This window comes from Sinohyriopsis cumingii, unplaced genomic scaffold (genome assembly GCF_028554795.1).
Source record: "Sinohyriopsis cumingii isolate HCF-2022 unplaced genomic scaffold, ASM2855479v2 utg000741l, whole genome shotgun sequence".
In the NCBI taxonomy this organism is placed as follows: Eukaryota; Metazoa; Mollusca; class Bivalvia; order Unionida; family Unionidae; genus Sinohyriopsis; species Sinohyriopsis cumingii.
In genome coordinates, this window is record NW_028315927.1 from 1,743,578 (window position 1) to 1,887,756 (window position 144,179).

Genomic DNA, 144,179 nt, shown 5'->3' on the forward strand with positions numbered 1-144,179 from the left:
AAGCAGAACCGTTGTCACCAAAGACAGCAACTGAAGCAGCTTCTGCGTTTAAACGAATTTATCAACGAGGACCTCTACAATGGCCACAGCTTTTACAAGTTGATCCTGGCAAAGAATTTCAGGGCGCAGTATCATCGTTGATGAAGCAACATAATGTCACCATCAGACGAGGGCATACTGAGATTCATCGTGATCAGGCAATTGTTGAACGATTTAATCGAACACTTGCTGAGCGGTTATTTGGATATCAGTACGCGAAGGAATTCATTCAGGACAAGAGATCACGCGAATGGGTTGCAAGATTACCAGGTGTGATAACTGCATTAAATAATGAAATAACTCGAACAACCAACATGAAACCTATTAACGCAATTACCAAAAAAAACATACCCGTACAACGACGTGATTTTTCAACACAGCCAGTGCTGGGCAATGACACTGTGAGATATTTATATGAACCCGGTGAACTTGAAGGTGGTAAAAAAGAGCGACTGATCCTATCTGGAGCATTACCACACGCAAGATATCTAACATAGTAAGATCTACTGGTAGACCCGCAATTTACAGGCTGGATTAACTGCTCCTCAACGTGGATTTACACGCGAACAATTACAAGTAATTCCCGAAGACACACAATTACCGCCCAGATCACTTAACTAGCGCCTCTACGTCGATTACATTCAAGACAGGTCAGCATCACATTTTCTCGTGTATGACCGCGACTATTATCTTTTCTGTCTACGGTAAATTGTCTTGGATTATTACTCGAATACTGCCACAACATTACACAATTACAGCTTGCACAGTGACTATTCTGCTGTTGTTTCAGCGCGTTAATAAATTCAACGTCAAGATCAAAGTCGCGATTATTTTTTCTGTCACTTTGCTTATAACCGGCTAATTTCTTTCTTATTATATCGACTTGACATTTATCGTTGTCATCGATCACTGACTCGTCCAAGACAATTCTTCGCAGCTGAGATATTCTTCTGACTCTGGACACAGCCAAGTAAACTAAGTTTGACCACTCGATACGATCATCAATGATCCAAACAACTGTATCAGAGATAGTCAGTCCTTGAGATGAATGTATCGTCATTGCGTATCCTAGCGTCCACGGGGATTTATCAACGCGCAGTGCATCTTCAGCAACACTGACATCAACTGCGACAATATCATTCAACACAAGATTCTGTTTCCCTGATTGTCCTGATATATCAACGTCAATATTCTGCCGTCGCGTATCAGCTAGTCGATAACACTGTACTTGAAAAAGCTGTGATAAGTACAAGAATTGACTCCTCGTTGTTTCATCTCATGGCATGTCTGTGTGTTGGTGTTAGCACAATCATATCTGAATTCTGTCGAAATCATTCGATCACTCGAGTTGTCTTACCAGAACCTCCCGGCCCGTTCAAAATAAACGGTTTTGTGTCTGGATACTGGATCATACACAGACGGCGCCAACGACAATTCTGATAATTCTGATTTGCAATAACTATCTTTAACCGCAACATCAGCGGATTCACAATAACAATGTAACATTTCTTGTCTTATTCTCCACGAACTCCATGACTCAGCATTGCTTGTGAAACGAGCCAGTAATTCTGAATATCTTTTATCGATATAAAATGAATCCGTAGCAACTCTAACTGCATTGTCAGGAAATCTATTTATCATCGATAGCAAATTTATAGAAACATAAGCTAGTATCGAAGATCTTAAATGTGTGTACTGAGGTGATTCTCCATTAATGTAACTAACAATTGTGCCCAACCGTGTTCCGTCAGACAAGTAAGCGTCTTCCCGATTACAAAATATATTTCTCGCAGCAGCATCGGCAATTATAAAATCTAATTCAATATCATCCATAATCAATCTTGCGTGATGCCGTTTATGATCATATGCACCACCCTGAGTAAATTTACCGATTATTCTTCTACCGAGATCCTTTGCTGTTTTTTCACTGTTGCTGAGTTTAATCTTAAGAATATTAGGAGCATCATTAACAATGACATCAACAGGAGTATTTGGACATGTCCGCTCATATTCTTCGATGACTTCATCGAGACTGATACGCTCCGTTGTTGGTAACCAAACCGAAGCCTGCTGCCGATATGATATAATTGCTTCACTGACAACCAACGATATCAATATTTTACTGTCGATCATATATCGTAATAACACTAATGGTGCCCAAGGTTTCTCCGAGAAGTGTCTGCCAAACCAAACATAACAAATAACATGAAGATTTTCAGCGAATTCAAACGACACTACACGAGCAAATCCTGTCAGATCAAAATCGGGTAATGGATCATTAATTGATACTCTTGCCATCTCATGGCAAGGATGACCAAATCTTTTAAAGTATTCGTTACACTCGCCCATTCCGAGAAAACTTCCGGGATAATATGCGACCATGTCCACGGAAATGACATCCTTGTGGTTATATTCGGTATTCCACAAACCGCCATGTCCATATTCAATACAACTTAACTGTACGTCTTCAAGGAACTCAGCGCGTGTTGGTCTCCATGAATTTCTCTCTCTCGCGGCGTGGGCAGCAACTGACGGAACTGTAAAACAGTTAGTTAATAATTGCTCAGTATTTTCTGAATATCTCTGTGCGAGTTTTCTCATTTCTTCATGCTGAGATTCTTTACGATATAATTCACCGTTAGGTCTTACAAATTGATCATACTCCCCATCTTCAGAACTTTTAAACAACCACACTGACACGGGATCGTTTTTACTTATCCGGTTATTAGCATCGAACATTCCACCCCAAGAGTTCTCTGACGAGTAATATCTCACAACACGATCCCGTGGAAATACTGTTACTGCACTGGTCCAAGCATGAGCGTTATGGTCAATAATTTCAATTGGTGCTCCCTTTGACTTACTGGCTGATTCATATAAAACCTCCCCGTTAACGTTTTTACTACCATTGGAAATTTTAATTTACTTGATAACTCAGCGACATCGTTTATTGACGCTCCTGCATCCTTAACCGATTCAGCCCACTTCGCTATTTTTTCACGTCGCAGATCAGTTAAACCATTTCCACGCTTCGCATTTGTAAAATATTCCATTACACGCTCGGCTACACATAAACAGCTTTGAAAATCTCATAGGGGCAAGATCATTAATGTTGGGACTATCATTTAGCTGATAAATTCCATAAACAACCGCGGTCACAGGATACGATCGAGCGTAATATGGTCTGTCAATCCCAGTTAACATTCCTGGTTTGGAATCTTTACTTAACACAGCGGTTTTTCCATTAGCAAGGACAGGGTCACGTTTGTCACGGATAATCCACGTATCGGAATCCGCCTGCACAATAAACTTTATTCTGAAATGATATTTCTGATTTAGGTAATCGATACTCGTTTTCGCTCGTGCATCGTCCATTGTAGCATCAATGACAGAGTCGACACCTTCGGTGTTACGTACAATTTTAAATGTACACCACACGTGAGATGCTCCATCAGCACGAAATTCATTTTTGGCATTCCTGATAATATCAATCAGATCAGTCAGGGCTCGCCTCCGCGAGTCAGGGGTTAGTCTGTCAAGATCGAATCTAGAAGCTTTCCAGGGCTTGATTCTGGATAATCTCTCAAACTCATCCATATATAATTAAGACAAGCATTTAAATAAAAAAAATTATATATACAATCTCTCAAACAAGAAATCAATGTAAATGGCTTAAGGTAAGATCTGTGACTCCATGTGGCAAATCCTGTGTAAGAGAATTCTGCGGGCAACGTTCACAATGTATTCGTAATGGAAGCTTAGGACCAATACCCTGCTTACGATGTGGTGTCGGAGTCCGGAGAAAGACACAGTTGTGTGCAAGTGGCGGTGGTAAGCGATACAGGGAACTCAAAATATATTATGATAAAAAGAAACCCGACTCTGTCCCTGACAAAATCAGGGGTAGAGTTATAGCGTGTGAAGAGGATTATTTAAATAAGTTTTCAGACAAATTATAATTTAAACAAATACATTATTGTATAAATGAGTCAAGAATTTGTCAGACATCCCATCATCAAGGATTATGAAGCGTCTCGTGATGGAATAGTTAGACATTGTCGGCTGAAAAAACCAGTTGCTGTTGCTAATAATCATGGCTATCTAACGTTTGGTGTTGGAAAGAAAAAATATTACTGTCATCGTTTTGTATTCGAATGTTTCTTTGGAGTGATCAAAGACGGTCTTGTGATCAATCACATCAATAGTGAAAAAACCGATAATTCTTTATCCAATCTGAGAGCTGTCACGCAAAGTCAGAATTGTCTGGTAATACTGGCTGTAATGATTGTAGCGGCAAAGCAGTTATATCCATAAATTTAGACACTGGCGAAGAGAGAATATTTCAATCGATGTGTGCAGCTGGCAAATATTTTGATATTTGCATACCCTCAGTACGAAAAGTCGCAGAAAATATATACAAATCCGCATTCTCAAAGAAATATAACCAAAATATTATTTTCAAATATCATTAAGAGAGAGCTAAGATGTAGTATTCACTAACTACTTATTTTGTTGTCAGAAAATTTTATTTACATACTACTTCTTTTTCGACCTGAAACAAGGGAGATAATTCTGTAACGTAGCTTTCTCCGTAGTTGTAGTCATAATTAACTATCTACGTCGTAATTAACTAATTAACTATCTACGTCGTAATTAATTAGGTCGTAATTAATAACACACAAAGATATTTATGGTTTTTGACTCACAAATAGAAAAATAACTAAGGTTACACATTGCACAACAGTGAGTTATTTTTAAATCCGCTACGTGGGATGCCGAGAAGACCATAAGAAAGGTCTCAAACAAAGGATCACATGGAAGACACACAGGCCAGTGCAGGGATCCATGACTGATAACCGCTCATCATAGCTACTGTTTATTTTTGGTCTATTTAAATATTTTTCTTATAAATATATAATATTTGGTATGTATAATATACTAAATAATGAATTCCGAAAATATCAATGATGTAATTGCTGCTATTAAAAAATTAGAACATGACGGCATAAATATATCCCATGAACTAGATCCTGAAAAAATTATTTCTGACTTTGAAACACTGCAAGAGGCTAGACATGAAGGGCGGTATATTCTACCATCACAATATAGATTTATAAAGAAAATTCAGACGGCTATGTGGCAATTACTAACCACAGTAGAAGAAACGCGAATAAAGGAATTTGTTTCGTTGTCTCTGCAATTGAAAAAATTAGGTCGGAATTATCTCTTGAATATGAATCAAAAAAGATAATTAATTCTCGTGTGAGACAATTAAGAAAAATTATGTCAGATCGTGAAGCGATCGAAAACGAAAGTTGATTTCCTTGATGAAATCAAGCAAGTACGTGGAAATCAAGTGGGTACGTGGAAACGAAATCGAAAGTAAAAAACTGATTTCAATATTTTTTTCACTGACAATTGCTGGATTTCCATGACTTTTACTAGCTAAATACTTTCCGAATTAGCAAATCGGTCGATTTCCATGATTTTGACAAGCTAAATACTTTTCGATTTAGCAAATCAGTCGATGTGCACAAAATATATATAAATAAAATATTTTTACTGTTGCTCGTGCATAAAAATAAAATTATTATACTTGCTTGTGAATTTCAGTCGATTTCCATGATAATTACTAGCTAAATACTTTCCGAATTAGCAAATCCGACGATTTCCATGATTTTTACTAGCTAAATACTTTCCGAATTGAGAGCATCGACAGATTTTCAGTATAAAAAAAAATTTTTATAATTCTGAACGACAGTAAAAAAAAATATCCACCTTGACTGTCAGGAGAATTATTTTTTATACTGTTTTCTTGAATGAGATCCTTAAGATCGAAAATCTCTAGGATTTTACGAGTAAACTAATATTTAATGTTTTATTTCTCAAATCCAGAAGGTGGCCAGACTGGTCTGTTAGTTTGAAATTTATTCTTGATAACAGTGGACTATGGCATCGTAGATAGACTGGATTGATCGGCTCCTGCACAATCAGATATCCAGGTGGTTTATCTTTTGGTGTGAATGAATAAAGAACAAATCCTTGCCGTGCTTGATTTGATACTGTCGTGTCCGTGTTGTAGCTGCCATCAATTACATCACACACAAGACTGACCGCGACCACAGGGGTTATATTTACGATTTCCGGGGATACATGTCGTCCTGTTCCTTCTGGGTCATTATTGTGCAGGAGGATATTTGCCGGTGGCAGTGTTTTTCTCCACTCAGTGAGTATATCAGGAAAGAACTCATCGATGATATCATTGACTGATTTTCTTAGCTCGGTTGCGTTATACCAAGGAAGTTTAAAATTCGGTAGATTCGCCTCTGGTATTCTAAAGAAGTCTAAAAATTGTTGCTTATATTTGTATGTGCCGTCAACATGATCGATTATCGCCTGAATTAATCTTTGGTTAAAATATTCCATCGAGCTGATTTAATATCTCAGTTTGTTTAATAATTTTGCTGCGTAAAGTTATATCAAAAAGATGTTCTTGGAAAAGTTGCCGTAGTTGCCGTAGTTGTCTTTTATGCTCTTGATCAATGAATTTGAAGTAATCATTGATCTCATCTAGGCGTATAGTCATGTATTTAGCTGTTCCTCTTTGGAGATCTCGTTCATAAGTAAAAAACCATTTAATATTATCCTTACTGTGAAATTCAAATATACTACCCAACGTTGCGCTTTTTAGTTGAATTAAATTCTCCTCGTATAATGGTAAAATTCCGTGGTATGATTTATTGTCCGTGAAATAATCAGACGTTTTGGGCTCTGGTAACGGTGGAGGTGTCGGTGGCTGAATCTCAGGCCATCCCAACACTGTTCTGATCGAACTCTGATATATATCCACGGCGTAGTCCAGGAGAGTTTATCTCGATTGCAGAAGACAATGTTGGTTCATGAGCGGTTATTGCTATTTTAGATTCTTTCCCGGTGATATTTTTTATTCGACGTTGTAATTCCTCATTGATTTCTTCGATTTGATAAGACCCGGTTAGTATTCCAACAACGTTCCAGTCGGGTGTACCATCTTGTTTATTTTTATTTGCAAACACAAACGAATTATTTGCTGGCAATCCACCAAATGACTTTGATCTGATATTTGGCCAGTTGTGGTATACTCGTAATTGTGCTAGTGCGATTTCACTTACCGGAATCGCAGTTGGAAAATTAATACTGAATTCTGGTTTAGTCGAGCTTACTGTTATCATTGAAGTTCTCTTGGGGGCTTGTATTTTCGGCTATCTGTTGAAGTAATTCCGTCATTATCATTTTCGTTGTTTTCAAATGGTGGACTTGTTTGTAGTCTTCGTACATCTTTGCCATGTTCGTGAATTCAGAATCTGATATTGTTGTATCATCGAGGCTTGATGATATCAGCGACGATAATTTTGAGTATGCTGCTGTTGCTGTGTTTAGCCGCGTGACAGCGTCGTGCAATTTTGTGCTCGTGCACGTTGATATCTTTTTCGTGATTATATTAAAAGCACCAGCCGCGGCCGCTGATGATGAAACGCATATTGTTACTGCGATTGCAGTTGTTACTGGCGTTAGCGCTGATAATACTACTCCGGTGGATGCAACTAACGCGGACACCGAGTATACTATAGCATCCAGGACGATTACACGCTGCTTGTATTTTTTTACTTTCAGCGTATACTCGTCAATAATGGTTTTTAACTCTGACTGCCATTCGTGTACTTGATCGTATCTATATTGTTGCGCATCTAATGTTGTCGTTGATGCTGTCATTGACTTTGTCAACACCATTTTTATTTTACGCAGTAACCAATTGAGGTGTTTCAGCTACAAATTCCAAACACCACCAGTAAGATGTTGCGTTTAATGTCTTATCGGCTGCTTCCAGTATAAACCTTTCTTCGGTTCCGCTATTTAATATGATAGTTACAACCCCGGAAAACTTGTATGTGGAATGTCGCCAGGGATACGTTGTAAATATCTCAAATTTTGCAGCACTGAACACAGACAGTCTGTACGCTCCAGTGACTGTTGCGGTATATTTGATAGCATTATTTTGTTTTTACCATGTTGCGAACCCGGATGATACTGTGTATACGATATTGGTAATATGCCCGGGAGTAACTCCAGGTGGGATTTTAATCAGATTAATTTTGTTAACAATCTCAGAAATCCCACTTACGATATCTTCTTGTGTTTTCTTGATTGTGTCAATGTTAGTTTCGATATCAGAAAGTTTTGCGTCAACCGTGAGCGGAGTGCCGAAGAATTTATCTATTGCTTCATCGGTTTTTTGAAAATTTCTGCGAAATCTTGCAAACGCGTTTACGTGAACGTCATACTCGTTCCGCAACGTGGATAATTTATAGTCAACGGCGCCGTAGTTAACGTCTACGTATCTTTTTGTCGCTGCATCTTCGTCGGATGTTGGATCTTTTAAAGCCACTATTTTATTTCTGTTCATGCTGAGTTCACCTGTCATTGTGTCACCGGTATTTTTCACGCGATTGGTCACATTTTTTGCAATTTCATCTCTGATGCTTGTAAACGATATACTTGAATCCCTGATTTTTCCGCTGTCAGTAAACACATGAATGTTATCCGGGGTAGCTCCAAGAACCCTGCGAACTATATCATTCCATTTGATATTGCTGGTTTTTTAGTTTTCCGTATCGGTCCTGAAAAATAACAACCTCATCTGGGTCTATCCCGGATAACGTTAAAAGATTGTCGATTTCATCTTTGGTCGCATATTTTGATAAATCTATATCGTCGGGTTTTTTTGGTCTTTGTTTCGATGAGAGATCTTCCGTAAATATCAACCATTATTCTTTAGGGATTGTTTAAAATGTTAAATCGGTCCGCGGTATACTCGTGCATGACTTTGTGGGATGGTTTGGTTGATCTCGATATCGCGTCAAGGACATTTAATACTTCACGGCCACATATTGGTGGATCGGTTAATGTTTGTGTTGGTAGCGTTGAATACCAAACTGGAATGGGAGTGGAAGTGCTTTGTGCGTATTTTAGAAATTCAACTGGCGGTGCTAACCCATACGAATCGAAATAAACAATTCCACGTGGATGTTTCGCGTAAGCAACCCAATGAGTTCCTGGACCATCGCTGTTATCGAGATTAATAATTCCAGTTTCTGGATTATTCGGTTCGCGCGGTAACTGATCTCTCATAAAAACACCTCTGAAATGTTTTATTTTAAGTTGTTTAGCGGCATCGAGTAAATCAAAATTTGACATCGGCGTCAACGGCGTTTGGGATACCATGAGGGCGGAGTTCCTGGAAGTCTTAGACCCTTTCCGTACCATGAGGGCGGAGTTCCTGGAAGTCTTAGACCCGCTCCCTTTTTTTGTATCCTTTTCCAGTTGCTTTTTTAATGCCATTCCAGCAGCTGTTCCAACAGCACCTAACGCGGCTGCTTTTGCGACAGCTGGAGCAGCAGCAGCTATCAGCGCTGGTATTGCTGCGAGGAGTGTAAATATACCACCGGTTTTAACCATGTCCTTGATGGCACTTGGGGAAAGATCAAGTTGAACACCTGTTTTTGCTTCTATGGCTTTACTGAAGTGTTTTAGTTGGGTTTTAGTCAACGATAACTTGTTTGGGCCACCACTAGCAGTTTGATCTCACGCTAATTTTATTTTTATCCCGCATTCGTTTGCTTTTTTCGATTGTAATTTTTTCGCCTGACCCGGGGTTAGAGTGACATTAACGTGACTGTACGACATTTTATTAGTTAACGCTTGATCTAATTGTCTACATGTTTTCTACTGGGGCATCAATGACTCTCAATCGGCCACTAACACCTTCAAGTAATATTGTTTTATCGCTGAGTTTAACAGCAATTGCTCTGTAATTATCTATAGGTCCTTTTGCCACATTAGCTCGAAAGTGCACATCAACGACAGATTGTCTAGTTAAATCAAGATGCTCTAGTGAAAAGTAACAAACTGGATAATGTGCCATAAAATCCAATTGTGATATTTGCAAGCCAGTATCGATATTTATATCACGCGCTAGATATTTTGTCAAACGATGATATGCACGTGCAACATGATTATTAGCAAAATCTAACAGTATATTCTCAGATGGTTCTTGATGTCCGTTTATTCTTAAGGAAATTTCAGAGACACCGAGTTGATCAAATATCATATGACTCCGCGTTTGTGAGTTTATTCGTGTAGCATCTTGAAGAGCAATGAAAATATGTCGCGGTGCAGAAACCCTATGCTGTGATGCTATATGCCATGTAAATAAACCATTATTATTACTTTGAATACTATCTGTGGTTACTGTAAGCCATGATAACAACAATTTACCACATTGATCCATAAAAGAAAGCAGTCGCTATTCTTCAGCAATTGCCGGAGTCATTACCGGCATCCACAGTGATAGTTTTTCCAGCACTACTTTACCAGCGTCACCTATGGGCCGCCATAAAGCATCATTGTCATCAGATTTTCTAAAAAGCACAACCGTATGTTTTGCTCCGAAAATTACCTTTCGGGCATCTCTACAAAATCCAAATATATGCGACAGCGGAATTGCACAAGAAAATTTTCTACGACCAACGCTCAACATTGATCTACGTGTATTAAAAACTAAATTAAGTTCTGTATTAGCACCAGGAACCACCGGCCACACATCAGCGTCAGCGTTGTTGGCAAAGTTTTTGGTCGTCTAATATTGTACTGATCACTGTTAGGATGATCAGAAGTGTCCTTAGCAAACATCATTGATGAACCAGCTGATTTTGTATAATCATCGAAATATCTTGCCAAACCTATTATTGTTGTACCACATCAACATTGTTATCAATCGACTCAATCTTTTTTATGTCAATGAGATACGCAGCGCTTTCAAAAAAGGCCATAATTCCGTTATTGACAAAACCGACTTTAACCTCATCCAAGTATAATGTATCATCTGTTTTTTATAATTTCACCTGCTACTTCAATAAATGCTTCAGCGGGTAAGAAATATCTACTTGTATCTTGAACTTGTAATTCAATTCGCCTCGTTGATTTGGTTCTCGTGCGTCATAGGAATAATACTGATAATCACGCACTGATTCATTTTTAAGAACCGGTTCGTCTATATCAAACGCTGTGTCGGATTCACGTTTAAACATTTTATTATAATTTGTTATCGTCTAAAACGAAGACCACTTCCCGTCACTAGACTTGTATTTATTTGTTCAGCCCCTTGATTTACCAGCGCTGCTAGTTTTTGATTTGCGGCTTGATTTATTACTTTACTGACATTTGTGGGCATCATTTCAGTACTGGGCAATTTCACTGGTGGTGGTGGTCTACGTATTAATCGTGCTAGTCTGTCCTTGATTGCCAAGAACGCTTTACTGGCAACGTTACCAATAGCACCAGGAGCTTTATCACGAATAATATCCATTGCTTTCATCGATAATTGTTTTGCAATTGGCATTGGTTTAGGGGCCATCCTTGCGAATAAACCCCGAACAACATCACCGAATCCATTTCCGTAAGTCATCTTGTATGCTGGCAATCGTGAATTTACCACCCTAACCATAACTGGTCTACGATGAGAATTGTGTACGATCATTTTTATTTAAGTATTCATTTATCTAACAACTAGTCACTATGATAGTCATCAACGAGTTCATTAATAAGTTCTCGGTAGATACTAGTATCCATGATACCGCCTTGAAATAAACGTCGACAGATATCAGCTGCTTCATTAATTATTTCTGGTGAGTTATTTCCAGCTCGTTTTCCTCCTATGAGAACTTCTAATCGTTGCACGTCATCGATGATATTGTTCGGACAGGCAATAAATCCACTTCCCAAACCACTGCCAGTAGCACCGAGTACTTTTCCTTGAGATTGTTGCTGCTCTGTTCTCTGCCTTTCTTCGACACCTTGCATAAATGATAAGTAAGCGGGATCGGTTAGGTTAATATGTGATTCATTAGCGGTAAAATATACTGCAGCAGGCCAATCCTCAAGTGTTACTCTTTCAACATATTCAGGTTTCAAATATTTGTTTTTATATTTATATCCCACAGCAATAGTGATTAATCTACCCAATGATAAGTTGGTAAGATGTTCACGAGATCTTTCATTAAACATCTCTGCAGAATATGATGGTAATTTGGAAGTCTCAGATTCAGGTTGAGATTTTTGTCGTTCTATTTGTTGCAGTGGCGGCGGAAGTTGATAAGACTCTTGTGTAGGTGGCGAATAGGGAGGTGGCGGTGGTTGTGATGCAAGTTCTTCACTAAGTCGTGTTATTTCCTTTAATAAATTTGCAAATGCTGGATCTCTAGCGCCTTGTCGTAATATACGCGATATATCCATTTTGTAAATTTTCTATCTTCTATGGCGGCATATCCTGGTTTTAAAAGTCGCTTTTTATTACCTAAATTCAATAAGACTTCAGCGGGTAAATCCTTTTCTGGTATTTGTTTAAGTTTTTCAATAACACCCTCGTTAAATTTTGCACTCAGTTCAACTTCTTTTTTTTGCTGGTTTGGGTTTAGGCGCAAGTATTTTTTTTCACGTCAGCGATTTCAGTACGAATTTTACCAATACCCTCAAGTATATCCTCGGGCGAAGGTTGAACTGCAGCTATATCAGTTGGAAGATCTCGTAAAATCTTTTTTGTTTTTTTAGTTCTTGCTGATATTTTTTCAGTCTGTTTTAATATTGGAGTAATACCCAGCTTTTTTCTCTCCTCCTCATCCTTAATATCTCCCCCTAAAGCTCTTTCAGTAGTCGCTGCAACTTTTTCAGTAGCTGTTGTTACGGGTTTAAATAACTGTTCTGTGCCGGCTGCGAATTTAACTTGTGCTTGCTGACGTTCTTGAAGATTTTGTCTTACAGAATCTCTCACGGGAAGAAACTGTTTGATTGCTTCTAGTCTCTCTCGAGCTAATCTGGTGGTATATGCTTCTCCGATATTTGCCATTATTGATAACGCGATGATTTAATTCATAGCAGCAGGAAGGGCGCGCCTCCAAATTGTCACCGACACAGTCGCGTATTTCCTTCGGGGTATCACAAAGAAAAAAACTTATCAGCGATAATCGGGTAAGCCAATTTGTCATCGACGGAGTTGTCTTACGCTGGATATCGCGGGGGGGGGGGGGGTTTCGGGGGCGGGGGGGGGGTCGCGATTCTCCAGGAAGGCTTAGTTTGCGAAAATACGGGTGACCCATTTAGAGGCTGTTCGCCCTGCCTGCTGCTGAGCTTGTTAACAGCTTTCAGACATTCAGAGAGAGCAATAGAGATAGAGAGATAATATGGGAAAGAGATGTATTGCAAATTGTTTGTAGATTTAACTGCCTATTATTCCCAAGCCGGATAGAATTTTAAGGGTATTACTAATTCAGTTGTGCCTATTAATGAAAGGATAGGAAATACATACATTAATGTAGGTATAAAAACTAAGAAGATTATTTATTTTCTTTTTTTTCTTTCTTCAAAAATACAAAGTCCATACAAATGTTTTTTATATCAGTTTGTACGACATCGACAATAGTCATTTGTATAAGCAAGCTGTTTTCATTCAAAGACTACGTCGTTAATAGCACGGCACCCTATTCTTTTGAATATCAAACTTTAGGCTCCACGCTAACTATATATCATTAAAACTATCCAAAAATATAGAGAATTGCCTCAGACCCGTGTGCTTTGATTACCCCAGTTTTAATACAACGGTGTCATGGGTTAGGCCTTCATCCCTAATCGGATACTCGTATTCTTAATAGAAATGTCACGCCTGTTTAACGACTCGTTCGTATTGCTTTATCTAGGAGACTGCCTACACCGCATCCCTCTTTATAATGAGACTTCTGTAAACAGCCCAGACTACACTATAATGTTATATGCCTAGCAGAGATTCTACTTAATCTGCGTGTTACGACTTTGTTGTCTTAAACTAAGTAACAGAAAGAAGTGAAACCAAAAATAAATAAATCAACAAATGCTTTAATTGCCTTAGAATGAAAAATTAAGAGTAACTTACAGTAGTATAAATTAAATCCCAAATAACAAAAGTTCTAGGATAAGTCCAAAAGTATAAAATACTCTGAATGAATTTCAAGTCTTCAAGTCGCGGATGTACCAATAGTCTTAAATAAACTGAATTACCAACAGTCTTGATATAACAAAATGACATCCTCCAAAAAGTCATTAAATGAATTCACAAATAATCCCAAAATAGTGTTAATAAATTCATTGAGCACTTTAGTAATTTCATTGAATGATTTACAGAATTAATTCCTCTCAAAATATATGTGAACACAACTAAAACTGATAAAATACCTCAAATTTATATTAAAATAGGAATGAATTCTTTTGTTGATCACAACCTTATATAAATACCTAAGACACAATAAAATGACAAGGATGTGGGTCAAACGTTAATTTCTAGAACATCCTAATTTATGTGAATAAGGCTGCATCATGAACTCAAATATCAGTAAGATAAAAGTTATTTATAACTTACATATAAGACAAATCGGTTAGACAATATAATTTGCAAGGGAACAAACAAGGTCCCAAACTCAAATCCAAGTAAACACACAATATAGATATACAAAATACACTTTAATACCGGGATCAGCCTTGTACAGATTCAGATAGACCATATAGTCATAAACAGTTTAGAATAGAATATTCAAAAGAAATATCAAGGCTCTGAACACAAATCCCAGTAAACGTGTTGTTTACGAATGATAATTATCCTAAAGCATAGCCTACAATCATGAACAAAAATTAGTTACGTAATACAGATATACATAACACCAGGATCAACCCGAAGTACTCTATGCTACCGGGATCAACCCAAAGTACTATATAGTACCTGGATCAACCCAAAATACTCTATAGTACCTGGATCAACCCAAAGTACTCTATACTACCTATATCAACCCAAAGTATTCTATACTACCGGGATCAACCCAAAGTATCCTATACTACCTATATCAACCCAAAGTATTCTATACTACCGGGATCAACCCAAAGTATCCTATACTACCTGGATCAACCCAAAGTACTCTATAATACCGGGATCATCCTCGAGACGAGTTATAACCCTGTATAGTTTACTTCATTAAGAATGTAGTTCATCTGTAGCCCAAGAGAGAAATCCGGATTGTTATTTGTTTAAGCAGTGATGTTACTGGTGATGACTGTGTTGTTGCTGTTTCTTTTTGGGGGTTGGGAAACTTATTTAACTCACTATGAAATGCTTTATCTATAGGACAGGTATTTTGAATTAGCAGAGAAGGGGAGAGATAAAGAAAACGCTTTTGTATCTTTTGTTTAATTCTTATAGGGCATTTAACAAACGTTTATTTTTGCTTGCCTATATTTTATTAGCCATAAATTTGAGGTAGATGAAACTCGATCAGTTCTTAACATTTTGATATTACCTATAATTCTTGGGCGCACATAAATAGGTGTTACGATTACGTAATGTTTTTCTATATATGTCCCCGCCATATTTGTATGATCGGTATACCTTAAATTCAGATCTTCTTAATTGTTAATCCTGTTTTGTAATCATTGTCAAAATAAACAAAGAATACATTAATAATGAACTCATGTACTCTGTTACAAACATTTAGATAGCCACGCCCATACGGATGCACTTCAGGTTACTGAAAATTGCAAACAAACAACTAAATATTCATTACTGTACATGACACGTAAATGTTTGCCTTTGATTAGGGCTCGAAGTCCACCAGTGTGATATGCATTACTAAATAATCTAATTAATGGTAGATCCTAATACATGACAATATTTTATGAGCATTTTTGTGTGCAAATGTTCGATTGTCACATTTTGTATGGAGCATACATGGACTTGATACTGAATGAAGTTTAAGACGGCATAATGTCCCTTCGGTCATGAGTCACAAGCTATCATATCTGTCTGTTTTAGTATGTTTTGTTTTTTATAATATTTGTTCTTATTGTAGTAGTTGTCGTTATGTATTGGAGTTTTCAAAGAGTTGCTATCATTAGCGATATTTAGATAAAATATAGGGAAGAACCTAGACTTACAATAGACCGAATCAAGCCTCGCTGATCCCACGTTCCTGCAAAATTTCTTTGTTGTTTATTCATTTGCAGTGTATTTAAAAAAAAAACAATGAAAACCTCCTAAATCTGAATGTATTTTTTTGGTGTCTTTTTGCGGAGGGTTAGGGAAATGATTGGATTTTACCTCAGTGCTAATCAAAGAATTAATACAGACTGTGTGAGTCTAAGTGTTTCCAATACATGCATCACTTTTTAAAGCTCAAAATGGAATGAACCAGACAGATTATTTGAGTTTTCACTACATACTTCATATTGTAAAGGACAAAATCTAATTTCAGACTATAATTGGTATTTTAATTCATTATATTGTATTTTACCCATTAATTAGTAATTTAGCCGATTAACTGGCATTTTAGTCGATTAATTGGTAGTTTAGTCGATTAATTGGTATGACAGTCCATTAATTGGTATTTAATCCATTAATTAGTAATTTAGTCGATTAACTGGCATTTTAGTCGATTAATTGGTAGTTTAGTCGATTAAATGGTATGATAGTCCATTAATTGGTATTTAATCCAATAATCTATTAGTTTAGTCGAATAATTGGTAGTTTAGTAGGTTAATTGTTAATTCGGTCCATCAACTGGGATTTCAGTCTATTAAATATCGTTGAAACACCCGCACGATGTTTTTTTTTCTTCAGAAACCGTTTATCTTAAACCGAAACTATACCAACACGTTTTCTGATATAACTGAGTCCAGAAATTTTGGTTGAATACTCAACAATGAAGCCCTTTTCATCAGTTTTCTTACCACAAATGTGACCGTTTAACGAATCAGTTTAGTGGACACTATTAGTGTTGACTTGTCATATACTGATTTGCTGATCTTCATTCCTAAGATACTCGTCTGTAAGACAGAAAAGGTCAAGCTAGTGGTAACATGAGAACACGGAATCGCAATCCTACTGATGGGTAGATTGATAAAGATTAATAAAACATACCTTCGTCACTAAGCTTTCCGGTCCAGCCAGGTACGCAAGTGCAATAAAATATTGGCCCAGAAAGATCGCGACATGTTCCATGTGTATCACCGATGTGGAGGACAATCGTCTTTCTCTTAACATGCAATATAGATATTTTAAAAATTAAAATACAAGCTGAAATGAAATAGCATTTGAAATCATTGAATGTAAAATCCTCTACTTCTATAAACTGCTTACTTGTATCATGGTTTAGTCGCAAAATATTTCAATGTCTGAAATGAATTAAAAGAATTCATTCCTAACAAAAACATAGATTAAAGAACATTTCGCCTTTTGCTTTTGAATCCAACACTTAATTTTCAGTGGTAATGCATTCAATTTACCGTCGACTAGAAGACATTATTTTATACAAAATATATGAACGAAGACCAAAGGTAGAACAAAAAATATTGCAACTTAAAAATGTTCAGTTTGACTTTTCGTGTATAAACCTGTCTCTACAATATATATATATATATATATATATATATATATATATATATATATATATATATATATATATATATATATATATATATATATTTTTTTGTGTGTGTGTGTGTGTGTGTGTGTGTGTGTGTGTTTTACGACTTGATCGTCTTACGGTAAGTTGCTTAGCAAAACTTGCAAGTTTTGTAAACTGTAAGAAATGATTTAATTCGCTAACTTAATAAATGAGCATTTAAGATGATTTGGGAGTATTGTGAAATAAACCCAAAATAGACCCAAAAGTTATATCACATGTCCAAATAGCATAGAGTGTTCTTAATTAATTTCAGGTCCAGTATGTACTAAAGTGCCAACGGTTTTTATGTATCACAATGGCATTATCCATAACATCTTTCAGTGAATTCACAACAATGTCAGAATCGTATTTAATCCAATAAATAACTTAAACACTTTGTAATTCCAATAAATAATTGAATGATTCCTCTCAAGCTAAATCTAAACAAAAAATTAAATACATCTGCAGACTGAACCGTTATAACAATATGAAATATGAATCAAGAATGAATTATTTCTCTCTTTATACACCAAGCCTCTATTACGACTCTGTGTCGTAATACTTCCAACGTGACTTAGTCGCAACACAAAATCCACCTGACTTAATCATCCAATTCTAATTTACCCTAAACTGTACACAGGTACATTTTCTAGAACTCAGATTTAAATGAACAAAGTATTTATATCTCATTATCTAAAAAGAGAATCTTTATTACCGGACTGAACGTGTGTGTGTGTGTGTGTGTGTGTGCGCGCGCGCGCGCGTGCTTGTGTGTACACTAAAGTATTCCAAAGTTTAACAACTTAAGGAAAATAATAAATATCTTAAATTTATTATGGAATGTTGTGGTAATTCAAGAGTGATGTGCACATCAGGAAAGTACATAAGATACAAGATTGCAAAGAATGGAGGATACACTGGGTTGATAAACTTTACGGAGGAGTGTAATTTACATGACATATGCAAGCTACCACTTTATTATAATAACTTTCATTTTTCATACTTTTAAGGCTAGAGATGAGAAGTTGTATAACGTAGAAAGTTGAGGATTAGAATAAAACTAAATCGCTTATAACCTTGTTCTAACTGGAGAATACAAATTTGTAAATATATGTGAATATTTAGCGGATGATAATAAGTTATGTGTCATAAATAGGAATTGGTGATCACTCAAAGAGAATACTTTCTTAGTTATCAATGTTATCAATGTATACATATGAAAAATATAAGGAACGGAGGAGTTTTTAAAGGTGAAGATACAGAAAGACTATTAGAGGTGAACATATTTGACCACTGTGTATAAAGTTGAACATAAGCGGGTACAAGAAATGGGATAACGAAATAGGGCAAACAAAAAAGCGAGACTTACTGTAAAGATAACTCTAATGTAATCATACTTAAGAAGCAGCGCTTGCGTAAAAGAGTAGAATATATAGTCAGTACAATAGTCGCGATGACAAAGAACGGCATTTGAGACATCTTTTACCATGATGCCGAACGTCTAGATGCTTAGACAAATATAAATCAATAAAAGAATGGTAAAACGAATACTTTGTTTATACATTCCAAAAGCATGATAAAACAAATCCATACAAAATAGCCTGGATATTTTTTTCTGCCTTGTTAAATCAGTATTCGTTGAGAATTATCATTAATAAATCTTTGACTTCTCGCTCTACATTAAATCTAAACATCATCTTCATTATTTTTTTGCTGTGGAACGATTTATTCTTGTGCTTACCGATTGGTACAAAAAATCGAAATCTCCATTTATATTCATTTAACTGGAAATTGTTTTGAAACTCGAGTACTTCGTTTAACATAATTGTTTTCATTCGCATACACTGTGCTCGGTGTTTTCACTTGATCCAAAATCCATTCGGTTTCAAGATATTTATATGTATTTGACAATTAGTTTACATTTTATATTACGTCACTATTTTATGCATTCACCAACGTAGCTATTTTAGGAGCATTATGTGTTATAGCACTGTTTCTTCATACTGTGACGTAGTGCGCAAATCAGTTTGTCGTTTTCTCTTGAGTATTTCATCACTCTTTGATGATGTGATGCAGACCACTCCATACACCCTCTCCCAACCCGCAAATTCTTCCATGTAACAGCATACCTCGAGTTTCGTCAACAACAAACTATTGAAAATGCTCTTTCCAGCCGTCTGTCACACAACACGGGTGACTGACTCTTGCAGGCCATTAAGTTACTTGGATTTTATTTAATGGGTGATTAATATACTTTTCGTATACTGTACATGTTGTGAGTTCAACAGAAGCCTGTAACAGCATGTCGTTATTATCAATAGGATGTTAATGAGTCGCTTACCGAACTGAGTGCGGGGCGTTTACGAGACATGTCAGTACTAAAATCGAAACACATTTTACCACATAGTATTTTAAACCTGTATGTTGTTTTGATAAGCATGTGTATTGCAAACTGCTGGCCAGTAAAAACGCAGACTATTTTTGTCCGCAAAAAAAAAGAACATGCAAATGTTTGAGCCTTCTGTGTGCTAAAACGTAAAACCAATATGCTGTCAATCAAAACAATTTTGACGATAATACACGGCTCATTGAAATTAGACAGCGCCATTCACGTGCAAGCTTTCCCATAACCAATTTATACGTGATCATAGGTAACTGAGCGCAGTTTGCGTCATCTGGTCTAATGAATAGTGTTTTAAGACCGATAGAAATGTGAATGCACTCCAGACGAGTTTCCAGTCTTATTTAAACCCACTGTAAAGAAGGTAGACCGTCTCACAGTGTGCCCTGATGTTTCCCACACAATGGACCAAGTCATAAACAGACAGGCTTTCATAACAGTCATCGTTCACTATGGTATTTGAAAAATTGAACCTCGATAGCTTTTGTTGCAAATTAAAGCAATACTTTATAACAGAGACATGGCGGTATAAAGTGGAAACTGGATCATAGGCTTACAGCCACCGTAGGATCGAGTTCATGATCCCGTATCAGTTAGCTCTGTAGGAACACACACACACACACACACACATATATAAATACATACATACATACATACATACATACATACATACAAAAACAGTACATACATACATACATACAAAAACAGTTACCTGAACTTATCTTAGGAGATAAATACTCATAGTCTAAATTACATCCATAATTATTAGGTTTTGTTTCTCCCTAAAAACTCCACTGGAGCTGGATTCAGGCTTGTGATTGCATGTGTGATATTAGTTCAATCGACAGTTTCTATGTTAGTTTCGCCGTAGGAGTTCCATAAGGGTTGAAATGAAACACGTATGTAAACAGTGGAGATACTACCCCACAAAACTGGCCGTTAAAAAACGAAATAAATTATGTCCCGAGGATGCTCGGAGTGCTAAACATGGAGCAAAACATCCTAAGCCTTGAGAGGTAAAGGCACTCAGACGACCTTTGACCAATTATAATTTTAATTTTCTCCAAACTTACTTGAAGATATTTTGTTTTCCCGTTATATTATCAGTTAAACACTTTTACCTTCATTACTGTTACGATGTTACAATATTTAGTATTGTAAGTGTAAAATGTATAAGGGATTCTTTGTTATTGACGCATTTTTGGCGCTAAATCTTTTAATGGTTATAATACTTATTACTGAGGTGTAAATAAAATGCTGCTACTAATACTGATGGAGTACCATATGCTGCAGCAGATAAAACCATACAGAAGGATTGCGATGGCACGTGAGCATGATATTTCTCTTTACAAGAAGCTGAAAAATACACGTTGAACAAGCAATATACATTAATAAGATATTTAAACGTCCTAACGCGTACGCAGCCAGTGGATGTTCGATATATTTTTGTATATAAAACATCGAAGCAATTAATATCAGCCTCGCCATTGCAATTTATGGGTCGTGTCATACTTCAAACAAGTTTCCTCTGGCGAGAAAACTGTAGCTGGCGGCTTTGTCAGTGCGCTTTGCCATGCTTACTCAATGCATGTGTGTATATAGTTCCTAAGGTAACCCCCATGGTGTACCGATAAGATGCATACAACACAATATTTTGCGCTACGGACTAGCATTGTAAGATGGAGACAGTGCATTATATGGTGGTGGAAAGCCAGCATGTTGTTGTTCCAGAGACTTTGTTAGTAGCTATGTGTGGCGACTGGGGGTAATATAGTTTTTTTTTTTTACAGAGATAATGGCGGAAAAATGTATAGGGTCATAAGAGAAATTGAGAGACGTCATGGGAATTATAGTGTCAAAAGTATTTATGGGGTGAGAAGTATTTATGTGGTCAAATCTGAATAGTGTTGCAAGTGGCTGATGACAATTGGGCTGGTACTTAGTAACAGTGTTCGAGTTAACTTCAATATGCGCTACTCTAGGTAAGTAAGGGAAGTTCTATGTTAAGTGTTTCTAGAGTCAAAATGATTTAATGGGTCAAATGGATTTATAGAGTTAAATGAGATTATAGGGTCATATTCTATTCTTTTTGTGGCACTTTCAGTTTCACTGATTATAATTAGTGGGTTGTACATACACATTGGCATTTTACACATGAGCAAAAAATCATGGGGTATAGAGGCAATGGCCTACAAAACAAAATTTAAGCCAACCGATCCAGTTCGCTACTACTCGGGAGAAGGTCCCACACGCGATATTGCATTGTAGTTGCTGTGGGTTAATTACACTGGCATACTATCTGATGACGACTGTTTGATGGTATTCTCGCAAATAGCTCGTTTGTGTTTACGGCAGATAGCGGCGTCAGTGGAATCTGCCAAAAGCCTTTTAAAAGGTCAAACTTGGTGCCGTATTTCTTGCCTTTCCAATTTTGTCAATGTAGTCATTTATTCTTGGGATTGTACAAAATTAGTCCGTTTAGTTAACTCTGTTGACTTTTCTACAATCAGTACACATACGAAATGTATTATCTGGTTTAGGTTCCAGAATACATGGTGAACTCCTATTACTTGTACTTGGTTCTATACAATCATTGTCCTGCAAATACTGATTTTATTTTTTCAAACACTGATGCTTGAGAAGTATTATCATGTAAGGATGCTGTTAGGCAGTTTTCAAATCTATAATTTCAACTACATGATATATTTTCGTTGTCTGTGTTTTAGCAGCAGGAAACAAGTGCTCACACTCATCTAAATAGCTCGTTGAATTCATTAATTTCCTGAAGCTGAAAATCCAAACGTTTCAGGTCCACATTGTTTAATATTTCTGAATTTCGAAGTCACTACAGTCAAATTGCATTCCATCATTTACATCCACACTGTATGGGACAGGTACAACTAAATTAACTGAATATATATATATATATATATATATATATATATATATATATATATATATATATATATATATATATATATATATATATATATATATATCAGGTGACACTTGGTACCAAAAAGTGTATGAAAATTCCGAACAAAATGCAACTCTTCAGTCAAATGCAAATGACGTATTTTCTGAACGTTGTAGTATCTAAATGAAGGATATATATATATATATATATATATATATATATATATATATATATATATATATATATATATATATATATATATATCATCCATTTAGATACTAAAATAGATCACTGTGACCTATAAATTAGGTTCCATAGAATGTGTTACACTTTTCGTCAAGTTCAGTTTTTTAGACACTATTGCCTAAAGAGTTACTTAACTTGATACATAGATTTAGAAACATGAGTAATACAATGCTCATAGAAAAATGCAAGGTCATTATGGCCTTTATTTCATATTCAGATGAGTTCAATTCTCCGAAATGCTTTGCAGTTTCGATATTCAGACATTTTGTGAAATTGTTGTTAGAAAGTAATTTGGAAGAAAGTACCTGGTAATGTAAATTAGGCACATGTTGAAGAACCCTGCTCGTACATACTTCTAAAATACTGATTTTTACAGGGATGCTTTTCGCTTTTTCCTGCCTAAGTGGCATTTGAAAACTGATGAAAGAATGATTAATTTTAACTTTGATCGATGATTCTCTAATTCTTGCATTCTTTTTTTTTTAACCTTGATCGATGATTCTCAACAACATGTTCCAAACCAATCCACCCAGCCACCTCCTGGTACTCACCCCAACAACTGACAGTGACCCATAATATAAAAATCATTATATATACGACGCATCCTCGTGAAGCGGCACATTCTCATTAAGCAGTTGGATATATGAAGTCTAGTCATGCTTTTTTAAATGTGAGCATTATTGACTTCTCTTTACAATAAACCTTTGACACGCTTCGATGAATCACTGGGGCTAAAGTAGATGATGGCAGCCTGATCATATAAAAAAAATCGTTCACAAACAAAACTGTGTCAGTTTTACCTCTGTTAGTGTAAAAGGATGTTAAGAATATGACATCGATGCGGTGTGCGCTAAAGGTGCCCAAGACTTTGCGAGGCTAATCTTCTTGACTTTTGGGTACACTGAGATGACAGCAGGTTGTGACATAGATAAAGGTATTTCATTATAACTAACACCATATTTCTGTATTATTTACTTTCATGCATTCTTTTACAACTCTTTGGCCTTAACTAAATAACAGAAAGAAACGAAACCATCAAATTTAGTCAAATCAGCAAACAATTTAATTCTCTAAGTAACAAAGTAAAATTTTAATAGGAACTTACAGTATTGTGAATTAAATGCCAAATAAGCATAAATGTTCTATCACGTTTAAAATATTCCGAATGAATTTCATATCTTGAATGTGCCGATGTACCAATGGTCTTAAATGAGATATGTACTAAAATCCTTGGTGTATCCAAATGCTATAATCAATAATGTATTTGAATGAATTCATAATAATTCAAAAGTACTGATTTAGTCCTATATGTCAATGAGCACTTTGTAATTCCAATTAATAATTAAAATAAATCATTCCTCTCAAATTATATCTTAACACGACATTAAATGGTTCCGGACTGATATGAAAACGAGCACTGAATGATATTGTTGACAACACACTTATATAAAACCTAAAATTTAATATTAAAAAAAGACCCGGATGTGGGCCAGAAGTTCGTTTCCAGGACAATTTAAGTTGGTACAACAAAGTAGACCTTGAACAGAAATATCAGCAAACAACCTATGTATAACTTACTAGCCTTACAAAAACAGGTACCAAACAAAACTCCAACCTCAGTCGTGGACATAAGTCAAGCATACAACACAAATTAAGTATGCATAACAATTCAAAACAGTAGAAAACCTTTAAATAAATTTCCGTATTCTCTTCTTAGTAAAAAAGATCTCATTTTTGTTATTTGATACTCAGAATATTTTTAAATTAGGCTATCGTCAATTATGGACATATCATAAACACGTTCATTATTCAAATACAAAACTAGTACAGCTTGTGTCAAATCTTAACCATTTCGCATAGCGTTTGCTCGCTATATTAACGTTTCGTTCAATAAATGAAGGCGCACCCATCTCTCTTCGTTTCTGTATTCTTCTTTATCTAAATAATCTATCGATCTGTCCCTATGGTTAAGTCCATTACAAATATGTCCCTATGGATAAGTCCATTACAAATTTGTTCTTACGGTTAAGTCGATTGATGTATTGACAATGCAGTTCTGAAGCTTCCTCATGCTTTCTGTTCTGAAACAACGGCGTCGCATAAGAGTGTGGACAACATATACGGTACATTTTCAATGAAAACGTCTTTCAAGCTTAAATTTTAATAACAAATTAGCAGAACATTTTTTATATTCTGAAGGTATGCTTTTTGCAATTTTGTAAATGATAATATCTCGATTTATTTTCAGCAGTCGACGACATTTCCGATGCACATGTTCACCACATATTTGTAAGTGTTTCACCTGTGAAAGTAGTACGTGCCTACATATCGGACATTCTTTAGTCTATTCTGGTTTTGCAACAAGATGTCATTTAGTTAAAACAGTTGCGAACTTTTGATATTTGATAGAAAGTTTTGATTTCATTTGATTTTATTTCAAAACGTGCACTTCTTAGTATTGTATATTTGGATTCTGATCAAAGTTTGCACATACTTATCCAGTCAATTCCAGGTATTTTGAAATAGCGAAAAGCAGTAGATTCTAGAGGTAGGATGCGCTAATGTACCAGCTTTTATAAACTTGACCCTTGCATATCACTATAATCTGAAGTCATCTTCATTATTTACTACAACGTTAAACATCGTTTGACCTTTTTAACATTTCCAAAATGAACATTTTGGCAGCCATTTATTGGCAATAGCTTGGATGCAACATAATGACGTCACAACTATATCAATCACAGCATATACGATTGCCCCGAATATTTTTAAATTAATTGGCTGCTTTTAAAACTGAAAGGTAGATTTGAACAAAATGTTGTTGTATACTTCCATTTACTAAATGTGTAGTATATTATTTCAAAACACAAATGAAAATAAGCACTCATTTTCTTTTAATGGAAGAGGAGTTGAAGTCGGAGCACACATATGACACTTTCGGTTCAACGGCAATAAATGAAATTATCCGCTCGATAAAATATGGCATAAACGTGATCGTCAGTTAAATGGACAGTGGGTAAAAGCAAGTTGTCCGTGCATTTATCTATTTACCGCCTCTCTGTTAATCTCTAATTTAGCCAGATGTATTCCGCCAAGACCAATAGATATATATATATATATATATATATATATATATATATATATATATATATATATATATATATATATATATATATATATATATATATATATACATTGCTATAGAATTCTTTAGAATTAAAAGGTTGAAAGGAAACAAAACTAATTTATGTTCATTATGTTGTTCCCACTTAGCAACATAATGCACATCAGCAAAATAAAGTTAGCATTTTATTCTATACAATGAAATGACTTTACATACCAATTTATAGGAATATAATCATGCTTGTTTAGTGTGATACATTTTGTGGTTTTATACATGATCATCTTTTCTGACTTAGGGGTCGTCCATTAATTATGTCAACAAAATGGGGGGAGGGGGTTTGAAGAAGTTTGACAATTGTTGACATGGGGGAGGGGGAGTTCAAGATAAGTTGACGTCAACAATGTTATTTTTTTTACAACAAGTTTAATAAATCAAAAAATAGGAAATTAGTCGGTACGTTGGTATGGCACACACTCGCTCGCCCGTCAACAGCCCACCAGTTTAATCCTAAACCGGTTGAGCTCTTGCCAAGGAAGTCATAGTCTTGCATCATCATATTTTGTTTATATTCAATGTAGATTGCAGACTGTCGACATATTTTTAAGGGACGCTGTTATTAAATTCAAAGACTGCACTGAGCCATAGACATCTAAATAGTATAGCTATCCATGGACTTCTATTAAATAGCATCTATGTTATATGTATAGATGTTATATATATTGAAGTCCATGAGCTATCCCTCCAAAGATGGATAACTGAGCCTAGGAAACTTGAGAGCTTGACTATTAATAGTAAAATTTTATTAGGGGGGTCACTGAAAGTTTGACAGTTGTTGACAAGGGGGTGGGGAGTGGGCAGTGGGCAGTGCCGGATTTAGGACAAATGAGGCCCTGTGCTAGTTAAGTTATGAGGCCCCTTACTTTGAAAAACATTTGAAAAATTCATCGTAAAATTTTTTTTTGCCAGGAAGATGGGGCCCCCTGGCCAACGGGGCCCTATGCTAAAGCACACCTAAGCACAATGGTAAATCCGGTACTGGGGGGGGGGGGGGTAAAAAAATTGCCTAAAAATTGTTGACATAATTAATGGACGTCCCCTTAGATGTTTTTGAGAGTCTTGAAAGAAAAACATCTTGAGATTTAGAAAATGCATGTTTTATAATCTAAAATGTTCTTTAATTCCATTCAGTAATGGTCATATGTGAACCTTGAAAAAATTAATTTCATCCTTGATAAACCCTGAAAATGACCTGGAAATTTATCTTTAGAAAAGCGTGGGAACCATGCGTTATTGTTTGTCCTACATATTCACTTTTGTGTATTACGTAATATCGTGAAATCGCATAACACATTTACATGACGCGTCGTCAATCTCTGCTATATACGTCAGCAGTAGCCAAGAAACAAATCAACGGAAAAACTGCGAGGGAAGAATACCATTAAAAATCAGTAAGGTTCATTAATCGTGTATTGGGAATAGGTTAGGAGTGTCTTCTTTACGTTGGCGTAAGTTATGAGGGACTGAATACAGCCCCAACATAGGAAGACATTATCTTGAGCCTTCATAGTACCCTAAGAAACGCCCTGAAACTTCACCGTTGCCGATCTGAATATCAATACGGGTAGTGTGATTTGTACAATAAAAGTTTACAGAAATTCGTGAAGTTCTAGTCGATATAAGGTCTCACTGGACAGTTTATATGGTGAAGTTTCATCCGACGATGACCAATTACAGAAAAATGAGAATAATTTTACACTGAAGATACAAATAAAAACAAACTAATGATTTTTGTAGAAAGCATACATGTGAGATTTTGACTGCAGTAATCAGGTTAATTCCTGATGCAACTGGTGGTTTTTATACTGAACCAACACTGCCACCAACCCCTAAATTTTACATTCATTTTTGACAAGAAATAGCTATTTTGAATATTTTTCTGTGACAAGGCAGCTAAAAGAATCAGTATGTGCCTTATGCATGAATAAAGTTCACTAGTACTATAACAAATTAGCATACTTTTCATCACCCCTCAACCATCTAGATTTTTAGATATTTACCTCTGTAGCAGACACACATAAATACGTAAGCCAAGTCGACAGCTCATTTGCAGCCCAAGTTACGCATTTGATCTCCAATGCAAATCTAACTGTGACAGGCAGTCACCAACAAGCCAACCTATTTCCAAGCCTAACTCAAAGTAAATCTGAACCACATTATAGATTTAGCTTATGTGTGAATTTATAAATGCTAGGCTTGTGATAATTAGGTTCATGCCTTCTACCTTAAAAATTAGGGGGGTGTCAAAATAAGAAACTATCCAGTGAGACCTAATTGTTGCTTTCCTTGTTATATCGGAAAGCATACTTGATTCTTCTTTCAGCGTCGTTATTTTTCATGTTGATGGGTACAAATTCGAGAGACGGGAACGCACTACTAATAATGGTGGTGTGATTTATGTCATGAAATTATGTCATTTGTTCTCGAAAAGAAGTAGTTCTCCGTCTTTTTTTTCTGATATGACTGGACACCAGAAATGGTAGAACAATTTTATTTTTGAAGAAAAAAAATGTGGAGAACAACTTGTTGGTCTAGGAGTTTGTTCGTTTAGATAGCCCAGCACACATGATGAAAGAATTAGATTCAGTACAGTACAAGTCCTAAGGCATCTATCAATTCACTATTTCATTAATGGGTGTCAGTTTTTAGAATTTGATACACATACCATTAAATGCTATTATTCACAATATCTGAATCCTCGTACATTCATATTCCTTTGGAAAGTCACTATGTACATGCCTCAAGAATGCATACAGAAAATCAATGAGATAATCCTAAAGGTGTGATCCAGTACAAACTGAATTGAATGTCATGTTATGTGACATCACTATCAAAGTAGCATATGTTGAATAAAAAATCATAGTACCCTGATCTTTGTTTTGATTGACCTGACATCATCTTGTCCTGACCCACTGTAGTACCAGGCTACCATTGTAAAAGTTAGTAGCAATCAGACATTTTATAATTTGAGTGGCTGTGCCTATATGACCTCATAGACATACACTTTAACTGAAGCCAATTGTTTTGACTTTAAATAATATGAAGTGCTTAGCTTCTTTATATTTTAAGTTATGTGCTGTATGTTTTGTCCAATTGTGTCTATGTATTATGCCGTGGTTGTTTCTCTTACAAATCATATTTGTCTTTGTTATCTTTTATATCATGTAATTATAAAGCTAATTAGGGCTTATGTTGAATTGTTGTTTTGAATCATAACTATTATCAATAAATCTTATTGTACCTTAGATAGTGTAAGAGTCAACATGGGAGCAATGAGGGATCAGATTTTGAACGAGAGTTAGTTACCTTTTTTGACAGATTAAGGGCTATTGGTAATACAGAAATTCAGTACAGGTGGGTGGGGGATGGTTCTTTAATTGGAAAGAAATGGATACAAATTATTGTAATAGTGATGCCTCATTTCCTTCAAATAAATATTCTATAACATTCAGAAGTGAGTGTATATAAAAGAATAGCTTGTAATAAATAAAAAAAAAATCACTTGAATAAATTGAAGAAATAAATTCCAGCTTAAATAAACTACTGTACACAACAATATTACCAATTGATTCTGGTAGGTCTTAAAGCACAATTTAATTTTTCCAGTAACAAGGTCACAATTAACATTTTATTAAAAACACCCATTACCTAATGGAAAATAACCATTTGGAAGGTACATAATGTTTACAAAATAAAATCTTAGTAATAATTAGATGTCTGTTCCTAAAATTATAATATCTGATGTGTAGTAAACAACAGGTAGACCTGATAATTCCAAAGTTCAGTACATAGATTGAGATAAACATGTTTATTTGTTAAAAAAAAACAAATCAATAATTCAGGCCAGGTAGAAAATGAACTTGAGTTCAGACAAGGTCAAGTCCAGCATACAGTGTTACATTACATTAGCATATGATAAAAGAAACTAAAAATAGACTATCAAACAAACAGTACAAATTGTGTGTGTGTGTGTGTGTATATATATATATATATATATATATATATATATATATATATATATATATAAAACACTGTAACACTGCACATACTGTTTGCAAATAAAATAGCAGCCTTAACAGTAGTGCAAAAAAGGCAGTGAGGCCTGTGCTCACCATAAATAGCATTTTATAATATAGACAATGACACAATTATACCAGCATTTTTGTAATAATAATAAGGATATTGCTTTTGGCCCCCAGACATTATAATGATCACCAAAATAAACAGTCTGGTATTTTTTTTAAAAATGCATGTTTCAGGTTGGCTGACAATCACTCTTTTTTGGTGCTGAGCCTAGCACTTTCTCCCCCAGGACAAGAAATAAAAAAATTTGGAAATAAAATAAAAATATTCCAGAATTGATTTGTGCATCTAAGTGGGCCAGTTTTGCCCAGTACAAGAAGTGCTTGGTTCATTATATATTCTAATCAATGCAATATATATATATCATGTTTTAAAAAAATTAATTTAAAAAATAAATTTCCAAAAATTGATTTTGTGCATCTATTTGTGCTGGTTAAGCCCAGTACTTGAAGCATTTAGTACATTATTTATACTAATCATATACAGTATGATATTTTTTGTTAAAAATTAAATTTAAGAAAACATTTCCAAAATATTGATTTGTGCATCAGATTGAGCCATTTAAGCCCAGTACTTGAAGCACTTAGGTGGTACATATATGCTAATCAGTATTATATATATGATGTTTAAAAAGAGATTTTATTTGGGTTTTTTTTAATTTCCCAAAAATTGATTCATGCATCTAAGTGAGTCAGTTATGCCAAGTACTTGTAGCACATAGTACATGATACATGTATATACTAATCATTATAATATTTTTATTTTTATTTTTTAAAAACAGCATACCTACCTACCCTAATTTTAAAACCATTGCAATAGGGCACACGCTTGTTGTTTTTGGCATCTTATCTTTCTGTACATGCAGTACATAGATCAATATATCTATCAGGTTAAATCTTCTGGACCACAGTTAGTAATTTAGTTTACTAATTAATGAAACTTGAGTTTAAATCCCTAGCTACTTGGCATCTTTGTAATGGTTCAAGGCAAAAGTTAAAACATGTAAGAGTGTTGTCTTATATTCATCATTTTTTTCTTTCATGAAAGAAATTATGTTTAAACTTCTCCCCAAAAACGCAGAATAGATGTGATGAAAGTGATGTTGCTGGACAGTAAGTGACCCTGAAACACTTGTGGAAAAGAAAAGTGGACTGGATTGTGTAAGAGATGTAACATATTTACTATTGTGTACCAAATACGATATGTAAGGAAGAAGTTTCAGGATTGTTAAATGAGTCATCAGTTACATTGAACACTTACATTAGAATATGCAGGAAATATTGTACACTGTCTTCAGTGTAGGGACCTAAACATTACTTTATATGGAAATAACTGAGATGATCACTTTCAGTCTCTTCTATGACCCTGATAATTCCAAGTCCACCATGTGACTCATTAGCCATTTTATCTGTATCCCAGCCCAAGTTGATATTTTGGAAAATGTTGCAACTGACACCTTATTATCATTTATGCATATATGAAGCATTAAATGATAACTGTTGGGTCAGTAATAAGACTGGCCATTGTGTCCATTGTAACTTGGTACTTTGCCAAATTGTATTCACTTTTAAAAAATAGCAACCACAGATATTATTGTATATTCAAGGGGACAACAGTTTCCCTTCGGCTCAGACTTATATAAAACATTGTTGGGCACATGGCAGTTTTGTAATTATCATAAAGTGAACATGAATAAGATGCCAGTTTCAGTATCATTTGTTGTACATCACATTTTCCATTTTAGTATGTTAATATTTAAATTGGTGACCCACATAGGCCACCAGCAACAATAGATCACCTTTGTCCTTATATCCTGCTTCCTAAACCACCCTATGTCTTTGCAAATGACTACACTGTATGACAATAATTGCTAACTTACTCTGTGTTCAAATGTCACACAAAACAGTATCAATAACTATTTCTCACAAATACAAAAAAATGTCATTAAAGCACCTCTAATATATATATATATATATATATATATATATATGTATATATATATATATATATATATATATATATATTCTTCTTGTTCTTGGCATCCGTCCGTCTACGAGAGACGATGGCATAGCTCCAAAGTATGCTTTTGCTTATCCTTCTTTTTAGCTCTCTTTTCAGCTTGCTTTATTCTTCTCTTTTCCTCTGCGTTTTGAACTCCCTGCCTGACAGCTAGACGCCAGCTGGAACGGTTGTTTGCACAGCTCTCCCAGTCGTTGACATTGATGTTTGCTGTCTTCATATCCTTCTTGCAAACATCTTTGTAGCGCAGATGTGGTCGTCCAGTTGGTCGTGCACCTTCTGCTAACTCCCCATATAACAGGTCCTTGGGAATGCGACCTGGGTCCATTCTCTTGACATGGCCGAGCCAGCGAAGGCGCCTCTCGCTGAGTATGGAGAACATGCTGTTCATGTTGGCGCGTTCTAGAACCTCTGTGTTGGGTACTTTGTCCTGCCACTGGATGTGCAGAATGCGCCGCAGACATCTCAGGTGGAAGCTGTTGAGTTTCCTCTCGTGTCTTGCATAGGTGGTCCATGTTTCGCTGCTGTAGAGAAGTGAGCTGAGCACGCACGCTTGGTAGACACGCAGTTTGGTCTTCTCTGTGAGGTTGGGGTTGTTCCAGACCCTCTGGTTAAGTCTGGCCATCACTGCTGCTGCCTTAGCAATCCTGCCGCCCACCTCAGAATCAATGGAGAGTGAGCTGGAGATGTTAGACCCGAGGTATGTGAAGTTCTCGACAACTTCCAAATTGTACCCATCGATGGAGACAGAGGGAGGGGAGTCTGTGTCCTGTGCCATGACATTTGTTTTCTTCAAACTCATGGTCAGTCCAAATTCCTTACATGCATGGGAGAGGCAGCATACCAGCTGCTGAAGTCCATCTTCCGTGTGTGATGTCAAGGCTGCATCATCGGCAAAGAGCAATTCACGGATGAGTACCTCTGTGACTTTAGTCTTAGCACGGAGACGGGCGATGTTGAACAGCTTGCCGTCAGCCCTGGTATGGATGTACACTCCCTCGCTGCAGTCCTTGAATGCGTACTGGAGAAGCATGGAGAAGAAGATGGCAAAGAGCGTCGGTGCAAGGACACAGCCTTGTTTGACTCCGCTAACGACTGGGAATGCTTCAGATGTTGCGCCATTGAAGCACACTGTGCTGTGCATGTTCTCGTGGAACGACATAATGACAGCAAGCAGACGTGGGGGGCAGCCGATCTTCTGCAGGAGTCTGAAGAGTCCACTCCGACTAACCATGTCAAACGCCTTCGTCAGGTCTATGAAGGCAATGTAGAGGGGCATCCGCTGCTCGCGACACTTCTCCTGCAGCTGACGTAGTGAGAAGATCATGTCTACAGTTGACCTGCCGGCTCGAAATCCACACTGGGATTCTGGGTAGACGCGGGGGGCTAGGATCTGCAAGCGTGCCAAGGCAACACGGGCGAAGGCCTTTCCGACGATGCTGAGGAGGGAGATGCCCCGATAGTTGTTGCAGTCGCTACAGTCTCCTTTGTTTTTGTACAAAGTGACGATGTTGGCATCACGCATGTCCTGTGGGATGTATCCCTGTTCCCAGCAAAGGCAGAGGAGTGTGTGTAGGGGCTGGAGCAGTGCTGGTTTTCCGCTCTTGAGGACTTCAGGCGGAATGCCGTCGCTTCCAGGAGCCTTCCCACAGGCAAGGCAATCGATGGCTTTTCCGAGCTCTTCCAGGGTGGGCTGTGTGTCTAGCTCCTCCATGACAGGCAGGTCTGGAATGGCATCCAGGGCAGTTCCAGTGACATTGTTTTGGGTTGCATATAGCTCGAGATAGTACTCAACCCATCGCTGCAGTTGTTTCCCTGGTCTGTGATGACTTCGCCCGTCTTGGACTTGAGGGGGGCGGTCTTGTAGCTGGGGGGGCCTGTCGCCTTTTTGATACCCTCATACATTCCTCTTGTATCCCCGGTGTCAGCAGCTGTCTGTATACTGTTGCAAAGGTTCAGCCAGTAGGTGTTGGCACAGCGGCGGGCGGTCTTCTGCGCGTTATTCCTTGCAATCCTGAGGGCTTGTAGTGTTCTGGGGCTAGGTGCATCCTTGTATGCCAGGAGGGCTTTCCTCTTTGCCTCAGTCACGGGCTCCATCTCCTCCAAGTTTGCCTCATACCAGTCGACATTCTTTTGCTCCCTCTTCCCGTAAGCTGTGATGGCTGAATTGTACACAGAGTCACGGACATGGGACCACTTGGAATCAATGGTGTCATCAGGTGTCACTTTGGTGAGGGCTTCCTTCAATTTGCTGATGAACTGCTGTGTTTTCTCTGGGTTGCTTGCACAGCAGGTGTTGATACGTGGGTGACCCTTCTTCTTGGCGTGGTGCAGCTTCTTGGGTAATATTTGCACCTTGCTGGCCACGAGGGAATGGTCCGTGTCACAATCGGCACTGTGGTAGCTGCGGGTAAGGAGGACACTGGCCAGTTCTGCACGCCTGGTGATGACGAGGTCTAGCTGGTGCCAGTGGCGTGAACGTGGGTGTCTCCACGACACCTGGTGGATCTCCTTGCATTTGAAGAAAGTGTTTGTCACACATAGGCTGTGGGAGCAGCACATCTCCAGCAGTCACTGACCATTCTCGTTGATCTTGCCCCTTCCGTAAAAGCCGAGATAGGTGGACCAGGCCTCATGGTCAGCTCCCACTCTAGCATTGAAGTCTCCTAGTAAGTAAAGGCTTTCATTGTTGGGGATACTGGATATTGCCTGATCCAGAGCCTCATAAAACTTGCCTTTCTCCTCGTAGGTGGAGTAGAGGGTTGGGGCGTACACACTGAAGATGTTGACCGGGCCTAAGGATGTTGACAGCCGGAGGGCAGGGATTCTCTCAGTACCTGATGATGGAGGTTCAATGAAGGCGATTAGCGTGTTCTTGACGGCAAAGCCTACACCATGCTGCCTAGGTTCATCCAAGGGCTTCCCCTGCCAAAAGAATGTGTAATTGGCTTCCCTGATGGTGCCGCTGTCAGCCAGTCGGGTCTCCTGGAGGCAGGCAATGTCGATGTTCAGTCGGGAGAGTTCTCTGTCAATGACGGCAGTCTTCCGTGCATCGTCGATCTGCTGTAGGTCAGTGGTCAATCCAGGACACATGGTCCTGGTGTTCCAGGTTGCAAAACGAAGAGTTGGAGTCTTTTTATTTCTTCTTTTAGTCCTTCCTGGTGCAGAGTTTTATGGCCCACTTGTCGAGATGGTTCTCTAAGCTCCACGCACCCAGTGAAGCAGGCAGGCCATGGCGGGCAGCACCTTACTGACTGGGGGCTGCCCAGCTTGAGGCGGGCGGTAGCTGTCCAGTGAGACCTGATGATCTCTCCCACCGTCAGAAGTAACCCCTGGCGCCAAGCTCTACGCCAATCGAGCTTTGACTTAGAACCGGTAAACTGCTACTTCTCGTGTTGTGCCGACGCCGTACGACGACGCTGGAGTGTCCTCTCCAGTGGAGCTATGAAGCCTGGGCAGGGTGGTATGGAGAATCAGCTGTTGCCCATGCAGCAGATCCCCCCTCTCCACGCAGCTGGTGTGCCCAAGGGAACGACGAATGCTGATACAGCTTGGCACCAACAGCGTCGCAGGAGTTGCCGGAATGACGTTGAAGTCAATGTCATACCGCCTTAGGGACTCCATCTCCGGATTTTCTGTCGGGGTTTACTCCCTTAGCCTTTCCCATGAGTGGGTATAGCCACAAGGCAGCAGAGGTTTGGAATCGGAGTTTTCCTTCTCCTAGATGAGCTACCATCCAAGGTTTACGAGTCCCATCTACCCGAAGCAACTGGTTTTAAGGCGCCAGTGGGCCGCCTTCACCCCTTCTCCTGTTAGTAGAAAACATGGTCTGCCGAGCTTCAAATCTAAGCCACTCGCGAAGGCCAGGAGCTGGATTTTAGTTGACAGAGGCAGTAAGAGACGCAGGCCGTATGGGGCATTTTGGAGGATTGGGGCGCTTGTCTCCCACTCCCACCAATATATATATATATATATATATATATATATATATATATATATATATATATATATATATATATATATTTTTTTTTTTTTCAACTCTTTCACTATGTGTGGCCTGTTTGACACACTGTAGAACCACTGTATATAAACACAGTGGATGATAAAGTGGGTATGAGAGAAAGCCTGCCAGTAGCTTCTCATGGTTCGGTGGGTCTTCCCTGGATTTTCCAGGGTTCTTCCTCCACCGGTTATACTGGCTGCCATGTATAGCCAATCTTGTGCTGAAAAATAGTGTTAAACCCTACAACAACAACAACAACAACAACAAACACATGGATGTGTGATATTCACCTTCACTGAGCATGTTGCTTTAACAGTCATGTTTAGTACTGACAATCATAAAATCCAGTAGAGCAGAAGGGACTACCTTCTAAAGTATGCAACTGCTCATAAATCTCACCATAACCTATTTTAAATGTTTGAAGCCACTTGTCTACTGCTATGGGTGTTAGATGCTACTGTGAAGTAACTATGGGAGGGGTGTAAATGCCTTGCATCAATTTCATGAACAACACAAGCCCAAAACACCTAGTTCATAAATATATCCATGTCTTTAATAAACAATAATAGCTGAAAGAGTCACATCATAACCTTAAGTAAAGAAATTTAATGGGGGTCAGTTTACAAAACTATTCCCTGCTACTGTAGAAATGTGTGCATATAAAGGCACAGCTGTTAAAACTTTTAAAATATGGGGTCTGTTGTCCAGAAAAGGTGTCAAATGTTGCCCTTTAAGAAAATGAACATTTTGAGCATGTATTTTGTGGACAAAGAGAATCAAATTTAGTTTTTGATACTTCAGCTTTCACTTACTCACCTCAAGAGATGCACTTAAATTATAATAAGGCCAGATAAGCAAGCTTGGGGTATTTGCTTTGAATAAATATCCATGCAAGAAGTGATCACATGAGTACAGTTATGGTACAGAAATAGACTTGTTTGGAAACTGTGTTCAGTGTTATATTTGAACTCCACTTTAGAGTTATTCCCCTTGAGTTTGAGCTTAGCTAAATCATGTCATGTAATGCTTGTTTGCGTCTGCCTACAGAAGTTAACTGCTGCAAGTTATTTCCTGAACTATACAACAAAGACAAAGAAATTAACTAAGCACAAGTTATATACATTTTTCAGTCAACCCATAGTAATGATGTGCATTCATGGCCAGTGCACACTTTGAAACAGAATTTAAGTATTCCCTGGTGGGGACACAAAAGTGGAGGGCAGAAGGTCAAATAATGGATTGCAACCAATCCATGCTATTGTGAGTGAATTGGGGTCACACCCAAAGTCACAAACTTTACTTTTGTACTTCATTGAGTTTGCAGAAGCAATCACTTGAACACACAAATGAATTTTAAAAAGACTTGTTTTCAAAAACAATTTTTTATAGCACTCTGATTCTTTCAGCATTCAAAGCCGTGACCCAGGGATTTTATCTATAATGGCTTGAAAGCATGAGAAATTTGTTGATAACACAAGCAAATATGAATATATTTTGATGAAACTTAGTTTGTGGATATCACTGAAGAATACCTTCTAATCAAATGATGCTAATTCAGTATAAAAAAAATTAAAACTAGATTCCATAATGGATTTAACCAACTTGGCATATCAGCATATTTTGACCATATTTGAACTGAGTTCATTAGTCTTCTATCCATTATAACAGGTTCAAAGACAAAGGCTATGACTAACTATTTTTGTCCTGCTGTTATCTCAAGTACATGCTGACTCAGGCATATCGGTATGTTGGAGATCCTCAAGAATATTTTAGATGGTTTCCAATCACAGCAATTAAAACGATGAATACAAAAATGGAAGAACCTATTCCATAACTGAACATTAAGGGGAGAAACACCCTCACATATATTTGCTAAAAAAAGACAGGAATTTTTTGAAGGTTGAAGGGATTTAATTAAATAAGTATATGGCTTAAAACATGATGCAGGATTTTTATGTATTCATTGGTGTTTCAGGATAGGGTTGCTGGTTTTTACTTTTTCCTTTTTTTTTATAAATTAGAAATTTGCATGAATCTCATAAATATACATTGTACAAAAGATCTTGGAGAAGACTTACTGTGAATTCCTGCACTTTCCTTTTGACCAGTCAAGGATCCTGTCAGATAATAAGGAAGTAGAGAAGGATGACTGATTATGTACACCCCCAATAACCAACTCCCCATTACTGTTTTTTTTTTGGAGATAAAGTGGAACCTAAAAAATGGTGCTCAAAAAGATTTTGGTGTAATTCACTTTCATTTGGGCTCCTATGGTCACTGCCTATGTGATACTTAAATATATAGAGAGATTACTAACTGATATGTTCATTGATGCACATCTAGTATGTGTACAATAATGGAACTTGAATAACCTTTCCTGAGCAGTGAGAATTGATATCATTGTACTTCGTAATTAGATAATCATTTGATATTTAATATGCAATTTTATTTATAGAATGGGTTAGCAATAGGACATTAGCAGCCACATTCACCTGTTGACCTGTACTAATTAATGGATCACCAAAGTAGAGATTGGAGCTTACTCATTAGTAGTTCCAACTAAATATTAGTATAGTAATTCATGTTAAAACAAAGTATTTACTATGGCAAAAACTTTGGTTGAAATTTAAAATGAATTTTTTAATTGACTTAAAATATCTTTGAAAATGGGATTATTTAAGTTTATATATGTTAAATAGGCAATCATGAATGTGTTAAGTCATGGCAATCATGAATGTGTTAAATCATGGCAATCATGAATGTGTTAAATAGTGATAATCATGAATGTGTTAAATAGTGGCAGTCATTAAGGTGTTAAATAGTGGCAGTCATTAAGGTGTTAAATAGTGGCTTTCATGAATGTTAAATAGTGGCAATCATGAAGGTGTTAAATCATGGCAATCATGAAAGTGTTAAATCATGGCAATCATTAACGTGTTAAACTGTGGCAATGAATGTGTTAAATAGTGGCAATCATGAATGTATTAAATAGAGGCAATCATCAAGGTGTTAAATAGTAGCAGTCATTAAGGTGTTAAATAGTGGCAATCATGAATGTGTTAAATAGTGGCAATCATGGATGTGTTAAATAGTGGCAATCATGAAGGTGTTAAGTAGTAGCAGTCATGAATGTGTTAAATCATGGCAATCATTAATGTGTTAAACTGTGGCAATGAATATGTTAAATAGTGGCAATCATGAAGGTGTTAAATAGTGGCAGTCATTAACGTGTGACATAGTGGCAATCATGAATGTATTAATTAGAGGCAATCATGAAGGTGTTAAATAGTGTTATCATGAAGGTGTTACATGGTGGCAATCATGAATGTGTTAAATCATGACAATCATGATTGTGTTAAATAGTGGCCATCATGAAGGTTTTAAACAGTGGCAGTCATGAAGTTGTTAAATAGTGGCAATCATGAAGATGTTAAATGGTGGCAATCATGAATGTGTTAAATCATGGCAATCATGAATGTGTAAATTGTGGCAATGAATGTGTTAAATAGGGGCAATCATGAATGTGTTAAATAGTGGCAATAATGAATGTGTTAAATAGTGGCAATCATGAAGGTGTTAAATAAAGGGAATCATGAAGGTGTTAAATCATGGCAATTGATGCAGGCAACAGTCTTTTGGCCAAGCGGCCAAAATCTCATAACTTGCCCAGTAGCAGTATTGACCAGCTGGCTAGTTAATTGTTAGTTGCAGTCTGTTAACAGAAGCAAGATGAAAACCTTAGCATTTTTTCACTAAACTAAATCTACATTTAAAGTTGCCATTAGCTGTAGAGATTGTGCCATATATTATATTGTTGAAATTTTCCAGTGTGTGATGAATGATACTATGTTAGTGTGTAGTGCCCAGTATAGGAAGAGCACAGATGCAGGCAGTTTTTACAGGAGCTTACATTCTGAGATTACATTTTAATTTTTTTTTCAGTTTTGATGAGCCACTGAGTAACCAAATCTCAGAACACAAGCAGTCATCTTAAAGATTTTGGATACATGGATAAATGGAGGTGGGATCAGCAACAGGGCAAGTTCGTCCCAGTCATTTCAGGTAAAATATAATTAAGAGAGACTGATTCATTTATTTCATTAGTGTCAACTTTGGTGATATCCCCATTAAGACAACCAACTGGAGAACAATGCATATGATAATTTAAATAATTATAATGTTATTATTAATGAAAGCAATATATTTGCCTGGGAATTCTCCTGAAATGCAGTGGTCTTGCACATTATTTAAAGAAGGCAGATTTTTGGTTCTATTGGTCACAGAGCTGAAAAGCTTATGGGATGTCCTGTCTTTTTATACATCTGTCCATTTGCGTGAGTTTGTTATCACTACTTCTAAACTACTTAGAGAATTGCCATAAAACTTAACACAAACACATTCATCCAAACGTCTTGTTGGTCCTCAACAAAAATGGTGTTGGCCACCATTTTGAAACTCTTGTTTTGGCTACTCATCCGGAATGGATGGTCATATCAACAAGGTGGTGTCACTAAAACATTTCTAATAATAATACTTGGTCCTTAATGAAAATGGTACTGATCAGAGTTTAACATGACCATCACTGCAGCCATTGAAATTAGTGTTATCTTTACTTTTCTTCAATTGCTGATGATATCAAATTGTTTTTGTTTTTTCACTAACTATGATGTCTAGCTGGTCCTAAATGAAAATGGTGTTGATCTGATGTACAAGTATGGCTGCCACCACATCCATTTTGAAAATCTTGTTATTGCTACTCTTCCTGAATGGAAATAATATTGAAAATAATTTTTACCAAAAGACTTCTAATGATGTTTAGTTGGTCTTTTATGAAAATGATACTGTCTGAACAAGTCATCCAGTCTGGCTACCACATGTTAGTTGATCTTTTAAAGAAAAGTGTTCTGATTTGATATCCAATATGGCCACCATAAGGGCTGTCTTGAGAATGTTATTGCTAATCCTCTCAGAGAGAAAGTCACATTAACATTGGCTTTTCATTTCTTTTGGAGTCTGCTTGTAATGTTTCTCACAGAAGCTGTAAAAAGCATTATAATCATGCTCTGCTAAGGGCACCTTCAGCACACAGAAGCACCATAGCATGCTTTTTGCATTTTAAAGGGCAGTTCTTTTTATATTGCAATCTAGTGTTCAGCGAAGAATAATAATAATAATTATGATATTGTTGAATACCATATTATGTGTTAAGTTTAAGTAATGGTAAACATCTTGCAGCATAATGATAATTTCAAAGCAGAATGTTTCATCACATGTGCAGTATGCACTTGCATGTAGAACCCATACGAGAACTATTATTGTTAAATCTATTGGACAGATTCATTGATTTTGTACAGCAAGTAATGGTTTTACTACTTCAATCAGGTCAGTGTCCTATTGTCAATGTGTGTTCATTTTTACAGTAAGAATTATGTTGTTGCAACCAGTTTTGGTGTTAAGTAGCCATCAGTTTTACTTATGAGAAAATTTATTCCATAGGTACAGTGGAAAGAGTAAGTATCTCTGAAACTCTAAGCAGTTTCACAAGGTTTGGATCAATAGAACCAAGCATTGGCTTCTTCTCAGCATTTGTCTAAAGCATGTGTCTTGGAGTGCAATTGCTGAATTACTCCCTAAAAACCAACTTTAAATCATTCCACTCCATCCTTATTTGCTCCTCATTGAGTCGAAAATGTTCTGCAAGCTCAGTAATTTCTGTCTGAATCAAACACGGTGCAGAGGATGTTTGCATACATACCAATCATTACATTTTTGGCGTACTTTACGTTTTTTTTCACCAGATTACATCTCATGCTAGACTGTATATGGATTATGCTTTTTTTCATACAATAAAAAATAAAATTAAAGCAATAAAACATTTTTGTCATTTTTATTATCATCTCTTTAATTCCACTCATATAAATTTGAGAATCTTCTTAAAAAGGTGATTGCTGCATAAGAATAGCATATTTGCTATTTATAGCAACTGTATATAATCCATTTCTAAGAAAAGAGATGGGTTTCTTCATATGTGAACTTTGCCTCAGGTTTATTTTATTGATAAGCTAGTTAGTGAGTCAGTCTATACTTTTCAAGAAAATGGTGCTATATGTTAAGTCAAATGCTCTATGGTGTGAGTTTTGAATGTTATATGACAGAAAATGTTAGAGTAGATGGATCTTTTCAAACTTGAAAAATGTCAGATCAGAAAAAAGAAAAACTGACTCCACTTTACGAACTTTAAAAGAAGAATATGAGAATAATGTATTCAGCACTCTGAGCACCTGACTATGATCATTTACAGTATTGCAGATCGCAATCATTCAGCGAAAATTACTCATGTACTAGTTAAAGTGAGCGCTGAATATAAAGAATTTTTCAGTATATGTTGTGTTTGTATACTGGTTCTAATCCAGATAGATTTTGCCCATTTTGACAAAAAAATTTGACCTGCCATGGAACCATGTTATTGATGATAACAGTGTATCTTTCATCCTTGCTGTCAATTGTAATTCTGGCATGTAATATATCGATTACACTTTTTACACCCAAATTACACTTTTTTGCCACTTATAATAGCTCTAGTTATTCTTATGCCTCTGAAGGGTGGGGAGGGTTGGCATATATGTATTTGTATCAGGTTTAGCGTAGAGACATTCTTCATTCTGTTCTCCAGTTTATCAGCTAAATTGTTAATGATCTGTTTCTTCTCATCTGACACTGCTGTTATCCACCAGCACATCCAGTTCATTTGCTGTAGTGCTAGGCTAGCTTGGATAAATTAGGATCCTCTTTTGAGTTTCAGTTTTTGAAGATTTTCCATTGTAGCCTGCAGTTTAGACATCATGATAGTTGGCTTTTGTGTTTTTTGTGTGGGTTCAGTGATATTGTTCAGCACATGGTAGCCAGTATATTTGGTGGAGGAAGAACCCTGGAAAACCCAGGGAAAAACCACTTACCCACAGGAAGATAGTGGTAAGCCTTGTTGCATACCCACCTAAGCCTGTAACCAAGACTAGACAGAGGTGCAATATATGAGTGATTTGTAAGGGTTAATGGCTTATACCACTTGGCCACCTAGACCCCCTGGCTGAATAATAGACAAATCTCCTTCTGCTCTCTAAAACAGGCAGGTAGGTGATGACAAACTGGTGCATAAGTCACACAGAAGATGAATGATGGAGATGTTTTTATATGATTTCATCATTTTCAATAATGATGCTGCAGTATCCCCACATGTGTCATGTAATGTCTTGTTTTTTTTCCTTGTGTCAGATTATTCTATAAGTCTACACAAATTGGAATATAAAGTTTCCTAACAGTCAGGACAGCTTTATCATAATTAAACCATCCACCATGAACTACCTTCTTCACTTAACATATTTAATATGCCCTGAAGTTGATCCATTTCCCTCAACATATTACACATAGCATTTTGGCTCTCTGTCTTGACATTGTTGTAATGGTAACATATAAACAGCACTGACTGGAGCTCATCTATGTTGTCTAATTTCTGACAACTACTGAAGGCTATTGATACTGCTTACTGGAGCCTGTAACCCATGCAGTGAATGTCAGTCATTCCTGGGTGATCCCTCTTTAGCTGGTCCACTGCACAATTCTTCCTTCCCACCATCATAAAAAGATCCATCTCATATAAAGGATGACATCCTGGCCAAGCAAATGACTGTCTGGATCTGTAGAATGTCCTTCACTACAATGTAGATAGTATCTGCAGAAAGGCTAATTGTGCAGTACCATGATCCAGGTACTTTCCTACAAATGCCAGGCGGTTTCATGAGCTGACCTCAGTATATATACTCATCTACCATGAGTTCACAACTTCCCCAGCCTTCAAATCTGACAAAACCATCTTCTCACCAACTTGAGATAAGCAGTCTAGGAACTTGTCATGTGGCTTGCATAGCTGGCATTCATTCCTTGGTAAAGATGTGGCAAGTTGCTGGCGCCAAGATCAATGCACAAATCTAACAATGGCTTAAAGAGATAGGTATGTAGCATGATGTGTTTACCAAGACTGTAAAGAATCTTAAATGTGTCCAACATAGCTAAATGTTGTTGTTCATCATGTTGATGCCAGCATCAATGCCACTCTCAGGTTAAAGTTCCTATGATACATCCTTCTTTTGCATGTTTGAATGCTCGTGCTTAACAGTAACATCTAGACATCTTAATGTGCTGCCTGTTTTATTCTACAGCTGGCTTCCTTTGACCCCCTTTGTGTTCCACTTCTGGTAAAGAGTGCAGAACATCATCTAATATGAACAACTGTCGGGGCTAAATTCATCTCTACATACCAGTCATGGAAACTTTGTCACTGAAAATAAAAATAAAATGGTATTTTTGTTTAAGTAGGTAGCCAAGTACAATAACTACCTTCAGGGATAAAGTAATCAACTGGATTTGAAATAATTGTATTATCTCATTACATAACACTATTATCTCACTAAGTGTATTCATTTTAGCATTTTAGGTATAGCTAAATATGGATGTAAACATAATTTATTTTAGATTTGTTATATATCAATTGAAATGCTTGCCTATGACAGGAATAATTTGATCAATGAAAAAGGTAAGTGAAAAGTTTTGATTTGCCTCTTTGATGATGCAGTTGTCACAGAAAACTGGTGCTTTGGTGACTGGTTATTTCATCTAAGTCAGATCTGAAAGTAATATTTTACATTTTTAACAAAAGTCAAAGAAATAAATCAATGCAGTATACCAAACACTGTTGACCAGCAAAGAAGAGGAAACAACTGAATTTAAAATAGCAACTGGTCAAATTGTTTTTGATAATGTTAATGGCTTTGACAAATCTAAATCTAACATCTTAATGGCATGCAAGTCTGGATCATATTTATTTATTCTCTCCAGTTACTATAGTGGATGGAATCAGTTAACATATTTGACAAAAAGTCAGCCTGGTGAAAGAGTAATGATAGGTAACGAACCAGACACTGGTCTTCCAAAATCTTTCATATATACCACATGTATACCATTGACAGCAAAAGATGAAATTCAGTTAAAAGCATTTCAAATCTATTCAGCTGGTTACCTAACCATCATTGGCAATTCTCTTTAAGATTAGATTTAACATTAGATAGGAGTAATGGATTCTAGCCATGGTGATGAGGTTGCAGAACTTACCAATGGGGTGTTAAATCAGTTGACAGCAGATGCTAACATTTACAATGATTTTATCCCACTTGATGAATATCTGCTTCATGGTTCTTACCAGACCCTTGTAATTGCACTCAAATATAATCTTGTTAAGCAACAAATAGAAGTTGGTAGGTGGAACCACCCTGAAGTACCAGTACCAACTTGAGGTCATCTTATCATTGCACATACACATGCAAATGCCCAACTGTTGACTGCACCACCAGGTACAAAAATACTCAGGGATTGTTTCTGTAATAGTGAAATGGAATTCACCACTGTATCCACACTGGTTACATTCACCAGCAAATATTTTCCACCAACATTGATTAATTTGAGACCAAAAAAATCTTGACTGTTATTCAACAAGACACACTCATCCTTGTAATATTTTTTATTGGACAAAGATGATTGTTAGACATGAAAGGCACAAGCAAAAAAAGTGGTTTTAAATGCAAAGTGCGCTAGACCACCAGAATGCGCAATCGCCAGAGATTTAAATATTCCCTAGGCAGATATTTTCTATAATTGTATTAGAAATGTACCAGTGAAAAAGGGTAATTGTCTAGAATGCATGTGTATATTGCACCTGGACATGATGAGTCTGGACAGTGTCTGCCTGTTGTGCAGTTGTGCTGTGGGATTGTATTATTAATAGAAGAACTATGATGGACCCTCAGTGTTACTGGTGCAAATAAATAATCAAAGCAGGGCAACAGCTGTGAGATCAAATCACCAAGAGAACTGAGCTGATCATGAAATATAAGCATGCACATTTGGTTGTATATGTTATTTGTGGATTTTCTGCAGCAACAACTGTTGGTCTTGGTGTGACAGCACTCATGGCAACAACAAACATCTTAGGTGCACCAGTCAGAATTATTGTTGGGCTATATCAGTAGTAGTAAGTGGTGTTTTTGGTGGTGCTAGAAAATTAATTTTGATCTGATTGCATTCACAAGTATGTGTTTATTCAGAACTGCTTGCAGTGGCACAATATGGTCTCAGCACAGTTAGTAAACTGTATTTTAGTGGCTATCGAGGATAAAATTATTAGTGTGACCAAGTTTGGGACTGCATTGGGGAGATGGAAAATCACTAGCAACTTCAAGCACAAATAAGAAACCATGTTGTTGTGGATTTACAGACAATAAAGGCACCATGTCACTGTGTGACTCTAGCTGCTTGCTTGGGCCGCTTCACTTTCATGGAGTATTTAATGCTTAATATAGTCAGTGAGTTGCACATAGTATGTGGCTTGCTTGCTAAAATGAGCAAAGGTCATGGGGAGACTGTGACATATAAAACTAAGGAAGGCAAAACCAACATCATCATACTACTAGTTTCGTAGAGGAAGTATCCGCTGTCATGGTATCTCTGGAGCATTAATTAAGACCATCAATCAGTGCATCAAGCTCTTTAACCTGGACATGTTTTCATCTGTAGTTATCTCTGTAGAGGGCAGTGAAACAGATTTGGAGTATTTTCAGAAGAAGCTGGATCAGCTTACCTTGAACATCAGAACTTGAGTTCACATTTCACTGCTTCACCTGAAAATACTCAGTTTATTTGTTTGTATACTGTTTGTTTTGGATTCCTCAGTTTTTTATGGGAGGTCTTGTTGCTGTTTCCAGTTTGAGGTTCAGATGAGGTGTGAATTACACAGGAGCTATTTTGGGTGGTTGAAGGGTTACTACTTACTTTGACATGTTGTTGGATGAGTACAGATGGTAAAAAATTCCAGATTTGTTATACTCTCAAAATAATCAAGTCATTTTCTCATTCTACTGATAAAGCTATAAAAAATATCATTTTCTAGCATCACTTTTTTATAATTTGTATTATATCAATATATGATGCCACAGAATTCTTAGTAAATGATTATAAGAAAGAGTTATGACTCACATACCATTATATCAGTTGTTCTTCATCATGCTACACTGTACATAATGTAAGCTAGAAACAGCGTGTCATTCATTTGTAATCACTATTGGTCCTAATTATTAGTCATGAAATTTAACTTCATTTTCAAAACTTGTTATTCTACACATGTCTATGATAAATTTAATGAAGCCATTAATGTAAACTTGTTTTATATCTTATGTAAAGGACGAATGCATTAAACGATAACTTACAGGGGAAATCCACCAGATTTACTGGACATCCACTGTTCTTAATGGACATTGGATCTCTTTCCCCCGTGTCCACATTGGATCTCTTTTCCCCCATGTCCACATCCACTACCACCCCGGTGGCCTAGTGGTTAGAGCGTCCGCCTTGGATGCGGGAGGTTGTAGGTTCCATCCCTGGCCGAGTCATACCAAAGACTTACAAAAATGGTACTAACAGGTGCCTCGCTTGGTGCTCAGCATTAAGAGGTTAGTGTTAGGACTGATCGGCCTAGTGTCAAGATAATGTGACTGGGTGGGACATCATGCTACATGTCTGCGACATGATGCCCCAGTTCTAGACATCACTATAAACTACCACACTGCAGACATCATAGCGATATGACTGAAAAATTGTTAAAGCTACATTAAAAATCCAAATCACACACACACACACACACACTCCACATCCACCAGATTGAGTAGATCCAAGCAACTACTATAACATATTAGCAGTGAGTGTTGTCATTGTGTATGGAACCAGAACGTGATGTTTCATCTGTCATTAAAATTAAGCAGCTTGCATTTGCATTGGTCCAAGGCCGTATTTATTAACCACAGCGACTATTTTCAGTTATAACAGAAGGAGAACATACAAAGATGGGTTATTCAAGGAAACTAAAGGTTGTTTATCTTCTTCACTTTTTATGAAAGGTTCTGCTCATGAGTCAGAAACAGTAAGACTAATCCAATAAGAAATACTTCCGTTGATTGTAGAGCCAGTAGTTGCTTATCAGCCGCCACACATCTCCTACAATAAACCAGAAGAACCATCCATATCATACAGTGAATCATTTTACAGCGTTCAGTTTGTTGCTTCTGACTTAAAACTTTTGCGAGGTCAAAATAATGCCAACAGTGACACACACATATTTTAATTGAACACGAACCAGAAAATTCAAGCAGGAAACAAAGAATGGAAAAAATTCTTGCACACAGCAGTATGTTATGTGCACTACACAGCCATATGGGCAATCCCTTTTTTCATGTTGTACCCTTAATCCTAGTAGGTAACTCTTAAATTCAAAATACAAGACTAGAAACATTTCTATAAGACAGTGATGCCCCTACCAGCATGGTGTAATTGAAGAAGGCTTGACTCAGTATGCAAAGGCCAAGATGCAGGCCAGACTGTGCCCACAACTCAGTAAAATTTTGTCAGAAAATGGCAGAGGTCAAACTGATCAAGGACTGGAACCTAATCCTGCATTTTGTACATTGTTTGGTTTGAAATGGAATAATCATGTTTGAAACAATTGTACTTGAAACAAATGTGGTCACAGTGTGCAGGCTATGACACTTATCTAGTGGGCACAAATGCAAAAAGTTTACAAATTGACATGTAATGAAAATTCTCCAACAAAAGAATATCACTGTGAGTTATATTTTGCATTATTTACTGTCCTTGTTTTAGCTGATGACCATATAGATTTTGCATCTTGTATGCATACCGTTTTACAGCAGCAATCATGAAACTTTTAGAGCATTGATTCATCTTGATGAGTAAATACACCCTCTTCACAATACATGTAGTATGTCTTTGTGACCATTTTTTAGACATCAGTGACTTGGGGTCAGTTACTGTTTAAACTGTCATGCTTGAATCAAGCCTGTTAAAAAATTGGCTTTGTGGTTTCCCAACCAATCTTATTTTTGCCTACTGACCCTAGAATTTTTCAAGCCCTAAACTGCAATAAAAGCTAACAATTCTGGATTTTCTGATTAGTGCAATCCATCAATATTTCATTTCATTTGTATGTTACATTATTTGACATCACCTTCATTAAGATGTTGTTATTTCTCCACAACATTTTTAAGCACCTACTGACATAGACCAGAAAGCAATATTCAGCTATACTACCTGTGCACAATGTTTGTTAATCATGATGCATGCTGTGTTAGTCAAATGAAAATTATTTAACTAACAGATTATAAAGAGAGTGTATATAACATCATATTGTTGAGTAATACTGGCAAGATACGTTTTCAAAGGAACACAATTATTTCATGCAGCAGTGGTTTACTTGCAGAAAATTCTTGAGAGAAAATTACAGAGAATTGTTCCATAATGGGAATGATTGGTGGATAAGTGAAGGTAGAAAGGCTTCATGCATTATATAGCCCCTGATGGGAGTGATAGAGGGTAGAAGGAGTCTGAAGGACTATTGAAATACAGATTGATTATGGTCCAAATTCCTGTGGAAAAAATGGGGTAGATGGTAGTGGGTGAATTCTCCGACCAACCCACCAATTGTTTTTTCTTAGCATGAAACCAGATATAAGTATCATTAATACCACACCTGTACAACATTGTTTAGCTCATGACCAGATATTTTTTTTTGCATGGTAGCATAAATGCTTTATTTACTAAAATAATGGAACTTGATAAGGTTACAATGATCTTGATGAGCACAACGCCTTTCAAATAATAGGCCATTATGGCCCATATATTACACTTTTTTCAGACACTGTTCATGTTAGAATTATGAAATTGATAGCAATATGCATCTCTTGTTAGTATCACACCATACAATAAAAGAAGCACGTTGTGACCTATGTTTTATCTATTACTGGTCTTGGATGGGCTTTTACATAACTACATGAGTTTTTGAAATGTTATATGGAGTATATCCTACATAAAATCAAAACTTTGTGAGGGGATTCAACTTTGTAAGTATTACATCCTTAGTGCAAAAAGGCCCCTGTGACCTATATTTCATGCTTCATTGCTTTTGTTTAACTTTTGTTTAAAGTTCATTTATTAGGTGTTGTTTATCGTCAAATCATGAAACTTGATTATAGGATAAATCTCTTTTAGTACTATACTTTTACAACCAAAGAGGGTCACTGTGACCTACATTGTATACTTTACTAACTTGGATTAGGTGTTTTTAGTTCCCTCATGACTACGTCAATTTTTTTTCTCCAAGGTATATACAGCCCTTTCTGACCAGTGCAGTAAGTGTAAATATGTCCATTCAGTGGCACACTTCCATATTAATAACTATACATTGTATATTGTGATAGGATACCTTCAACAGTGTATTGTATATGTGAATGATTATATTAATTTTAGAGGAATGGAATGTATGCAGCAAGTTTACATTGTAGGGTGTAAAGGTCTCGTAGACTACCTTAAGTTGGGGTGGGGTACTCCCAGTATTATCTTTAATTATTATTAATTATGGCTCGTTTTTGTTAGAAATTTTAGTAGTGATAGAGATGCAAAGCTGTGAGCTCTGTTCCTTTGAGCCCAACACCAGCAATTCATGCCGCTTATCTGTGAATCACACACAGCCAAATAAGGCGCCAGTAACAAGTTCCTATGGCCATGTTATATACAACTGGCTTCCCACCCATCCTTTTGATGTCGGTTTACACTATCATAACATAAGCCGGCCGGCCAGCTGTGTACACATCGCTCTGACACTTATTGTTTGCAAGGCTAACACTCACAACATTTATGAAGCGAATAATTAGCCTCAGAGTCTAGCATATACATGTTGCAATCTGGCTATTGTTCCTTACTTATAACATGACATAGGGACTGTATTATTTATACTGTTTATGAATGACTTGCCCTGTATGTGCAATATTCAAAAACTGATCTACATGCTGATGATAGGACTTTATGTAAGTCTGATTCTAATGTTATAACTTTGGAGAAAAAATGAGGCTAAGATTTATATCAAGTTGAATATTGGTGCTCACTAATAACATGTTTATGAATCCCCTAAAAACCAAGGCAGTGTTGATTGTAACTAAACAAAGATTGTCAGTGAAAAGACATCCAAAACTTGAGTTATGTATCTCCATTAATGATTTTTTTTAAATGTTGACACAGAAAAAGTTTTGGAAGTTAAGTTGATAAGAATGTAGACTGGTGTAAGCCAGTGGAACACATTTGTTCTGTAGTAAACTCAAGAATCTACCTTTTACAGAGGATAAAATGTTATCTCCCACGCAGAAATTATTTCACAATGCATTCATTCTTTCTCTTCTGGACTACTGTTGCACAATTTGGGAAAATACAGCTGATACTAATATGAAAACAATCCATGAATTTTGGAAAAGGTCAGACAGAATTATCCTAAATTTACTATTTGGTACAACATCCAGAAATCTTAAAATTCTTAAAAATTGAAATGGCTGAAATTAAAATAAGATTGACCTATCAAAAGTCCGTATTAATATTCAAAAGTCCATATTAACTTTCAAAAGTCCATATTAATATTCAATTTCAATATTAATATTCAAAGTCCATATTAATGTTCAAAGTCCATATTAATGTTCAAAAGTCCATATTACTATTCATTGTCAATATTAATATTCAAAGTCCATATTAATGTTCAAAGTCCATATTAATGTTCAAGACAAGAATGAACTTTGTTCACAATATCTGCATGTTATGTTTCATTTTCAGTCAGAAGAACAGTACCAAGGACCTAAATTGGAATCTATTACAAATGATCATTGCAATACACCATTCCACAAAACAGATACTTTAAAAAAAATTATTTGCTTTTTTCAGTGTTATTCCATGGATTGAACTCCCCAAAGCAATTAGATCAGAAATAAATGTGTTCAAAACAAAAACATATGACTACTATCTTGAAATGCAGGTTTGATGATAAATATTGAAATACATGCACTCCAGTTTATTCTTTTAATGCATTTCACATGTTGTGCTTTTTTCTAAATGTTTTTTTTTTCTTTCTTTTTTGTATTTGCTATAGTTTGTTCATCCTGAGGAGAATATTATATTATTATATATGCATTTTTTTCTCCATTAACTTTATATTGTCAGAATCATTCATTATTTTTTGATAAAAGACGTTAAAACAACACGGCTTGATATTGCATGACATGTTTGCCAAAAAATAATATAGTGTATTAGGAATTACTTTGTAAACAGACCATGTACACCCAGGTAGTAGATGATTTAGGCTTTGGTGGATTAGATTTGTTTGTGATTGAACTGAAGAAGCTGTTTTATCCATTTGAAAGTATAAATGATAAAGTTAACCATATGGACGAGTTCACTGAGTCACAAATGAAACTTTCAAATAAGCAATCAAATGGACATCATATTCTCAAATGTCAACAATAAACATGAGAGACACAGTAATTGAAAATACCATTCTGATCATTGAAACAGTTATTTAGGAGAAATATTTGTGACTTGTTGCAAATAGAATGGTTCAGACTATGCCAGTGCTCTCTAGGTTCTTTAAAAATAGCACAGAAAAGGTCATCAAAGCCAAGGCTATTGCATATTTATTGCATGGTTATAACAGGGCATAAACAGATGTCTTCTTTAACTGGTAATTTACTCTAAATGTATTTTCCTAGTTTTGCAAATCTGAATGCCATTACCCATCATGGAAAAACCTGGTACACACCAAAATTGTACTTTAATTTTGTTTACATTTCCAGCTGAAATAACATTCTTCTTACTGTACTGAATTGACACAATAAATCCAGTCCATCATAAGCAGAAAAGCAGAATTGAAGAGTTGGATGAACAGGAAATCAAACTCCGTCCATTTGAGACCAGCTGGAAAGTTTTTTCAATATGCATTCATTCAAAATTCAGTTTTAAGTAGATCAAACAAGAATTTTTTAAAAACTAATGTCGAGTGCGCAATGAAGTTCAGAGGTTGCTGGGTGGTGGTATGTGCACATTAATAGTTTACTGTATATTGAGCAATCTACAGTTTTGTATTTAATTTGAAATACTGAATAAATTTAAATATTTTGTATCTTACATTGTTTCATGTAGTTTACTCCTTTGTTATTAATTCTTTGGTAGGAAAATGAAATGAGTATATAATAAAAAGGTTACTACATTTGTGTGGGAAAATATGAACTCATTTTTTCAAGCTCCCAAGGTTGTGCAGTATTAATCTGAAAAAAAAAACCTCATTCATATTTTCCGATACAACTGCAGTAACCTATAAATACACTGAGTTATACTCACCAAATAAAGTATTTGTTATTATTATTAAGTGTACTTGTAATATTGGCTGTGAATCCAAGCCTATTCATAGCATGTAACTTTCACCAAAAGACTTCTAATGAAGATGTATGCTTGGTCCTAAATGAAAATGGTGACAATCTGAAATCTATTATGTCCACCACACCAGCTAATTTCAAATTCTTGCTATCAGTCAACAATATCAGAGATGGTTTTGACACCCTGTGGTTAAAAGGAAGGACTGGTCTTATGTTAAATTCCAGGAACTTTTTTATACACAGTACAACATCAGTTCCTCTGCGGAACTCCTTTTTCACTATCTGACTGACTGCCATTTCTTTTACAGCTGGGCTAACAGGAAATTTTCTCAAGCAGCATGATGAAAAGGATAGTGTGATTGATTCAGAAAGTGGGTGTGAAGAAAAAGATGAGGATGAAGAAGACTATCTCAGTTCAGAAAATACAGACACAGAGATCACAGAAAAATTCAAAGTAATAACCCAGAATTTCAAAGCCTCAAGCGATTCATTGAAGAAAGAGAAACTCCCTCAAAAGAAAAGTATGCAAGACCCAGGTAATATTGCATATACATTGACTATGTGGTCTCATGTGTATGAATGATCATTGATGTGGTAGAGAAAAACAGAAAATGAACATATTGTTTTATATTCAAGCTGCTATATAAATGCATGCATACATATATGTGAATATGTGTATCTGTATATTTATTTATAAACATGTTAGTTTGTAAGAAGACCACAAGGTAGATTAGTTCTTTAGTAAAAAAAAATTTTTAAAATTAATGCCATTATGATTATGGTTATTATTATTATTATTATTATTATTATTATTATTATTGTTGTTGTTGTTGTTGTTATTATTATTATTATTATTAATGAATATGTACATCAGTCACTGATTCTTGGTTAAAGGAACTCAGATTTTCTGTGTGCTGTAATCAAACTGTTATGCCTGGCATTATGAAACTTGCTGAAGGGATGCATTTTGACAGGGAGCTCAAGGTGGTTGGTTGATCGATGGCACTCACGTGTACAGATCACTCACACATCTTACATCTGTCCACACAAGTTGTAGTCTTGACTTGACCAATATAGGTGTGAAAAAACCTTGTTTGTAACTTCCTCTGTGTCATTGGTTCTTCCCAGTGTCTTCCTCCTCCAGTTACATTGGCTGCCATGAATAGCCTATCATGTGCTCAAAAATGGTGTTAAACCCCACAAAACCAACCAAAGCAGCATCTCGACAACTACTACACCCTCATCACAGAATTAGTCCACCTACCTATATTTCATGCTTCACTGCCCTAGGTTCTGTTTTGTGTTATAAGTTTTTCTTCTTCTTATAAGTTCATGTTAAAATCACCTAAGATGAGTTTATATGCATCACAGTGTACCATAATAAAGGAAGGTCACTATGAATATATGTTTCACGTTTTACTAGCTTCTGCATTTTGCTGATGATCAAGTTGGGTTTTAGTACAGTGGAACCCCGCTATCACGTGCCCCGCCATAACGCGAATTCGGATATAACGCGGTCATAGCATGGCTCCCGAAATTTCGTATATTCATTCACACGTGGAGAAAAAAAATTTGGAGAAAAGTAAAAAAAACAAAACAAGAAATTAACTTCATTTTGGGCATGAGATTAGTTGTGACTTTTAAAATAATATGATCGTGGCATGGTTCCTGAAATTTGAAATTCATTTACGTGTATTTTTATCGGACCGTGAAAATATTTGTTTAACGTACGAGAAATAGTGTGTAAAACGTTTTATTATAATTTGGTGGAAGAATTCGTGTATGACTTTTAATAATAAACGATCGGAACTTAACAATTTGTCCAGGTTCTTTAAGTGATTTTGGAGAAGTGATCGTGTATGAATTCTAAAATAATACGATATATATAACGTACGAGAAATAGTGTGTACAGCGCTTGGCTTCTGAAATTTATCAATTTGAACAGGTTGTGGTGAAGCTCCGTATTCTACTCTAGAAGAGAAAACTGGTTTCATTAGGTTTTTGAATTGTTAAGCCGAAGTAAACATTATCGGAAGTGTTACTTATTACGGATCCATGAGTAAAGCCAGTAAATCGTCTTTGTGATTGTCTTCCATGAATTCTGTATACAGTCGTTGCTCAAACAATAGCCGACATGGGCTTCTTATTTAACTGCAATCACAGCCAAGCAGCAGACAAAGCTGTGGTTGATACAAGAGTCGCACAATTTAATAAACATCAAAGGACGAAAGCCGCCAACATGTATGCTGTGCTTGGCGGTGTGATCAAACAACAAACAGTTGAAAGTAAATAATATCCACTTTATTATCTGTAAATTAAAAGGGTATGAAATTGTACATCCGTTCAGCTTAATTTTGTTTTATATAAAAAGTGATTCGTAACCATTGCAGGCCTTCATTACTTAGTTATCGAGCTTTATCTGTGTACGTTGTTTGCTTATATAAAAAAATATTTTACTGTTATGGAAAAGCAAGTTCAAAAACGCAAGTCGTTTTCTGCTAAAGAGAAACTGTATGCCCTAGATCAACTAAAGAAGGGCAAACAACAAACTCAGCTTGCCAGAGATCTAGGAATCAGCGAGTCTACTTTGTGAGGGTGGAAAACAGATGAAGGAAAGCTCCGTAGTCTACCCAACATTCTTGAAGAGGAAACTGGTTTACAGCGTAAAAGGGTTAAGTTAGCTAATGACAATGTCCTAGATTCAGCTTTGTACCAATGGTTTGTACAAGCTCGCTCAGAAGGTGTTCCAATTTCTGGCCCAATTCTGAAAGCCCAAGCAGAGAAATTTGATCGCCGTATCAATGGAGATGATTCCAAATTTAAGGCGAGTAATGGCTGGCTAGACAGATTCAAGAAAAGGCACGCTATCAGCCAAGTTCTTGTGTCTGGGGAAATCCGCTCCGCTGACAAAGAGGCTGCCAATTCCTACCCGATTGGGCTTAAAAAGTTGCTGGAGGACGGTTGCTACACAGCCGACCAAGTTTACAACTGCGATGAGACTGGTTTATGTTATAAAATGTTACCCGATCGCACCCTTCCAACCAAGACTGACAGTCACAAACGAGAAGGTTTCAAGAAGAGGAAGGACAGAGTGACTCTCTTATTTTGTGTTAACAAGTCTGGCAGCCACAAAGTCAGACCTCTGATGATTGGAAAATCGAAAGCTCCCAGATGTTTTCATCATGTAAATATGAAGGCACTTCCATTTCAGTACACTAACAGCAAGAATGCTTGGATGAATAGCTCCATATTTGACGACTGGTTTCACAAAACATTCGTTCCAGATGTTCGGGCTCATTTACGAAAACTCAAGCTGGAGGAAAAAGCTCTCCTCCTGCTGGATAATTGCCCTGCCCACCCCCCAGCGGAAAATCTTGTCAGCAGTGATGGCAAGATCAAAGTTTCGTACCTCCCGAAAAACACTACGTCAGAAATCCAGCCACTTGACCGAGGCATAATTTCCGTATTTAAACAAAATTATCGCCGTGAAATGATAAAGGGAATGGTAGCAGATAATAACGCATCCGTCGACACATCATTGGCATTACTCAACTTAAAAGAAGTATGTCACCTTGGAGGTAAAGCCTGGGATGCTATCACTGCACGCTGCATTGAACGATGCTGGATAAAGGGTCTTGGGCCAGCTTTTACGCCCTCGACACAAAATGATAGTGACGATGAGCTTGAATTTACAGGATTCACTGAAGACGACGTACGTTTAGCAGAAGAAGCACTCAAAAAATACGAGCACAGTCATCATGATATCCTTAACTGGTATTCAGTAGATGACATCTGCCCTATATACGAACACATATCAGATGACGAAATTGTTACAAATGTCAGCAGGAAGAATGAAGCTGCACAATCAGAACCTGAAACCAGTGACGATAATGATAACGATGACGATGGCACCCCAACTCCCCCACCAAAAGTGTCTGAAGCAGTAGTACATTTAGAAGCAAGTTTAAGGTGGCTGGAAACACAAGATGTTGACAGCGTCAAAGTCCTTCAATTAAGAAACATTCTTGACTTTGCTAGAACCCAACAGTTCGCGGCAAAGAAGCAAACGTCATTGGATATATTTTTCAAGAAATGATGAAATTTAAATTTGGAACCACACTGACTTTGCACTTTGCGCAACGATTAATTTAGCAGTTTTCACATGTTTCTTTTGATGTTCACAAAATCTGAAATAAAAGTTATTTGCACGCTGAAATCATGCGTTGATTGTTAATTATTCTTGCAGTTGTCGCATATGATAAAATTTTAGCGGTATGAAATTTGTACAGACACCGTATGTAGACCCGGGAATAGCTGCATGCAATGACCGTACGATATCAGACGGCAAGTAAATGGTTTCAATATTTTGTTCATCCTATATTTTACACGACGAATTCAGACTATTACAAAATTATTGAATATTTTAAATCTGTACGATTTTCAATGAAATTACATCCATTATGGATGAACTGCATGCCACGACGGCATGGTAGCATACGGTGTTGATACACTTTTCATGATATAGCGATAGTCTGGTATTATCGGTCAATCTGTATTATCGTTCAAACAAATAAAAATTAGTAAATGTTTTTAATGCACAGTAATAACCTATAAATATATTAGCCATCGATTATTTTGAATATATCTTAATTAATGCATTCCAGTTAATATTCATCTGATGATAAGCCGACTTTTGATCATTGTACATGTATACATGTATATGTTCTCGGAAAAATAGTTAAATATTGTAAAACCCCGCATTAACGCGACCCCGCTTTTAACGCGATCCGATTTTATGGACCCCGATCATCGCGTTATAGCGGGGTTCCACTGTACTTGGTATAAACAGTGTTATAAATAGAATAATTACAATAGTAGGCCACCATGAGCCATATTTCATGCTTGTATGCATCACTATTAGTACCAGATCCTTACAACAAATGAACAATACTGTACTTTCATTTTGCATTTTTTGTTGTCTTAGGTAAAGTTTTTGCATTTAGTTGATGTCCATATAGTTTTTGCATCTTGTTTGCACACTGTAAGCTGATCCATGATCACAGTAGTTGAGATTGTTTACAAGGACACGTTTCATCAAAGTTGTATTCAGGGTCACTTCCCTAGCAGCTGTTATGCTTCCATAGCAACCATATTTTTTATTCTTATCCAGAACAGCGGAGCTAGATTTTATCAGATTTGGTAGGAGTGTTTCTTACGATATGCTCCATTAAGATTGTGACTCAGATGATTTATCTAGGAATGGTATGACCTCCTTAGCTGCAAGGTGGAAAACTGATTTTCAGTGTCTTAATGGCTGTAAAGTCGATTTTGATCAAGCTTGGACTGTTTCATGCTGTCTATAAAAAATTTGTCGGGTGTGGCTCCCCCTGCAACAGTGTAACATTCTTAGTAGCTAGGCAGAAAAACTTTTTAAGGGTCTTTAGAACTGCAGATTTCTATGAAGTTTTATCTGCTTTGGCTCAATTGTAAACAGACTTCACAGGAATATGTTATAGAACATGATGTTTAAATTGGCTTAGGGTTGGCTCTCTTAGCTAAGGTGTGGTTTCCATAACAGCTACGTGGAAACCTATTTTTAATTTCTTCTCCAAAATGGCTGAACAACTTTAAACAACATTGTAGGAATGTTTCTTAAATTAAGCTCAGTCAAATTGTTTAGTAGAATGGCTCCCTTAGCAGCAATGTGGATTTCAAAAACAACCATGCAGAAAAAATTATGTCCAACTGGAACAATTGAGTTTTGATTAAACTTATGAACAATTCGTATGACATATCCTATTAGATTTGTTTGTTCAGGTTGGCTTCTTAGAGGTGATGTGGCTTCTGTAGCAACCAAACAAAACACAGTTTTTACTTCTTCAAAATATTTTAGTCAATTTTGATCACAGTAGGAACTTTTCTTAGAACATTTTCTACCAGAATAATGTTCAGAATTGTTCCCCAGGTAACAATGTGGCTTCCTTAGCAACCAGGTGAAAACATTTTGATTTCATTTCCAGATTTGCTGAGCTAATATGTATCATTTCTGTAGCAGAAGGGTTTCTATGCTAGCCCTGTGCCCAACCCTCCTTTATTTAGGCTTAGGACAGGCATGGAAACAGATGGGTTTAAACCATACACCCTTATCCTTAAAATTGGTCCTTGTGGCCCTCATGTTGTTAAAGTTTGTTTTTATCCCTTTAATATTTCTAAATACTTATTTTTGTTATGAAATATTTATATGATCTTGTATAGGGAGGAAATATGAACAATATAACCATATAAATAACACTTAACAACAAATCTTCTTGCTCACAGATTTGTTTCACATACATATTTTACTATATTACTATAACCTTTAGTATGTACAGATTTTAATTAATAATTTGTTCAAAATTAGGAGATCATAAAGATTTTGAAGTCATCATGAGAGATGAAGGTAAAGAATATGTCATTGAGGAGATATTTGGATGGATGGAACAGGGAATTGTAAGTATTCCATATTATGTACCACATACAGTTTACCACCCTCGGTATAAGTAGCTTACTTATGATATATATGACAATGCACAACTTGATAAGTGATATGGGTCGATGCTATTCAAGCATTTTACTGATAAATTATGGTCTGTTCTAGAACTGATGAATTAGGAAGGAATTTCTCACCATCAGGTGCAGTCTAGATATGAGGGAGTTAATGAAGAAGCTTGAAAATTATATGCATGATTATAGCACATTCAGTTGATTTTTCAGTTTGATTTATTTAGCCTGGTCAAAGGCCAGAACTTATGAACAGCCTGTTGTCTGTTGTCCATCTGTTCATTAGCACAGGTTTGTTATCAGTACTCTTAAACTTCTACAGACACTTTCATTCCAAGGTATATCTGATACTAAAAGAAAATGGTGCTGCTTGGAAATCCAATATGTCTGACAAACAAATGTTCCACTCAAATTATATTAAACATCACATTAAACACATCTGCAAACCAGTGTTAAAACAAGAACATTGGAAATAAGAATGAAATAACAGTCCAGCTCTACCTACTTATATACACCCATATAGCCCTAAAAATGCAATGTTTTCCTTATCACTAAATGACATTTCACAATGTCCTCTGTCATTAAAGAACCCACCTGACCAACCCATCTACTGGGAAGTAACTTAATTCTTCTAAGAACCCACTTGACCTCACTAGCCAGTGAGACATTACTCCAGATTTGTCAACAGGTTCAATATATAGGCTGAATTTAACTGGTAAACATCTCTTTATAGCTCAGTATCTTTTTAATAGGATTAACACCCACATACAATAAAATAGCTGTATAACATATTGTTTATACATGATCACTACAATCTACAGTCATGAACAAAAATTACACACAATATAGATAGTCACTTACCAAAATTTACACAAAGTATAGATATACATAATACCTTCCCTCATAAAGAAAAAGAAAGATTTTCTTTACATATTATTCAAACATATATATAATATAATAAAATTTACATAGGAAGATATCTATGAATGCCACAGAATATATAAAAAATAGAACTTCTATACACATAAAAGCACATCTGCAATCAAATTTTCTTTTCCCTGGATGTGCATGTTTTATTTTTGCAACATCAGACTCCCCTCAACAGCCTCTGAGTTTTCATTGTATTTTATGAAAGTTAGGGAGTTGTAATCACTGAATGAAGTAATTGGAGAAGTATCTAAATTAATATATACTTCAAAGTGTTGTAAAGCCAAAATTAAAGCCAAGCATCCTAATCAACAGGTCAAGCTTGATGACATATTTTGCATTTCTGATTTTGTTAATGCAGTCATTGATTCATGGTAATGGAAATGAATCTGTTTGGGTGACACTGTTCACTTTCCTATGATTAGTATACAGCTCATGTGTATTTTAGGAACCACACATGTTGCGGTGGGGAATTTATTCCCTCCACTTTCACTCCATGATAAAAGCTCCACAGTCGAGCAATAAATACCTAAAACTCACCACTGTGCCTCAGCTGACACACTGTTGGCATCTCCACAATGGAGATGTTCATCTTTGCTGAATGATATTTGAAGACCACCCATGGAAAGACTGCGACATCATGAGTGATTTACAATCAGTTACCATTCCAAGAATCTTTATTTTGATCGTATATGTTGCCAATAAAAAATAATTCCAAAGTCTTGTATGTTGGTCGACTTTTTTTGGCGAGAAGTTTACGCTTTTACTTTATTTAAAGAGATCTGAACACACTGACTTGACAAGAGGCACACCTTGTTAAACTTCACATGAACAGTGTAAATTTATTCAGCTGTTTAAACATAAACCATGCAGTATGGACAATTAAAGTCCAGAAAACAGCTCTTTCTGTTTAAAAACACAAGCAACAAAATGGAAAACAGAGAATTTATACTTAAATGCAAACCTTGTGTTAAGTAGTAATGACCCAGTTATGAGGCTGAATATATATGTACACAACTTGTCACTAGTTCAGTTCTAACTGCACTTGTACTGTAAGGAACTGGCCATTTAATTTATGGGGCTAAATTGTTCTTTCATTCATCACAAGATAAATTTGTTTCAAGGAAAACAAGGAATTGCGAAGTGCCCATTTTATATTACAAATCAGACCAAGACATTAGTATTCGAGCATTGACCCACCCACCCACCCCCTATGGTTTCTCCCTAATATAGACTTCGTGTCAGCGGATGTTCAGTAGAAATCAAGACAGTGACCATTGTAAACATTGTTACAAAATGTTAGCATCAGAAGATGATATCAATGTTAGCTTGGAAAAGGTGGATTTCTAACACATGAAGCCATCTGACTTTACATGTGGCACTTAACAGCTTAAATTATTGTCCAGTCATTAACAATGGAAGTTTGGAAATCGTTCCTAATTAATCTGACCTCAATGTATTGTTGAGCTGAATAATAATGAGGAAAATCTGAGATGTTCTGAGATTTTAATGTCAAAGAAAAATTTAGGGCATTCTGCATGGATGTCTCCATGTATCCTATTATTAGTCATTCTTGTAAGAAAAAATATAAAAATAAAATTTGCATCATCATAGAAAAAAAAAATAATATGGTGAATCACCTAATCATAACAGAGATATAATTCTTATAATTATTTCAAGGCAGATATTAAAGTATGCAGTTTCCTATTTGACTGTTGAAGCTTTTGCCGTGTGAGAAAAAAATGACAACTACTTTTTTGTGTAGTATTAGGTGTGTTTCTGTATGAAGTATACAGTTAATGTGGCCAAGAGGATGAAGTGAGATGCACAAGCAACTTTGGAACACAAGGCCAAGATTTTGCACCCACTGACAGGAATATTCACTTTCTTTTCCCTCCATAATGCTATTTTGTCTTGTATGGTGTTATTATTCATACCACTTTCTGAACTTTGCCAAATTTCACCTTTTTTTTCTTCATTTAAATCTATAAGTGGTAACATTTAATTTTTCAGAAGATTGCCTAACAATGTGAATATGCCATGCATCAAAAAAGTAAAATTTGGTTAGCGTCAATAATCATGTAGGCATTAATTCATAAACTACCACTGGTGAAAAATTCTTCTCAAAGTCATGAAGAACTTTCATGACAGAAAAGTCTTTTTTGGCAAATTATCAAAGTTTAACCTATAGATGCTAAGGTCAAGACGGCCTCTGAATTCCCTGTGCCTATCAGTAAAAAGTAACTGGTGCGATTTTTGAGAATGACTTGATACTATTGGAAATTTTGTTCCAATTTTTGGTTTAGCTCCTTTTTCAGTTATTGTGTTTAGTGATCACAGCCCACTTTACTTTCACTGGCAGGATGAACAAAAAATCAGAAATTATTAAGGTCGAGTTTGGTGTTGCAGGAATACAATATTGACATTAGGCACGTTAAGGGAAAAGACAGTTAATAGCAGATGCACTTTCACATGTATAGAAATATTACATTGTTTCATGTATATTTTGTATTAACAGACTTTCTTATCATAATTTTAGTAACAGACTTTCTTATATAAGTATAAACAAATTTGAGAACATTAAGAAGTTTCTAGAAGGTTGCTAATTGTGACCCGAGGCCAAGTAGAGGACTGTATAATCTTATCAATAGAAAGTTTATTCATTTGTGCTTTAACATTATTATTGTGTACAGTATTTGATTTGGAGTTATTAAGATTATTTCTTCTCTGGAAATACAAAGTACTTTTATAACATTCATGGATATAGAGATTTGAATTTATACTGAAGTTTTAAATAAGGATTTCTTCTTGGATTAATTGTGATCCAACGAAAGATTGTTGGTACAACAACATAATACAGGTTGCCCCAAGCACATCAGCACCCTTCAGCATTGGATTTAATTTGGATTTCAGCTTAAGTGTATTCAAAACTTTTATTATTAGGATGTGTGTCTGTAATTCTAAGATTGTTTGGGGATTTAATTCACAATACTGTATGTTCTTTTTGTTTCACTTTCACTTTGAATTCAATAGAAATAAATATTTGTTGAATTTTACAAAGCTTATGGTTTTCACTCTTTTCTGTTACTTATTTTAAGAGCATATACTCAAAACAAAATGAAACAGAAATCATCATCATCATTGTTATTGCTGGGGCAAGATCAAGAGGGCAGCTGCCAAACAAAAACAGGTAAACCACTCAGAATTTTTAGAGAAATTGACTGATAATATGGACACTCCAGAGCATTCACTGCTAGAACTACATGCAAGTTTTAATAGATTTCTGCTGCCAAATCAAGCTACTTGGATTCTGCCTGAAGAGACCATAAAAAAAGGTCAGGCAGATACCCAGAACAATCGAGGGCCAGTGATGTTTACACATGGTTGCTATTATACCTGGTACACCTGATGAACTATATTCACACACCTGGAGCCAAAGTGACCCCTCATCCACTGACACTGATTTACAATATGAGGACATTCACTATTCCCAACCCTCTCTGACTCCTAATCAGGAATGTATTGCTCTTGAGGATGAACATTTGACAATGATCTGGATGTTGTAAAAAGCCTGAATCTTCTAAAGCACTTGGAAGACTTAATATAGAGCAATCCTGATAAGCAGGACTCATTCCTTGTCAAACTGCCCACAACGTGCCCCAATTATAATAAGTAATTCAAACAAAATTAAAGCATTATACCAAGAATTGCTTTGACTTGCAGCTATTAATGTCAAGGAATCTGTCATTATTGATGACATCTTTGAATTACAATTAGAGAACTTGGGCAGTTTTAACTTGGTGCTATCTTGAAACAAGCAGGAGTTGATGTCATGGAAACAATATGCTGATGCTGACACCATTATCATCATATGAGATAGGATTGTTCTTATGTACATTAGGTTTTACTGTAGTTGGCAATATTTTTGTCTGTTTCCCATCTAGGTAGATAAAGAACAGTCAAGTGCAGAAACAGAAATGCCCCCATCTGTACAGGTCTCTGAGGATTCTCAAGATGACGGACAAGGTAATAGTAACTATGTGAAATCATTACAGGTGTTGCACTCAATGGATTTAGGTTCTCCAGCATAATTGTGTGTAATAAATTGAAAATTATTTGCCAAGAGCAAAGTTTACTAAGATGACATAATGATGTACATAAATACTATTTGGTACATAAGACCAGTGGATAAAAATTAACTGTTGTAAAACATTTAGACATTAGTCAGTTCACTATGCTACTTATATATTTAGTATCCTTGTTGGTATTCCAAAATACCCTTGGTCAAGCATTTCTTTTGTTCAAATTTAGCAATATCGAGAGTTATTTACAATTTTACTGATTACATCTTGTATGACCGAGCATTTAGGTTCTAACCCCACAGTGCTAGCTTAATCATTATTGTTTGAAAATTATTTTTAAGCTCAGGTAGGTATTTAGTTATCCATATCCTTGTCAAAATTGGTCATGCAGATACTCTTTATTGTTTTATTACAGTAGTGAATCATTACAATTCACATTCCCTTAATTATGACTTGTGCATGCTTTAATTCAGAAAAACAGGTTGTGCAGTAGTTTTTCCTTTTACGATTGTGTGTTTAGTTATTGAACACCAGTTCATTCTCAGAAATTAGAGTATGATAGTATTCCTTATTATCCTTATTTTGTCACCTCCAGTTCTTGAATAAGACTGGTTGACATCATATTTGAATTATTTTCTGTATTAATTGCTTGTTTTATGTCTTTAATATTTAGTACTCAGCTTTGCATTGCTTACCTCTTTTTGGAACTAAAGCACAATTGTTTGTTCTAATCATTTGAGACAGTACCTAGAAACAGTGAGTTTTGATGTTACTTAATGTTCCTACAGATTTGAGTAGCCTGACAAGTCATTGACTGGGCAATGCTTGACAGTCTGTTAGTAGCAGTTCCCAGTCATTGGAGCAGTTCCCATTCATTGGAGCAGTTCCCAGTCATTGGAGGCCCTAAGGAGAATAGAGAGGGATTTGGTTGAAACCCTTTCTATCCAGACTGCTATTTCATCCTGCTGAGTATTGGGAATTGCTGTACAGATACCAGACTACGAAAGGGGATTGGATTGGCCTCCCCCTTTTCTGTAAACCCTCTAAATCCTTACAGGATATGGAGCCTTTCACCACAGGGAAGTGATTGGCCCTTTCCATGCATGCAACCATCGACTTCAGGGCCAGAATCACATGATAGAGAGGTCAATGCTGCAGTCTTTGTACCAACAACGTTGAGTCAGAAGAGAGGAATGGGGTGGGCTTTCTTCCCCCAAATGCACAATGAGAGTAGGGAGTTGCTCTCACCGACCTGCTGTGTCTGTTACTAGGAACAGATCATTAACTCCACATGAGGAGTTCTGATTTGAAGTTCTTCTTACCCCCCAAGTCTCCAATGCAACAGAGAGACATTGTGTCCCATAATCCTGCCTCCTAGGAGCAAATGCTGGATAAAAACATTCTTTCTGTCCTCGTTGATTCACATGTGTTTGACTCAGAACAGACCGAAATGACACCCCTACCTTTCTGGTTCCCTGACTCCTCTCATCCATCAGTGTGCCAGAAGAGGAAGAGATCTGGTCTTTTGACAAAGTGGTTGATAAGGTTTATCATCTTTTGCCCAGTGGTCTGTCTCCCAATCCTTTAGTCTTCAGTGACTATAAAATTCTTTCCGGCTTGGAGAAACTTTCTGGGGTTAAATCTCAACCAGATCTTTTGTTGCTTCCTCAATTTACTACGATTAAGGAGTTTTCCCAAGGTTTAGTGAGGACAAAGGCTTTGCGGGACTACATATATTGTCTGTCCCTGCACACCCCACCCCACTACATTGAGAGCCTTGGTCTCAACAGCTAGTTATAGTTTTCATACTCCTTCCTGGACCATTAATTCTCCTAAATTTTAATGCTAAAATGGCATATGTGGATATTTCCATGAGGACCTGGGTTCGCATTCCATTTGAAACAATGGAAACTTTAGAATAAAAAGCTGGGTCACTAGTAATCTTGGCCTCACATGCCAACCTCTTTTTGTTGTCCTCCTTAAGGCTGAAGAAGCAATCTCTGTTGCCAGTTGCCCTTCATTGTTTGTTGTTAGCATTGGTGAAAACATCTAGGCATGCTTTATCCCTGTCCATGGCTTTATCAGAGGAGATTTCCATGTCCACTGGGATATTGATCTGGATATATTCAAGGTCTTAGTCAAGCATAGTTAGAACCTATTGAGGGCTGCTCTCCTGGAAGCAGAGACTCTTCAGATGGCTCATCTCCTCCGTGGGTTTTCTGGATTTGAAAGACCAGCAACACTGGCCCATGCATCTACTCCTTTCCCATTGAAAGCAGACAAAAAGCAAAATCATCATGACCAGTCATAGGCTCCATCTGTGAGTTCTTTAAAGGTATGTAGCCTGAGTCAAAGCAACAACCCCAAGTTAAGAGTTTCCCTTGACAGTCAGGCCCTAAATTGAGCACTGCAAAGTTCAAAGGATGTTTGCAGGCCCTCCTACCTTTCTGAAGGACAAGGATGGACAGTCATAGGGACTTGTTACCTCTCCAGCAGTGTTGCTCTTCTGTTGCTTCCCGTAGGTGCCAGGCTCAACCTCTTTTCATAAGGCTTGGTTCAGCATAATGAATATGGCTGGACCCTTTCTCTCATCAGTATTCCATCTCCAGCTTTCTATTCCAGGATTTCCTTGGTAAGAAGAATGGGGGGGGGGGGGTCATCTAATTATTGATCTTTTCTTCTTAAACAGGTTTCAGCAGGAGGAACCTTCCAAAATGGAGACCACAGCCTCAGTCACAGATACCATTAGACCAGAAAACGGGGTTGTCTCCTTCAATTTTCAGAATGCAAGCCATCCTCCCCACAGGAAGTACCTCCAGTTTTGCTTGGAGAGGGAAGTCATTCTAATTTTTTATGTTCAGCCATTTGTCCTAGCCTCCACACCCAGAGTGTTTATCAGGGTCATGGGAGTAGCTGCAGTCCACTTAACGTCATTGGGTAGCCAAATTTCCAGCATTTCAATTTGGTTGATCCACAGTGGTAAACAAGAGTCTCTCAGACTATATCTTTCTCACTATTCGTTCATAGTGACCAGATTGGGTCTTATACCCAACCTAGAGAAATCAGAGCTTACTCCATCTCAAGACTTCATCTACATGGTCTACATGTGAATTAATTCACTATTGAAAGAAGGATTAGCCCATGTCCCCTTTGCATAGAAAAGATCCTGTCCATGTTAGAGGCATTGAGAAATAAGGCCATGTTGTTGGCTTGTCTTTTTCTTTCTCTGCAGAGAACCTTGAACTCTGCTGTGGACCTGGTTCTGCTAGCCAGACTGTACTTGCGTCCTCTCTAGTTTCTCTTTCTGATGAACTGAAAACCTCTCAGTGACCCCTGGAATGCTCAGATTTCTCTAGATCTGGATTTCCATCATCATCAGATCTGGTTCTGGCTAGAGTTTGAACCCCACTCCAGTCTGGTGGTAGACACTTCAGATTCAGCATGGGTGATCATTTGGACACAGAATTACTGATTCTTCAGAGTTTGTGGTCCGTGGAAGAAGCTACCCTCCACATCCACAAATTGGAAATGTGGGCAGTTCCATACATTTAAGGTAGCTATGGGGTAGAGTAGGGGTATTCTAAAATTATTGAACTTTTCAATCAACTTATGGGATGATAAATTCTCGTCATGCAGTAGGGGTATTTTCTGTCTGGAAAATAACTAGTTGTGCAGTAGCAACAGGCAAGTATTACATCATTAAGAGGAGTTGCACACCCTGTCCCCTCCCTCAACTACATATCACTACTCTTCCTGAATAGATGGTTGTATCAATGGGTTTTTTTACTGACAGACTTTTTATGTTATCTATGGCAGACGGTCCTAAATCAAATTGGTCTGATCTGATATCCAATATGTCCCCCACAGCAGCAATCTTGAAAATTCTATCACTGCTGCTATTAAAAAATAAAAAATATGGATGTGTGGTCTTAGGATGTCTAGCTTTGCCAAATTAAAATATATTTGAAAATAAATATATATATATGACATCACAATATGCCCCCCTTGGCACCATCTTGAAATTCTTTTTATCACCCTCCTTCAGAATGGAAAGTCATACTGACCTGGATTTATCACCAGAAGACTCCCTATGGTGTCAAGTTGGTGATAAATGAAACTGGTTCTGTTCTGATGTTTAATACAATTTCCATAACAGTCGTCTTGAAATATTTTTATTGCTGTTCCTCCTGAATGGATGGTTATATCAACAGAAGTTTCTGAGTGAAAAACTTAATATGTTGTCTAGTTGGTCTTAAATAAAAATTGTGCAAATCAGACATCCAATATGGCTGCCACAGCTGACATCTTGAAAATCTTGTTCTAACTGCTTCTCCTGAATAAATCATCATATCAGCATGGGGATTTCACTGATGGTCTTTAATGAAAATGGTGCTGATCTGACCCTCAGTATGCCTACCAGAGTGGCCATCTGGAAAATCTTATTAAGACAACTTCTCTTAGATGGCTGGTCATCATTAAGCCACTCAGAGACCAGAAATTGAATGACTTCATGTCTGGTCTTTGTGGAAACAGCGTGACTCCTTATCCAGTTCATGAATTGAAGTACCAGTGAAATATCAATTTTGCCAAACCATGAAAATTGATTCTCATGTAAAATAAATGAATTTTGAAGTATTTCCCCAGCATGTATCATATATATTACAATAATTAAATTGCTTATGATTTTTTATTTGTGATGAATTTTAGTAAAATGTATAAACTCTGTTTCAGCAGTAATAAATTTTTTCCTTGAATACCAGATCAGTAGAAAGATAGTTATAAGATAGCTATAGAGTTGGATGGGAAGATGAATAAGTGACTAGATTGAATGAAAAGAGACCATGCAGAATAACTGTACATTTCCTGGACCAGTAAGGAAAGACTTAGGCATACTCAAGATATTCTAACTAATCTCTCTCTTCATTTCAGACCTGCAGTATGAAGAGGAATTTTTAGAGGCAATAAAAAACAGTAATGAAAAGATAGAAGAAATGATAAGAAATCTAAAGATTCCCAACCAAAGAATCATGAAGATAGCAGTGAAACAAAATGGATATACTAAGGGTGTTCAGCTGGCCCTAACTGAAATGTCCAAGCTTCTGAGGAAGGAGATTTCCCAAGCTGTAGGTATTTGGTGTGGATATAGAATAGAAGATCCTAACTCTCCTATGTTTGTGGTCACTCTCAAAGACCAGCAATGCATACTGAAGAAAGAAGAGGTCCCAAAACCTTTTATGACTTATGAAATTGTAATTCGATATAAGAATGTACCTAATGATGAAGAAGTAAGTATTCTAGAACATTATGGTAGTAAGAATGTCAGGTCTGAGGATATTGCTCATATCAGGAACTGTATTACAACACACACAGAGAGGCTAATGAGGGAACATAGTAACCTGAGTATAATTAGACCATGTGCCATTAAAGCACAAGGTTACATGAGGAAAGAAATGAAAGTAATAGAGGACACATGCATAGTTTTCTATGTACCTGTGAAGGGAATCATACCAATTGGGGAAAAGCAGTTGCCAAAAGTTATTGATGGTATAGTTACTGATGTCAGAGAAGGAGAATTTATATTTTTTGGAGGTCACAATGCAATGCAATACCACCAGCAACTACGGATGGGTTGCTGTGTCTCAAGTAAATTAATTGGGAGTTTGGGTGGATTTGTAAATCTACCAGGTGACAAAGTTGGTTGCCTAACAGCTGCTCATGTTGTCATAATGCAAGATGATATTGTCCAGTACATTAAAATGGAAGACGAAGAAAGGAGGAAGCTCAAAGATTCACTGGTAGAAGGAAAAATAGAAATAGAAATGTACCAACCTGGACCATTCCCAGGTGTGAAACCTTTTGGGAGAGTACAAGCTATAGCCCTGGATGCAGGAGACATTTATACACCATCTGTTGATGCAGCTATCATTCAAATTACTGATGACGAAAGGAGGCCAGAAATGGGAAATTTTCCTGATGGTGATTTTGAAGATGTTGGTAAGATAAAAAAAGATGCATTGTTCTTGAAAGTTATGACAACATTGGTCACAGCATTTATTAGGTGACACATTCTAATCTTTCATTAGTGTTGTTTATGTTCTGCAAGCAAATCATATTCTTTGCTAGATGTAAGTTCAGACGTAATTTTTCTCAAAATTGGATGAAAAATATTTCAGTTTTGTATGTTTAGACCTGAACTTTCATTTGACATTACATGTATATAATCAGTATTTTATGGACTTGCAGCTAACATCTCTGGATACATAAATAGCAATGTTTTTGACTGATTCCTCTCATCTCGATATCTCTTTTTCTTTCAATGCAAGCATTGGGTTCCCTCATTTGCAGTCTACGTCTAAGATAATTGGCATCTAGAACCTTCTTAATTTCCAAAACTACTGTTACCTGCAAAACCCAGATAGTTCACATCTGATGAAGGGTTGTGTATAATCGAAGAACTAACTTGATGAATGGTTTAGTTCAAGCAGACTCTCATGTAACTCTGATTATTACTGATAAGTGTATCAATCTTTATTTTAAATCTCACCTGACTATAAGGTCAAGTGAGCTAAATCTGTCATCCATCAGCTGTCATCTGTCTCTTGTATCTCCATTCATTATCAATTTCTTGTTACCACACTGGAGGGCACATTTATATTGTCAAGATTTTATACTGGATTGTTAATAAAAAAATCTGTCATCCATCAGCTGTCATCTGTCTCTTGTATCTCCATTCATTATCAATTTCTTGTTACCACACTGGAGGGCACATTTATATTGTCAAGATTTTATACTGGATTGTTAATGAGTGTGGCATGCATACAAGGGGTGAAATGATTCATTGATATATCGATACATCAGTAGTTTTGCTATAACAAGACACAGTCTATACAAGAGATAGAGAATCAATGCAAAATGATACTTACTGTATGCAAGTTATTTTAATCTTCATCAATCATGAACAATTATTAATTTGCCTTTTTATTCATATAGTTTAGAATTCATCTGTAACAGCCTTTGCAGTCACAGGCACTCATTTTTATTAGTAAAATCGAAAAAGACTATTGAGACTACTCGCATGTGGGCTACAAATTAACACAAAGTAATCTCCCCCACCTATCCATCAGTGCTAATTATCTTAACCCAACAGCATGTTCAGCATATAGGATACATTTCAGACATGTTCATCATACATAGTGAAGTACATTACTCATCATTTAATAACCACCTTTACGCAAAGTTTCAACATTGAATTGTATCTTGTCTACTTTCATTGATTTGAAAGCTTCGCTACTGGTGTGCCACATGGTGAAACATGTTACACTGAACTCTCATTGGTGGTTATTCCTTGTTCCAGTCCAAGGTAAACAATAACCACCAATCAGAAATTAATGTAGCTTATTCCCAGTGTGACAAACAGGAAGTATTGGCAAAGCAACAGAGAAACTTCATGCAGAGTCATTAATTGATATGTAAAGTACTTAAACAGAGATTTTGTCAGGGTGTGCAGTTACGTGAATCGTGCAAAATTTGTACGAATTTTCACACTTGGAGAACAGTGATGTGTGAGAACTAACTAAAATCAGTTGAAAGTCCCACATATGAAAATGTGCTTGGCGGATTATACAATTTTATTTAACCGTTCTTGTTGCAACATCTATTTTTCAGGACAGAACTGTTAACACATCTGGGTTCTTCAAGCATGAAATGAATGGTTGTTAAAGTAAATTTGATTGGCACTTTGTGCCCTGGAGTAAGCATTATGTTACGGTTTGAACCTACCATCAAGGAAGTTTTACAAATGCTTGTTTAAAATGCCGGCTACTTAGAACTTCCAAAATGTCTGATTCCCAGCATGGTTCATTATGTTTTCATTTGGCAAATACTGGCTGATGTAAATGATGATGACAATAACTTTTTAAGTTATGAAGTATATCAAATTATTGGAGCTGGGAAAGTGTTAATGGAGATATCAGTGAGTGATTTTGAGCCCATAAATGGTGTTAAATACAAGTATATGTTGGATGGACAAAAAATGATGGCATGATGGTCAGTCTCCTTTTCAGCGGTATTTTGAAATTAAATGTTAAAAGGGCAGAATACTGAGCCTAATCAAAATGCAGACAATTTAAAAGTATAATGCAATTTTCATTTTTTTATCAATTATTTGGCCCTGCAGATCATACACTTCAGAATCATATATCTGTATCAAGGTTAAGATAAACTGAATAAATATAATGAAAAAAATTAAATTAAGAAGTATAGATATTTGTTTGAATACCTCTGTCTGTACAAGCAGACTATGGCATTGATGGACTCAAAATCCCAATACAGCATTATGGAAGAGAAAAGAAATCTGGCATGATAGTAAACTACTGATTCAAGAAAGTAAGTTTATGTTCATGAAAAATCCTATTTTGGAGCATATTTATCCAAACGATAAAATCAGTGAGCTCTGAAAAATTGTACATAAGAGCCATAAAGATCAGTTTCTCAACATCTTCACACCGACAAAGCTAGCTATATGTAAAGCCCCTTCAGAAGGAGTCACGGAACAATATTCATACACAGATAAGGAACAGAGTATGCCCAGAAATAATTAACAGATTAAAGCTTATACAACTAGAGGTGACTTCTTTTAAATTTTTGATTTCTTTAGAGCTCTAAGAAAGTGGAGCAGGTAAAAAAGAAATATTGAAGTGTTAGGTAAATATTGACCTATGTCCGTTTCCTCTTATGCCCTCCATCTTTTCTATTCTGTTTTTATTTTGTTGACATAGAATGAAGTCCACTCTTAAGATAAAATCCTGACAGCATCTTTCCTTAAATTGTACTTGGGCAACAAATTTGTAGTTTCTCTTTTTATGCAGTGATTTTTAACCAGTGAATGAAGTGCTGATTGAATAAATAAAATTAGCACAGAATCATTGAGATGGGATATTTTAAGCCTTCAGGTTTATCACCTTGTGTAAATTTTTTAAAAAAATATAGAATAGGATGGGGTGTTGTCAACACTTGTCCTTTTTCATTAACAAATACAAGTACCTGTGGCTGCAGCAATCGTTTGCATCTGCAGGAAGTAAAATGTGATAGATTTTGTTGGCATCCATCCTCATTCCAATGCCCATATTTGTTGTAGATGAGATTTTCTTTGCATGAGAAAATTGCATTATTTCTTCTTTTTTGAAGATAACATCATAATGTCTTCCAAGTTTAAGTGAGGCATGAAATTGATAATAAGTTATTTTCAAAGCATTGATGCAAAACAAAGGGCCTGGTGGCTAAAATGAGTTACATGGAGCCACCATTAAATGGCCTAAAACATTGAATAAAACTCACTGACAACCAACAGGTAGTCGGTTTGAAAGTAATTTTGTTATCTTCTCATCAATGAGATTTGTATATAAGTATATGATATCTATATCTCTAACTGTAATCTGCATGCTGAAAATGCAACCAATATGTCATCATACATAAAAGGGCACCAACTACCTTCCAAATATAGAGACCATTAAGTTCATATGTGTATCAATATGTATCATATCCTAGGCTGTGTATCGTGAATCATATCGATATGCAGCACTGGTGTATTGTTTCACCCATAATGCATGCTACTGAGATATTGCATCCAATCAGCTTGTTACCACTCTTTAAGTTATATTTCTGATGTTGATCAAAATTGAAATCCCAGGTTGTGTGTCATTAAGACCTTGACAAAAAATGTGCCAATGAGCAAGGTCCATGCATAATAATGGTGTAGTCTTGCATCTGGTTGGCTGAGATTGTTACCACTCTGTAAGCCTTTCAATGAAATACTATTTGTTCTGCTGGAATAGTAGATTGTATCAAGCATGCTCCTTAGTTATGCAATCTACATTACTTAATTCCTGTCTAAACATATTTTCTGTAAGCCTTATGTTGAGCACTGCAGTCATTTGAATGTATCTTTATCAGAATATCACCGACAATCTCTCAGAATCACTCAAGAGTCTGTTTGATTTTAGATTTCTGAATTAAAAGTCATCTTTTGGGCTTGGCCAATGTGGATACATGAGAAAGCTTGACTGTTACAGAGTAGCTTCCCTATGGGTAAGTGGTTTTTCCTGGGGGGTTTCTGGGTTCTTCCCTCACCAGTTATACTAGTCACCATGTATAGCCTATATTTTGCTGAAATATGACATTAAACCCAATAAGAACAACAAGACCAGTCACCAGAAAATGTCAAAAGTTAGGCAATCAGTGTGTTGTTGCTTTTTCTTATGAGAAAAGACCAAATTCATTTTTATCTGCAGATTGTGGTGTCCAAGAACTATTAGAATCAACAACCACTCTAAAGGACATATAAAATTATGTTGCTTGCATCATGATAAGAGTGGTTAAAACAATCAATTTTATCCATCTGTCAGCTCAGTATTTTGACCCCAAGGGGTGCTTGATTGAGAGTCAAAAATCCCCTTAGTGTCAGCACTGAGGGCATGAAACAAGTATTGGTGGCAGAACTAGGGTCAGATTAAACATTTGGGGGTTTTCGGCACACAAATAAGGGTAGAGGGAAACACTGCATGTACATGGATACATAATTCTTGTGATGGGTATGAGGTGCCATGTCAGGTCATGCCATATGAATTATTTGTAATTACAGGCTTTACAAAGGAAGATCCCATGCTTTTCAACAGTGGAACCATTCTGGATGATATAGATCCTTCCCAGAGGGGATCTCTGGTGATTAAGTTTGGATGCACCACAGGCATAACACGAGGCTTTCTGAAATGGATTGGGGGCTCTGTTCGACCAGTGGATGTATGGGGCAGTTATTGCTTTCCTGCCATGTTTGGACAATTGGAAGTAAACATGCGTGATTTTGCATGTGAAGGTGACTCAGGTGCATTGGTTTTCCTTTGTGTAGGTGGAAACATTCGAAACCTACGTGCTGTTGGAATGGTCATTGGTGGAAGCTCTACAGGATGCTCATGTGTCATTACTCCTATCAAAGCTGTATTTGAGAAACTTGGACTAATAAATAATCAATTGAAAGTTTTTCCAGCTAGACAATTGTCATTGCAGGAGACAACATCCCTACCACTAGCAGAACAAATTGTCACTCACGAACATGCACTTTCCATGCACAATCAAATTTTAGACACCTTATCAGAGAAAATCAGGTCCATAGAACAAAACATCAGTCTGGGTTTGGGGAACCTTGATTCTTCAGAACAGACTATGAGTAAAGCTTTCAGGAGGATGGATTCCTTGGAGAAGAGGGTTGATTCCCTTGAACGTAACATGAAAGAAGGCTTTAGGAATACCAGGAATGAAGTTTTTGAGAGGGTAGATTCTCTACAGGAAAACATGAACCAAAGCTTGAACAGGATAACAGAGCTACTGCAGAATTTGCAAAGGTAATATTTTGAATTGAAAACTTTCCTTAGCATGAATACCATCAACGGTGTGCATAAGACAGGTTTTTGAACCTGGCCCAGATGAACTATCCTGACTGTGACATCACAGGGCCATCAGCCCTCTTTAACAGTATGGTGCCATCTCTGAGTCGGTAGTAAAACAACATGGGACAGAGCTGGAAGGAGTGTATAGCCACACCAAGACATGCAAGATGAATACCAATTACTATCACACCTTTTGAAACAGGATCAATTCAGCATTGATTACCTTCAGTTAGCAACGCAGGAATCCTAATTGTCAGGATGAAATATGAAAAGATATTAATTTCACTCCAGTTTGACAAATCGCAGCATGACCTTACGTAACACCTCGCCTTATAAAGAAGAAAAAAGACAGATTTATACAATAAAGCTTCCTTTTACATATTAGTCAGACATAATTAAAATTATATAGGAATATATCTTATGAATAATACAGCATATATACAAAATAAAGCAAGATTGTACCTATATACATGAAAGTGTGTCAACAGACATTTTCAGTGATTGAAATCTGGAGCTGAAAGAACTGGTGCTCTCTTAAGTATGACCTTTAATTTTTCAACAGCCTCCTGACAATTCTCAGACCAATGAAACTTAGTTTCCTTACTCAACAAATTGGTCAGGGGAAAGCAGCTATGGAAAGATTTTAGTAAAATTTCTGATAATATACAGCCATACCAACAAATTTACTGACAGGCACTGGGAATTCAGATCCTTGATCTTAATTTATATTGGTTTAACTTCATTCCGTCCCACATCATGTCCTAAAATTTTAACATAAGCATGGCAAAACTCAAATTTACCTAACTTGTAAGAGCAGAGTTATTCAAAGAATTTCCCAGTTGGTTTCTAAGTGATCATTCCATGTGTTGTTGTAGATGATGATATCATTGATCTAGGCATCACTATTATCTATACCAGATGTTATCATGTTCATTAAGCACTAGAAAGTTGAAGGAACACCTTTAATACCAAACAACAGATTCACTTTATGTTGAATAAGTCCATCTGAAGTTACAATGTAGAAATTTCCTCTCTTTTTTCCATGAGTGGAATTTGCCAGAATACTTTCAAATGGTCAACTTGGTGACATATTTAGCATCTCCAGTTTTGTCAATGCAGTCATAAATTCTTGGCATTGGAAGTGTATCTGTTTTGGTGACATTGTTCACTTTTTATAATCAGTACACATGCAGAAAGTATTGTCTGGTTTTGGCAGAAGAATATATGCTGAACTCCAGTTACTTTTACTTGGTTCTATGAAATCTTTCTCCAGCAAATATTGAATTTCAAACACTTCTGTTTGAGACTATTCATTCTATAAGGATGTTTCACAGGTGTAAAATCTTCAGTTTAAACATCATGGTAGATTTATTTGTTTGTGTTGGAACAATTGGAAACAAGTGCTCATATTCGAATAATAGCTGTTTCAGTTCACTCTTTTCTTGCTGCAGCAGATGCAAAAGTTTCTGATCCAGATTGTTCATTATTTCTGAATTCTGAAGATTAGTTAAACCGAAGTCACTACAGTCAGATTGTGTGCGATTGTATAAATCTTCACTGTGTGGGACAAGACCTACTAAATTAATTGAATAATTAACAGGGTTGTTGCTGTTTTTTCCTCCCACTAAATTATGTCAATTGCTTTTTTATTAATAGTATAAGGACTGCTTCACAAGCCTTATAATATGTCCAAAACCTAGTTCGAAAGAAATAAAACCCAAAGATTCTTGAACTGATCCTCTTAAACAGCAAGCAACAACAAATGAACACCCTTGTCTCAGTCTTTTCCTGTATCAAAGCAATATGGCCAAATAATATCCTTTTGGCAAATAAAATCATAAATTCAACCCAGGACCACTTGGAACCCCTAGAGACCTTGAGTTGGACTCCTCTTACAACATTTTCTTCTTTGCCTCTCTCAGACATGGACAATTTAATTTGCCTTAGGTGCCGCACTCATTCATTGAATATTTAAATAAATTTTATATATATATATATATGTTAAAAAATAAATAGTATATATCTCATAGTATTTATACTATAATTATAGAACTGACTTTGTAATTGTGCTGGCCACACAAAAATTACCCATGGGCCTGTAGTTGGACCACTCTCTTGTCAAGTTCAGAGTCATTGGTGCCATAATCAGCAGTGAAGAGAGTACTCCGTGCAACTATTTAAAGCACTAATGATGGATATGATCAAGCACTGAGTTCACTGAAAGGCTTTGGCCAGCCAGCAGCTTCAGGATGGAGACCAGGAGAAGAGAACTCGTGTTGTTTTTTTTTCCCAATAATTATAGAGTAAGTTTTATTTTGTTAACACCACATTACATAGCTAATTCTTGTAAATGATTGTAAATTATATTTTAAAATAATTATTACTTGTAGGTAAACATTTTTGCTTGGATTTGATTTAAGGACATTGTATTCTCATTATGAAAAACCTTGTCTGTTTGATGTTTATCATGTTCTTTACTAAAATTTAAGTAATAAACCTGACCGTGTTTACAACTTAGAATGTTCTGGAAATGACCTTTTGATCCTCATCCTGGTCCTGTTGATGTGTCTTAGTTTTTATATTAAGGTTGTTTACATCACAATTATTCATTCCTATTTTAAACATCTGCAGTGAATCAGTATTTTAGTTGTGTTCAATTATTGAGATTATTTATTTATTTCAAGCATTCATTGTTATTACAAAGTGCTCAGTGAATTTAAGATAAAGTCACTATTTTGGGATTATTGTGAATTCATTTAAATACATTCTGGATTATATCATTGTGATTCATCAAGACTCATATTCGATGCAACAGACTCATCAGCACATTCAAGAATAGACTTCATTCGGAGCACCACTGGAACTCATTTGGAGTACTCTGCTTTTGGACTTGTAATTGAATTTTGAGGACTCTTTGTGATTTAATTGACAATACTGTAAGTTCTTTTTAAATTTTCACTTTTGTATTTTAGGGAAATAAATTTTTTGTAGAATTTTACAGACATTGTTGGTGTTTGCTCTTCTCTGTTGGTTAAAGACCATAGAGTTGTAACATAATTTCAGTGGAAGACCACTGAAATTATGCAAGAAACCATCGGAACAAAGGAGAGGGAGACCACAGGAGACTAGTGAGCAAGATAAATAGGCTCAGCAAACTGATCATCCAATTCAGAAGTACCAATTGTGATGATAGGGCACAAACTGCAGTGCCACATCCACCATTAACCCCACTTCCAGCTTACGAATTTTGAAGCTTCGAAGCAAAATTCAATGCTACCAACACCACCTACTTCAACAATTCAGGGTTCAAGGCAGGGAAGAGAAAAAAGAGGAGAAAGAAATGAGAAAGAATATCAAAAGGGACCCCAAAAACAAGAGACAGAAAAGAAGGATCCCAAACAATATGCAGAATTTACACCACAAACGGGACCCAAAAATCCGGGAAAATAGATGGGAAGAAACCAAGAAGTGGTAGCATGTCAAATTCCATCACTTCTTCCAGTACCGAAATCACAACCAGAAATGAGTGTGATAATACATGCAACTACATGTTAAGAAGAAAAACTCTATTATGAAGCATATGAATACCTTATAAACCAGATATTTAACTTTGCAATAAAAGACATATTGGGTAATAAGGACAATGCTGGGCAGCACACAGAGGACCTCCAGACAGTTTCAACGTTAAAAAAGACAGATCTGATGGACAGACATCCAGAAATCTGAGAGCCAGAGCCAGAAAGGCAGCAGAAACCATTAGAAAACTGGGAGAGAAATATAGAGGATATCCCATCTCCCTGGCGATGCTGATCCTGAATTTGCTGACAGACATTTATGCATTTGGTACATTTTAAACTAATGAGCTTAATCTAAACAATGTAATGCTGATTAAACACATTTTGGTTGCTAGGGCCAGCCCGACATAGTTAATACTGAGCGAAATTTGATCCATAGTAAAATCCTAGGTGTTTCAAAAACAATTACGCTGCCGCTTTGCAACCCCGGATATGCCTTTTCCTGCTTCTTCTCCCCTGGACATTAGTAATTAATTAGTATGCTGTACACACAATTAAAGTACCAGGTGGGTGCCTTGCACTTATTTGGCGACCAATCAAGTAGTACGCCCTGCGTAAATCTTTAACCAGTCTCACATGGCCAACTGCCACACATTATTATAATTTAAGTTCAGTGAGTCACTCATACCATTCATTGTTAAATCTGCAGAGAAGAATAAGAGAAGATTGCAAGGTGCAAACATGACATCTAATCTGCTTATTGGAGAGAGTGGAAGACATATTGGGTCGGGTACAACAACTAGACCTCTACTTTCACAAGCATCATCTCGAAGTATGTAAAGAGGGTCGTCCGAGAAATGTTTGAGGAGGAAGGGGAGAAAAGTAAAGAAGCATGTGCAGAGAAGAAAAAACAAAAGGAGAGACTCGAGAAGAAGAGAGGAGAGTAGGAGAAGACAAGGGGATTTTGACAGCTTGGATAAGAATTTGATGACAATCCAAGAAAAGATTAGAAGATTGGGTCTTCCAGGTTGGATGCCATATGAGCAGAATGAGGAAAGGAGGCCAATAAGTATAGTTTAGTTTCATGGTCTCCACCAAGACATCTTGGAACAAATTAACACAACGATGTGCAGCTTGCGGTTCCTGACCCTGGAGGTACGACCACTGCTGTGGCAGTGATAACAGAAACACCCAGATTGCAAGGGAGAGATACATTGTGTTTTGTATACTGTTACAACTCTTGGTCTTAAAATTTGTAACAGTGAGAAAGTGAAATCATCAATTGAAGTGAAGTCAACTATATATTTCTCTACAATACAAGGTGAAAATTCAAGGAACACTTCAATATCGTGAATTAAATTCCAAATAATCCTAAATGTTCTGTCACAAGTCCAAAACTATAGAATGTTCTTAATTAATTTTGATAGGCCTGAATATCCTGATACAACACAATGATGCAATCGAGAATGTCCTTGACTGAGTTCACAAAAATCAAAAGTAATGTATTAATCCATGAGTCAGTGATCACTTTACTAATTCCAGTGAATATCTCAAATAAATAAAACCTATCGGTATATAATATAAAATAAGAATTCTTTATTTCAGACTACATACTCCATACATCTAAACTAATATAAAGTAAAAACATTGTAAACATAAAAGAATATATATATATATATATATATATATATATATATATATATATATATATATATATATATATATATATATATATATATATATATATATCAATCGTACAAGTATATAGAAACATCTACACAATTAACTTCGCCCTGAATTGTTAAGAATGAAATTAAGTGGCACATTTAAAGAGTAATTCCATCTACTAATTAATATGAGAATTTAAATGAAGGTCATAGTTCCAAAGAGATTTCAATATACAGTTCTTACTATTAGATATTTTTGTCATCATTGAGAATACATACTTTCTCATTCCTTCATCAAAATTGAATACATTATAATTTACAAACATGTTGGAGGCTTTGTTCCATCTAGGAAGACCTAATAAAAAACGAAAAATATTATAACCAATAACGAGTTTTCTTTTCATACATTCACTGAAGTTTGTCCACAGAGGAGCACAATGCATAGTGCAGCAATAAGATTTGAATAATCTAATTTTGATATCCAATGAACAATTCTTAAATTTACGTAGAAGCATGTTTGTTCGAGTACTCAAAATTCGGTAATGTCTCATCACATCTTCTTTATCTGACCCATTGGATTTCCAAATATGGCCCAAATACGTATAACTGACATACGCAAGAGCATTGCCGTTAAGATGTACAGGGGGAGGAGATGGTAATTTGAAAGAAGTTGGCTGAAAGACTATGCATATTGACTTTTTTGTATTATGAATGATGTCATTCTCAAATGTGTATTGTTCACGTATCAATAACATATCAGCAAAACTAAAATTGTTAAGAAACAACACAGTTTTTGGCAGACGTAACCCCACGCAACACTGACCCAGATTACGATTTAACTCGTGTGTGTGTGTGTGTGTGTGTATATATATATATATATATATATATATATATATATATATATATATATATAACAAAGGGAAGGAATACCGTCCTGCATCACCCATTGGTTACATCAGAGGTGGGCAAACTTTCCAGTGCAAGTGCCGCATACACAAATTTACACCTTGTTGCGGGCCGCATAGTTCATTAAGTAAAATAATTAATATTTGAAATAGCAAAAACGAAAGGTTTTTCTAAATAACATCTAATTAATTTTCAGTTGTTAATATGTTGTTAATATTTGAAAACTTAAACTTCAAAAGAAGAACATTTATTTGATAAAAAGAGTAACATAAACAGAGTCAGTGTGAATGCTGACTTGTTCCTAGGCCGCATGAAAACCCTTGGCAGGCCGCATGAAAGCTCTTGGCGGGCCGTAGTTTGCCCACCCCTGGGTTACATGGAAAGTGCCGGATATTACACTTCCCTATCGCACAAAATACAACTGTTTGCCATCCCAGTTAACTAAAATAATAACTATGTAAACAAGTATATTAATATCAATCAACATTTTAAAGAGTGTCCAATGATTGACTCTATCAAATGCCTTACTAGCGTCTAACAACATGCAAACGCTGGGCTGATATGTTCTACATAATAGCTGACAGTTTACTTAAAGGGATATAGGCATAAATCTCTTGGATGCTGCTTTTTAAAACCAAACTGATTATCGGATATTGTGATTTCACAGCTTTGCAGTATTATGCACTCATATTTTTTAAATAATAGTCATAAGAGCTATTGGTCTCTAGTTATTTTGTCCGCCAGGATACCAGTTTTGCTTTTTAGTCGCGGTATAATTGTAACTATTGTGAAATCATCTCATACAAAGTTATGCACAAACATACAATTAAATAAAATCATCAATAGCACATGCAGTCTACTATCTAGTATCTGAAAATTTAGTATGTTCCACAAATGAAAAATTGGTCAGGGACATTTGCCACCATTTTGTCTTGTTATTGCACTTGGGAGCTCAGATAAAGTGATTACATCAATACGAGCAGAAGGGGTATTCAATGCTGAAAGCACGTGCTTCTTATTCGATTCATTTTCAACACTATTGATTTCAACAACACAACTGTAAACTCGGATTACAAATGGATTCCCATGGACTGATCTAAAACAAGATATTTGTACACATTTTATTTGACCTATATCATAACAGGGTGTGAAGCAATCCAACAGGAAAAACCAATCTATCTATAGATAAGACTGACCTTGAACTCAAATGATATGCATTTTAAGTACAACTTACTATCATGGACAAAATTTAGGCACACGATATAGATTAAATATACGCAACAGTAAGTCTGTGTCTGTATTTGTCTATATTATTTACAACTTAAAACTCCTTTCTTTCGTGTGGTGGTATGTGTTTATGGATGGTAGTGTGTTTATAAACACTTCCTTCCGTTTAGTGTGATAGTAAGTTTGTATGTGTGTGTTAACATTTATAAATACTCATACCCTCTTTTCTTTGGATTGGTGGGTGAGGTGCACATGGATAGGAATCAGAAAGTGAGTAATTGATTTTTGAAAGGTGTGTTTCAATTGTACAGGTGTGTGATGGATTGTAGATCAAAATTGTTACATAATATTTTACCTTATCCATATATTCACTTATGTCTCCATAAGCACTTCCTATAATACCATTCCCAATCGGAGTCAAATCGCACGCTCAACTTGGCCAGCCCCATGGATCTGTTCGTGAATATAATAAAGCACGCAGATATAAATAAAAAACACAAACACCTGTGGCTGCGCAAGCAGAGACAAATGCAACAACAAAAAACAGAAATAAATGAAATAATCAGGAGTGAAGCGATTGCAGTTTCTGATTCTAATAAAATGCAAAACATAAAACAAGTCATTGACAGACTTACCCAACTAGAGAGATGCTTCACCCAACTCTTAGTATAAGCATGCCTACTGTGACACTTCTAAAACAATTCACATGGCAGCATGGAATATATATATATATATATATATATATATATATATATATATATATATATATATATATATATATATATATATATATATATATAGCAAGTCGTGTGAGAAAGGTTGACATACTTGACTTATTGAAATCTATAATTCCATTGAATCCACCACTACAACCACCGGTTGCCACTGCAGCAACAACAATTACAAATAAAGCAACGGTACAGCATCTGAGTATAATATCCAGATCCCATGGGATGGAAGAATTACTTGCATCCTTGCGGTATGAGACGACTATGAACAAAACCATCGTCATCATCGTGCATCTGTTATTGTTGCTGAAGCGGCTGAGTATGTTCGTGCAAAAACACAGCAATCACAAGTATCCCAATTCAATTTTTTAAAGCGTAACAGTGAATGGAAAAACACGTGGCTAGGATTTCGCCCACACACAACCAGGATACGACGCTCAACAAATGTTAACAAATATGATTAATGGAACCGTAGTGGTGTTAAAAAAACTTTGGTCACGCTGGGGTTAAAGCAGACATTATTTGGATTCACAGTGGTGCTCGAGTAATCCTGAACCGCAAAGAAAACAGCGCCATCATTCATGAAACTGACAGTGGCATTGAAAATATTCTCGAAACGGAGAAATACACCAATGCAGGATTGGGATTGACTCTAGAAGGATGTGCGTAGTCGACGTACATCTCTCACAGTATAAGCCGTTTCGTGGATCCAGTTACATAGCAACACCAGCGTGGGTACCACCAAGATCAGTGATAAATGTTAAAAAGTTTGACTGAACAGGTTTTGATGGGCAGTTTTGTCGGCGCAGTATCCAGCTAGTGATCAACATGGTATTCCCAAAAAATACAAACAACATATTGGTGAACTTAACTTTGGTGATATCGAATCCCCCGTACATGTTACCAAATCCACATTGAACAAATTTGAAACACTTGACCCAAGTATCTCAGTTAACGTGTTCACTTATGAGGAAGGATTTTATCCGCTGACACCATCATGGACAAAATGGAAATGGACAAATGTATGAGGCGTCGTAGCGGACAAAAGCTGGTCCAGTGAGAAAGTTGCAGTTGAAATTTCGATGTCGTATGTCGAGAAATCAAATATCACGTGTTAGATCAAATTGCATGTCCTTAAAGTTCCATTTTTTAGTTCGAGATTTTATAGGTTTTACAGTGGTGGTTTAAAGTTCTATTTCCTATGTCGACGTTTTACAGTGCATATTTTGAATATCACAGCAGTGGTTGAAATTTCAATATCACATTGTCCAGAATCCTTAATTCACACGTTGTATGTAACTGCTTTTGATGAAAGTTCCATTTCATATGACGAGAATTTAGATTTCATCTGTTGAATTTCACAGCCACGAGAAGCAGCCTTCTTGTTTAAAAATAGCGTGGTCCGTTCACGAGAGCAACCTCTAGCTACGAAATTCTCCCCTGTGAATGGTAACTTTAAAATTGTAAATGCATGAAATATAATGGCGAATCATAATTGAATAAATGAATGATGTATCTTAAACCTCGATATTACTTTGAATTGTTAAAGTGGACATTGTGTAGTGTTACTTTTAACACCATCACATCATTTCACCATATGAAAATAACAATTCTGACATGTACAATACAATGTCCAGTCACCGCTGTGTAATTCAACAGGTAAACCTAAAAACTCAACATACAAAATGGAACTTTCAGCACAATCAATGGGATTCAGCCTGTTAATTTGAAACTCTCGACATATGACATTAAAATGTCAACAACGCCATGTAATTTAGAAGATACAATCTAAAAACTCGACAATGGACATCGAATTTTCAACCTGCGCTGTGTAATTCAACAGATTAAATCTAAATACTCAGCATATGAAATGGAACATTCAATATAAACTTTTTGAACCAATACCTAAATTAGGAATTCTCGACATATGTCATTGAAATTTCAACCACCGCCTTTTAATTCAAGCGACACAATCTAAAACCTTGAAAGAGAAAATATAACTTTCAACCACTGCTGTTTAATTCAACAGATACAATCTAAAATCTCGACCAAGAAAATGGAACTTTAAGGACATGCAGTTTTGATTCAACACGTGAAATTGGAATTCTGAACATGTGACATTAAAATCTCAACGGCAACGTTCCGATTGGACCAGCGTTTGTCCGCTACTGCGTCTCATACAAATTCAGACTGATTTGTTGCCGCTGAGTGAAATGAAAGAATCAGAATCGATATCGCAATGTGTATGGATAAAAAATCTTGCTAGGTTACTTAACCGACACGGTAAAAGTATTGCAAAAATACCCATGCAGACGTTGCATGCATGTATTTAACACACAACAACTGCTTACCATTCATGACTTACTGTGGTGGTATCAGTGTAAAAAACCGCTCGGAACAGTCATGTCAAAACATGTAAAAACTTACTGCAATACAACGAAAAATGGAAGTCCGGTATATCATCTACGCAGATTTTAAATTCCTTAATTTTGAGTGGCAGACACGTCCAGCTCTGCCAACAAAAACACAAAAGCGCCTGATATTGATCAAATGGCGGAAATCGCTGAACACAGTTCGATGTAAAAAAAAATAATAAAAAACAGAGCAGCCAGTCCTTTATCGTGCCCAGTACGTCACTACCCTAAACACATTTAAGATGTTTCTCATATTGATCGATGTTACGGCAAAATGGATTCGGCAAAAGCACTCAGATCTATCTATCCACCAGCAGACATAATTATGACTGGTGATAACAGTCGGGAGTTCTCCCCAGCCAGTCATTGCTTGATTTGTGAAAACAAAATTTACTTCCGATGATGATAAAGTTTGTGATCACTGCTTTAGTATTGGTGCGTAAGGATGTGTTGCACACAGCGCGTGTAATTTGCAGTTGAAAATTTACCCCCAACAAAACGGAGTCATGATGCTTCATACTTGCGTGGGTATGATGACCACTTAATAATGCAAGCTGTAGCTACGGCATCAAACTCACTAGACGCTTGATGCCCAACAACATGGAAAAATACATTACGTTCCAGCTGAGACAACTGCAGTTCATCGATTCGATACAATTTATGAATTCATCCTGGAACAGATTAGGGAACAATCACGGCGGAAAACTTCAAAATATTTCGTCGATACTGCCCAACCAATAAGGATTTGATAACAAAGAAAGGTATGTATGCGTACGAGTGCACGAATGACTGGACTAAATTTACTGAAACTCAGTTGCCACCGATCTTATCATTTTATTCATCGTTGTCACGTGAAGGTATCTAAGAAAATGATTATGAACACGCAAAAAAGTTTGGTCTGCATTCAAATACATAAACCTTGGCGATTATCATGGTCTGTGCATGTACATTGATGTGCTGTTGCTTGCCTATGTATTTGAGAAATTTTGTGATACTGCCATCCACGTATACAACCTCGATCCCGCGCATTAATTCTCTTCACCGGTATGGGATGGGATGCATTGCTGTCTAAAACAAAAGTCGAACTGGAATTGCTCACTGACATTGATCAGCATCTGTTTATCGAGCGATCACTTCGTGGCTCAATATCAATGTCAAGTCACAGATGTGTTATGTGATGTGATGTGATTTGGATTTTTAACGTAGCTTTAACAATTTTTCAGTCATATCGCTACGATGTCTGCAATGTGGCAGTTTATAGTGATGTCTAGCACTGGGGCATCATGCCGCAGACATGTAGCATGATGTCCCACCCAGTCACATTATCCTGACACCGGGCCGACCAGTCCTAACACTAACCTCTTAATGCTGAGCGTCTAGCGAGGCAGCTGTTAGTACCATTTTTGTAAGTCTTTGATATGACTCGGCCCGGGATCAAACCCACGACCTCCCTCATCCGAGGCGGACGCTCTAACCACTAGGCCACCGGAGCGGTACAAGTCACAGATACTTTCATGCCAGCAACACAAACGTATGCGTATGACCCCGCTGATTTCAGTCGTTATATCATGCATCTAGATGAGAATAACTTTTTTGATATAGGCAATGATGCAACCACTTGTGGTTGGTGGATTTCAGTGGATCGATCCTGTTCACATTGATCTACAAAAGCACGTGCACGATCACAACATCAACAGCGACAACAGTAACTTCTTTAAAGTTGATCTGGAATATCATGAGTATCTACATGATGCATACAAAAATTATCCACTGGCACCAGAGGCGTCATCGGTTTTCAATACATGGTTGTACCCGTATCAGTGTGCAATCGTCGATGAATCCGGACTCGGATATACCAAACTGGTACCAAGTTTTTGAAAGAAACACAACTATGTAATGCACGTGCGAAACCTGCAGCTGTACATGCGATTGGGTATGCGTGTTACCAAGATCCATCGAGTGCTTGGATTTCGTCAGCAAACTTGGATGGCCCCTTATATCCAAATGTAGACAGACCTACCCACGAAGGTCACCAATGACTTTGAAAAAGACATTTTCAAACTCATGAAAAATGCAGTGTTTGGGAAAACCATGGAGAATCTTCATAAACGAATTCGAGTAGATCTTGTTCGTTATAGTGAGCAAGACAAACTTCTAAGGCTATCGCTGATCCGGCCTTTGAATCCAGAAAAATCTTTGATGGTGGAGTTATTGCCGTTCACAGTGAAACATCAAAGCTAAAGCTGACAAAACAAATCTATTTTGGATCGTCCATGTTGAACTTGTCGAAGCTGCTCGTGTACGAGTTCTGTTATGACAAGATCAAACCATTTTGTCATGATCCGGTCAAGATGCTGTACACCGACAATGACTCGTTGCTGATGCATATCACCAGTGATGTTGTGTCGGAGAACTTGGCACAGCCAAATTTGGTCAACGAATTTGATACCAGCGAGTATCCGATATAACATCCGTTCTTTGGTAACTCCAATAAAGACGTTGTTGGCAAGTTCAAAGACGAATGCTGGGGCATGTGGGATTGTGACGCAAAATGTACTCGATTGTAGTCGGTTGTGGCTCTGGCAAAATTATTAAAAAGGCCGAAGGTGTTACAAAGGTGATTGTAGAAAAATCTCAAACACGAACTATTCCTAGAATGTCTTCGAGACTGACGTGAATTTGCACATCTCACAAAAATGATCCGATTTAAGAAACATCCCTTGGGTGCATACCGATACACTAAATTGAGTTTGTCCCCGCTTGATACCAAACGATGGATACTCCCCGATGGAATCACCTCTTACGCGTTTAGTCATCAAGTGGTTGTAAACCAACTTACGATTAATGCTGGTTAACGTGTCGACACAATTCTGGTGGCATTTCGGTATCTGCTAGAACGACTTGCAATTCCTCTCGCACAAATGCACGGCTGGAAGACTTTGATCCACTAGGTGACTGTCCCAATCGACAAAGTGCTGGTTGTCTTGGAGTATCAGTTCGTTCCGAAACAAACATCTATGCGTCAGAGAACCGTTTCACGATGTAGACTATTTGTACCCAGGCAAAAATAGGTAATAACATGATCGAATCATGTTAGAAATCTTTTGAATATCTTAAATTAATGAGAGTATACATTAAAGTATAACCTTTTGAGCCAATTATATTTCGCCGTTGACGTGTGTGCCCCATAGTGTACATGTTTTGAAAATGAGAGTCACTTGTATGCGATGTATGTGTAGTGAAGAAGACAATGTATAGTTCTTCCATGGAACAGGATTCCTAAAGCTGAATCGAGTTAATGGTAAGTAAAAACATACTTTTTCATCTACCACTGTTCTGTGATTAAAGAAGCGATGTATCGTAGTGTTGCAAACATGGTATATGTAGCTCTTTTTACCGGTTGTCACATGAGCGCGGAGCTGTCTCGGCAGGCAAAATTCGCGAAAGTCGCACGTTTCAGAGCCCGTAACTTAAGTTTATTACAACGCAGAAAACTCAACGATGGCTTGATGAATAGAAAATATCTCAGGAGTAAAACAAGCTATAGAATATGGCCGTGTGCCTTTAAAGACGGAAATAGCAGGAGGTAATCGAGGGTCATGGGTGGAATCAAGTATTTGTACCTTCTCTCTTATATAGTATGATAGAGAGGATCCTATGTCAGAACAGATCATGAGGGTAATCTAAGGTATTTTTGACACTTTGTATGTTTTGTTTCCTTCAGATTATTGGGTTGTTTTCCTCAACTTCAACCTCGCGTCGAGCACCTGTGGTCATGATTTAGTCCATTGAAAACAAGTCAACGTCGAATGTTGCACATGATGAAGTTGATACGACGTGCCGACAATCAGCGAGGACAAATTCCAGTATAGAAAAGAAATATGCGATACGATCCACTTAAGTGTTTTTGCTCCTGAAACCTAGATTGCTTTCCGAAGAAATGCACAACACCCTCGTCCTCTTCTTCCTCCCAAGACGCAATCTTCTTCCAAAGGCGAAAGAAAGGGATTCCCTCCTAGTTTAGCTAAACATTTGGATGTTTATTCGGTACTGACTAGATCCAATCCTCCATTGCGAAACAAATCATTCAAAATTTAAGCACCTGAAGAAAAAGAAAAACACATTGATACCGCGTGTGAATGATGTTTGAATGTGTGATACTTTGTCAAAGATACAGAAAAAAACATTTACGGAAACATCAAAGCGTTCTTCATTAAATGGTGAAAAAGAAAATACATATCAGTCAAAAGAAAAAGATGCTGGCTCACCGCGGAAGATTTCTACCAATGTTGATAGGACCCCTGTTAAAACGAGTGACTGCTCCTTTGTTAGGATAGATTGTTAGATCGCTTTATGGAGGCGCCATGAGACATGGGGGACGACAAAGACGATAAAAATGATCCCTTCTCTGGAAAGACATCATATGTACACTTTTCACTTTTATTGGGGGCCCCGAGTGGCCGAGTGGTCTAAAGCGCTCTCCGTTACAAATCATTGCCATCTCAACTCTGTCTGCGTGGGTTCGAGTCTCGGATTCGGCTAAAGTGGGTATGTGAGAAAGCTTGCCAGTAGTTTCTCGTGGGTCGGTGGTTCTTTCCGGGGTTTTCCCGGTTTCTTCCTCCACCATTAATACTGGCCGCCATGTATAGCCTATCGTGTGCTGAAAAATGGCGTTAAACCCTACAACAACAACAATAACTACACTTTTATTAAAGGTCAAAAACTCGCTTTAATTCCATAGAAACGATGGATGGAACTCCATTGTCGATAAGAACAACAACTACTTCATTTACCTCCTAACCCAAATCTTACCGATATGTCACAGTTAAAAGAAGATTTACATTAGTTAATGGATCGAACCGAATGGTCCGAGCCGAAAATTTGCAATGGTGCGGCCAAGTATTGTAACGTCTTCAACTGTTTAACCAGAAAGCTTTAGACGAGTCAGCTAATGCTGCTTTGAGAAATGTCAAGACCATCATGAAAACGAACCCAAAGTCACCAAGACAGAAGAAAAAAAGACACAAAGGAAGACATAAGTGAAAAAGGACACCACAAAAAAAGAGCGACCACTGCATAACAATCGGCTCATACGCCTGTGGCTATTCGAATAAGCCATTTCAGTTTTCATCCAAACCACAAGAATCTAAGAGTGAACAGTGGGTGACATATTGAGGAGTCAGGATGGAGACCCTTTTATCATATACTACAATTCTGCCTATGCTGCTTGTTGCTAACAGCTTACTGAAACGTGTACGTTTACCAGAGTTGATATGGTGGTTACAATAACAATTGAAGTACACGTTACACTAACCGATTCTTTGAACATTTTCCAGAGATCAAACTAAAGTGGATGGCATCGATCATCAATGACATGCCGACTTAGCTAATGTATCTCATTTGACAACGTACAATCGTGGTTACAAATATTTATTTTTTGTCATCGACGGGTTTTCAAAATTAACTAGGGTTGTTCCGTCTGCTTCCAAACTGAATTCCTAGTTAGTACGTGCTTTAAAATTTGTTTTGAAACAAACGGGTCATAACCCTCTACGACGGCAAACAGACAAAAGCAGCAAATTCCAGGACCAATGTTTTCAAAACGAATTTTTTATTAAAAAAAACGTCAATTTTTCAACACCGTGAATCCCGAAACGAAAGCCAGTGTCGTGGAACATTTCCAAAGAACTTTAAAAGAACGTACGTGGAAATATTTTACACATCAACAAACTCTCAAATACATCGACATGTTACCACGTTTCGTCAAAGTTTACAACCAGTCTTACCGTCGTAGTATCAGATGTGCACCCGAAGAAGTGACTCGGGAAAGGGAAGTTGTGGTGTTTGATTGATTGTTTGGAACGTCACCTACTTCCCCAAGAAACTTGTTAAACGTTAAAGACCGGGGATCGAGTTTGTATTGGATAAACCAAACGTAACTTTGACAAAGGTTACTTACCTAACTGGACAACCGAATTTTGTTGTCACTGGACGAATACCATGGATGATAAAAACTTTTTTTCGTTTTTTATTTTACCTCGAAAAACGCGTTTTTTTACGCTTTTTATTTTTTTGCGTTTTTTATATTTGGTACTTCCATTTTTTTTATCATCGGCCATACGGGCGGTCCTCTGTCATACTCTAGATAACAAATATCGATCAATAATGAATATATGATGCTAGCCTACGATACTTTACGTAAACATGCTGCAACATAGTGCTGATATCTGGTAGTGTAGGCCAGGCGTGTATACATTTGTATCACAGAAACTTTAAAACTGGTATGTAGCGTGTAAATAAGTAAAATATTGATTTTTTGTGTTGCCTAAAAACTACTAGAACGTTGGGGTTTTTTTTCGTTTTTATTTATTAAGAAAAAAATGCGTTTTTTTACGTTTTTTATTTTAATTTTAACGTTTTTAACATCTATGACGAGTACGTAGCCGCGATCCTTAGGTCTATATATTAGAAGATATGAAATGTGAAGTGTTAAAAGAACTTTTTACTTGGCTACACTGAGTGACCAAACATGTATAAGATGTGTACGACATGAAAGCGTTCTCGATCGAAGATCACGTAAAGTAGGTAAACTCAGACTCAAAGAAGCGAAATTGCCTTAAAAATAATATCCACATAACTTTGATTCTTAATTTTGTCGCTTTGTAGGGCATAGACTATTAAAGAAGAAGTAACCATCCTGCGATTAAACACATAAGCTACACCTCCCTCCCTGACTTCCTTTCTTCAAGAGGGTGTAGCGTGGAGAGCATGTACCTATAACTCAACTCGTCTTTTTGTGCCAAATCCCTTTGGTATATTCTGTCATGGGAGCAGCATATATTAAGCTGAGTTTGCAACAAGGAGAGAAACAATTGTGGACATTTATGCTAGCCGACATGTATAGCCTATCTGGTGCTAAAAAATGGCGTTAAACCCTACAACAGCCACAATAACAACAATTGTGGACGATTTTACTCTGTAGGTTTATTGGTTATTTACTTCCCAATCGTTCCTTGAAATATTCTACCGGCGGTAACATCAGTAGCCTAGCTACAAAAGCATCAGCAAAAGCCCTCCTTTGGAACATTTGAAAAATCGTTCTCCTTCTACATCGAGTTTCTCGTCAGAAACCAGAAGAACTGAACTATCAATAACCATTTTTATTTCACTTAAAAGGGTGACATTTCTATGGAAGGAAACTGTTTCCTAATAATACCTTTTGGTGTTTCGCGGTGACATTATTTCAAACCAAAGAATTAAATTACGGAGTTCATTGGGAAGCAGCTTTGATAGAAATTATTCATCCCTCGCAAGTCCTGAATGTACGTGGAAATCAAATCACGTTTATCGTAGAAATCCCCAATAAACAACTTCAAAAATACATGGACAAACATTATCATGGTTATTACGAAACCAAAGTGCTATTCCAAGCCAGTCCTCGACTGAACGTTTATCCCATGCGAATTCCTCCAGGCTATTCTTGTACTGCTCACATGTGGTCGAAACGATTGTCACTATTTTCAGCAATCAGTTTGGAAAGAAATGGATAAAACTAACAAAAGTGCAAAGATCGAGTACCATAAAGTAGCCCGTCGTCTCCATTTAATTTTTTTAATAGTAAAATGTATTCATCAATTTTCTCCTGCTTTGTTTTCTATTCAGGGTGGAAACCCAAAACGAGCATCGCCTTCAAAAGATTTCAACAGCAGCGAGCGATTTCTACAAAATTTTCGTTACCTCATCGAATTAAACGAAGGATTGAATTTGTTGTTTGTGCACTCAGATGTGATGGAATACAATGTGTTACTTCAAACTGGAAAATACCTTTTGGGTCGCCTAGAAACCCTTAAACATTCGCTACTCGCTTCTGGTCAATGCATTACTTCATAGTCACAGCAGATGCAATGAAGAAAGAAACCTTTTCATATCTCACAAACACGTTCAGAAAAAGAATAAGAAAAGAAGAGCAGCCAGAGAATTGGACACGTTTGATTAATAACTGACGCATCAATGATGCACCGAGACTCTTGCGAATATTCAAGTCAGAACTTAATCTGTTTGCCATGCCACCACCATCATGACAATGCAAGAATCCCAATGGTAGAATTTCATCCTGTGACGTCTTTGACTACCTCAACTCCTACCGAATTTGAAATCAAAGGACAGATCGAAAACTACATTGATCTGAATAGCAGTTACTTGTACCTGTACGTTAAAATTCTCAGAGTGGAGAACAGTATTCCAGACGGCGATGCCAGAGTAGCTCCCGTTAACAATTTCGTGCGTTCGTTATTCAGCGAAGTGGATTTGTACTTGAACATTTAACAACAAAAAAAAAAAACCCAAAGCAACCAACTCAACTTCCAAAAACAGCAGCATGAGGCAACCAAACCAAACAAAAAACCCAAACAACTCAATAATTAAGAAACAATCAATAAGATCTCAACAAAAAACGTAATTATCACCCCAGGGAGTCAAAGTTATTCATAACTAGCAGGGAAACCGATATCAACAAAATCAGTGATATGAGCATTATGACAAAACTCTCAAAAATCCAATTAGGAAATTTTAAGATTATTCACCCCAAAAGAAATTATATTGTTATTTGGTATAACACCATTAAACAAGTAGCCACATTCATGGAAATAACAAAGATTGCCCTTATAGAGTGTCTGTCACCCGTCATAATTCCATTAGGCCAGCAAACTAGAAGCATAAATCGTACCAACCAAAATCATTATATCAAAAAGTGCTCACGCTAAGAAATTCTAGCAAAACTAAAGGCATTAAACAAATAACAGGAATTACTAGATTTAGGCACGGAAGTAGAAAAGGCTATTCTACAAAAGAATAAGATCGGAGAACAGTCCGACGCGGTATTATTTGTAATTCCCCCAGAAACCTCCCTTATTAAACAGACTGGGCCCAGTTGGCAAATTTTCCTAGTTAGAAGAATGCAAACCCAAACCTCAATTCTGCGGTAAATTTAAAGGGTTTGGACACTATTCCAACAAATGTAATTTAAAACAGATATGCGATAAGTGCGGGTTATTCCACACAGGAAACTTTACCTATGTGGGACAAAAATGTGCCAACTGTCAAGATCTGCATCTCCCAAAGTCATGGGATTGTCCGATAACAATCCATCGACTAGAAACTATCTGTTATATGACGCAAAACAAAATCTCCTATTAGAGTGCAAAACTATGAATATTAAAGAAACAATAACCACATCCGCCACTCCATTAGGAAAGTCAAAAACAAACTCCATAATCAAATCCAAGAACCAAAACACTAAACCTGACCACAATCCTGTAAATTCAAAAACTAGCCCTAACACCCCAACGGTAGATCAAAAAAAAGCCTCATAAGTTGGAAACCAAACAATCCAAGTTTAGTTAGTAAAACCTCTACCTCAAAAACCAAGCACACACGTTCAAACAAAGCAAACAAAGAAAATCCAAGCAAACTTATCACAGTCACAAACGTGGTTATATTTGTGCAGAATGTACTAGACTGGGTTACTAAACTCAATATAACCAATCTCATTCTCGTCACGCAAATGTGTTTCCTAATGAGCGCCATGCTAGACAAAGATTTCTGTGCTATGGAAGACGAATCAAAATAGGACTCCACATTCTAAAATCAATCAATAAACACCCTGACTGAGAAATGAAAACAAGAAATCTAATTCATATCTAGCAATAGAACTGCAGAGAAATCATTCACAACATCACAGTGCTAATTATAAAAATAAGAAATGAAACAAATAAACCGGATATAATATGAATCCATGAGACCCACTTAAACGATAACTCTAAACTGACTCCAAAAATCCCGGGATATTCATCATGTTATTTTAAACAGATTCCATGGAAAAGTAGGAGCAGGTCTGGAAACCTTTGTCAGTGACGCACTCATCGAAAGGTGGGTCTCGCATGCCAGCCTAGTAGTACAAAATATTAGTTCCCGAACTAGAATGAATCCGGAAGACGGTTGTTGTTTTGGGTTTAACGCCATTTTTCAGCACAGGAGAGGCTATACATGGCGGCCAGTATTAATGGTGGAGGAAGAACCTGGGAAAACCCCAGAAAGAACCACCGACCCACGAGAAGCTACTGGCAAGCTTTCTCACATAACCACATTGGCCGAATCCGAGACTCGAACCCACGTAGACAGAGGTGAGATGGCAGTGATCCGTAACGGAGAACGCTTTAGACCACTCGGCCACTCGGCGCCCCGCCGGAAGACGGAGCACTCTCATCAATTGATCTAGCCAGATGTACACCTAAATAGCAAAATTTACAGATTGGAAAGTTGACCAAACAAGTACTCAGGGAAGTGATTAGATTCCTGTTCGCATCAGCCTCAATAAGAAAACTTAAGTAAATAAAACAGCCACTAAACCAAACTGGAGATATGACAAAGCAAACTGGGAAGCATTTCGGTCCATCTGTGAAGGTATTACTGACGGCCAGCTTGCACGACGACAATATAGAAACCTTCAATCAAAATAGTGCTGAAGTATTGTCCTCGGCGGCTGAACAAAGCATACCCAACAATTGGCACATATAATAAAGACCTAAAATAATATTTATAAGTCTTGACCGTCAAAATTAGTAAAATATAAGGTAGTCAAAAACCCAAGATCAGCAGGGCCCTCCGAACAAAACGCAATACATACAATCAGAATAACTATGGAAACACTGAACCCGCCGGATAAGATAAATGACAACCTGACCCATAAAACTAAAGCTTATACGTTGGTTACCCAAAACCATGAGGTCCAGTCACATAAAGTAGCATAAATTGGTCACAATCAAAACTAAAAGAACAAATTAAAGTCAGGGTCGACGTTTCCTAACCTAAAGTAAATATCTAGTGATAATCCCTTTTATAACAAAAAAATATATATCTCTTCTCTTTGACATCAAATAACAAAAACAGCACCGATAAACCTGTATTCAAAATTGCGGCAAGACGATACCATTAAATTTCTGTCAAGGATCCAAACATCCCAGAATTAAGATGAGCCTTCAGGTGACATCGAGCAGGAGTAGTGAATGGGGCCACCCTAGGGACAATGGGACTTAGCATTAAAAACACCCCTGGGCCACTCTAGGGACAATGGAAATTTAACATGGAGAAAAACGCTGGGCCACTCTAGGGACAATGGGAATTTAACATAGAGTTTGGACTTGTCTAGGGAAAAGGGGAATTGAACATGGGAATAGAGTTTGGGTTTGTCTAGGGACAAGGGGAATTGAATATGGGATTTATTTTTTTTTTAAAAGTTTTTTTAAATTTAAATTTAAATTTAAATTTTAAAAAAGGGTAGGCAATGGAAAGGCTATCTCTTTTCGAGAAATATGGCTGGCCCTGAAAAGGGCCTTTGGGTTTATGTTAATGTATCCATTAACATAAAGGGCACCGCATTGGTCTTCTTCTTGTCCTTAGGCTGCGTTTCACTGTAGGACCGTAAATCAGGACTCTTTTGAGGCATCCTTGTCTTTCTACGTAGATCCTACGTATCCACAGACTGGTGTTTGTCCTGTGGACAATGGTCCACTTGGATCGGACATACATGGGTATGTCCGTCCGGAACATCATGGAAGACACAAGCGTAGAAGATTGCACATCGGTCCACATCTTGAAGCGACGAGAACAAGTGAATCAATGCACTGAACTGCGCTTATTTATAGGTAGAGGTAGGATTGAAACGGATTGAGTTCATTCACCAATCCAAACACGCGTTACAAAATTCAGTCAGCCCGCATCCAATCCGAAGAGATTAGTCTGTGACGTCAGTTGGTCTATATAGACTCGCTAGCGCTTGTGTGCAGTCAATCTATGCGACAGTGATTCAACATGACGGAAATTCAGAAAACGATCCATTGGGGTGCACCAGCAGGGGAGACCGCCCAAGGGAACCCGGACTTACTTTCAGAAGAGGTACATTGGGATTTTGTGGATTTTCTTACCTCGCAAGAATTTGTTCCGGAACCTTCGTCATTACCGCAAGTGGAGAATTTTAGACAGAGACAGAAAGAAGAATTGGAGAAATTTATGCAACGACAAAAGGAAGCGGAACAAGCTTTTCTCCTACAGCAACAGCAACAGCAACAAGAAGAGGTAAGAAAAAAACAACAGCAACAACAGCAAGAAGAAGTAGCAGCAAAGAAACAAGAGGGTAAAAATCAAACGGCTACGGTACTGTTGGACATTTTAGCGGAGTTAAGAAGTCTGAAACAAATGTATCAGACTTCTTTATCACGACCGAAGAGAATACGACCTTCCCGAGCTAAACACGCCAACCCTGTGACTAAGCCTGTCGTACCACCCTTAGTGATTTCAACCCAATCATCAGAAGTAGGCCTTGGCCGTGGCAAAGGCTTAAGGCAGTTAAAGTTGATTGGTTAAACTCACTCCTACACCATAAAGAAAAAAGGCCCTTTTCAGGGCCACCCACATTTCTCGAAAAGAAATACAATTTCAATTTGCCAATAACTCAAAAATAAACCTCACCCATTTTACCCTTATAGTACGTGTCTGTGTATGAGTGCGTGAGTGTAGCTTCTTATTTTAAAATCAAAACTCAAAGACACTTACCTTATATCATTCATGTATTCTTTTATCCATTTTTTACAATCCAATTCACAGTTCACAACAGAACACTTTAAAAAGTTCGTACACTTCTTCTTTCTCATTATTTAGTCTCTCTGTTTTTTTGAATTTCTTCACCGTTTTTTCCTCATTTTCTTCCCTTCTTCTTTTCTTCTCCTGTTTCTTTGCCTCTTTTAAATAGAATTGTCTTCTTTCTTCCTCTTCTTCCTCTGAAGAATCCCTCTCTTCTTTTGAAGAATCCCTCTCTTCTTCCGAAGAATCCCTCTCTTCTTCTGAAGAATCCTTCTTTTCTTCTGACTCCTCTTGTTTCTTTTTTGGGCAATCTGGAGACCAATGTCCTTTTTCTTTACAATAATAACAGGTATCTTGACTTTTGTCTTTTTTAGCCCCTGTTTTTTTTTCTTTTTTGACGGTCTGGACACTCTGAAGACCAATGCCCTTTCTTCTGACAGATATAGCAAGTATCCTGACTTTTATCTCGAAAGGAAGGAGAGTAGTCCGTAGGCTGGTCTGAAGAGAATTTTTTAATGACCCCTCGCAAAGCTCTGACGAAACGTTCCATCTGGGTAGTCTCTTCCATCGTTGTGCTCGGTTTGAGAGTGAAATGAATAGTGAAAGGACAAGACACACACCCTTTTATATACGTTGGTTTGTCATGACTATAAATTAGTCTATGGTGTTTAAACTTGAGTCATTTGACGTTTTGCACTCAAGATGAAACGATCCTATTCATTCGAGAAGAAAGAAGAAGAAAGTAAGAGGCAGAAACGTGATCTATCGCCTCGTACCAGGGCTGAAATCTTGGCACAAATTCATGCCAGTGATTTTGAAGAGGACATGAGTGAACCAGAATCCAAACCCTCTAAACCAAGTTCACCACCCTTAGTCAACCCTGAAAAGTACTATTCCATTCGAGAGACGGAAAAGCGCTCCTCTAGAAAATTTAGAACTACGGCTTACACCTACACGGTGAAGTTTAAAGATTTCAAGGCCGACGTACCCTTGGAGAAAGCAGAAGGGTTTATCACCGAGATGTGGGATTCTTTGCTCACCTCACTCAAGCGACAATGTCAACCCAAAGAAGACGATCGCTTGACACTATCCATAGATCACGACGGTTTGAAATCCCCTGTTTGGATCGAGTTTAGCAGACCCGCAGAACTAACCCCTTCCAAAGTCATGGACAAGATTCAACACGTACAACAATCTAATGACCAGTTTGACATCACCGATGGTAAAGCCACACTGAAAATGGCTCACGTCTCTCTTCCTCAAGGGACAGGACGCAAAAAGATGTTATTGGTGGACGACCTTCGCAACACCAAAACAAGTCTCGTCCGAATTAACAACCCTCAAGACCAGATGTGCTTAGCCCGTGCCATCGTGGTGGGACGAACCTATGCCAACAAGAACGACACGGTAGAATGGAAAAGAACCTGGGAGAACATTCGAAAATCGAACCGAACCAAACAACGAAACGAAGCAGAACTCCTGTTGCAACAAGCTGGCCTGTCCAAAGACACACCCTGTGGCATTCCTGAGATGCAAAAATTGCAAGATGCCCTAGCTCCACGCTACACCTTGAAAGTGCACCCTCAAGAAATGGGCGGACCTCTGTTGTTTCGAGGCCAAGACTTTAAGGACGGAAAATATATTCATGTTTATCATCACGATGACCATTTCGATACCATTACCACTATCACCGGATTCCTGGGATACAGATATTACTGTGAGAAATGTGACTATGGTTATAATAATCGAGAGCAACACAAGCATTGTGGATGGAAATGCCCAGGATGTTTGGCCTCTCCACCCTGTCTGAGCGAAGAACCAGTGCCTTGTTCGACTTGTCTGCGCACGTTTGTCAGCCCTACCTGTTACCAACAACATTTGAAAACACAAGGTTCACAGAAGAAATGTGCTTGTCAACTCCTGAGATTGTGCCCTACGTGTAGACAAGGCATACGTACCAACAGTACCAAGGCACACGTATGTCGAGGAAAGAAAAAATGTCACATTTGTCACCACATCGTCGACTTGGAACACCAATGCTACGTGCAAAAATACCAACCCCCACCAGAGAAAGAGGACGGTCACAAGAAGAAAAGCAATTTCATCTTTTTCGATTTCGAATGCATGCAAGAGACCGGCATTCACATTCCTAATTTCTGCGTGGCTCATCGAGCGTGCGAGAAGTGCATTCAAGAACCTATCTTCAGTCATTGCCCTCACTGCAGCAAGATTCCTGGAGGGCGTGAAAAAATCTTTCGAGGACCGAACACGTTAGCCGATTTTGCCCAATGGGTCTTAGATCCCATCGACAAGACGTGGAGCCAAGAGGACATCGAACGTTACGGAGATTGTCATCGTCATGCCACAGTGATGGCTCACAATTTCTCCGGATACGATGGACAGTTTCTTTTGAGGTACTATACGGAACAAGGCACCGAACGTCCTAAAGTCACTTTGAACGGAGCTAAAATCATTTTCATGCAAGTGGGACAAGTACAGTTTAAAGATTCGATGAGCTATTTGGCCATGCCTTTGAGTCGAATGCCTAAAACGTTTGGAATGACAGAAATGGCTAAAGGGTACTTTCCACACTTTTTCAATACGGAAGCCAATCAACATGCCGTTCTACCCCATTTGCCTGAGGCTCACTATTACGACCCCGACAACATGCGTACCGAACAACGAGAAGCTTTCTACGCTTGGTACCAGGCTCACGCCTCGGACCCTCTCGACTTTCAGGAAGAAATGCTAAAGTATTGTCGTTCCGACGTGGACATTTTACGGCGTTGCTGTGGAAAATTTCGAGAACTGTTCATGGAACACGGAGGGGTCGATCCTTTGAAAGAAGCTTGCACCATTGCCAAAGCGTGTTCCTTAGTGTATCGACAACGATTCATGCCTGAAAACACCGTGGCTGTCATCAGTCCTCAAACGACCCACTTTGTCAAACGTCAATACTCGGTCAAAGCCCTACGTTGCTTACATTACTTGTGCGACAAGGAAGACAAGTGGATTCAGCATGCCCGCAACGGAGGGGGCGAAAAGACCATCGGAACGTATTCGGTCGATGGCTGGGACTTAGAAAACCCCAAGATCGTGTACGAGTTTAACGGTTGCTTATTTCACGGATGTCCCGTCTGTTACCCTGACCGTGGCACTAAAAATCAGTTTTTGCAACGAACCATGGAAGACTTGTACCAGGACACTTGTCAGCGGCGCCTAAAGTTAGAACAGGAAGGATACCAAGTAGTGGAAATGTGGGAACACGAGTACGATCACCGTATGAAAACCGATCCCGAGTTTAAACGCCTCGTGGAAGGTTACCAGTTCATGGACCCGCTGAACCCGAGGAATAGTTTGTACGGAGGAAGGACCAATGCCACCTGTTTGCTGTACCAAGCCGACGAAGAGAAAGGAGAAGAAATCAAATACTTGGACGTGTGTTCGCTGTATCCCTACGTGTGCAAATATTGTCGCTTTCCTGTAGGGCACCCGCAATTGTTAACGGAACACATCGACCTGAAAAACATTCGACAATACGAAGGCTTGATCAAATGTAAAGTTTTGCCTCCCACGAACCTATACCATCCCGTCTTACCTCACCATTGTCAAGGCAAACTGATGTTTCCCTTGTGCCGTACTTGTGCCGAAACGTGCAACCAAGATCAGCCTTGCCATCACACCCAGGAAGAACGGGTCTTGACGGGAACCTGGGTCAGCATAGAATTGTTCAAAGCTCTGGACATGGGATACCAACTGTTAGAAGTGTACGAAATTTGCCACTTTCCCAAGACACAACAGTACCACAAGGGTGACCCTACTCAGAAAGGCATTTTCGCCGACTACGTGGATGCCTTTTTGAAACTGAAACAAGAAGCCAGCGGCTATCCTTCCTGGTGTCACACTCCCGAAGACCAAATAAAATTCAAAGAGAAATACTACGAACAAGAAGGCATCTCTTTAGACCACATCGAAAAAAACGAAGGCAGGCGATCGTTTGCCAAAGTGATGTTAAATTGCTTGTGGGGTAAAATGGCACAACGACCGTGTTTACCCAAGACGGAATATTTGACAAAACCTTCCCGCTACTTCCAGATGATTCACGACAAAACCAAATACATGAAACACGTGGACGTCGTTCGAGAGAATTTAATCTTGGTCAATTACGAAGAAGATCTGGACTTTGTACAAGACGACCCTTTTGGAAATGTCATCATTGCGGCTTACGTGACAGCTCATGCTCGCTTAAAATTGTACGAAGCTTTAGAACTGTTAGAAGAACGCGTCCTGTACTTTGACACGGACAGTTGCATTTACATCCATCACCCGAGTCAACAGCACCCTGACATCGAAGGAGACCGTTTAGGAGCCTGGACAGACGAGCATCCCGACGACAAGATTCTAAGTTCGTCAGTGGCGGCCCCAAAAATTACGGCTACGAATACCGGGACAAACAAGGAGAAGTGCACACGACGTGCAAAGTGAAAGGTCTGACTCTGAATTATCGTACCAGTCGAGTGGTCAACTTTGGGGTATTGAAAGAAGCCTTGCAGTCAGGAGAGGATGGAAACTTTAAAGTGACCACCTATCAACCGAACAAGATTGTACGTTTACCCACTCACCACATCGTCAGTCGACCCTTGGAAAAAGTCTATCAAATTGTATACCAGAAGCGAGTGCGACTTCCCAATCACTTTACGTTGCCGTACGGTCACGTCGGTATTGGTCTGTATATAAAAAGGAACCCTAGGCAAGATCGATAGTTCATTGTTCATTGAAGTAACTTACCATGTCGTTGACGAAGAAGAAACCAGATTGGTTAGGAGTCAAATGTTGGACATCACCGAGACCAGGGTTTTGAGGCTTGGACACAAGAGGTGGCCCAGTATGCACGAGAGTTATTCAAGGAAAAAAGTTACTTTTCAAACTGTGTTAGTGACGGTGCCAGAAGAACCCGTCACCCAGGACAGGACTGTCGTGGACAGGCCTGAAAGACCCTTTCGGGAGGACACTTATGTGACCTTACCCCTACTATAGAACTGGTTACAACTTTACCCAAAACATGTGGTTGTTGTACAGACACTTGTTTTTATTCCACGTTCATGGTTATCATGTGCCTTTTATTCTTGTACTTAAGCCTTTGGCTTTTATGTATTTTTGTCTTTCGTATTCATGTTTGAAAAAAAACATTCAATAAACGTGTTCTGAAAACGTATATAAACTCTTGTCTTGTTTGTTTTTCGTGTCACAAGTGACATTTCTCACACCATGGCTACTTCTGCTGTCTCTGCTCCCTCTTCCTCTACTGTCAAAGTCATCGACGAACACTTAGATCGTGCCAGTTGGGAGGCTTTGTATCTTCGCCATCCCTTTAACATGCTCATTGCTGGACCTAGCGGTTCAGGCAAAACCGAATTCGTCAAACGTTTGATCGAACATAAACATCATTTGATCGATCGGCCACCTCAACGGATCGTGTGGTGTTACAAAGAGTGGCAATCGGCGTACAACCTCTTGCGAGAAAGTCAAGGCGATTCCATCTTGTTTGTGGAAGGCATTCCTAAAGAAGACGACGGCATCGTCTCTGACTCCCGTCAAACCCATTTGGTCATTTTCGACGACATGTTAGGAGAAGACGAAGAAGAAATTAAACTGTGGTTCACGCGCAAAGGGCATCACCGTAATGCCAGTGTCGTTTACATCACCCAAAATTTGTTTCAACAAAGTAAAGCCCATCGCACCATCAGTCTCAATGCGCATTACGTGGTCTTGTATAAAAGCCCTCGAGATAAATCGCAAGTGCAAGTCTTAGCCAAACAGTTAGGAACGCCTTGGCTGACTCAGGCGTACGACGATGCCACTCAAACTCCACACGCCTATTTACTCGTCGATTTGAAACCTACGACCCCCGAGGATTTGCGATTTCGTACCCACTTGTTTCACCACTGGTGCCAAGACGGAGGGCCTGTCCTGTACACGTCTCCGTCCTCGACTTCATTTCACTCCCCATAAAAAAATCTATAAAAACCTCAGAACCTTTTTCGTCTGTCTCACACAGTGTGAACATGACGTCCCTTCAGTCGCATCTTCCCGTCAAATTGATTCGTGCCTTGTATGGCATCAGTCGAGAAAAAGATCCACAAACACGAGCTCGTGTCTTAGAAGCTAGTCTCAAAGAAGTCTTACGATGGTTCACGGTGACGGCACGTCAATTACTCCAAGGAATCATTCAGATTCCTCATCAAACCAAATGCTTTTTTGATCGAAACAAAGTCGCTTTGGTCCAACTGGCCGATGCCCGCATCGACATTCAAACCTAAAAAACAAATCATTTTGAAACCTGGAGGGAGCGGTACTCTAGGAGGGGTCATCATTCGCTTACTCTTAAGATGGGATCCTAATGCCCCCAAAGTTATACCCAAGACAAAAGTCCAACGAAGCCCCAAGAAGAAAAAGACCAGGTCCCCAATGAGAACTTCTCCAGTGGCAGGACCCTCCTCTGACCAGACACCACCACCCCGGAAAAAGAAAAGAAGCCCCCAGAAAAAGAAACAGAGAAAAAGTCCCCAGAAAAAGAAAAGTCCACAGAAAACTAGTCGCAAGAGAGGCACTTGGCCAGGACGCAACCTTACACTCGCAAACCACGATCTGCCACGGCAGTGACTGCGTCTCCGGCATCCTCACGTTTGTCCACTTCTCCGTTGATGACACCAGGAACTGAAGAGTACTTGGAGACATTGATTACACCAAGAACTTCTCCGTTGATGACCCCCAAAAGAACTTCCCCAGTGGCAGGACCCTCCAATTTAGTGTCAGTGGCTGCTGCTCACAAAGTACCTTCTCCCAAAATCAAAGTCCATGAAAGATCGGGCATGTTACAAAGTTTAATGGATTTGTCAAAGCAAGAACTAGCTCGATTTAGTCCGTTGCGTACCCCTGCACGACGTGTCATGCCTGTCCTCAAACTGATACGACGTAAAGACAATCAGTGGCGACGCGTTCCAGTATAAAAAAGGCCTGTGACCAAGTCGGGTATCAGTGTTTTTTTGGTGCTCCTGAAGACTCAAAGATGTCACCCTCCAGAAAACCCCAAGGAAAGAAAAGGAAAGGACTGCCACCACGTTTAGCCAAACATGGGGACATGTTATCTGTCCTGTCCAAAGCTTCTCCACCCCTACGAAAAAAACTCATTCAAACAGCCTCCAAAGAGGTCATCGATACCGTGTGCGAATGTTGTTTGAACGTTTTGAAAGGCACGATCCCTTTGTCCAAACACCAGAAACAATGCTTAAGCAAGCATCGTCACGTTCTTCGCCAAATGGTTCGAAAGAAAATTCCCATTCGTCAAAAAAAGAAGATGTTGGTCCAACGTGGAGGCATTTTGCCTCTCTTGTTCGGTCCCATACTGAAAGGAGTCTTGGGAACCATGTTGGGAGGACTGGTGGGAGCAAGATAAAAAGGCCCTCGGAAGTCCCAAGATCTCAGAATTGACCCCTGACAACCCCATGGAAGGACGAAAACTAGCTCTAGTGCCTTACAAACGATGGATGGAATACCATCGGTGGCAAGAACAACGCACCCCGCATTTACCTCCCAATCCCAATTTGAGCGAGATGTCCCAGTTACAACACGAATTGCAGTCCTTGATGGATCGCCAATATTTGTCCGAAACAGAAAAATCGCAAAAGTACGGTCAACTCTTGCAACGATTGCAACTCTTTCACCAGAAAGCTTTAGACGAAACAGCTCTACCCTCTCTGAAAGATTTTAAGACCTTGATGAAAAGTCCAGCACCATCACCAGTACCAGTACCAGTACCAGTACCACCAGTACCAGTGACCAAGACAGAAAAAGGAAAAGAAGAAGAAGAAGGGTTTCAAACTCCACCAGAAAAAGTACGCAAGTTAACAACACCACCTACCTCCAGAATTGGATGGATTAAAAAGATGATGGCCACCCCTTCTTCATCACAAGAGAAAAAGAAAGTGAAGACAGAAGTGAAGACAGAAGTCAAACAAGAACCGATATCCCCCGCTCAGACATCCTCCTCCTCTTCAACACCTATTGCCGGCCGCACACGCAAAGCATTGCAATCCAAGAAAGTACCCCAAGAGAAAAAGAGTAGCATCCTCCAAGAGTGGGTGTCTTATTAACACAAAAAATAAAAATGGAAAAAGTCTTAGCCAGCATTTACTACGATCCCTCCCATCCTGCAGGTTACGCAGGAGTTCAAAAATTGTATCGTGCTGCCAAAACGCGACTGAAAAGTCTCCGTTTACCTCAAGTGCAACGATGGTTACAAGAACAAGCTACCTACACTTTACACAAACCCATTCGACGCAAGTTTGCCAGAAGTCGCACCCAAGTGGAAGGCATCGATCATCAATGGCAAGCCGATTTAGCCGATGTCTCTCATTTGGCCAGCTACAATCGTGGCTACAAATATTTGTTTTGTGTCATCGACGTCTTTTCCAAATTTGCCTGGGTCGTACCCTTGACTTCCAAATCGAGCAGCGAGTTAGTGCGAGCCCTGCAACGAGTGTTGAAACAAAGCGGTCGTCACCCTCTTCGATGGCAAACGGACAAAGGTACCGAATTTCTGAACCAAGCTTTCCAAAAAGAATTAAAGAAACGTGACATTCATTTTTTTACCACCGAGAATCCCGAAACCAAAGCCAGCATCGTGGAACGTTTTCAACGCACTTTGAAAGAACGCATGTGGAAATATTTTACGCATCACCACACTCTGAAGTACATCGACATCTTACCGCACCTGGTGCAAGCGTACAACCAATCTTACCATCGAAGCATTGGACGTGCCCCGCAAGACGTGACTCCCGAGAACGAAGTGTTGGTGTTTGAGCGCCTGTTTGGTACGTCCCCGACGAGGGCTGTTCCCAAGAAAAGTGGAGAGTTGGCCGTAGGAGATTGGGTGCGCATTGGCAAAACCAAATGCACTTTCGACAAAGGTTACTTACCTAACTGGACGACCGAATTGTTTCGCGTCACTGGACGAGTGCATGGCCGTCATCCTGCCGTCTATAAATTGGAAGACATGAACGGAGAAGTGCTCAAAGGAACGTTTTATTTGCCCGAGTTACAACGTGTCACCAAAAAAGAAGACGACGTGTACGACATCGAAAGCATTCTCGAACGCAGAACCCGTAAAGTGGGCAAACGACGTGTCAAAGAAGTCAAAGTACGTTGGAAAGGATATCCACCCAGTTTTGATTCTTGGATCGACGCTTCGCAAGTCATCGACTATAAAAAGAAGTGACCATCATGCCCTTTCACACAGCAGACGCAGCTACGTCGACCACTCCTCCTTCACCTAGTTCTTCTGTGCAAGATTTACAAAAACAACCCTTGTGGGTGTGGTGTGGAGAACGTGTGCCTAAAACGCAAATCGTCTTTTTCTGCCAAATCTTCGTGGTGTATTGTGTCATCGGGGCAGCCATTGCCAATTTGAGTTTGCAACAAGGAGACAAACAATTGTGGACCATTTTATTGAGCAGTTGCATCGGTTACCTGCTTCCTAATCCCTCCCTGAAATTCACCTCGAACGGGAACCCCGGGAACCTTGTGTCCAGTGCCAGTGCCAGTCACCACTTCAATCACAACCAGAACCCCATTTTAGACGGAGACACGCCTCTGACGTCCACTAACCCCTCGGACAGCCACAGAACTCTGGAATTATGAGTCACCAAAACCAATTTTACTTAACTTTACCCAGTGACAGTTCCATGGAGGTGTTTCCCAAGAACACGTTGTGCTGTTACACGGCCAAATTACCTCAGGCCATCCAGTTAGATCACGAAGCCCATTGGGAAGTGGCTTTAGTAGAAATTATTCACCCGACCCAAGTCCTCAATGTCCTTCCCAATCAAACTTTTTTTGCTGTGGAAGTTCATGACGAGCAAATGCAACAGTGGATGGATAGCAATGTCAAATATGACAAGAAAACCCGTACACAAAAGTACACCACCTATCACTTGTTCATTCCCCCAGGCTATTATTTTAGTGGTCAACATTTGGTCAGCACCATAACCTCCAGGTTTAATGTCGTGTTTCTGAAAGCTTTGGAGCATGTCAACAAAAATGTCACCATGGAGTACCACAAAGCAGCTCGTCGCTTCTTGATGAAATTTGAACGGAGTAAAATCATGTCCATTTTATTTTGTCCTGAATTGTTTGACATGTTGGGCGGAGACATGGACATGAGAAAGGCCATGCTCAAGAAAAACGAATTACCCATCGTTTACGACAACGAGTCTTTTAGCAAGTTATTTCGTGCCCCGGTAGAACTGAACCAAGGACTGAATTTGATGTTCGTGTATTCCGATGTGGTGGAGTACAACGTGGTGGGACACACCTCCGTACCGTTACTGCGTGTCATTCCTTTCAAAGTAGATTCTGCCACGGGCGCTGACGAGGAAGGTGGAAACACTTACCATGTCCACCGCGAATTTGTCCATCCTCACTATTTGCCGGTCAGCAAGTCGTATTTGGACACGGTCAACATTGCTATAAAAGGAGATCTGGGACAAAATATCCCATTCACCAAAGGAAAAGTCACGGTGAAACTCCATTTTCGAAAACGGTTCTCTCACGACTCTTAAGTCATGTATCCAGTGTACCGAGGGGTTGCTCGACAGCGAGGACACGGCTTAGGAGATATGTTAAAATCGGCCTTTCGTTCGGTGGCCCCGGTGTTGAAACCGATGGTGACACGCGGATTGCACGCCTTGAAAGATGCGACACTGACGCAAGGCAAAGAATTTCTCCAAAATGTCATCATCGACAAACAAAACCCTAAAGAAGCCTTCATGAGGGCAGGCAAAAATGTCTTGCTGCAAACGGGCAAAGACATTTTAGGCCAACGAGAAACACCTATAAATGCCCTGCACGCTACCGAGTCAGGCATTCAGCAAGGACAAGGCAGAAAGAGATGACGAAGAAAACACCCTTTCACCAGACTTCAAGCGAGAAAGGCCAAGAAAAGAAGAACCGTTCGAGACTTAGACGTTTTCGATTATTGAGAAAAGAGACAAAAAAATGATGTACCGAGAATCTTGCGCTTGTTCCAAGACGGAACTAGACCTGTTTGCCATGCCCCCCACGATGATGACGATGCAAGAATCCCAATGGGTGGAATTTCACCCCGTCTCCTCACTGACCGATTCCGCTCCCATCGAGTTTGAAATCAAAGGACAGCCCGAAGATTACATCGATCTGAATAGCAGTTACTTGTACCTGAAAGTCAAAATTCTAGATAAGACTGGAGGTCCTATCGACGATGAAGCAGTAGCTCCCGTCAACAATTTCATGCATTCCTTGTTCAGTGGAGTGGACTTGTACTTGAATAACAAACTGGTCAGTAGCAGCATGGATACTTACCCTTATCGTGCCTACCTGGAAAATCTCTTGACGTACGGAATAGATGCCAAGAACACTCATCTCAATGCCTGTGTGGTATGGAAAGCTGACGAACCTACCAAGTTTGAAATATTGGAAACTGATGAAAAGAAAGACAACAATGATGGATTTGTAGAACGAAGAAAGAGAATCACGGGAGTCGACACAAGTTTAGAACTGATGGATCGTTTGCATTTGGACATGTGGTTGCAAGAAAAGTATTTGCTGAACGGGGTGGATGTCCGCCTGAGACTGAATCGTAGCAGTGCCGCTTTCCATTTGATGGCTGATAGTGACGGTTACAAAACCAAAATCCAAGAAGCCAGACTCTACGTACGCCGTGTGGAAGTGTTACTTAAAGTGGGAAACGACATCAGTCAGACGTTGAGCAGAACGACCGCCAAGTATCCCATACGACGCGTGGAAGTGAAAACCTTCACCATTCCCAAGGGACAGCGATCCATGATCGAAGATCATCTGTTCCAAGGACAGTTACCCAAACGTTTGATCGTTGGTATCGTCGAGAACACAGCCTTCAACGGAGCTGCCGAAAAAAATCCTTTCTACTTTCAACACTTTTGGCGTGTCCAAAATCGAAGTCAGTCGCGATGGCAAAACCTTGTGTACCCGACCGTTTGAACTTGACTTTGCCAAGAAGAATTACTTGAGATCGTACTTGTCCTTGTACGAAGCCACTGGACAGTTAGGAACCAATACCAGTCACGGTATTACGTACGAGGATTATGCAGGAGGCTATGCTTTGTGGGCTTTCGATTTCACTCCTGACCAAGGCAGCGACGAGGGACATTTCCACCCTATAAAATCCGGTCAGATTCGTGTGGAAATTCAGTTTAAAGACCGAGACCCTGATGAAACGGTGAACGTCATCCTGTATGCAGAATTCGATAATACGATAGAAATCAACAGTTTGAGAGAAGTTATTCTAGATTACTAGAAACCATGGAAGACTGTTGTCCCTCTTTACGTAGTGGAGAAACGTTGGACATGAAATGTTGGATTATTGTTAAAAAATGTTAGAGTTGTTGTTGTTTAGTGTTAAGTGATTTTTGAATAAAAAATGTTGTGTTTTGAAAAAATTGTTTGATGTTATATTGTTGGATTATTGTTAAAAATGTTAGAGTTGTTGTTTAGTGTTAAGTGATTTTTGAATAAAAAATGTTGTGTTTCGAAAAAAATGCCTTTGTGGTTTGTTTAGCTATAAGAATGTTGGATTGATGCTCTTTCATTTCTTACTATCCCTCTCATGACACTCACTAAACGTTACGACTCAAAAACCGTGTGGGGGATGTTTTCCTTCACGTCCGCGCTTTGACTTTAGGAACCGGGGTTGTTTCCAGTCTAACCATCCATTGTCGACTCATCCTCCTACGAAGATGTGCTCCAAACTAGCTAAGCTCAACGAAGCCTACGTGAATTTGCATAGGGTCAGACACAGTCTGATACCGAAGCCAGAAGAAATAGAGAATGTGAGAATGTTAAAAATCACTGAAGACCTGATAGAAGAGCTCTTCAGAGAAGAAATGAACAGGGAAAAAGAAGAATGGACAGAGAAGTACAGACTTCAGAGACAGCAGCAACAGCAGCAACAACAACAACAGCAGCAGCAACCTGAAGCTGACAGAGGCTTTGTCGATTGTCGTATCGACACCAAAGAGTTCTTCTTCTCTTTTCGAAGAAGCAGACCTATCGCCAGAAAGTCTATCCTCAGAGGACATCGCATTCTTAGAAACTAAAAAAGAATGCCATAGCAAACAAAAAAACAGCCCTTTTCAGGGCTACCCAATACTCTAGAAAAGAAATAACAATCCATTTGCCAATGTGTGTAGGTAGAGTAGTGTGAAAATAAACACTAACTCTTTTTTAAAAAAATGTGAGGGTATGTGTTTGTGTTTGTAAGTGGTTAAGTAAGTTGGTATGGATAGTAGATTAAAATGATGTCTTTTTTTTTTTGGTGTTTGAGGTGTAAATTTGGGGTTAGATTGGATTGCTTTGCGTATGTGGATAGTCTATTGAAGTGATTTATAAAAAAATTTTAAAATAGTGATGGGTAGCATAAAAAAGTGAGTGAGTGTTTCTTTTAGGTCCGCGCGTTGTTGTTTTTTGGTTATGATCTAGGTAAGATCAATTTTATGTTTTAGAGGGATGTTTTCCATCACGTCCGCGCTTTCACTATAAATTGAAACTCTCTGGGCAGTCTAGCTACCCTTGTTGATTGATCAACACAAGAATGAATAGCAGAATAAGCAAACTTCTTGAACTCCAGATACATCTGGAATATGTCAGGCGCCTGTTAAATGAACTGGCCGCGGAGGCTATAGTAGAAGAGGAAAGAGTGAAGAACGAAGAGAAGGAGAGAAGACAGAGGGAAGAGGAGGAAAAGAAACTAGAAGAGAGGATGTCGTACAATATTCCCGAGACAGAGGATTGGGGTGTTGAAGCGAATCATCCTCCCTCTGCGCTCCCCAGAAGAAAGGTGAAAGGAGACTGGGGAAGAAGATGCGTGTGTGGCGCCAGCCCAGGAAGGTGCAACCATTAGATAGGTGCATCTGGAGTTCAAAAAAAAAACAGCCCTTTTAAGGGCTACCCAATACTCTAGAAAAGAAATAACTATCGATTTGCCAATGTGTGTGTGTGTGTGTGTGTGTGTGTGTGTGTGTGTGTGTGTGTAGGTAGAGTAGTGTGATTATAAACACTAACTCTTTTTTCATAGTGCGAAGGTATGTGTTTGTGTGTTTGTGTTTGTAACTGCTCACGTACGATTGTGTGGATAGTAGATTATGGATTTTCTTTATTGTTTCTTAGCGTATGTGGAGAGTATAGTTTGGGTTTTGTAACCGCTCACGTACGATTGTGTGGATAGTAGATTATGGATTTTGTTTATTGTTTCTTAGCATATGTGGAGAGTATAGTTTGGGTTTTGTAACCGCTCACGTACGATTGTGTGGATAGTAGATTATGGATTTTGTTTATTGTTTCTTAGCGTATGTGGAGAGTATAGTTTGGGTTTTGTAACCGCTCACGTACGATTGTGTGGATAGTAGATTATGGATTTTGTTTATTGTTTCTTAGCGTATGTGGAGAGTATAGTTTGGGTTTTGTAACCGCTCACGTACGATTGTGTGGATAGTAGATTATGGATTTTGTTTATTGTTTCTTAGCGTATGTGGAGAGTATAGTTTGGGTTTTGTAACCGCTCACGTACGATTGTGTGGATAGTAGATTATGGATTTTGTTTATTGTTTCTTAGCGTATGTGGAGAGTATAGTTTGGGTTTTGTAACCGCTCACGTACGATTGTGTGGATAGTAGATTATGGATTTTGTTTATTGTTTCTTAGCGTATGTGGAGAGTATAGTTTGGGTTTTATTATATGAAATGAGAAAAGTAGGGGGATGTTTTCCTTCACGTCCGCGCGTTGCTGTTTCTTTGGTCATGATCTAGGTAAGATCAATTTTATGTTTTAAGGGGGATGTTTTCCATCACGTCCGCGCTTTCACTATAAGAACCCACAGTATTCGTCGTTCAAACCATTCTACAAAGAAGATGGCTTCGAACCAAATGGACAAGATGCAAACATTGCAAGACGTTTTAGACAATTTAGGAATGATGGAGCAGATGTTAATAAGACTCGTTGAAGACCACTATTCCTATAGTCCCCATCGTGTAAAGATGGAAATTAATAACTTGAGAAAGGTAAAGGACAAGATAAGTGGTGTAATGAAAGAGATAAAGGAGGAGATGGAGGATGAAGAGGAAAGGATAAGGATGAGAGCATGGAATGAAAAAATTGAAAAAGAAGAAGAAAATGAAAAGAGGAAGAAAGAAGAGGAGGAAGAGAAGAAGAAAGAAGAGGAGGAGAAAAAAAGAAAGAAAAGAAGAGAAAGAGTGTTGGAGATAAAATAAGAAGTTGGTGGAGAAAAAGAAGAAATTAGAAGCAGAAGAAGAAGAAAACCCAAAGGCCCTTTTCAGGGCCAGCCATATTTCTCGAAAAGAGATAGCCTTTCCATTGCCTACCCTTTTTTAAATTTAAATTTAAATTTAAATTTAAAAAAACTTTTTTTAAAAAAAAAATCCCATATTCAATTCCCCTTGTCCCTAGACAAACCCAAACTCTATTCCCATGTTCAATTCCCCTTGTCCCTAGACAAGCCCAAACTCTATGTTAAATTCCCATTGTCCCTAGAGTGGCCCAGCGTTTTTCTCCATGTTAAATTTCCATTGTCCCTAGAGTGGCCCAGGGGTGTTTTTAATGCTAAGTCCCATTGTCCCTAGGGTGGCCCCATTCACTACTAGCAGGCCCACGTCCCCCTTTCTCGCCGCTTCACATAACAACTAAAAAGTGTGAGATGCACACATTACAGTATACGGGTGGTGGCTTTCATGCCCAGCCGACGATAAATTAAAAAGCTAGAGGTGTTGCATTAAAGAGTCATACAAGGCATAAAGGCCATAAGCGACTATAATAAATGATCACCAAGTCAGTCTGTCCGCCTGTCGTTGCTTTGTCTTGATTTTTTTATACTGTAAATAAGTGATTTAAACACACGCTCACTCACACACGCACACATTCACTGATGAGGAAATGGGATTTTGGATAGTGTGTGTGGGGTGTTGGATTGTATGGGTATTGTGCTGGATGGAAAATTTGTGTGAATTCGTCCCCTCTTTGACATCATATTATTTTCGTCTGATAGTGAGTGTCGAGATGTAAGAGAATACATAATTCGTTTTGGATAGTGTATGTGTGGATGTTGGATGGTATATGTGGCATGATGGACAGTATGTTTGTGAGAATTCATCTCCTTATTTTAGACCATACCCCTCTTCGTCCGACAGTAAGGGTAGATTTTTAGACACTAGAAAAGACACTTTGGAAAGTGTGTATGGAAAGTTGATAGTAGAGTTGATAGATACTGTGTATGTGCGATTTGATCTCCCTCTTTTATAACATTCCCATTTCGTCTGATAGTAGGTGCAGAATTTTAGACACTACACATGACGTTTTGGATTGTATATATGGAGTATTCAGTGGTAGATAACTATTCCCATTTTAATTTCCCTTAGACCTTATAAATTTTGGATAGTAATCAAAAAGTGAGTGCTGGATTGTATATGCTGTGTGCTTGGATAGTAATCAGAAAGTTGTTGTTGGATTGTAAGGAGTGTGTTTGGATCATAATCAAAAAATGAATGCTGGATAGTAATGTTTGTGTTTGGACTGTAAAAAAAAAAAATTGGTACTGCACTGTGATATGTAGGATTGTAGACATTTAATTTAACTTTACCATTCACGTTTGAGGTTATAAAGCCATTCGAGGTTATCAATTCTTAGAATCCATAGACAGTGACACAGTGGCTTCGCTAGGGGGGTGCGGGGGGTGCGGACCGCACCGGGTGACACCATCTCAGAGGGGTGACACCAAAATGAAAAATTGCAAATTTACAGAGCACACACTGCTCGGTCTAGTCGGATTTCATAAGCGGATAACCGATCATAGTTAAATACATGACTAGCAGGCACAGCAGTGGCGTCGCTAGGGGGATGCGGGGGGTGCGGACTGCACCGGGTGACACCATCAGAGGGGGTGACACCAAAATGGCATTACTAAGGATTCTGTATGGTCTGTTACGGAAGGAGGACCATGGGGGTGACACCATGAGCTACCGCACTGGGTGACACCAACCCGAGTGACGCTACTGCAATGACATATCGCAGTAATGTTCCTTTCCCACGTGAGACTATACACTTTGAGGCTATAATACCATTCCTATACGAAACCACTTAACATAGGATTTCACATACGTACCAATAGTGGTTACATAAACAACCGAACTATTTCTTCTTTTTTTATAATAAAAAAAGGTTGATTTTATTGACTGGGTAACTTAAAACGCAGCAGCTATTAATTACCAATGCTTAATTTCGCATGCCAATTTTCATTTTGCGACACATTCAACAACATTTAAAGCGATGACTGCGTATTACCTTTTGCAATCAAACTGTTTGCATTGATGTGCCTGTAAAATAGCATAATGAAGTTGGACAGAATTGACAAACTGTTATGTTTAACATGATTCCTGTTTGCATTTAGAATTACGTACCTAATCATATTGAACCGTTCACCTACAGAGCAATGAATGTCCTTTTCTCCAAAAAATAACCCTTATTGCTATTTCAAGCAGGCCTATAGTATGATCGAAAATTGTAAATTATTCCAATGGCTCAACTATAATTATAGCAAACATAGTATGTATTATTTCTGTTACTAATTTTAAAGGTATGCAATAAAAATAAAAAAGATCAGGTATAACTTCATAATCCCATTCCGCATGCAGAAATTCCATTTCGCTCGATTTCGTAATGAAAAATAACAAAAGGACTGTGCACATAGAACGAAGACCTAACGGGTTTAAGAATTTGCGAAGTTGCTGATGATTCGCATATGAAGTTATAGAAACGCTAAGCCATACTGAAAATTTGAAAATGCTTGCCAGAGAAAAATTATTTAGATGTGACGTCTGTAGTAAAATGTTTGGTGAGCGTGGTGATTTGAAGAAGCACTTAAGGATACATACTGGAGAAAAACCGTTTAAATGTGAAGTTTGTGACAAAACGTTCATTCACATTGGTGGTTTGAAAGCACACATAAAGATACATACCGGAGAAAAACCATTTAAATGTAAAGTTTGTGATAAAATATTTCGTTGGAATGGTGATTTGAAGAAGCACACAAGAATACATACTGGAGAAAAACCATTTAAATGTGAAATTTGTGCTAAATTGTTCATGCAGAGTAGTAGTTTGAAGACGCACCTGAAGATACATACCGGAGATAAACCATTCAAATGTGATGTATGTTATAAAACGTTTAGTCAGATTGGTAACCTGAGAAGGCACGTGAGGATACATACTGGAGAAAGACCATTCAAATGTGAAGTTTGTGATAAAGTGTTTCGTGGGAGTGGAAATCTGAAGGCACACGTGAAGATACATACTGGTGAAAAACCACATAAATGCGATCTTTGCCATAAAATATTTGGCGAGACTGGTGATTTGAAGAAGCACATAAGGATTCATACAGGAGAAAAACCATTTAAATGTGAACTATGTAACAAAATGTTTGTGCAAATTTCAGGTTTGAAGACACACTTGAGGGTGCATACTAGAGAAAAACCATTTAGATGTGAATTTTGTAACAAAATGTTCATCCAGATTTGTGGTTTGAAGATACACATGAGAAAACATACTGGAGAAAAGCCATTTAAATGTGAAGTTTGTGATAAAATATTTATCCATGGTGGTGGTTTGAAGGAGCACATGAAAATACATACGGGAGAAAAACCATTTAAATGTGAAGTTTGTCATAAAATGTTTACTCAGACTGGCAACTTGAACAGGCACATGAGGGTACATTGTGAAGAAAAAACATCAAAATGTAACATCTGATCATATATTCAGGAGGACTGCAGGGGTTGTTGTATAAATGAGGTTAACATAAATGTTTCAGTGTTTTCTGTGACAAATTTTATTAATGTAAGACCCTGAACTTGATATTTGTTTTGGGCATCTAGGTCTTCTGCCTTAATAACAACGCCATGTAGCATGTTTTGATGTCAGCTAACATTGTCATGAAAGTCAAATTTTGGGGAATATCTCACACACTTGGCAGCCTATATTGAAGCTTTTCTACAAATTAAAATCATGATGTTTTAGTCAGACTTTACTTACTCTGATGTCTTTTTTCTAATTCAAATTCACCCACGAGCAAATGTACTAGTTTTTAAGTTTCATTGACTTACATTTCAATTGGCTGGAAAGCAATGGAAGCCAAGAATGCTGAAATCAGTAAGTTCAATTATACTTCTTTTTTAACAAAATGAATAAAAATATATTAATGTTGAAGAAAGTGTTTAGATAGCTTAATTTCGTTCAAGATTCTTATCATCCTTTTAACCAATTTCGTATTCCCGGTCTTCAAGATCTTACATTGTAGGACTGGGTAAGTGCAGTATAGAAACCGGTAGTTCCTGCTCGACGTCATCAGCAGTCATATTTATGGTATGCTGGCAGATTTACCATTGAATTTTTATGGTGTCTGGAAACTGAAATAAATTTATTGAATCTCAAGTTACTATTATTAAAATTACATGCATAAATAGAATGCAAATCAGGCTTTATAGTATTTATATTTGTAATTTATATCTTGATTTTGCTTCAGTGTGCCTTGTCCAAAATGATCAGTTTTGGTGGTCACATATAGGAGAAATGGCCAGGTTGCCCATCATGCAGGTAAAATGGGCAGAATATTGTCTGCTAGTGACCTTATGAGGAAGCATCTATAGCATTATTATAAAATCTACAAGTAAATCTGTTTACATGTCATTGATTATTTCCCTAATTATGTTTTTTCTCAGCCTCAATTTGTTTATGGTCTTGGAATGTAACTCATTAGCTACAAGTGCCACATTTATGCATTCTCAGGTTATGTCCTATTTCTGACCGCTCAAACATCGATATCATTTATGATGCACCAAAGTGGGTGGTATTAAAGAAAAGGAGAAGGATGTAGTTCTGCAATGATACTGAATAATGTAAGCTTTCTTTGTGTTTAAAAAAACACTGGGGGAAAATGTAATTTTTTAGACCTAATTTGATTTAGCTTAAAAAATTGCTGGTTTCAGAACTGGGGTTTGTGTGTGGTTTTTAGACTTACTGGCATTAGATTTAAATCAGACTGGTCTGAATTGCACACAGATGAATCTTTGCAAAAAGTAGGATTTTTTTAGATTCAGAGTAATAGGGGCCATTACATGAGTCATTTACACCCACAAAAAGTCAAAGTTTCATCCCAGAGTAATAGGGGCCATTACCTGAGTCATTTACACCAACAAAAAGTCAAATTGTATCCCTCTTCCCCTGCACATGCATGGAGGATATAAACAATTAAAAATGTCTTTTATACACCTATTCATCGTAGGGAACAAAAATCTCTCAGTAACAGATTTTGTTTTGGATGCATCCACAAGGACCAGCTACCCCCAAAATGTATACTTTTTTATCCCCATTTCAGGCAAAAATGAAAAGAATATCCAGGGAGGTAGTTAACATAGTTTATTCTACTGAACCTCTTTTATCCTCTTTATTGTTAAGAAGATCTTTTACAGTTTTGGAAAAAAATATGGGACAGAATGATTTTTAATTGATGTGAAAAATGATACAAAACTACTTGATTCCAGATAACTATACAAGACTTTAACATTAACAAATTACCTATTACTTTTGATGTTAATAGTTATTCCAATCAAAAAATAGTAGAATATATTTAAGTCTCAAAAATTTTATTGTAGTTTCACATTTACATAGACCTAACTCATGTTCATCCCCATCTTTGTTAAGTAAGCCATTGACAGCAACATGGAAAACTTACCATCCAAACCACCCAGAGAAAGCAAATCTTCCATTCCAGCTTTAAAACCAGAATTGTGTTCATTCAAAAAAAAAGGTTCCACTTGGTGGGAGAATGCCACTTCCAGAATCTGAAACAGCAAACTATGCAGCTGGTCTGAACATGGGGCTAGCTAGATCATGGATAATTGTGTGGGATTCTTTTTATTTGTTCATCACAAAACATAAGGATTTAACAAACATGAAAAATAATAATTTCAGAGCTGATAGTGAAACTGACTGATATAATAACTCATAAGCTTTACTGCAATTAGTTGATTGACCTTTAGCATGTATATCTATATATATATATATATATATATATATATATATATATATATATATATATATATATAAACAACACCAACACATGGAATGTGTGACCGGTTTCACTTTATTGCTTCATCAGACTGAATTCAAACTGAATTCAGTATCACTGCTTATGTCCTTTAATATATTCTGTTTATATGTGATTAATGGTATAAACAATACAACATAAACAAGATAATGTCATAGCTTACATTTTTTACCTAATTGTCTTATTCTTTAACGAATAATTGACATGGAGATATGCATATACACTGTACAGCACAGATTAATGGTATTTTAATATGTAAAAATACATATAACTGGATCTTAAAGATACATATATCTCTTTTGATAACTATCTCTAAAATTTATGAATAAATAGAGATAAACAGATTTATAAATATTTTATTATGTATAATGCACAATTAAAAAAAGATATAAAAAACCCAAAAAATAAATAACAAATAATAGTATATTATATCTTTATCTATTACTGACAAATGTTCAGTATTTCATCCTCGGCTAGTGCAGGTATGTGGGAAAGCCTGCCAGTAGCTTCTCATGGGTCGGTGGTTCTTCCTTGGGTTTTCCAGGGTTCTTCCTCCACCAGTTATACTGGCCGCCATGTATAGCCTATCTTTTTTTTCTGTATCCGGTTCAGATTCATTTTGCCCCATTGCTTTCCCTCACTTTCAATTTCTGGGTTTTCTTCTTCTTGTATTTGCTCTATTTCTGCTTCTACGGTTTTCTTTCCCTGTTTATTCTTTTTCTTCCGTTGTAGTGACTTTTCCTGAGGTGATATTACATCCGAGTTCCTTTTCGCCCTATTTCTCTTGGGCATCGGCGTCGACGTCAGGGGGGTATCTGTCTGTGGGCTATCTTCTATTTGTGTATTCTCCTCTCCTAGTATGTCAAATCTATTTTTCGTAACTATCTCTTCTTCGTTTTGCACACATGATCTTGAAGTTTTGTTCGGGCTCAGGTAGTTCTCCCACTCTAGTGTCTTGTGCCCTTCTATTTTAGTGATTTCAAGCTCGGGTAGGGCTTGTATTTCTTCTTCTTTTTCTTTTTCTTTTTCCTCCCTGACTTGCCTTATCAGGTTTAGAATCTCTTCCTGTTGTTGTTGTAGTTGTTGTTGTTGTTGTTGTTGTTGTTGTTTTTGCTGCTGGGGTGTAGTTTTCTGCCCTTGTCCTGCCACTTTACTGGCATAGGTATCCTCCTGTTGTTTGGGTCTTTCTATTCCCCCTTGGCAGTCTCTGGGTCTGTGTCCTTTTTGGTGGCACAGGGGGCAAACTCTATCCTGTTCGCTCCCCCTGTACCATGTTTTAAGACGGAAGCCCAAAACATAGAAGAAGATCGGGATCTTCTTAGCATCTTCCCTGCTTACATATAGGAGTCTGTTTCCAGACTTGATGGGGGCAAAACCCCATACAGTCGCCATTTTGTGTGTCACAACTGTCACAACTGTCACTCCTGTCTTCTTTTTAATCTTTTCCACCAACTCTTGACTGTCCACTTCTATGGGAAGCCCCATTACGTTGATTTCTGTTAATCGTGGTTCCATGGTCCTGATAAAGGGTGCTGCTTTGTAGACTTTGGCTATCATCCCCTTTATACTTAGTTCTTCCTCTTTTAGTAAAGGTACCCCTCCTTTTGGGTAGATCACGAACTTGTTTAGACCGCCGTTTTGTAGGGCTTCAATCTTTCCTATATCTACCCCCATAGTGTGAAGTCCCATCAAAACTTCACTTTGTCTTGGTGGGTTGGTGGCACCTTCAAAGTCGATGGTCTGACACCCAGCCGGGTGATTGACTATCATTCTGTTGTCTTCATATACTGTATGAAAATATTGCCGGATCTTGGATCTGACTGGTGCGGTTTGTCCTTCATCTTGATCCATTTTTTTTTTTTCTTTGTTGTTCTAAATATTGTGTGTGGGTTGCACGATACTATAAATGCGAACTAAATCTTCCCTATTTGATTTTGTTGATTTAGAGCCGGTCAACCCCTTCTACCTTTTTTCTAAATCTTACAGTAATACTACAAATATACTAAATTCATGAAACATAAAGTGCAAACAACACTGTTTGCAACAATGACTAGGTGAATTCAAACTCACTCTGCACTGTCGCACATAATCCTAGCCTATCTTGTGCTGAAAAATGGCGTTAAACCCTAGAACAACAACAACAAAAAATCAATATTTCATCAGAACTCAATATATATAGTTAAAAATTATGGTGTGCATAATACTTACAATCAATTATTTTATAAATAATTAATCATAATAAATTAATCTGAAAATGAAATTTCACTTTTAAAGAATTAGTTAACTTATTTTTATGATATTAGTTTATACTTTCACCAGTTAAGTGATTCAGTAAATTAGAAGAATATCAAAATATTCTTAACTAATTGTAAAAAGGGGACATAATTTTTTAAAAAAATGATTAATGAATGTTGTATAGTGTTTTGGAATTTAGACCTTTTGGATATATCGTATTAAGACGGTGAATCCAATAGGTTTCCTTTAGCAAAAGTTCCATCTCAGAATCAGCTATAACAATAGGTTGAAAGAAGAAATCTTACAAAGTATGGGAACTCTTGTTAAAATGTGCAGCAACATGAGATTAGAATGATTGATCAATATAATTTTTAAGTCTGATCTGTGTTGGTTCATACGTTTAGATATTTGTTGACTAGTTTGTACAGTATATTAGATGCCACATCTTTTGCATCTATCAAATAAATAACATTTGATGTTTCACAATTAGTATCACAACACATATTAAATTTCTTTCGTATTATTACTATTGAATGAAGTATTTTCAATAATAAAAGAACAGTGCTAACATCTAGGTCAATTACATTTAGTTGATGATCCTTTTTTATATGATTTTTTTCTAGTTTGGAATTAGTTAAGAAATCTTTAAGATTTTTAGTCCTTTTATAAGCAAGTGTGGGTTTGCTTTCGTGTAGCGATTTAACACTTGCTTTACATGATAATTTTAATAAATCCCAATATTTATTGATAATCTTACCTATATTAGACAAACTTTGATTATATTCAGTTGACTAAAGGAATGATATCTTCATTGCTATTCTTGATATTACATTGTAAACATTCAAGTTGTGTAAGAGAATATACTTTTTTTGGAAACCAGTATTAATGATGTCAGTAGGGTAATTTCTATTTAAAAAATGCAGACCTAAGTCTGTCATAGCTGATTTCAAAACAGCATCATCTGAAATAATTCTTCTGTATCTTTTTGCTTGACTATATGGTATCCTGTTTTTACATGATTTAGGATGGCATGAAAAATATTCAACATATTGATGAATATTCGTGTTTCTAACATGAACCATGACCTCTATCTATCTTTTATCTCTCTCTCTCTCTAATTATATATATATATATATATATATATATATATTAGTTTGTTAATGAAGGTGACACGTTTGGTACATACAGCAGTTAAACAAATCTATCCCATGTATAAATATTCAATTAGTACTAGACTTACACATGTAAGTACATTCCCATGCACACTTGTATATACACTTTATCATAACACCTTACACCCAACATTAAGATGCTGGTATTAATCACAATGAAGGATTGTAAAGTTGTTTAATTATTCACGGACGAGTGTTCTTGCATAGAATGAAGGTTTACATTATTTTGCACAGGCTATCATGCAAACTTTTGTCCAGATTATTGGTTTCATTTATCGGAACACTTGAAAAAAATAAGTGCATATGAAATTCGAGATAAGTAACCTCAATGTGTGTGTAAAGGACACCAGCGTTTCCAAGTAGTTACTGATACACTGGGTAAAAGTCATTGTGAAGAAAGCATAGAAAATGGAGAAGATCCATGTTGTGATGATCAGACATGATGCAGAGTGCCACACTGAGTAGGCATCATCAAGTGTATTTGAGTGGATTTGTCAGGCCCTTCTATCTGGACATCACATGTCCAAGACCCTCTTTTCATAAGATCATATTATGATAGTGTAACTAATTTTGGCATCACCATATATTTGTTGTTATCATTGGATTAAGTTATGTATATTTCATTTTTTCCAGAACCCCTAACAGATATGTTGAGTAAATATTGCAAGTTTCATTTGTCCGACAAATGTCAGGAGGCTTTTGAGAAATTGAAGGCCATACTGAAGAGTGTACCATCTCTTTCTGCTCCAAAATTTTGTACAATCATTTAAAATGTCTGTAGACGCAAGTGATGAAGGGTTTCTTGTAGTGTCGATTAAAAAAGAAAAAAAATGGTGTAGATCATCCAGTGTGCTATTTTTCCTCTGAAGAAATATAACGAGCACCAGTGAAATTATTCCACAGTTAAGAAGGAATGTTTGGCTTTGATATTTGGCTTTGCAATACTTTGAAGTGTATATTCATTCAGTTCCTTCTCCAATTATTGTATTCGGTGATCACAAACCCTATAATTTCATTAATAAATGAAAACCAAAAAGTCAGATGTTCTTGAGGAAGAGTTTGATGTTGCAGGTATATTAGGCACATCAAGGAAAAACATAATTGGATTGCAGATGCACTTTCACATGTTTAGAAGTACTCTATTGTTTTATTTTGTGTATATTTTGTTTTGTCCATAAGGCATTTAACTTTACACAATTTTATGTTATTATATATGTATATTTGACTTGAATGTGAAAGAAAGCTTTATTATATAAATCTTTCTTTTTCTTTATGATTGGAGGTGTTATGTATATTCAATTCATATTGTGTGCTAGACCTATGTCCATGATTGAGGGTAGATTTCTGGTCTACCTAACATTTATCATTGTTTTAAAAGATTTTTGCTTTGATTTGAGTTCAATGCCTAACTTTATTTACAAACTCAGAATATTCTAGAAACATCACCTTGTTCACAAGTTACTGATGTTTTCCAGAAAATACTATTGTGTTATAGGTCAGGTGACAGTCTGTATATATATATATATAGTATGAGATAAACAATTTTTCATACCTGTTTTAAGTTCAGTCTGTGGAATCAGTTACTCTTGTGTTCAGAAATAATTTGAGAAGAATCATTTATTTAAATTATTCATCGGAATTACAAAGTGCTCATTGACTTTTTTAAACTAAAAACACTTTCAGATTATTATGATTTCATTCAAAAACATTCTGGATTATATCATTATGATAAATCAAAACCATTTTGTACATGAACGTATTGAAGACTATAGGTACCTCAGTGCATTCAATATTGGAATTCATTCATAACACCCATTACTTTTAGATGTGTGATAGAACATGAAGGATTATTGGGACATAATTCACAGTAATGCATGTTTCTCTTAAATTTTCACTTTCTAACTTGAAGAAATAAATTATTTCTTACTTATACAAAACTTGTTGCTTTCATTTCTTTCAATTTCAACTTTCATTTTCACTACTCCAAGATTGTATTTATTCCCTGACTTAACACTGTTAAAAGAGATATGTGCCAATAATTAAAGCCGCATCATACATATTGAATCCAGCTAAATAATAAATTTTAGTATTAAATAAAAAAAAACATTTCATGCCATTAGGGGTCATCCATTTATTAGGTACACAAAAAATCTGGCAAAACTTGACCCCTCCCCCTCTCCCTGTACACATGCATACCTTTTTATACACCCCCCACCTGCATACATATGCTTGACACACACACACCCAGATCTATAGAGTGGCCTATATTTAATTCACGCAGAAACCATAAAGGATTAATAATATTAACGTGTTTAATGAAACAGTCCATGAACGTTGAATGTCTGGCTGCATCAATGAAATAAGCTGTGTAACATTAAACAGTTTGTCTAGTGTCCGCTAAAATTCAAACACCGACTTAACCAGTCCCCCCCCCATTTCCTCTGCCTATGTACATTGTCAGTAGACCTCTCATATGCAAGTGTATAATGTATGCATTTGGGTTACCTGCCCTTCATGCGTACATACTAATTGGACGGCCCATAATTTATATGTTCTAATGTTAGGAAATACGTCATTAAAATCAAATGTTAGTAAAGATGATCTATTTTTTTGACCAGTGTTTGGTTACTTCACGGCTAATCAACATTTAAATGGAAGATGTAACATATTCATAGAGGATAATGTTTAGTGCATAGAAATGCGTTGTTGGGGGGCAAAGATAAAAGTGTAGTTATGCATTGACAGGGGTCAAAGGTAAGGATGTAGAAAAGTGTACCTGGGGAGTAAAGGGTTAAATAAGTTTCATTGAGAAATTGCAAATGGCTCAATTTATATAACCAATTTAACGATTATGTTTTATTTTATCCTAGGCTGTAAATTATTGGATTTTCTATTCTTGATAATTAACTAGAATGAAATAATATATTTTCTTATTGTTTGTGAACAGACAGCGATAATATTATGACCAAGAAATTTGACCAGTGGTGGCCAAGCCAGAGACTTGAACCCATATGGACATTTATAGGTATAGTTGAGTGCCTTGGACCTTTGGCCACCCAAGACCCTGCATGTTAATTGTGATATTAACATCTATTCCACCTTTAGAGTAATTGCTTTATGTTCAGCATGAGGTGATGGTTTGTATTCAGGTAAGTCTGCCTGTGTAGCAGTGTAACAATTTTTTTTGTAGAAGATGTTTGTGTGCCCTTAACTGAAATGACGTAGAGGAATCCTGTTTTAAATAGGTTCAAAAGTTTATAGAGACAAACAGTGAATTAAAATGGGAAAATTTATGATGGAAAGTTTAGAGAGAAAACAGTGAATTAAAATGGGAAAATTTATGATGGAAAGTTTATAGGGATCAATATGAAATCAACAAAGGGAAAACTAATGGTCAAAAGTTCTTGGGACAAAGGATTGAATGTTTGTGTGGCAAAATATGAGGCCACTATTTATTTAACAGACTGAGTGTAGCTTGAGGCAACAGTCTGCACTCAAACTGAAATGCCATATGATGGCCTAAGTTTCACATGTGGAGTCTGTTTAAAATGTATTAGTCCAGTTTAGAGGGAAATATAATGGGTAAGTGTTTATTGAAAATGGAAGTTATTCTGTCCTTTAAATCAAATGAAATGCCCTATTTTGTTTTGCTTCATTGCAAAATGAGTTGATTCCCACTTACCACCCAAACATCTGACCCAGTTAAATACTATCCACCAACCATTTATGCACTATTAAAACCATGTTATCCACTAACAATATCAGTTATCTACCAACCTGCACCCAGTTATCTATTCAACAATTACTTATCTACTATACAGTACCAAATTATCAACTCTCATCAACCAAAACAAACTATCATTCTCAGTTTTAAAAAATTGTTTGCCTAGCCCGATTCAATCTGTTTGTCACACATTGATTTTATTGTTGGGAGGAAAATGTGAGAGGACGTTGCATCCCAACACAACAAATAAACATGTCTTAACTGGATACCATTTTAAAACTCTGAGCTCAAAAGGAGATCATACACTGTTACAGTAAATCTAGTAGCCAAAAACATCCTTTAAAATGATTACATTTTTTGCTCTTGATTGAAGACATTGGTCAAAATATGTACATGTACTAGGTCCTGGTTGTTTGTTTTTCAGGTTGCATCTCCAGTACAAATAAACAAAGGAATTTTAGAATCAAGCAAAAGATTTGTTGTTTTTCATATTGCATTTCTAGTGCATATAAACTAATGAATTTTTTAATTAAGTTAAAGACTTTTTTGGAATGGAAAGCTTTGAGTTTGTTCCATTCATTTTGAAAACAGTAGCATTAGGTAGCCATCTAGTTTATGCAGTATACAGTTTTAAAACTTATTATTATTATTACATGTATTATTAATGTTGTTGTTGCTGCTGCTGTTGTTGTTTCATGATGAGAGATTATGAGACAGGGTTATCTTAGAACAGACACCATTATGCCATGGCATACTAAGGGGGGGGGTGAGAGGGGCAGTCCGCCCCAGGTGACAGAAGGGGGTTGCCATCAGGAGAGTTGAAATACCAGTACAAGTTTTCAAACCAAATGAAAAATTTGCCAAAGTAAAAGTTGGTTCCAATTTGCTTATGAAAGCACTGTGTTATTTAAAATTCTACTTACAAACATAATATGTTTTCTGTGTATTTACATTTTAAAATTATTTGTGGGGTGCCAAATGAAGGATCCACCCCGGAGTCAAATACTTTAGGTACACCCCTGCCATTACGATTTAAATCCAAATCATTCTATAGTAAACTCAAATATGTGTGTTTCCAAAACAGTGAGAAAGGGTAAGTTCCTTACTGTAGAAAAAGTCATTCAGGTCATATAAATGATGTATGCGTTATTTATTCAGTATATAAATAGTTGATTTAAAACATGATACTTATGCTGTTTAATCGAGTTCTGATTATTAAATGATCTGCACCTTAATTGTTATCAAGAAACTTCCAGACAAAAAGTATTGATCACTATGGACTTCTACATTGGTGGCTATGTCCTAAACCTTGTTAAAGAGCACATAGAGTCTAACCATCACAGCTTAGAGTAGTGCAAATTTGTTTATCAACATGTGCAGCTTTCATTATAACATATTAGCATGTGATATTCAATCCAGACTGTACTGCATAACATCTTTAGGTTGATTTTGTCCAAAAATGTCCACATACTTTAATATTGATTTTGACATACATACTTCCCGGGTCATGTAAATAATGACATTTCAAAGAAATATGGATGTATGAGGATCCAAATAAAGTTCATAATTGCCATTTAAAGGAATGTAGAATTGAATTCTAAAAAGTGACATCCATTACTGAAATAATAGGTGCTGAACAATTACATGACCTGTATGACTTTTACTATGGTTCATACTCTAGGCATGAACAACAGATGTTTAGATCACTGTGTTTGTGTGTGTGTGTGTGTATGTGTGTGTGTGTGTATGTGTGTGTGTGTGTGAGAGAGAGAGACACAATCACTAAAAACTAATTTCTTCTCAAAAGATGTTCAATTTAATGTGGTCAAATCTTACATCATGTCATTATGTTGTTCAACCTCTACAAATGATACCAATTAAGTGGCAGTTTAAAAGAAACAACCACCTTCACTAAAAAGAAAACCAAAATCAGGGGTTTAATTAATTTTTCATTTCTAAGAAGTTTGGAAAACCCATACCTCAGCCCTGGATGCCCCATCTGTTATATACATCTGTATTATGTATTTAACTTTTATCCATGATTGTAAATTGCAAGGGTTATTTGTCAACAGCATATTATATAGCTAATTTTGGTCCATGATTGTAGATCATACTTTAAGTTAAGAATCATTTGTAAACATGTTGACATGGCCTTTTGACCAACATCCTGGTCATCTTACTGTGTCTTCATTTTTTTAAAAATGGATTGTTTACATCAAAATTATTCATTCCTATCTTAACATCAGTCTTCCTGGAATTAATTTTAGTTGTATGTATTCAACTGTAATTTGAGAAAAATTATTTAAATTATTCATTGAAATTACAAAGTGCTCATTGACTTTTGAACTAAAATTCTATTTTCAGATTGTTATGAATTCGATCAAAGACATTCTAGATTATATAATTGTGATACAGCAAGAACACTGGTAAATTGGCACATTCAACAAGACCATTGGTACATCAGCACATTCAAGACATTTGGAATATTCTATATTTTTTTACTTCTGATAGAACTGTTAGTATTATTTGGGATTTATTTCACAATACTGTAAGTTCCTCTTAAATTTTCATTTTAAAAATTTGAGAATTAAATTATTTGTTGAATTTTAAGAAACTTGTTGGTTTTCCTTTTTCTATTACTTAGTCTATGATCATAGAGTTGTAACACATATTGCACTTGCCTAAAAACACAAATTTATTAAAACTTTTGTTTTTATACATCTTTCTGTGAGTATATGCAGTAAATAGGATTATTTTGAAGTATATCATTACCACAAAAAATACAACCTTTAAAAATGTAGAAAATATATATAGCTTATCCAACTGAATTTTTAAAATGTATTGAAACAATACTTAGCTTTCAAAAAAATATTATTAATTGTATAGCAGTTACAAATGGCAGCCATTTTCCTGTGATTAAGGTCTTCTTAGGATGACACTTGATTCATAAACAATAATTTCATATTCATGGATATTTATAGAGGTATAAAGAGTTGTACAATTAATAAATCTACTAATTACAGGCCATAAAAAGATAACTAATTAATGTTCCTAATTAATTTGGCCATCAATAATGTTGTCACAAAAATCATTGTCATGTATATGTATACTGTTTCAGGACAACTTTCTGAGACTTATTTAGTTTGCTTATCATAAGTCTCTGTAAATTTTAAATTTTCTTACAATTACCACCATAGACCTGTACACTACAGTTCTACTTTTGCATAAAATAGGAGAGGTTGTCTTCCATGGCATGTTCAATATTCAATGGTTTGAGTATGTACCAGTTTCAATGGAACATGAAGTGATTAATGTATGCATTGTTTGAAGAATACTGCTCAGTAAGGTTGAGAAATAGATCTTTAGTTATCAGCAAACAGTATTAGCCATTTTACTTAAGTTATTGACCACTCCGGTGGCATAAGTGGTTAGTGCCTGCCTCAGATACAGGAGGTCATGGGTTCGAACCCTGGCCGAGTCAATCCAAGGACTTATAAAAATGATACTAACAGCGGCCTCGCTTGGCATTCAGCATTAAGAGGTTAGTCTTAGGACTGATCGGCCTAGTGTCAGAATAATGTGACTGGGTGGGACATCATACTATATGTCTGCGGCATGACGCTGTAATGATAGACGCTACTATAAACTGCAGTACTGCAGACATTGTAGCAATATGACTAAAAAATTGGTAAAGCTATGTTAAAAATCAAATTCACACACACACACTTTAGTTATCAGGTTGTTACATATATACTTTGAAAAGGAGCCAACTGTGATCCTTTTGAATGATAGTGGCAGTAACTAGACAGGTTGGGAATAAACATAATTTTCAGACAATTTATTTAGTTATGTCTTAATCAATGACTAAGACAGATTCAATTATTCCCATACCAGTGTCCCCACTTCACTGATATGATAATTGGTGATCAGGCAGGAAATGATATGCTTGTCATCATTGTTTTCTCTATTGGGTATTGTGAATTAATTAAGTGGCACATTTAAATGTCTCTAGTGACAAGGATAATTTGCATTTTAGAAAACAGCGATATATTGTTTGGGTGTATATGCAGAAGAAAGGGATGTCCTGTGATCATCCAGTGAGAAAATATCTGGATGTCCTTGAGAAAACATTGGGTGTATAATGGGATGTCTGTTAATCAGAGACCTGTTCTAAATGGCTTCTCAAAAACTGCATAAAAGAATCTAATAAAATTTAACATGGAGCATCATTACATCAGGCAATTTTAAATCCATATAAATTATGCTCTTCTGAAATCAAACATGGCCACAGTCACCAACACAGATTGCATTAGTCACTTATTCTACTTCTAATGCATTTAGTCTTTAGGTGGCTCAGGCTCATTTGTGCCTCAAATTAAGAAATATTGTATAGTTCTCCTGTAACCATAAAGGTCCATATCTTTCATATGATCTGACAGATTATTTGATGATGATGATGATGATGATGATGATGATAACAGTGATGATGATGACAGGATAAAGGGTTGAATGATAAGATCATGGAGTCATTTATTTGCCAAGGGAAGGGGACATATATAGCTGTCAGAAATGTTGGTTTCATCTACAAATAAAAGATAGCTTTAATAAATTATAGGAACAAGTGGTAAACGATCATTGATGCAGGGTGAAATGTTAATCATGGTTTAAAAAAAACATTAACACACTTTCTCTAATAAAAAATAATTAGGAACTAAAAGTATTTTATGTAAAATTCTTTATTGATTACTTAAACATTTTTAAAGAATGTGCAGCCCTTTGACATTTATTTGGCTTGAATGGCCACTGTTTACCATTGCATGTGAAATACTTTTCCGTAATTCTCCAACAATAAGCTCATTTTGGCAAATTTTCTTACAAGGAAGCTTTCATTGTTGAGAATTAATTCCCCATTTTTCAAAACATTTACAATGCAAAACTCTGTATCTATTGTGGAAGAATTATTACCTTTTGAGGAGTACAATGAAACTATCAAATTAGAAATTTTAAAATGTTTATTCATGTTATTCAAAAGCATGTATTTACAAATGAATCGTATGACAACTGGTCACTGAAAAAAACTACAGTTCACTTGGCTCAAATGTTGTACAATGTTTTGCAAGGGAGACAATTACAATTTCCGCTGCATCTCTTGAAGACTTATCTAGTTTGTACAATCAAACTGCTACCCTGAATTATGTCTTGAAATCAGCCATCCAGCAGATAAATGTAACATAAAGTAAAATTTGCTACAACTTTCAAGAGCTATTCAAGCCTATTTCTTCATCTTAAATAATAATTGCTTTAAATTTTCCAATTACACAGACTTATTATCTGTGGATTCCATATGTTTACAATATTTTATTCAATGCATACATAAAAATAACTTCAAAAATCTATCAACAGTTTCTGATATCTATGTTGTATGTCCACACATTTTGTGATATTCTGCTTTGATGAGAAGATCTGGAGTCAATTTGCCTTTCATTTGATAACGTCTTTTCAATGTAGTAATGCTTTCTTGATCATGTCTTTTTTCTCTGGTGTCAGGGTTGTTGGGAACTCAATGTTGAATTCAATTATCAAATCCCCTTTCTGAGAAGGATCTGTTGAAATAGGCATTCCCTCACCAGGCACAGTCTTGGTGTAACCAGGTCTGAAATGAATAGTCTCAATTAGTCTTAATTAAAATTAATGTTAACAACATCAATAATTATTTTATTCTTAATTAATAACCTGAAATTAAATTTCCAAAGAACAATGACGAAATAACTAAAAGGCTCTTGTCACAATAATTCAATTTAACAGTACTCTAAATCATGTACTTATTGCCATGAAAATTGTGTGAATTAAAAATATTAAAAGTAGCATAATTTTTTAAAGTAGTTAATTAACAAACTGTCTCCATCATTACATTGTAATTCCCTACAAACATCAAAGATTACTAATTGTCCATACAATACCACAGACATGGAAATGGCAAAGGATAAAGTATGTACTCCATATGGTGGATATCCATTTAGTCTAATGGATGTCCACACAATCTGGTATAACTCCATCACAGATTTTATTGCAATTGTAGTGGGTTTATATCATCCTCCCTGATTTTACTGTATTTATCCTGAGTAGACACACAAAGCAAACAAAAGAAACCCCTAATCCTGACAATGGCAGATGTCAATTTCATACCTTTACCTGTACAAATTAGTAGTAACATTTCATTTGGTATCTACCAGGGACCTAGCAGAGTATATACACAGACAATTGTGCATAATGTAGAGTGCAAATGATGTCATATCTGCATCAACTTAAAATAATCATAGCTGAACTCCTAAAATATTCAAATGACCATGCTTTTCATTACTTTTTCCTAAAATCTGGTAATACTAAACACATTAGATAACCAAGCCAACAATAATAAGTGCATTTTGCTTTAGGATATATTGAACCAACAATTCAATATCAGGGTGGTGAGAAGGGAGCACCTTGGATTTTCTTTTGAACCAGAATCACTTTTTTTATTTACCATTTACCTTAAAATAACTTTATTCATTTGGGTTTTATTTTTCAATTAATGGATATAATAAGTCTTTCTTTTTCTTTCTAAAAAGTGCAAAGCAAGAATATTTTTTTCAAGCTATTATGGGGCCTCAATTTTTTTTGAGGTTTCATGTTGTTTACTTTCAACTCATTTTGTCATACAACTGAAAGACCAACTCATTTTATCATGTCTGACAGAATGATTACTTTTGTCATACATCCGACAGACCAATTAATTTTGTCATACATCTGACAAACCAACCCATTGTCATACATCTGACAGACCAATTAATTTTGTCATACATCTGACAAACCAACCCATTGTCATACATCTGACTGGCCAACCCATTCTGTCATACAAGTGACAGACCAACCCATTTTGTTAAAAAAAATGACAAAGCAGTTCATTTTGTCAAGCATCTGACAGACCAACCCATTCTGCCATACATCTGATAGACCAACCCATTTTGTCATACAACAGGCAGACCAACCCATTTTGTCATACAACAGGCAGACAAACCCATTATAGCATAAATCTGACAGACCAATTCAAATAAAACAGATTAATCTTGGTCATTGCATCAGTAGTGGTAGTGTGTTATATATGAAATTGTGTTCAAACAAAGCCTGTTACAACAAGGAAGAACTGTTATAATACTACTGTATGTTTCTCCTAACATTAATTTGACATTTACTCACAATTCATAAACATTTCAATCATGTGTTATTTTTCTTTATTTAATTCACAGGTTATGCTTGTGAGATACATTTATTTTAAAAAAATAGTTTGATCTATAGATCTATTAATACTGTTTTAATCACCCAGCCAGGCATTATTTCTGTTTTTGAGCTTAAGAAAAATAACAAATAAATTAGACCCAAAACTATGCTGACACAGTAATACTCTCATTTCAGTTCACAACACTTTAATAGACCTCATGTGTATAAACCTGGTAATACCTTAAACAGTCATCTTGTGTCTAGACCAGGCAATATCATAACAGACCTTTTGTGTCTAAACCAGGCAGTACCTTAACAGATCTCTTGAGTCTAAAACAGGCAATATCTTAACAGACCTCTGGAGTCTAAACCAGGCAAAATACCTTAATATGCCTCTTGTGTATGACCAAACTTAAAATTGGAAATAAATTCTGTACATGTTAAATTACAATTATGATGTGTCTTGCATTAATTTTATGAAGGCAAGGTTTATTTTGTGTAATGATTTGGGGAGTTTAAGCCATTTTTATAAAAGTACATGATAGGCTATACATGGTGACCACTATATTTTGCATATTTGGCATAGAATGAGCCTGGGAGCCCACAAGAAGCTACTGGCAGGCTTTTTCACAGTCAAGACTCAAACCCATGCATACAGAGGTGAGATATGAGTGATCTTTAAAGGCACAGACCTTAAACCACTCTGTGACCCAGGGGTTGCAAATGTGTATAAAGGACACAAATACCTCTGCCAATATGGAATATCTTTAAAGGCACCGACCTTAAACCACTCTGCCACCCAGGGACTGCAAATGTGTATAAAGGACGACATAAATACCTCTGCCAATATGGAATATCTTTAAAAAATATGTTTCAAGATACATGACTTAACTTCCAAGTCAAAAAGGTGATTTTAATTGAATCTGACAATAGTCCTTTTAAAATATATCCTTGGTTCAAGGTACCCTGTACATGGATTAACTTCTAAGTCAAATAAGGGATTTTAATGGAATCTGACTTGACTCTTTTTAATATTTATCCTAGTACTAAACTTGCTTTCATTCCACTGAGCCATTATAAAAAGTTCCTAAGTGGAAACTAAATATATGACGTACAAATAGATGGACACCTACTGTGGCAAAGATTCCCAGATTATGATGGAGGCATACAATACATTTTCTTTTCGGTACAACAAAAGCAGAAAATCATGAATTTCTTATTACTTTACTATATCGTTGATAGGAATATGCAGAATCCTGTCATCAAGTGTGCTTATTTCCACATCACAGCCTGTCAGTGCCTTGCCAAGATGGACCTTAGCAGTGTGAATAAGGTTTACACCTTCCCTGCGGAAGCGGGGATGCTGTTTGTCTTTAACGATGAACACAATATCAGCTGCAAGTAAATTAAAGCAATACGTATGACTGAAATAAGTAATATTAAAAATTCAGCACTGCTTCCAAAATATTATAGTCAAACCTGTCCAAACAGTTAATATGATATAACTGTCACCTTGTCTCAATAGTCATTCATATTTCCTCTGCCAAGATTCCTATATAAATGTCATATATAACAGCCATCTGCTCAGTGACCATTTGTTTCCTAACCAAATAAGCAATTACTGGAGCATATCAACAGTGACTGATCAGTGTAGGTATGGAAAGTAAACTTTTACTTTATAAGAAATGCATTGTATAGATTATGACATATCATGTGAATCAATATTATTTCGCTTGAAACCACCATACTCCAGGCACACTGAGCATGTAACTCAAGGTGTCATTATGTCAAATTCCAAAGCAAGGTGTCACTAGTCAAATTCCAAAGCAAGGTGTCACTAGTCAATTTCCAAAGCAAGGTGTCACTAGTCAAATTCCAAAGGAAAGTGTCACTAGTCAAATTCCAACACAAGGTGTCACTAGTCAGTGTCACTAGTCAAATTCCAGAGGAAGGTGTCACTAGTCAAATTCCAACACAAGGTGTCACTAGTCAAATTCCAAAGGAAGGTGTCACTAGTCAAATTCCAACACAAGGTGTCACTAGTCAAATTCCAAAGGAAGGTGTCATTAGTCAGATTCCAAAGGAAGGTGTCACTAGTCAAATTCCAAAGCAAGATGGCTTTAATATCATTTGGGAAGAGAGTGAAAGTGATTTTTATTTGCTGAATGGTGGGAAAAGCAGTCATGTTGTTGCAGCAAATATGGAAATCACCATGAGCGCCAGTGTGACAGGAGTAGTTCATTATCTTCATTTATCTACCTGTAAACTAAATCTATCACTGATATAAAAAAAGTTCTTCTTTCAGGAGATATATGAGTTATTTCCCTTTTGATTAGAATCTGGATGTCATTCAATATCTTAAAACTTCTCTGTACACAAAAGACAGGTGATATTTAGGTTATGTCTTACTAACAATAGCCACATAAAATTTCATGTCTTACTAACAACAACCACATAACATTTTATGTCTTACTGACAACAGCCACATAAAAGTTCATGTCTTACTAACAACAGCCACATAAAGTTTTATGTCTTACTAACAATAGCCATATAAAAGTTCATGTCTTACTAACAACAGTCACATAAAGTTTTATGTCTTACTAACAATAGCCATATAAAAGTTCATGTCTTACTAACAATAGCCACATAAAGTTTTATGTTTTGCTAACAATAGCCATATAAAAGTTCATATCTTACCAACAATAGCCACATAAAGTTTTATGTCCTACTAACAATAGCCACATAAATACAAAATATCCTTAATACATGTTCTGCATACCATTTAATGTGTGCTTCTGTATACAATATACTGCATTACATAATAATAATAATAATAATAATAATAATAATAATAATATGTGGTGCATGATATTGTTAAAATAAAACAAGTTTGAAGGTGAACCTGCATATACAGAGGTCACTTGGGTACAAGGCCAATTTGATGTTTTCCCATGTATGTGTAGCCAATACTGACAGGTTTGACTGTCCTCTAAAACATGCTTAACCTATAACTAAGTGTCATAATTGGAATATTATGTAAACAAAATTGTGGAGTCTTTTACCTGCTTTGAGAATCACCATTCTAAAATACATATGCTACCCTGATGCAAACAGCGGATGAAAAAACCCATCTCTGTGATAATGAAATGAACTTGAAATACCTCCAAGTATACTAACTTTGCTTGTTGTTAGAAAACATAAAATAAATTTTCAATGTAAGGATAATTTCTATTTGTCTAAAGTACACTAATCAATTTTAAAATACTAAAAACCTAGAAAAAATATAGCTCATTTTCATAATTTACTTCTTAAGTTCAGCAAATAAAAATAGTCATGCAGAGCTAGCAGTCTTCTGAAAGATGCATATAAGACACTGGGCCATTACATTATCAAACCAAACTCAAACTCCATTATTCAGTAAGATAAAAAATAGCCATGCAGAGCTAGCAGTCTTCAGATAGATGCACATCAGACACTGGGCCATTATTAAACCCAAATCAAACTCCATCATGCAGATAATACATCAAAGTAAAATGTATGTTCTTTAAATTTCCACTTGGAGATACACATCTGTTTTATGACAATTATTAACTGTGGAGAGAATGTGCAGAATACATTTCCTTTCCATTTTCATTCAGAGCAAATGTGCAAAACTGGGCAGAAATGTGTTGTCAAATATATTCCTAGATATTCTGTCCCATTGAAAAAGTCATCAGTGTGTAGTAACAAACCAACATTAGTCTCCTCCATTACAATGGAACCATTTTCAATAGATTTAGATTTTTTTCACTCTTTATTTGTTAATGGTAATGTATTTAAATATGATAATTCACACTCTGATTATTTATTGAAACTTATGATCAAAGGAGGAGTAAAGGAGAACATCCACAGTATCTACACATTGTTGCTCTATTAAATACTCATTTCTTCCTAGACATCTTGATGAGTTTGGTAATTAGCTTGTTTATAACACACAGTATTTGCAAATTACTCAGTAAAATATATTGTGTACACACAAATGTCAATAATGTAAAATTGTTGTTTTCTTAACAACTAAACTTGACAGTTTCCTTATGTCAAACAAGTTGATGACAACTTGTTGGGGTGGGTGCAATCTGTCACTGTTTATATTTCAACAAGAATACCATGTATGGCACAATATACACCCACCCCATGTTAAATAGTCTTTTATGAAGATAAAATAAATTTATATAGAAATAAACAAATTTATTTCAGTTGCAGTGACCATGACCTTTGAACTTTTGACACCAAAAATCAAAAGGCTTCTTCCTTAACTTAAGTGCATGTCATCCACAGAGTTTAGTTGAGGTGGAGAGCTATTGTTATCATGCAGAAATAAGTTTTATTTCTTCAGTCACAGTGACCTTGACCCTTCAGCTATAGATTTGAAATTGATTGTGTTCATCCTGACCCCAGGTGCCGACACAATGTTGGAAACCTTCACATGTTGAACAGCTGGAGTTACTTTGTGGAAATAAACATTATAACATAATACACTCTTTGTGGCTGGCATATCAAAATGTTTAATCTATAGTGTTTTGATTTAGCAGCAATTACCCTTCCACTAACAAAAACGAAATAGTTTATTACAAAGGTTGCCTTACAGTATTTAAATCTGTGAAAGTACTTGGTTTATGAAAATTGTATAAATGATATTATTTTTATCATACCTGGCACATTATTGGGGCCCTGATCTCCTTCCTCAGGGAATGTGATCCTAGTTCCTGGTTTCCAACCCTTTTTAACTGTAATTGTCAAAATTTTGTCCCTAATGCTAGAGGTGTGGCCATCTTCATTCATTACCTGAAATGTATAACATTCTGTCACTTAAACATAAATTATAACTCTACAAAGCTTGACATATTTGTGATATTTCCCACTGAGAAAAATCACACAGCATTTTGGACCATCTGCCTCCTTGAGATCAATTTCTCACAGAATTGAAAATAATTATGTTAAGATTTTTCCTTAAATGTATTTTCATAATAATGTCCAAGTCAACCAGTCACAATTGTGTAAACAGATTCTGAATAATCTGCAATGCTGTAATTGATAATGGAAAGAATACTGGTAAGTCATATGGATGGTCTGTTTGTATTTGCCATCAGGGTAAATGGAGAATGGGTCAAAACAAAGGGTCTGAAAAATCTGATCCAACAGAAATAACTTAGATTTCATATTTTGTCAAATCTCAGTATGAATTTATGAAAATATCACAGGTATGATTTTGTGTGTTTCTTTAAAAGGGGACCTTATCATCAGTAAAATAACTTTTCAAATGCCAACGGCAAACATTGTACAAAAGCGGGTATGGGTTTGTCATTAAGCAAAGGTAAATACTGTGCGACAAAATATTTTTAATTATAACCAGAGCCATTTTAGTTATTAGAAGATTGTCAACTGATATAAAGATTAACATAATTGCATTTATTCTAAAAGGTTTTCATTTTTTTCTCATGATATACAATTTATATACGGTATATCACACAAGTATATGAGCATAAAATGTATGCATACTGAGCAATCCAATATATTAATGAAAAAGACAATATCATTCACAATTAAGACTGTAACACCACGGTATGTATTCTAAGATTAACGTATGAAAAAAACATGTTGCAAATGTGCTGAATGCATTAACAGCTTTGCAAAAACATTCTGCACTGGAGTATAATTTATAATATTTACAAAAGATTCACCATGATGATGTTAATGATAGAAATCAACTTTACCACAACTCCATCCACCTATCCACCATATATAATCATGATTTCTGTGACAGAAATCAACCTTACAATCACTCCATTCACCTGCCCACCATATCTAAGAAAAGCAGCCAATCAAATTTCAGCAGTTGTTTCTGATAAGACCTGATTAAGCACATGCAGTAGTCACCAGGATAACTATAAATTTGTTGAATACAATATTTATGATTTTTTGGATGTTATGATCTAGATTATGTGAAAAAAAGATTTTATAACATTTTTAAAACTCAGTATTATGAGTACTATCATCCTTGAAAATTTCATTAACAAAATAAGCTGATGATGTAGGAGGATTTAAAGGTCATCTGCAGTATAAATGCTGCATTGTACTTTAAATCTGGGACCACTCCGGTGGCCTAGTAGTTAAAGTGTCCGTCTCGGAAGCGGGAGGTTGTGGGTTTGAACCCCGGATGAGTCATACCAAAGACTTTAAAAAGTGGTACTAACAGCTGCTTCACTAGGCATGCAGCATTAAGAGGTTAGTGTTAGGACTGGTCAGCCTGGTGTCAGTATAATGTGGCTGGGTGGGACAGCATGATACCCCAGTGCTAGACATCACTATAAACTGCCACACTGCAGACATCATAGCGATATGACCGAAAAAGTGTTAAAGCTACGTTAAAAATCCTAATCACACACACACAGTTTAAATCTGGACATTTTTAAGTAAAGTTTTAATGCTTTGACCTAAAATGGACTATATGTATGGTTTTATTTTGTTCCAGAGTCATATAGTAAGTAGATGTAACATTTGGTGCACCCAAATGTTCTCATTTATAGATTTACAATTTAGAGAAATAACAACTAATTCCATGATTATTTATAAAAAGTACATAATATGATAACAGTCATGCCACGGACCCTATTAATAAATTAAAAATTGTGATTCCTGATATAACAAAGTCATGCCATGGACCTCATTACCAAATTAAATAATGTTATTCCTGATATAACCAAGTCATGCCATGGACCCCATTACCAAATTAAGTAATGTTATTCCTGATATAACAAAGTCATGCCATGGACCCCATTACCAAATTAAATAATGTTATTCCTGATATAACAAAGTCATGCCATGGACCTCATTACCAAATTAAGTGATGTTATTCCTGATATAACAAAGTCATGCCATGGACCCCATTACCAAATTAAATAATGTTATTCCTGATATAACGAAGTCATGCCATGGACCCCATTACCAAATTAAATAATGTTATTCCTGATATAACAAAGTCATGCCATGGACCCCATTACCAAATTCAACATGAGGCCATGAATGGCACAGTATTCACCTACAATGCCTGTATCAAAGTTATCATGTAAAAAACATTTTTCTTCTTTTAGTGATAGTGTTCTTAACTCCAAAATCAATAGACTTCTTTCATGCCAGATATCTAAGTATCGACAAATTTTCGCCAAGGTACATGGTTGATAACTTAAAACTGTTGTGCAAATAATATTTTTATTTTTTCAATCATAGTGACCTTGTCCTTTGATCTTTTTGACACCAAACTAAATAGGTTTGCTCCTTACTCCAATTGAATACTATCCACAAAGGTTGATCTATGTGCATCATGTCAAACCAAGGCTGTTGAGTGGAAACCATTTGCTTTCTTGCAGTTGGTGACCTTGACTTTTGACCTTTTAACCCCAAAACTGACAGTGTTCTTACTTACCTGAAGTGCAAGTCATCCACAAAATTTGGTAACTGTAGATTGTGGACAACAGAAATAAAACTGGTAAGTGACAGACATCATAACATAATACACTCCACCTTATGGCATGACATACAAAAATCAGTACAATCTCCAGTTTTCATTAGTTTAAAGATTTACATAACTATTTTATTAAGGCCTGGCATCAACACTTGTCTCTATTAAGCCATTAATGTATTTTGTGATTGTACACAATTGTATTCACCACTTAGCTATAGCATACCTGAAAGCGCCATCTAAACAATGCTAATGTAGGGTTTGTCAGTACCATGCTTCTCACATAGGTATTTCTACACATGCAGTAACTAAACCCACCTTTCATATGACATGCCAATGTAACAATCAAAAACACCCTACCAAACTGTATAAAACCTAAATGAAGATAACATTAAAATGTTTTGACATTTTGAAGTAACAACCTTCATAAGTACTATATAGTACATGCTCTGCCTCACAAGTGTTTTTCAGTACAGGCTCTGCCTTACAAGTGTTATTCAGTACAGGCTCTGCCTTACAAGTGTTATTCAGTACATGCTCTGCCTCACAAGTGTTATTTAGTACAGTTACTGCCTCACAAGTGTTATTCATTACAGGCTCTGCCTCACAAGTATTATTCAGTACAGGCTCTGCTTCGCAAATCTTATTTAGTACAGACTCTGCCTCAAAAGTGTTATTAATTACTGGCTTTATGTTACTAGTGTTATTTAGTACAGGTTCTGATACACAAGTGTTATTCAGTACAGGATCTGTCATGTGGACACCAACTAGCATATTATATGGTGATTTGGTGATCCACATTCATGGACACCAACTAGCGCAGAACTGGTGATTTGGTGATTTGCATCCAGGGACACCAACTAGAATATTATATGGTGATTTGGTGATCTGCAATCATGGATACAAACTAGCATATTAAATGGTGATTTGGTGATCAGCAGTGATGGACACCAAATAGCATATTATATGGTAATCTGAAATCATGGAAACCAACTAGCATATTATATGGTGATTTGGTGATTATCAGTCATGGACACCAACTAGCATTTTATATGGCAATTTTGTGATCTGCAGTCATGGACACCAAATAGCATATTATATGGTGATTTGGTGATCAGCAGTAATGGACACCAAATATCATATTATATGGTAATCTGCAATCATGGACACC

The 144,179-nt window shown here is 36.9% G+C and overlaps 2 protein-coding genes across 3 annotated transcripts in view; one reads left to right on the forward strand and one right to left on the reverse strand.

Annotated features, from left to right (window-relative positions):
* Positions 1–27,644: 27,644 nt before the first annotated feature.
* On the forward strand, positions 27,645–82,361 carry LOC149773258 (uncharacterized). Of its 2 annotated transcripts, XM_089946544.1 has the most exons (7): positions 27,645–27,727; positions 40,384–40,503; positions 54,110–54,337; positions 60,202–60,290; positions 65,213–65,294; positions 70,280–71,344; positions 75,990–82,361. In XM_089946544.1, the coding sequence occupies exons 2-7, from the start codon at positions 40,449–40,451 to the stop codon at positions 76,748–76,750; spliced, it is 2,280 nt and encodes a 759-aa protein (XP_089802670.1). In that variant the 5' UTR covers positions 27,645–27,727; positions 40,384–40,448; the 3' UTR covers positions 76,751–82,361. The 2 variants fall into 2 exon arrangements, with proteins under 2 accessions (XP_089802670.1, XP_089802671.1); XM_089946545.1 differs by lacking the exons at positions 27,645–27,727; positions 40,384–40,503 and having other exon boundaries at positions 54,155–54,255.
* Positions 82,362–132,971: 50,610 nt separating this feature from the next.
* LOC149773259 (dnaJ homolog subfamily B member 13-like) overlaps positions 132,972–144,179 on the reverse strand; it is a 23,078-nt gene continuing 11,870 nt past the window's right edge. The window contains exons 5-7 of the mRNA XM_089946549.1: positions 140,202–140,334; positions 136,734–136,905; positions 132,972–133,906 (exon numbers count right to left, since the gene is read on the reverse strand). Coding sequence (XP_089802675.1) covers positions 133,753–133,906; positions 136,734–136,905; positions 140,202–140,334 — 459 coding nt within the window. The 3' untranslated portion in view covers positions 132,972–133,752. The remainder of the gene's footprint in view (positions 133,907–136,733; positions 136,906–140,201; positions 140,335–144,179) is intronic.

Excerpts from the sequence above, each read along its gene's own strand:
- LOC149773258 (XM_089946544.1), top strand. The coding sequence starts at position 40,449 with ATGGATAAATGGAGGTGGGATCAGCAACAGGGCAAGTTCGTCCCAGTC. Across the intron at positions 54,338-60,201 it reads GAAAAGTATGCAAGACCCAG|GAGATCATAAAGATTTTGAA; the intron begins GTAATATTGCAT and ends GTTCAAAATTAG. Across the intron at positions 71,345-75,989 it reads TGGTGATTTTGAAGATGTTG|GCTTTACAAAGGAAGATCCC; the intron begins GTAAGATAAAAA and ends TTGTAATTACAG.